At 40.3% G+C, this 144,179-nt stretch overlaps 2 protein-coding genes and 1 long non-coding RNA gene across 19 annotated transcripts; 2 read left to right on the top strand and 1 right to left on the bottom strand.

Annotated features, from left to right (window-relative positions):
* The first annotated feature begins 77,587 nt into the window (after positions 1-77,587).
* Positions 77,588-90,736, top strand: PLSCR5 (phospholipid scramblase family member 5). The gene is made up of 8 exons (XM_075761172.1): positions 77,588-77,683; positions 78,292-78,517; positions 81,053-81,204; positions 85,626-85,668; positions 86,556-86,776; positions 88,314-88,475; positions 89,523-89,684; positions 90,658-90,736. The coding sequence occupies exons 2-8, from the start codon at positions 78,505-78,507 to the stop codon at positions 90,694-90,696; spliced, it is 792 nt and encodes a 263-aa protein (XP_075617287.1). The 5' UTR covers positions 77,588-77,683; positions 78,292-78,504; the 3' UTR covers positions 90,697-90,736.
* LOC142602923 (uncharacterized) lies at positions 87,801-136,309 on the bottom strand. Its single transcript, XR_012836778.1, has 3 exons — positions 136,209-136,309; positions 135,906-136,084; positions 87,801-87,818 (listed from the first exon to the last, which is right to left on the bottom strand). It is a non-coding gene; the product is annotated as an uncharacterized LOC142602923 (long non-coding RNA).
* PLSCR1 (phospholipid scramblase 1) lies at positions 105,618-123,499 on the top strand. 17 transcript variants are annotated; one of them, XM_075761155.1, is made up of 11 exons: positions 108,552-109,050; positions 109,839-109,991; positions 110,188-110,570; positions 113,446-113,477; positions 114,294-114,380; positions 116,445-116,617; positions 117,687-117,729; positions 118,821-119,041; positions 119,834-119,995; positions 120,759-120,920; positions 122,135-123,499. In XM_075761155.1, exons 3-11 carry the CDS (start codon positions 110,455-110,457, stop codon positions 122,192-122,194), a joined length of 1,056 nt encoding a protein of 351 aa, XP_075617270.1. In that variant the 5' UTR covers positions 108,552-109,050; positions 109,839-109,991; positions 110,188-110,454; the 3' UTR covers positions 122,195-123,499. The 17 variants fall into 17 exon arrangements, with proteins under 17 accessions (XP_075617283.1, XP_075617270.1, XP_075617273.1 ...); XM_075761156.1 differs by having other exon boundaries at positions 108,585-108,711; XM_075761157.1 differs by having other exon boundaries at positions 108,591-109,050; positions 110,407-110,570.
* Positions 136,310-144,179: the final 7,870 nt, after the last annotated feature.

Raw genomic sequence — 144,179 nt, 5'->3', positions numbered from 1 at the left:
TTGTCACGTACAAGATCTTTTGATTTTGATTGACCCAGGGTGGTGTGCCCAAAGTTTGAGCACGTGACGTTACAGGTTATTCTTCAGGGAATAAAAGCGGTGTGTTACCATTGAATACAGCAACTTAGTGAGTCAGAGAAGGTGAGTGTAGGTTTCAGTTGTCTAGAACTTGGTCTCCATGAAAAGTGAACGAGTGTCTACTGGATCCAGCTATGGGTCTTGGGCTGAGATTTTTTGTAGGAAATTAGGCACGGCATAGTAAATTAGCTACCTTTTTAAAGACCTAAGTTTTAAGAAGCACAGCTGGAGTCCATCTCTTTAGATCTAATGTCCTGAGGTAAAGTTTGCTGTTAGTACAGTCATGTTAGGACATAATTTTATTTGAAATTATTTAGAATAAGAAGAGTTTTGAGTAATAAGTAGGTTCATTTTATTTCAATAATTAAAAAAAGAATAATTGTACGTCAGGGTAGGAAAGCAATTTTCGAGGGTTGGTAGAAATTCTGATTATTTTCTTCATGAGAAGGGAAGACTAAAATCCTTCCTTTCTCTGGAAGGAAGGTCTACCAGCACTGGGGAGAAGCCGGAGTGCTAACAGAAGCACTCAGCACCTACCTAACGCCAGCCCTGCCCTCCGATGATGGTACTAAATTCTGACATTCAGAAAAACTTCTCTGTTGGTGTTGCCATAGTTCCCTGAGCTCAGCACCTGCAATCCAGCTGCCTCCCCACTGCGATGACTCATTGACATTTCAACACTCTACTTCGTCCACCTTATTGACTCTCCAACTTCCTGCCTTATTGCTTTATTCTCTGGTTCTCTGCACACTTTTCCTGGTCCCATTCTACCTATCTTTTATTAGTCAGATGTCCACAACTCATCTGACTCTGAAATTTTCATTTCTTATAGAGGATATCTCACTAGTGCTTTTCTATTGCTCTCCCCACACCTTTTTTCTTCCCTCTCATCCCTTGTCCACAGAACACACTCCAAGCTGTTTGAATATCTGGACACTACCCCAAGGAATATGCTGTAGTTTTTCACCCAAAAATGAGTGCAGTTCTCAAGTTCAGCTACTTTGTATGGCCACTGTGGTACAAAAAAGACCTCAGAAGTTGTTTTTCCTTAATTTGTGCTTTTTTTTTTTAATACGCTTGTGTATATCTGCTGATCCCACTGTATTTTTTGAAGCTTTTGAAAATACAAATTTAGTATTTTCCTCTTGCAAAACCTAAAGCCCACTTTCAGAGATTAGGTTAAAGCTAACTGAAACTTTCACACTATCACCCCATTTTTTTCTTACACGATAGCAAGTTAGGAGCTAAACAGAAAAGTAGAATTGGTTTGGTGTATGATTTAAGTAAGGTTAGATTCTGGCTAGAAGTCTCTGCATGGTAGTTGAAAGGCTATTAGATATTACATGGGCTTCAGTTATATCACTGAGAGTGATTAGCTATAGTGCAGTAGCTTGTTTAGTTTCTTGCTAATAAGGAATTGTAGGCTTAATACACGCCTCTAGAAGAATATGATCTTTTCACAGATTTATTTTACATATCACAGCACTGTAAATTTTATTTTAGCTGCACTCTGATCCTGTATTGCACCAAACTCCTTCTGTGAAATGCCAAAAATCTTAATTTCTGATACATTAAGAATTCTGAACACCTCAAGAAATTCTGCTCATGAGTCTTAACGACACTTCTTGGACTAAATACAAATGTGGGAAGAATATAAACAGCCAACTGCTGGCAGTTCAGTCTTGCTAAATATAGGTGAATTTATAGTGTTCTGGACCTCAGAAGATTTAGTCCCTTGTAGTAAGTCTTGGGGGATTTCAGCAACAAAATCTTAGGCTTTTGATCCTGCTAGTATACGATTATCTTAAATACATGAGTAATTCAACTGACTTATCTGGGACTGCTCAAGCCCCTAAAGTTGATAGTATAGTGGTAGGATCATGGCCTTAACATGGGGGAGAAATATTTCTGTGGGGATTTCTTATTTCAGTTCAGGAGCATTGTAATTATAAGTCCTTGTGAGTGAAACTAAGATTATATCACCAGGTTTATGGCATTGCTTCACTTTAGTCACTGTCATAACCCCCAGATTAATATTGTTCCATTGTGTATATTTTATACATTCTTTCTTAAGAATGAGTTTGTGATAAGCCATTTTCTCTCTTTTTTCCGTAACAGTTTTTGTTACATGACTTCCAAATTTTAATGCCTAATATGATCTTTGAAAAGCTGTAAACTTTTAACAGACTTTAAACATGAAGTGAGTGAGTAAATTGCCAGGGAGTCTGTGGTTTGATCCCAGGAAATCCTGATTAATAGCCTTTAGGTTTTTTTTAGACCACCCTGAATACATTGTGAAAAACAGTTGACTCATTTTATGGCCATTTAGATTGTAATTCAACCTACTAAATTTATAACAAATTTTTAAAAACACTGAATGTAGATATAAGAATTTATATTTCTTCATATAAGACCATATGCTGAATACATTTGTTGATCTATTTAGTTCAGTCTTGTAAATGTATAATTCTGTACATTTTCTAACCACATAAATCTATTTTTAATATAAAAAAAGCCTAATCCTAAACCAGTGTAATTAATGTGAAAGTAATTGTATTCGTAATATTCCTATTGATTTTCATTGATCAGGACTTGTACATGTAAAAGTGAAACTAATTTGCACATGTGTTTTAAGAACCTTTCCAATATCATTTTTGGTAGGAAATGGAAAATGTAAAATAATTTAGCAAGATAATTTGCCAGATAATCTTTTTTTCCCACTTTATTTAATGTGTAGTTTATAATAACATTATTTTAAGAACCTGGTGGTCGCATTGTTTTCTTTGTTAGTTGTAATATCAATTAAAAGAAAGATGTACTTACTGTTGATCTAAATCTTGACATTACTAGTCAAGGTCAAGACATAGTGCTGAACTGGGTCATTTTGTTTTAATAACTTGGGAATCTTTGGTGCTGATCACCTTACAGACACTTAATTCCTTCATAGACTAGATTACCAGAAACTTGAATGGGTGTTCTGGCATGGGTCTGAGCAAAGGTGGTAAAATATGGCCTACGGTACAAAATTGCTGTGTAAAAAGGCTCTGTCTATATAGGGGATGTTTTCATGCGTATGTGCTGTGTTGATGTGCACATAGAGAAAGGATGGATGTTTTTTCTTATTAAAAATTACATTCTTTTGGTCATAGTATTTGCAATAATAATATAGATGCATAAGAAAAGAAACAATCTTCTTCAATGCTACCACAGAAGGCTGATTATTGAAAAAATAATTTGCATATTGCGCAAAATCTAACAAATCACATTGAGTAAAAAAGTAAACAAAACATATATACAGAAACCTCTGATAGTTAAGTAGCAATAAATAGAATATATTTGCATTGTTTTTTGCAATAGGCTCAGATTTGCTTTTTCTTTTCTAGAATAAATAAATGGCTTTCCACATAATAGAAAATTGAGTTTACTATTTCTAAAACACTCTTAATATAGAGAAAGGAAACATATTTTAATATTAGTGCTTATCACAGCATTTAAGGTGTCACCATCCCCCCCTCAAGCTTTCTACTCTTAAATAAAAAAGGAAAAATCCTATTGTTTTCCTAGCTTCACTTTGCTTCTAGTGATTGATGTAGAATTTTACTGCCATCCAATGGCAAGGACCTATTATAGCCTAAGTAAATGTCTAATGCTTTTTGATCAAATTGCAGTCTAGGGAATTTAACTTATGTAGTACACTTAGAACTTACATCAATACATCTCTGTTCGTTACACAGTGAGAAAGAAATATGACTACAGTTTCAATTTATTCTGTGTTTCCTAATTCAATTTAACTCTGAATTACTAATATTGTGGTACATAATTACCTAAATGAATAAATCAACCTAAGCTACTCACTAAAAAGAACATTAGCGTGTAATATTAATTTTTGCATGTACCTTGTCACGTTAGTTTAAAAGATTCCTTTCTCTACAATTAAGAGCATTTTCCTAGTTGGCAAAATATCATTTTGCTAAAATACTCTTCTCAAATTTACTTATCAAGTCTGGAGACTTTACAATTATTATTGTACACTAAAGAATTGCTTAATGACTTTCAAATGTGTTATAGGTTTTTTTGGTGCATTTTTTTCCTCTTTTTACTCACACACACAAACCTCTAAGACAGAAAGACAGCTGCTTAAAACTATAATCTGAAATATGTGGATTTTGCTATACTTTTATCCATACTTTTATCCTCTATGCTTTCCAGATTCAGTTTAAACTGACAGTCCAACCTAACAGTCATTTTTTAGGGTTCTAAGAAGCAATCTAGCATTAACACACTTTTTCTTTCTTTTTTTTTTTCTTTTTTCCTTTTTCCTTAAGTATTTATTTTAGAGAGGAAACAATATAGATACATCTAAAGGAAATAACTTCAGATCATGGGCAAGAATATAAAGCCAAGCCTCCATCTTGTACTATTAGCAAAAAAAATCACAATAATTAGTGGCTGTTAAAGGAAAAAAAAGCCCTACCAGGATGGAGAAAAATGTAAGTTTGGAATAAAAGAGAAAACTTAAATAACACAGAAAAATAATAGACTCCATTATTTCTTTTGTTTCATTCTAGCTGGAAGACTCCTTACGTAGTGTCACTTCATTAGGATTGCTCTCCATTGCCTGTTAAAGCCAATGGACACGCTTCCAGTGACGTAAGAGACCTACACCATGTCCCGGTCATGCATTCCTCTCTCCTCGCACGGATGGCTACCTGTTGTCCCACACGTATATTTCAATTCAAACATTTGTAAACACTTTCATTTCTCACAAAGATGCAACCAGTGGATGCCTACTTTAAGCATCACAACATTTAGGAACCCTTTGTTAGATCTTTGGTTGATCTCTTGCCATTATTTCAATTCTTTTTAACAATGCTTTGGGCACAATCTTTGACGATTATCATAGCTGTATAGAAAGAAAAATCTTTGATCAAATTACATCATCAACCTGGAGCACTCCACAGCATGTAAGATTATTGGAGATGAAGCAAGGAAAGAAAATAGAACAAAGTCCCAGAAGACTCAGACACAAGCCATATGTATCCATGCCTTAGACAAATTCTACACTTATGAAAACAATTACAAAATTAAATCTTTCCTTCTATAACTGAAATATGTTGACGTTAATCAGCACAAAGTCTGGGATGTATGTGCAGAGAAAAGAGTACCGTGCTTAAAAATATCAATATTAAAATAGATATGCATCTGCTGTTTTCTACTTTAATGCTTTAATACTAAAAGGATGGATGTAATAGAAAAGTACAAAGAGAAAATGAGCATCATGGGAAGTAAGTTATTTGTATTATTGTATTTATTCTGTAACTAATATCAGGACACCAGAACTGCACTGGGAAAACCCAGCTTACTCTTCTCAGTATTGCTGTATTAGGAATTGATTGGAAAATGAGTGAAAAATTTCTCTACACTTTTAAATTTGAAAATTAAAGTTCCATGCAATGTTGATGTTCATAAATAACTGCCAAAAAATGGGTAGATTGCCATGATATCGTGACATACAGATGTGTTTGTTCCCCCCCCTCCAGAATTTCAATTGTCAAAGAGCACCAGTCTCAGAAAAGCAGTGTAGGTGAGTACAGCACATGTACTCTTCCTAGGGAATATCTGTTTATTGTTTGTTAAGTTGCTAATTCATTTTCAAAAATGTTCTTATTGCTATAGATCTCTAGGTTTTTGCAGACTATGCTTATGCAAATTTATCGAGTGAAATCAGTTTTAAATTAATTGGTGCAAAAACCTATACTTTAACTTCAATTTTAATACTCCAAGTCAATATACCTTTCACAGAGCAGATGTACTTTGTCATATTCCTCAAAATTAACTTAATCAGTTTCTATAAATGGATGGGGGGAAAAATTTAATTTCAACCAATTCTTGTTTCATGTTTTGAATAATAGGTTGGTTTTTGTTTTGTTTTGTTTTTTCTTCTCTGTGCTTTGAAGGAAAGGTCTGTGTGACAGCTAACAAAACTGCCCTGGCTTTGTAGCCTCGTTTTATGAGACGTGAGATAACATGCTCTCTGCATGGGTCTCCGTGAGTTCAGCTGGCCACAGCACATGGGCAGGCTTCAGGAAATGGAGACTTCTCCCCGTTTCTGCACACAGATGTGTGCGGGGGTCGGGGCGGGGGGGAGCTCTCTGCTAGCGGGGGGGGGCACCGCAGATCACAGGCATAGCACAAAGAGGGAGTGTGGGAGTCGGGTGAGGTGTGCTTCGGTGGATTTGGGGCTATACTTCGTGCTGGTGTTCCTGCCAACACAAGCAGAGCTGGTAAAGTGGAGACCATGGAGAATACAGCGTGTAGCCTTTGTAACGGGCTATAGTTGCCTCCGCTCAGCTATTTCCCCCACTGCAGGAAATATCATCAGTCTATCCATCCATGACTTCTTTGGCCAAGAGGGGAGGAGAGCCTGCGTGGTGACACGAGGCGGCACACGTGGCCCTGCCACCAGCAAGAGGGAGCACCCAGTCACCAGCCTCACCCCTATGGGAGAGCTGTCTGCTCACCACCTCCCTCCCTCCATTCTCCCCACGTGTTAATATATATTCAAACAATGCATCAAAATAACCGGAAGGCAAACCACCATCGAATCGCCAGCCCTCGTTCCCGAATAAGCTGCTCACAGTCAATTGCCTTTTTCCTAGTTTAATTTTCTTTGTGCGTATTACAATGCTCTGTATGCTCAGTGACAATCACTTCTGTGGAGCTGCATTTCATTTCCTCTGACCACTAAAACTGTGATCTGCTTTACTGGCCTGAAACAAGTATCATGCACAGATTTTAATTATTTAGTCATGATTTAGCATGCGTGATATATGGGTATCATTATCAATGGCTGCAATATCTCTTCTTTTGGCTATTTAACATGAGGAAGATGCTCTTTGTTATTAACATCTGTTCATCAGGGACGCAGACCTTCTCAGCATTACTAGCACCTTCTGTTTTTGTCAGGAGAAGGGAAAGTGATCAAGAGCCTCATCAGAGCCTAATTTGGCACTGATGTGTTTTCCTTTCTCTTAGCGTAGCCTAGATCTAAATTGTCCCTTAAAATTACAGTAGCTTTTAAAATACTGCTCAATAACTAGATCTGACTAGGCGTAGACTGAGATGGTACAGATACAAATGTAACATTATTTAAATGTTATGGTTGCGTGTGGTCTACAAGATGAAAAATAAGTTAATAAAAGACGTGGTGGAATTAGAAAATAAGATTAGTGAATTGCTTTAGCTGTGAAACCATCTTCTAGCTACGAAAAAACAGCTAATCTTGTTTTTCCCCCACTAAGCTCATTCTAGTTTTTCCGCAGCCCAGTGAAGGCCTCACAGCAGAAATGTCCCCTTTACATTTACCTTGTTATTATAGCAGGCATTTTATTAAGCGTTTAAGGAGGGATCTTCGGTTTGCAGTAAAACAAGGCTCTGGTTCTTTTCTCCGGTGACGTTAGAGCAGAGGCACCGTGCCGGTCGCAGAAGGGTTTCTCTGCTCGGCCGCTGCCCAGGCTGGTTGGACCAGAAAGGGTGGTTGTGCTTGGAGGAAAGGCCACACTCGAACATTTTTGCAGATGCCTCTTAAAGAAAAGGTAAAGAAAAAGGGGATTTCCATGAAAGCGTTCGATTCTGTGAGCGCTGCCAATACCAACCAAATATAATGAGGTTTGTGCTCCAGACCAGGATCTTATTTCTTCCTAAAAGAAAGCATCAAAATCTGATCATGTAGATAAAAGAGGAAACTTCTCATGAATATACTCTACATGATTAAAACTCTAGCTCCCTATGGTTTAGACCTGGAAGACATTTTAATTATCTATCTAACATCTTGCTATTTCTGGAATTTTGACTGCGAATGTTTCTGACATAGTGTTTCATGGAGTATCCTTTCCTCATACTGTGCTTTTTTTATATTCCAGATGTACAGTAAACAACAAAAGCTTGTTTTATCTTTTACTCTCCATCAGATGAAAGTGAAAGATAACTACTAAAAGGAAAAAAAAAAACCACACCACTTTTAAAGAATATATTTTAATCATAGATATCCTGCTTATAATCTAAAAGTCCCATGATAATCTCAAATATGCTTTACCAAATAGACCCAAACTACACATAACTGAAAAATCCAAACATTAACACTACTGCAAATAAACTTAAAAAAAAAATCAGCAAAGAAAAGCCTTACATCTTTCTCATTTTACCAAGCAAAAATATTCAACTTTTTGCACATAATATTTGTAATCAATTTTAGCAAATTTCAGTACCATCCTGTCAAAAACTAGCAGCACAGAAAAAAAAATTGCAATGATAATCATAAGCATGTTTTGATTCTGAATACATAAGTAAGAGCAACTCAATCGCCAGGGTGGTTTTCCAAACGTAATCCAGCCTATGGGATAATATTCCTACTAATAATATGCGAGTGAGAACCAAAACGCAGCATATGAAAGGTAAATACCGAGTTTACAGAGGAATGTCTTTAAAGTTTATATTATAAATAGTACTTTTAAAGCATGCAGTCATTATGTATTCTGAATGAGAAATATGAAGAAACTTGGACAGACTCAACCCGTGCTGAGGGCTTGAGTGGTTTCTAAATTTGCCTTATCACTTTTTAAACCAGAGCAATGGACGAATGGTTTAAAATAACTAAAATCTCATCAAAAGTTTCCTCAGGGTTCTTTTTCCTGGGTTTAATGGATACGAAGCAGATAATTGATATCTGCCAGGCCAGGCTTTGACCCGCAGAAAACGCCTACGCTGTGACAGCGAATGCAGTGACAGGATGCGTGAGCTGGTGAATATCTTAGCTCATCAGGTAGCACTGCGCTGTGTAGCTTGTCCAAGCAGGGTTTAACTTCATTACCCAAGCGGCATTCGCTGCTGCACTTGGCAGGTTCTCCCAGGACGCGCGAGCGGAGGCACCGCAGCGTGCAAACGGCTGGCGCCTCAACCGTGGTCTTCACGGCAGCTGGTGCCCAGACCCGCGCCAGCGCGGGCTGCGCTTTGTGACGCTTCAGTTCGCCGTGTCCGTTGTCTTCAGCCAGGTCAAGAATCAGTTCAGGATTTGTAGAAAAGTTTGTAAAAGGATTCTCTAAACTAGGGGTGTGGTTTTGTGAGATAGGTCTATAAATATGATTTTCTGACACGAGGAGAAGAAAAGCAAAGAAAAATGAACTAGTGAATTCATATGTACTTTGTAAAACCAGATTAATCACTTTGATGATAATCTAGCTTGTCTTTGTGCGCAATATGTACTTCTATAAGTTCATCAATTGATTCCTATGTCCATAACCTCACATTGAGCAGGAGAATATTTTTAGGAAGCCTGTTTTTTAAAAGCAGTCATGTCAAACTCATTTTATATGATGGGCTTGATCTGATATCCCGATGCTTGGTAGCAAACCCTTTCAGCAGAAGTTACTAAGTTAAACAGTATTAACAGAAGAATAAGCTATATTGTTGTTTTGTTTGCATTATCAACCAGCAAATGCCTGTTAAAAACTCTAGCAAGGAGATCCGCATGAAACTATTCCTATACCTTTTGGCTGCTGTCTCTTTTCTGTTCACCTGAGTAGAAATGGTGTTTTGGAGGCTGCTGCGGTCAGCTTTCAGCAAGCCAAATTGTGAATTATTTGTGCCATGGGTGCAGGGATAGCTGGGGACCACCTCTTGTATTAGCTCAAGTGCAGCAACACAGAAGCTGAGGAGAGGTAGGTCATCTCCGAGCCAGTTAGATCCAGCTGGGGTCTGCTTAGTCTGCTCAGGTTGTGCCCATTGAACTGAACACGTGGAAATCCTCTTTTGGTAGCTGCCAGATTTCAGAAGGGCTATTTCGGATAGGTATATGGCTGTATTAATGCGTGGACCCATTCATGTCTAACACTGACCTTAATATAATCAGCTCTGGGAAACCAGGTGCTTAGAGCATAAGGCAGGTGTACCGAATAGCTCTGCAGGAGACAGCTTTGATACAGCAAAACTCATACTGTTTTGGAGCTAATTGGTTAGTCTAACTGAACCAAGTCTGATTTCTCACAGAGATGCTGTGAGATACATGTGTACTGTGCTGGGTTTGAATTTTATAACGCTTTTCTTCTCTGGGCATTTTCACCAACTATAACTGAGTTCCTCATTCTCAGAGAATGAAGAGTTGACTGTGTTTGGAGAGTTGATGGCACACACACGTTACATGCAGCCCACCAGGAGCTGCTGCTGAACTACTCTAACCTGCACAAACTGCTGTAGCAGTGCCTCTAAGCTGAGTAAATGTAGAGCATCTGGAGTAGCTTTGGAAAGCACCATGCCTCACTTGAAAATACTGATTTACTGCTTCTTCCCCAAAACACCATCCAAGCCTTGTTCTCCTTGGAGCACAGGAGTGTTTAAAAAAACATATCTGGGGCAAAGACAGCTCTTAAAAATGTCTGGCATGCTCAACTCAGATTTTGATCCATAAACGATAATTCACCTGCACTTATGCAAGTTTTGATAATTTGAGCAATGTCATAAGAGTTTTCTGAGCGACCACTTCTGTTCAGCATCTCTGCACATCAGGTCGCATACAAAAGTCATCCATGCAAGGTTTTGACCATTAATGCTGTGATACGATAACAAGCCATGGGGCTATCAAATCTCACAGCTATCTCTGAGCAAGGCAGCCTTAAGTTGGCAAAAATAAAAGCAGGGAATTGAATTTGTAAAAGAGTTCTTTCCAAGTATATATAAAGTTTTAAGTTAATAGACCAATGACAGCCAGCTAGGAGAGTGCCTGAAAAATCCTGGGATAACCCATAGCACGTTTCCTGCTCAGAATGTAACGTACTCACTTCTGAACCAAGGTAGAGAAGGTTCTGGGCTGTCACCTTCCCCGTGCCACCCATGAAGGGTTAACAGGAGCACTCACCCTGGGAGCTGTGCACCTGTGGGGCCAGCCCCACCCGTGGATGGGGCTGTAAAAGGCTGCAGCCCCCAGGGGTGCCTGATGGGTGCTGGAGGGAAGAGGTGAGGTGGCTCTGTGTGGTGGCCAGGAAAGAGCCAATTTGGAGACTTTCCTTGTGCTGCTTTGGCTTGGAAACTGGAGGTGTTGACTGGAAGTGGTAAGTGATTTATGTGGATGTTATGGTTGTGAACTCATGCTGGGTAACGGGAAAGTGGTGCTGGCCTAAAGAGGGGTGGCAATAAGCAAAAGAGGTTTGTGAAGCAGAGAGCTCCCAGTATCAGGTTAGTTTGTTGAAGTGGTGATTCCTGTGGCTCCCAGCTTTCACAGCAGGAACTCTGAGGGGTTACGTGTGGGTTTATTGAGAGGGGCTGTTTGGCAGAGTGAAGGAAAGGTATTAATTCATAGTTATGATGAGTAAGAACAGGCAAGTGTGGACCTTCAAAAGTTTGCTGGCTGATTCCCTGAAAAACAATACTCCAGAAGCAAATACTCTTATATTCTGTAAAGACAAACACTTGGCCAGTCGTGAAAACCTAGTTGCTCTGATGTGGATACTGTAAATGTAGCTATGATATGGAAATGTAGGCTTAATTTTTGGTAAGAGCTTATGTTTTGGCTGAGGTAGGAATGGTATGACATTAGTTCCTGCTTTTTGACCACTTTGAGTAAATGTTGTGTAATGTTCCAAATCATGTGGATGGGTGGAGTTGCCATGCTGGAAGGCTAATTATCTGGTGTTGGATGATGGAGCTGATTGGTTGCTTTTTATTTTTTTTTTTTTTGTTCTTTAGTTTAAGATTGAATTGTGAAGAATGACAGCGTAACAGCAAGAAAACAAAGTCTGTGAAGTGCAAGCAGTAGTCAGTAGTCATTCTCTGCTCTGGAAGCAGCTTCAGACCTTGAAAGGCAGTGCAGTCTACATAATCATTGCTAATCCATGAATTCAATACACAGAAAATTGTTATTTATGCCATGAAATTGCTCCAAAGGTTAAAATGTCTTATGTGCCAGCACAGTAAGTTTCCCTTGAGGTTCTGTCAGGACTGAATTTAAATGGCTTTGAGTCCAGCTAATTCCAGGCCAATTAGCTTCAACCACATTGAACCTGGAAAATTGCCTATTTCAGGAAGCGGCCAGATTCGTGCCTAGAAAACCCCACTCGTATTCTGCTCCAGGGGCTGGGTATAAATCTTTAGTGTTCTCATTAATCTTTTAAGCTGGGGAACATAAACATCTGGAAGCTTGCACTCTCAGAGTTCTGTAACAACATCTCCAACTGGTTATTTCACTTCTTTTGTCTATAATAATGCCCCATTTCATTCCCCATGTATTATTCATATATACCTTAAATTTAATCACCAACCCACTGAAGTTAAAATCACACTACACCTGAAATATAAACACCATCACACTGGAGTTGAGAACACATTATGCCTTATCCATAATTACTATCATGCTGAGGTAAGGTTCCCACCTTTTTTTTGTGATACCGCCAAGGCTTTTCTGGTTATCAGTGCCTTTTTGTACCTGTATAACAAATGCAACCTTTTACAGTTCTTTTCCTCTCGGGTTCTTTCCTCTCTACGCAGGGAATTTTTTTATGTTTCATGCTCAGCCTTCTAGTTAGCTGTTTTCTGCCACATGCAAAAGTAGCGTTAGCAAATTAGGGATGTGCTGCCTTTGCTGGAATCACTCTGGGTGTGTCCTTTGTGTTCCCCCAGCAGAAGCAGCGCCGGGGGCTGTTACACAGGAACATCTCCAGCAATGAGCCCAGAAAACGTCCTCCTCTGCCAGAGCCCGCACCCCGTGCCCTGCGCTCATCCTGCTTGGCAGCCCCTCTCTTCATTTGCTCCCCAGACAACTTTGTGATTTCAGTAGTGAAGAAGACGCTACTGTAGACTTAGCAGAGTATTCCTACAGACAACTCTTTGGTATTGTTGGGACGGGGATTATAACAGCATTCCTGTGCAAGGGGACGCTGTGCTGTGGTGGGCTGGCAGTGTGCCTCTGCTTGCATGGCAGAGGGATTCTGCTGGAGCCTGGAACAGCCCCGCTGTCAGCGGCTCCGTTGAAATAAAGCTCGTCTTGTAGGTTGGGATTTCTGTTTAATTACCGGGTCTTACCTGGAAGTCTATGGACAGGCTGGCCTCTTACCTATTTAGAGTCACAGACTTCCACAGATATTTGCTGTTGGTTGCCTGTCTTTTCTGTAAGCTTTCCGAGCAGCATAATTTCTTTTTCATTCTCAGTTCTGTAGTGTGTTCATGTGCCATCCAGCTATCTTGAGTTCTGATGTTGCCTCCATATAATACTTTCAAAGCAATGAAATTTGTATAGATAATGCTTGCAGGACTGCAAGTCTGTCTTTTTTTCAACTTGTATGTCAAAAAACCTGAATTTTGAGGGGCTTGGAGGAAAAAAAAAAGAACACAAAACTTCAGGCATGAAATAAAAAGTGCTGGAAGTCTGTACTTTGAACTTTTTTTTTTTTTTTTGTGGAAAGTAAAACCAAGTTAAATGCAAAAAAAACCCCAAACCTGGAAATGTTAAGTTTCTCTATTTTCTCATGCTTCATATGAAGATAATAGGTACACTTGGTGCTTTATACAGAAAGCTGAACTTTTCTTTGACCTTTGTAATACCTGGGGTCAACAGTGCATAAATGGAGTGAGAAAATTTTATTTGAATTTGTTGTCTGGCTATAATTAAAACCACTAATGTTGTTCTAATGCTGCCTTTGTTACAGGAATCACAGCAGTGAGCGCTACATCTCACCTTATGTTATCTTCAAGAAGCCTTTCATGCTTATGTATTTAATTATCTAGCTTTCTTTTAATGTATTTGTCAAGCAATCTTAAATATATTATTGCAATACCATATCTGCAATAGTATCTCCACATAAACAAATGTGCTTTTTAACTACAGCATTGAGAACTCCCTCTGGTAGGATTCCCAAACTGCTCTGCAGGTTGCTGGCTACAGCAGACTACCAAAACAAATATCTTACCATGATCAAGGTCAGAGCCAGGTCAGTCATTCACAGAATATTACATCTCTTCTTGGAAGCAGGAAGCATTTGATATTTGATTTCCCTATGCACCATTCTTTGATGGATTTTCCTTTTCTTTCCTGCAGAGGGAAGAAACTGTTATGTTAAAACCGTTATGTGTATTTACATATAATGACTGATATATATTTAATACTGATAGTGTCCTGGAAAACCATTAAGGAAATGCATCTTCTGGCTCTGCAAAAGTGTGTAGTGTGCTATTCTACTGGAGGCTAAGGTAATCCTTTGTGGAAAAGTGCGTTCACATGAGGACACTTGTTGTAGTGACTTACATCAGTTATTTCAGTAAATGTTTAATCCCTAGGACTTCTGCAATGATTCATGAATGATCTAGCAGAGGAACACCCTACCACTTTAGGTGGCCAAGTTACCTGCATAATTGTGCTAGGCTAATTTGCCAGGATAAGACCAAGGTTTCCATTTTCTCTATATGTATGTATACACAGCTGTGGAAAGCCAGCTGACTGATGTTGTGGCTGAAAACTGAGCAATGCGTATGCATACTCCAAAATTTTTTGGTTTGAGGGTTTTGGTAGCAAAAATACCGAAACGATTAATAAGCTTCTGGGAGGACTTCTATTTCTCATTGCACGGTCTTCTCACTTTTTAAATTCAGAGTTGGTAAAATGTTTATTTTGCATAGTTTTGTGATGTGGGATTTTTATTGTGTAGGGGTTTTTTTCCTTGAATTCTACTTGATTCACTTTCCCCTCCCTGGCTCTTAAACGCTAGGGCTGCTAATGTCTTATATAAAGAAAAACTGAAGATCTGGATGGGTTTTGGTATATCTCGCAGTGCTATTATGAAAATAGTCTCTTGTTACTATGCTCTGAGAGTTGCTGTGCTGGAATGGAGGAAAAACTTTGGTTTTAGGAGGTCAGAAATTAGTAAAACCCCAGTTAACTGAGATCAAATTGCTCTCTGTGACAAGATCAGGGCAGCTATGTGTTACAGAAAGTCCAAGATGATGTGATTGATGGCAAAGCGTTTTACTGAGCTTAGCAGCAATGATAAACACGAGTCCCTGGTAGACCACACTCGTACCATGGTGTGAGAGCCCTCCCTCATGCTGTCATAGTTCTTCATGAAGGACCTCAACACACAACAAATGACAAATGGACACTGAGATCAAGGTGCATTAAGCTAGAGGAAGATCCTGGAGAGACCAAAATACATGTGTTTAAATTCTATTCTAATTTGATCAAGTGCAGAAATGCTTAATTTTACTAGTTGACTTCTTTGTTGCTTGTATATACCTGGTGCTCTAGGTGCTTGAATATACAGAAAGATTGAATTCAAGATATTCACAAACTATGCTCAGCAGCACATTATTCTTAAAGTTGTGTAAAAAAACCCATGGAATATATCAATTTTAAAAAAAGTTATTGAAAATCTTGTGTGCAACTGATTAAGCTGTACCCCCAAACTATACAAAAGGTGCCTTCTTTTTCAGTGTAAAGCTAAGGAAACTTGGGCAATGTTATCTGGATTGCAAGCACTGCAGAGTAGTAAAAACGCTGCAAGTATGAATAACAATCTGAGTTTGTCCCGATAAGTAGAAAGAAAAGTAAAGTGACACTTCTTGTGATCACATACTTGTATACTATGAGGAAAGACTCTGCTCAATTCTGTACAAGTAAGTCCTATAACTAAGGTAATAACTCCTTATGTCTACATAAGGAGGAAAAATAGATTTTTTTCTTGTTTTTCCTGATCCAGAAGTTTAAAATGAAATAACGTTGAGACAGATACTACAAACAACAGAAGTTTAAAATAGTGCAATGATATGCTCATTCTTTGCCTTCAAGTTGTAAAGCTTGAGACTTGTTCTCAAGATACTGCTCCTTTAGCATTTGCAAAGTTTCAGTCACTTAAAACCAAAACACACACACAGAAGCATGTGGAAATGCGTATTTGATTCATCGAAGTTTCTTGTTCTGTATCAATTTGTTCTGTTGCTTGTGATGAAAGATGGTGCACAACTGTGCCTGCATGGGTTGACTGTAGTTTGGAAAATGCAAGTTCCCTTATCTTGCTAAGCTAACATTGCCACTGGGGTACGGGAACGTGTACAGGTATTGTTGGGCTGTGAGGGCCACAGAAAAAGTGGCTGGGTACTTCTTTGCCTTCTCTGACCCTGATATATCGATGTATTCGATCTCGTCTGCATGTATTGCTCTACAAGTGGTTATACGTACATGTTTAAAGGGTTATCTTAAATACAAAAGCCTCCTAAATGACAAGATAGCTTGACTATTTTTGGGTTTTTAGGCCTAGCTCAAAGCAAAGCTGAGCTTTGTCAGAGTAGTGGGCAAGTTGCACACACCCCAGAGAAGCTGTGGCACGCTTGTGCTTCAGACCTATGGCTCCCTGTTTCCACTGACTCTACTGGGACTGGATCAAATGATGGCTGAGCTGGTGTAAATCGTGTCGTACTCAATGTATTAGAGAAGCCAAATATCTCGCTGTTGCTTGGTCTTCCTAATCTGGCTGTACTGAAATCCTGGGTTGTGCGAATAGAAATGACAAAGAATCTTCTACTAGCTTGACAAATTGTGTAATCCAGTGATAAATTGTACTTATCTTGGTGTTTGTGTCTTGTTATTCGTGAGAGATGAAGACTAAACTATGAAGTAAATCCTAATGCAGAGTGCCTGTGATGGATGATTGGCTTTCTCTTATTGTTGCTTATAGACCTTTAACTGCTTGTCATTAAAGACTAAGATGTTAGAAGAGGGAAACTGCCTTGGAAGTTTTTAGGGCTCATTACCTTCCTATTTATTCTCTTAGCCTCCAGTGGCCTGGGCAAGATATTAAAAATCTTAGTTCTTTTGAGAAAAGATGCTAAAAACATAATCTTAGCTAATTTCTTTGCAATTACTTTTACAGTTTAACTGACCAAGAAGCTGGAGTTGAGTTCAGGGATGCCAGTCACTTTCCATAGTTATTTTTGGATAGCGAGTCTAATATTCAAGGCAAGCACTTCTGCAAGTCTTTCACGAGCATGGTGACTGTCATTCACAAAGCTACAGATGCGATTTTCATCACTTGCATTAAATCAAAACCTGAAAAGGTAGAGACTTTCTTCTATCAAGGAAACCTGTAGGTGCTGGATTAGTGCAACAAATACAGTGGTCTTTCATCCAAACAGCCTCCCTTGCTGAAAAAGAAACACATAGATGCACATAATGTACCTTTCTGGTTTCTTCTCTCCAATTATGCTAACAAGCTTCATGCTGAGAAAGGATTAGGGCTGATGGACAATCAAAGACAATGCTTCCTTCTTGGTAAAAAGGTGTGAAAAGATATAGGCACTAGAGCTGGAGTTATTAGGCATACCTGCAGGAGGCCATATGACTAAGTTAGGCCACGAGAGACTGAAGTATAGAAAATGCTTAGTCACTATTCTAAGCTCTTCAATGACATCTTTAACACCTTTTGATTCGAAAGGAAAAGCCACAATGCAAATATTCCCCCGGCAGGTTCTGCTCAGTGTTTGCGGCTCAGCGGGGCAGCACGACACCTGGCTGAGTAAAATTCCCAGTGGGAGCCCTGCACTCGCCCTGCCAGCGGGGCACGGGCACCTGCAGGCGCTCAGAAAGCAAAGCTGGAGATTAAAGAGGCAGGAAGGTCCTATGGAATAAGCCCTCTACCAATTTCATTCTGTATTCTGTAGTAGGAGAGGAGCGAATTAAAAGGCAGAATCAAAAGAAATGTTATGTAAGGCCCTCTAATACTTCTTATTAACTGTATTATTGCTTCTTTGGAGCACTTCAAAGAATAGCCAAAGCAAGATGGTCAGGGAAAGACAAAATTTCTTGTTCAATTGCATTACCAAGCAATTATGACTGACTTTTTTCAAAATAAAATTTATACATGCTTTGGCTCTCTTGGTCTTTCATTCAGTCTTCCCTGAAGATGTTCTGCTTTAATTTCAGTAAGAAAGATTTAAAGATTGGATCAATTTTATTTTTTTTTCTTTGTAGCTGGCTGTTTATTATCCCTTTTACGTTTATTCCTACCTTTGTGTCTGCAGTTCTTTTGGAACACCGTAATTATATCTTGCCTGCTTTCTGACTATATGGACTATTGATACTAGCCCGTGAAACCCAGTGGTCTCCAATTGAACTAATCATAAAATACTATGTAAACATCTCCCTGCATCAAGGATATATATTAAGTTACATTCCACACAGACAATGTGAAATAAAAATATTGTAACCGAGAAATGGGTATCTAATACAAACGTTATTAATGTACCTCCCAAAGACTGCTCAGAGGCAAAGGTGACCGCAGGGGCGGAGGTAGATGGTTACAGCCTGCCTTCACTAACATCTGTGTAAATACTGGAGTGGTGGCCCCTCGAAGTTACAAGGGCTGCAGTTTCAAATATTAAACTACAAAAAAGTCTGTCTGTGACTGTACTAAAGAAATTGCCTCTAGTATCTTTTTTTTTTTTTTTTTTTTTTTTTTTTGCTGCTGGTATTAAGGAAAATACCAGAAGACCACCAAGGAAGAAAGGGGCAGGAAAAGGACATAGGCATAATGAATGCCAAGATTTAATTGACACAGTAGCAGCTCATACTGTCTGTTCTCTTTGTAGAGATGTTATCCTTTGCATGTTGATAACACTAATCTTCTAAAGAACCATATTGAACTGACTCATAACAACCCCAATTATTCAAAAAATAAAGTTTCTTCTTTTAAAAAAAATTCTTTTCCCCAAAAGCCAAATACCCAGAATATAAAACAGCTAAGCAGAATATTTAGAATAAGCTTTGATATCAAGGAGAGACAGTTAACTGTTAAAAATAGTCTTAAAAGATGATCGTAGAGGCACAAGTAGTCTAGATGAAGGATAGATAGATGGTTTAAAATGGGAAACTAGGATGCTGAAGATCTAGGTTTCATTATGTCACTTCTGATTTTCTTGTTAGACTTCCCTGAAAGACTATTTTTTTCTAATTCACCTATACCTGATTTTTTTTCACCTCTGACTTCAGCTTCTGTTTGCAAACAGGTGTCAAGTTATCCATGTACAGATGCAAATATGAGCCTGTGTTACAATTTATAAATTGGTCTAGAGAGGGTTGTTTTGAAGATGTACTTGAGGAAAATGCAGTTGAATATAGATGCAGCCTGACATGTATGTAGGAAGATAATAGGCTGGAAATCACTAGTTCTAAACTTCAGCATTTCCATTTCTCTTCAGTGGATAGAAATATTGTCACAGGTGAGATCTTATGATCTGTCCAAATACACAAATATCAGTAATAACAAAATTAGTGAAAATTTAAAGTTTTCCACTACAACCAGTCACACAAGCTTCATATCAATCACAGTATCTGATTATGATTCATCTAGGTGAAACCTGCTTTTTACAGCAAAATTGGTAATAAATTTGGGTAGAGTATAAGAAAACATTAGATTGGATCAGAATTCTTTTGCTGCATATTGGAAGTATTGTGGCATTATTTTAGAAGCTCCCTTAAACGAGAAGGCTCCAGAGTACATAGGAAATGTCTTTAAGGAAATTGTGAGGTTTAGTAATGATCTAGAGAGATTTCTCCCTGGACTCTCGATCATCACTGGGACTTGAGTCTGCTGCAGATGATTTAAGTCTGTTAACACTGCTTTGAATATTTCCCTTTCCTTGTGTTCTTACTTTTTTTTTTTTTTTTTCTTAAAAGCGCATATTTCAGGGCAATCCAGATTTAAGTTCTAGTCTACATTGAAGCTTGTATCTTCTAATTTCTCTGGGGGTGGGAGCGAAGGCGCACAGAGACAGGAGATGAAGTATGGAACAGAATTGCTAATACCTCAGTGGTAAGGTAATCTACCTGGTTAGTGCAGAAGTTGGGTTGGCTTTTAACAATGGGAGATAGAAGGCAAAAAATCAGAAAGTTCACAAGCATGCAGATATAACTATTTTATGCACAGCATGAGCTTCTTCTGTATAGAACTCCTATATGTTGTATTGATGATGGTCTTCCCTGTGACAATGTCAGTGGCATAGTTCATGTGAAGAATGCAACCAACCAAAATGAAAACCAAGAACAAACCTCTAAAAACCCAAAAGGCTTAATTTTTGTGACTTTCAATTTTGTGTTTTAGCAAATGAGGACCAGTGAGTTTATTTCATTTTAAGAACCTACTTTTCCCAGAAGAAACCCAATGCTCTTCAATTAAAAAAATCAAATAAAACCTCCAACCACCTCTTCTTTCTGTAATGTGGTCTGTCAGAGGAGGCGCACGTGGTAGAGTGCGCACAGTGGTAGTGAAGATGTACGTGAACCAGCCTTGAGCAAGATAACCTAAGTGCATCTCCTGTGCAGCAATACTGTCTCCAGGTCCTGGAACAGATCATTTAATACTGCACCATGTACAACTGACCTCTTATTTCCTCAGGAAAAACAAAAATAAAATTAATCATACCTCATTACAATATTTGAAACAGTTGAGTTCAGAAAGATACAAAATTATGTATGCAACTGCTAGAATGCCAACACTGTGTATGTATTTGAAGATTTTGATTGCCAAGCTAGCAGAAGGTTGGTCAGAATAGTGTAACTGAATTTTAGTGCTATTTGTTTAAGTCTATATACAATACAGGTATGGACTTAATGTTGGAGGTGACTTTCATTGCTTAGCATTAGCATCACAATTGCTCTTTTCCTTCCACTGTTTGCTAGCTCTGATTTCAGTGAAGCAGCTCCTGACTAACCGTGATATTATTCAGATGAAGGTTTTTAGGCAAAACGCAGCAGGTATCCAGCTCAGCTGTAGCCATTCAAGGGAGGCAGACAGTAAGATGTGAAATGAAATCCTCTTGTGTTTAGGAAGAAGTTAGTCTAACTGCTGGGCTATTGAATAAAAAAAACCTAAGTAACTTTTTGCAGGATACTTCTATTGGAAAGATAATTGCTGTGATATGTGCTGGACTTGGCAGTCAGTGCTGACGTCGCCCAGGACATGGGACAAGAGGCAGGAGCACCCTTTGCTTTGGCTCCAAATGTGAGTGGAGGTGTGTAAGGACAAGCTCTGGGTGCTTTAACACACACGTACGGGCAAGCCCAGGCAGAAGAGTTGTGTGGGGTGTCTAAAAAGTCTGTGGCGGGGGTTGTGTCAAGGGGGTCCTGTATTGAGCACCGCTGTAGAGCAGGCTATTGACTGAACTGCTCTCTTGAGCTGAGCCAGTGCAGGGACCTGGCAGCTGGCTTGTGCTTCCATCTCGGAGGAGGAGGGCTGTGGTGAACAGCGTGGACGTGCTGTGCTGCCATTGGATGCCTCTTCCCAATGACTTTCAGACATGTAAGAGGATTTCTTCTTCCTCGCTCATGGAATAGCTGCAGAAAACTGGTACTGGATGAACTGCCTGCTCTCGGCTGAAGTTAGAGCAATATTTTTACAGCAGTATGCTACTTTATTGACAAGAACATAAGCATATTTTTTATTGTATCAGCATTTACAACTTCCCAGCTTTTTAATTGGAAGTTAATGATGTATGGCTCTTCTAGTAACTAAATGAATATTTGAACTGTTGCAATTTGCTTTAATAATTGTTCAGCTAATCATTTAAATTATCAAAGATCTTTACTTGTACAAAGTCATACAAATGGTAAAAATTAAAAATTAATCAACCTGATTTACGTAACTAAAAGCTGCCATCTAATGGATATTTTTCAATAAGAAGACGGCAGTAATTATGCCGAAAAAATATTCGTTCCTGTAGTTTGAACGATTATGGCAATTTCCACCAGGGGATTTCGCAGTCAGGTTCCAGTTCTGGGCAACAGTGATTAATATAATGGTTATTAATGAGAATTCATTTTTGTACATCGAGGGGTATTTGGGTGTCAGTGTTCCAAAAGCAATGTGGTTAGCATATTAATTATAAAAGATAGCGTTGGACTGGTGACTAAGTAACTATATTGATTTTTTTTTCTCGTTTTCTGTGATGTGAAAGGTCAATTAGACTTATAGAAACAATGGAGCCTTTCACAGCGGGAACTATCGTTTCTCTGTGCTGACATCTTTTTAACCATGTACAAAGTTCATTAAATGTGCAAAGGTAGTAATGTTAAAAGGAAGAAAGTGATTGGGTCAGAGGTCACAAACCATGGCAAGCTGACAGCCTCTTGTGGATTACGCCACGGGAGCTAAGTAATAGTGAGAATTGCCTTTCAGGTTGCCCACTGGGACCGAGGGGAATGAAGTCATAAGCAGCTAATACTATTGGTTAATTAAAAGGAATATTGACAGCAGCTTTGTTTGTCTTGTGCTGAATGGGATGCTGTTAACCAAGTATTTTATTGGGTTACATAACATTAGCGAATTTTTGTCTTAAATAACAGATTGCCAAATTTTAACATCCACAGTGTTCCAGTAAACAGGTATTGAACCAAACATGTCTGACACTTGTACAGTTTTCTATTTTACTGTCTCCCTTCATGTGACATGTTGTCAGATGTAACCCATTCAAGTCATTTTCCTTTCCACTGAAGTCTGCTCTCCCAGGTGTTAATGTCTGGATGTTTTCACAGGAAGGTTACAAGCAGCTAAAGCTCTCCTCTTCCTGAGATATCATGGCTTACTAAATACGACTGGAGTGTCTGTTCTCGTTCTGTTCATTTGCTCAGGCATTTATAAAGCTTTTAACTCTTTTAGCTACTGTCTCATTTAAAGTCATAAAGCATGCAAGGCAAAACAAAAATCCCAGCACTAAGGACAAAAAGTATTACAATTTAGGACTTGATTCGTAATAGTCTAATGTTTGTAGAACAGCTGAGTAAAGCATTCATGATCATCCTGGTGAAAATAATCATTTTAACAGCACATCTGTTGGGATTTCAAAAAATTGATTGCCATTGCTGCATAAAAATGACAGGTTTTCATACTATACGTTCAAAAAAAGAACCCTACATTTTTTGTAAGTTTTCAAAGTGTTTTTCTTCACTGGAGTGCTGAAAACATTAATTATGTGCTAGATGTGACTAATTTGCTTGTAGTCTTCATCTCAAAACATCAGGGTTTTTACTTTTCCATGCTAAAAAAGAACTTGATGTGAAGTCTCCATGTAGCAATATGTGTCTGATTGCTTCGAATTTTGTGTGATAGTTCTTTGATTTCAAAATGAGCTCAGAGCTGGCAGTGCGGTGAAGATGTACAGGTAGACTTCAAAGCTGACTTTCTTCTTCCGTTTTCTGTTCTGACACTACTGTCCCTTTGGTTTGTTTTGCAGAAGCCTGCAGTAATACATACTTCATTATCTGACAATGTTAGCAAAAAAAATGGAAGCAGAAATATAATTACTCTCTTCTCCTTTCATATCTCGGTTGATAAACAGTGAAGATGAAATCATGCCTTGCATGTACAAGAGAGGAACATTATCAACTGTATTTATATAAGAAAAATGTAAAAGCGTGTACTATTGTGATATAGCCAGATTGTTATGAAATAGTAATTTCTACCTTTTAAATACTGTTCCTGTTACAAATCAGGAGGAGTGCTGGGAGTGGTAGGAGACTCAAAAGGAATTGTACATGCAAAGGTTGTTAGAGCATCCTGTTTATGTTTTAAGGGTTGGATGACTTAAATTGAGAAAAGGACAAATTTGACATTTAATAGAAGCTAGCCCTCTGATAAACAACATGGTCTTGCCTTTCTGTGCTGCTTCAATTAAATAGGTATACAGGTGTAGACAGCTCTGTTTTGGTAGCTATACAGTTGTGAGGGCGTGTGCTCTGCACGTAGAGCTCAGTTCGTTAATGATAGTCACCTCATTATTTCTTGCAGTGACTCTTCTCCAATACCTTTTTGTGGCAATATATGGATTAAATTAAACCCTTCACTTTGTGCTATAATCATTGCCTTGTAAAATCCCATCCATTCAAAGCATCCAGGAATGTCCTGTACTAAGTTTTGTATGTTACGTTAGGAAGTTAAACAGCTCATCTTGAAGAAGGCGTTCAAGCTTTTCAGAGTCGGTGAGGCTGAATGCACATCAGTCCTGTGGCATACAGAAATTCTGCTGTCCAGTCTTGCACACAGGTACCTGGGGCAGCGTCTGGCCCAACATGTCACAGCTGTACAGTACAATAGAAATCTTGGGGCAAAGCTCTCATGTCCCAGCTTAGTAACCCAAATGAAAATTCATCTGCTCTTTTCTAAGGACTGGGTACTATGTTGCTTGAGGTAGGGTCCAACAAACAATAAAACTTCCTGCTTCTATAAAAGCTCATTATGAATTGCTCAGCCAAAAGCTCAGCAGACCTAAAGGTGAGATGGAAAAGCAGCTTCTGTTCGCATATACCGAGTCTCTGAGGTAAAGCAATATATGCATGTTCACTGGATAAGCACTGCGCTCTAGAGAGATAACTTGACACTTGTATTCACATCTTTCACAGTTCTCATCTGCAAGTGATAACTTTTGACACCACTGCCTGTGTGTGAAGGGTACTGATGGCCAGAGTAATATACGGTTACTGTCCTCATACTGTAAGGCTGGCACCTGAAGCGTGTATAACCCTTCTAATGAAATAGCTCCATGGGTTTGCACTCCAAGCTTACGTGATCTAATTTAAGGGCAAGTAAGTGGGTCATATCTAGTACCTAAGCATGAGCCCTCATCATTAGTGTGCCTGTTATCCAGTGTTGTGTAGCATATCTGCAGGGGTGCAATCTTGCCTCCGGGTGTCCCTGATATTTGTGGTTACTGATTAGTTGCTGCCACTGGCTCGTCCTGATAAATTCCACATGTGGAGGCGAAGGCCTGCAGTAGCCTGATGTCGTGATGCATTGGAAGTGTGTAACCAGTACCTTCATCAGGAGCACCGATTTCTGTTTTCCACAGCTACTTTTAAATGTTACATGTCTGACCTGTTGACTGAGATTTATGTACAAGAGCAGCATTGCCCAAACTCCACCTGCAGCATGGGTTATACTTCAAAGCTGCTGCTGCTTACAAAGCATGCTTTTGTCTCTACAGCGGTTTTACACCTGCATATCAAGTTGGCTGAAAAAGCAATGGGGTGCAAAGGATTATAAAACTAATCAGATTAATGCATCTCCCTTTGTACTGATCACAAATGAACTATATTCTCATAGTGGTAAGTTTTTATTCTGAAGTGATCAAAAGGTTTTGCCCTAACGCATGTTAATTCATTAAAAAAATAATAGTGCGAACCTGTGAGCTCAGTTGAGCACAGACAACTGCACACTAGCACCACGCGTGTTCCCAATGGATGGGCCTAAGCCAGCTCCGAACCACGAGCTGTGACTGCCTGACAGATGTCCAAGTGTGCCAGTACACCACTATGACTTCCAGACAAACACTGGCTTACACATCACCCTCCTGAGCTACGGATGTCTCTGTGGTGGCTCTTCAGCCAAGTGCTGAAATACTTCATGTTCATTTAAGTCTGATAAATGCCTGCTGTCCATCAGGGAGACCACTTTGACATCCCATGGCAGCCTGCCTTTCAAACAGTCTGTAGGTTTATAGCCTTCAGCAGATACGTCGATTCTGTGGAGGGCTGTGGAGCTCTTCTGCATTGTCCACTCTTCCCGGTCATATTTCTGAAGCTCCTTGCAAACAGAATCTTTCACTCCTTTTATTCTCCACAAAGACTTTTTGATCATGTAAGCTGAAGTCACCACTTAATTTCTCTGCAGATTGTCTGTTCCAGATCTCAAAGGTGTTTTTTTTTTCCTATTTTAAAGAGTATTTTTGGAGAAAGTGCTCTTAAGGAGAAAGCTCTGTTACTAAGATTACAGCTCAGCTGTAAGGTGCAAAAGTTAGAGAAAACAATCTTCTATTTCAGACATGATTGCTTCTCCATGCACCTTTCTGTTGTCCTTCAGGCTGATGTTGCAGTTTCTCTACCTACTAGTAACTGCCTTTTAGTTAAATGTTATATGAGAAATGAATAAATTATGCAAACCCTTCCTCCCCCCTCTGTGTTACAATGTCATGAGCTTGAGAAATTAACTCATTTATTTGAGAGGAATATGACGTCCTAACAGATGTGTATGGCTGGCTGTTACTTTTTCATTAAAAGATAAAGGTGTAAGAAGAAAAGGGAAAATTTAGTAAATACTCTTTCTTTAAGCTTCTGTTTTAGGAATGCTGACTTAGTGCAGAATGGCATTTCATCATGTCCACAGACTGACTTATTGAAACTGTGGAAACTGGTAGGATTAAACCATGTAACTGAAGCTGTTTGTGTGTTTGATGGTCCTGGGCCTCTCCACCTTCTTCATAAACCTGTTTGGTGCCAGCTCTTCATTTGGTATTCAGTTATACCTAGTGGATTGTACTACTCTTGAAAAAGATACTCAAATTTGTCCTGGTTTCTAAACTGTTCAACAGAATACAAACCAGAGTGTTGTTTTTTTGAAAAGTAAACAGTCTGGTGAGGGAAACTCCAGGGGAAAAAAACCCCTGTTGTGTTATTCATGTATGTCATGACTGTACTCTTCTCTATTCAATTTAAAAAATACTTGTGAACCATCTGCAATGGTGAAACAAATTCCTGTTCTCTGTAAGCTGAGAGAAAATGACCTGCTGGGTATCTATTTTCAGGTTCAGTTTATACCACTTTTTTGTGAAAATAGAGTGGTAAAAGTTGCAAACTCCAAAAGTAAAAAAAAGTGTACCTAGTGGTAACCAAAAATTGACAGAAGCATACATCTTCCCCTTGCTCACCTTTAAAACAAATGATACCAGAAAATAGGGATTTTGAGATTCTAGTATTCTAAAATGCCACATTTAAAAACTAAAAAAAAAAAAAAAGGCTAAAATTTACATTTCTGTTTTTCTTTAAATCTGAAAATTAAACCACTTTGAATTACTTCCAGATACTTAGACCTAGATACCATTACAAACTGCCAGGCCATTCCCCTTGACTCAGTATCCTGACTCTGATCAAGGCTGGTATTTAAAAGAAATGGCTGACTTATGGAGTTAACTGTCCACAGGGACAGTTTTTGTCTAACCCTCATTATTCAAAGTTGGCTTATATTCCACAGCATGATGTTAAGCAACTAAGATACATCATCAATGGTGGGAACATCTCGGTTTTGAAAAGCAAATTATTTAGGCATGTTTTTTCAAAACTTATTATAAACCGATGTACATTTCTGAAATGGAAAAACCATGAAATTCTGGAACAAGTTTCTTTCAAATGTACCTGCAGCACAACAATTCTATAGGAAACAAACTTACTCTTATTAAAGTCAGGCTTCATCTAATAGCTTCCACATACTTCAGGGTGGAAAAAAGTTATATACAAATGTCCTCAGTCTTTTGGAAAGGCTGTGACCTGCCTGATATTTAAAAGTCCACAGGAGTATATAGGAATGAACACAGCAGTTGTTCCCTCATAGTATGTTATTACAAAGAGAACTGGGGGTCAAATTGCATGAATGATAAATGGAAGGTGCTTGAAATGAGTTGGTTCTTTTTTGAACATTATACATTGACCTTGGCAGTTTTGACAATTACATCCATCATTTCTAAGAATCCATTCCAGAACACCCGTCTGTTCTCTAATGTGGCCAAGTAAACAGGATTTGTGAATATACGAATCAAAGATTGATCTCCTGTGCCTATACACTGATTAACAGTTGGTTTCTTGGTGCAACTTTTTCATTCTATGAATTATGCGAAGATCATAATTCACCATGGCACACCTGTAGACAAGCATGTTGGAATGCTTTAATCTTCACTCACAAGGTCTCGGAAGGATCAATAGTTGGCCTCTGAGTTTGATAAGCAAACTGGAATAAAACCATTAAAAAGCACATTGTACACAGCAAAAATGATGTTTCACTGCCTTAGTGTTCCCCCTAGCAACAGAGCTTGCTGAAGACAAAGATGGGACAAACCAGGGTGGAAAAACTTAACTGCCCTTAACATCAACATTCCCAGGCACTCAAAAAGTAAAAATAAGCATTTCTGCTTGGAATTTACAGTTTATCCATCTCAGACTGACCATGTAAATAGGCCTTGTAATCCCAGGACAGGTAACCAAGCATGCTTATAACAGCAATGTTTAAAAGGGATATATTCTTGAATGATACCCGTTTTTCCATCAGAACAATTCTATTCATTTGAAAGGTGCTAAGCTGAATCAAAGCTGGCATGCGACTTAGCAGTACCGTAATACACATAGAATCATCTGGGCTTGCTTGCTGTATGCCTTCCAGTGTACTTCTACATATTCTTTAACAAAAAATATGGAAAGCAATACAAGCCTTCACTGAAGAGGTGAAGGTTGAGAGGACTGAAAACTTGCTCAGAGTACAAATGGATGCAACCGGAGTCTGAAGTCCCAGAGTGATGACACTCAAAGCTCTGTCCCCTTGTGAAGGATCCAAGTAGGGACCACGCAAGCATAATTCTGCAGTAATGGCAAAATCTGAGTTTGTGGAATTAATGTAAGGCCATTGGCTATGGAGGCAACCTTAAAGTAGAGCTTTATCTCACTCTTTTAGCTCTCCTCAGAAGACACAGCAAAAGTGAGACTAAGGAGAGCTCTAAGAGATAAGTAGGTGGCCAGTGTGTGAAAGGGTGCAAGCTTTGTGGAGATGCGTTTAGCATGAAAGGGAGACACAAGAAAATATAATATTCCATCTCTTTAGCTATGACAAAGATATAATAACTTCTGTACTCTTTGACAGGTAAATGCGTAATACTTGATTTTTTTTTTTTGTACAAAAGTACTCAGAATTGGAATATATTAGTAAAATTAAAGAGAATCTTGACTATGGAAAAACTCACTCATTCTTAATTTTACTTTCTATTCTTTTACACTGATTTTTAGTGTCCTACTACTATGCTTACACTTATGTAAAGCATATTAGTGAGTTTGTGAAGGAACCAGGCTTAAAATGCTTACTAAAAATAGTCTGATTGGGGATGTTATAGAAAGTAAGCACGTGAAGCATTATGATGTCAATAAAGCACTTTTGCCCATCTTGTGTTGATCCAGGTTAGCTGTAGATGTATATTACATTTGAAAATGGGAAACTTAGCTTTTTTTTTTTAAGCAAAGCAGTTTTTTCAGTCAACATAATTTTTATTTTGGAGATGGAAGGTGTATTTAAAAATAGGTATTTAACACAAATGAGAAGCTCACACATACTTAAAGGACTCACTTTGACATAAAACTTAGACTCAAGTTGAATAAATTAAAGCATGCACAGACTTGCTCTAAATAAAATTCATTCTGAGCTTTCTCTTCCACGTTCACAGAATGAACACAGAACTCTGTGAGATCTTGGAGCTCAGCATCTGCTGGGAGTGACTGTTCATGAACTACTTGTATCTCAGTTTCAGTGAGAGGTGTTGCTAACCTCCATTTTCTCTCTTCCCCCACCCCCCGTTCTTTTTCATGTGGCTGTGAGAATGTCGTAGCTCACAAAAGAATGTGATATTTCAAATCAAGTAACTTTTTAGCCCACGCGATCTCCTTAATAGAAATATACTATTCCTTTGCCTACAATTTAGACTGGCTAATACAGATAACACTTTTCATAGAGGTTCTTCTATTTTTTGGCTGCCAATCTACCCTTGCGTATTCTGATAATCTGTTTTCACAGTTATATGATGTGCCTTTAAAAAAACCTGTACAAAAGGCATCCACTGTAACTAGGTCTGTTATTAATTTCACATAGTACATTATAGAAAATGGCAATCTACTACATTTATGGTAAATGTCAGTGTGGTAAATGTATCTTTGTAACCTGGTAACCCTAACTGCCCATCAGTAATATACCATTACGAGGGAAGGGTAGAATTCAGTTACACTCCAATGAAGGCTGCACTATATTGCTAGTTTTTCACAGTTTGCTTTAAAGCACTGCCATTTGTTTACCTCCTTATTAAGACTTCACATATCATGTCTGGCTCAAGTTGGCTGAGAGAAACATTATATTCTAGAGCAACAGTTATTTCAAATATTACTGTGGAGTGAACTTCTTGTAAAGCATGGTTTTTCCAGATTGTTTCCGTACCGTGGATAGCCTTTTTCTTTCGTCCTAAAATGTCTCAAAACCCCACCACCCTGGTTACGTGAAGTAATGTGAATCCTCATTTAAATCAATAGGATGTGGCAGTGTCCATACTTACCAAGATTTTTTTCTACGTCTCGTGATATATAAACAATTTTGCTCCAGTAGTATGTCTGACACTTGGTCTCTGTATCCTCAAGCGTTACCAGTGGATGCAAGAAAATATATTCTTTTATTGCACATTCTACAATGAGTTGTTGAGCCATCATGTTCTCTTCTTATTCCTCTCTTGGGAAGTAACTAGTGACATTTTAGATCATGAATGTTTCAACGTTGCTGTCTATAGATAAACCAGCTCACGTGGTGTGTCCCTGCAATTCACAGGATGTGTTTGGTGAGTCGCAATGTTCCATGCGACTTTGTATTGTGAACAGAGCTTTCAGTTATATATTGCTTTGGGGCAACTTGAAGGAGGAAGTGTGTAAGAACAGTGTCTTTCTACATAAAATTCTGTCTTCTCTCTAGCTCTTGAGGAATAGTACTAGAAAAGTTTACAAAAATTTAAGGGCTCTTTTTTTTAGGGGGTAGAAGGAGCTGGGATAAAGATTATGATTAGTGAACTGCTCTGCTGTTAGAGAAGGCTACCTCCCATAACATCTAATCAGGTAGAGTTCTTTCATTCTGTGCGGTGACCCAGAAAATTCATTTTCACGTTGGGAACGTGTGTTTCCCAATTTCTTTGCTTGCTGTAGACTTTCAAAAAAAACCATTTATGTATTCGAAGGACTGAAGTATACTGCTTTGGGTCTTGAGTATGTCAGGAATTGATACAGCATTTTTAATTTACTATAAGCTTAAACCAAAACTGAATAGGAAAGTACACAAACCAAGTAGAAACATCTCACTGGTAATCCAGTGTGCTGTAAGGGCAACTTCATCGCTCACGGGGGTGGAAAGTTACCATCAGCGGTGTTCCTTCCCTCCTCCTCCTCTTGCACTGAATGAACTATAAAAAGACCAAAATGGTTACGTGACAAAGAATTAAATAGATTGCAGCAGGTGGTATCACAGGTGCCTGCTTAATTCCTGTTGACACAGTCTGTAGCTCAGTGATGGGGAAGGATGGAGATTCCCTGACTGCTGGTCAGAATTAGGGTAGGGTGAGGGAGTCAGATTAATGGCTCTAGCTCAAGCCATGAGCCTATTACAGGGGATTATTATTATTAGTGGAATTAAACATACTGGAACAGACCACGAGTCCATCCAGCAGAGTATCCTGTGACTGGAAGGGGCGTGCGCTGACGTGTTGAAGGAAAGTCCGCAGCGTTCCCTCGCACCCCTCTTGATAAAGGCAAAATGGTCAAATCTGTGTTGTCTCTCTCTTGCTGGGACAGATAGAGGGATTGCTTCAGCAATCTGCTTACAGTTGGCTAATGCAAGCACAAAAAAGTTCAAGTTGAGACAAGCTTAGTGTGGCGGCTGCCATTGGTCAGTGGGCGAGCTCCTCTCCAACCCACCAGCAGCGCTGCTGAATTTGGACCATAAGGCTCCCGGTTGGGAGCATCAGATGTCCGTGCGTGAAGGACATGCATGGAGCCCTCCTACCAGATGGGGTGCTTTGCTAATCAGTTAAATCTGCTTTAGCTGATCTTTTCATAGCATGGATGGAAACCAGATTTTTGAGTTCATTTGAGCAGGATGGGGATATCTAACAGCCAAGTACAAAGACTTCCCTTTAGATTGCACTGCTGAAACAGGAAGGACACAAAAATTAATTTCCCAAATCAAGGCAAATGTATGCATTTAATGTGTTTGTATCTTTTTGTGAGGATTGTTTAGATTCCTGTCTGCCCAGTTAGTGATAACCAGTTAAAAATTTATTGCAGTCAGGTGTAAACAGCTCTCACCTTTGTATGTTAATCTCTAATAGTAATGACTTCCAGGAAAATTAATCAGTCTTTGCTGAAAGACTGCAATAACCATCCTTACAGAGGACGCCAAAACCGTAAGTGATGGGCAGGGTAGCTCCCTTTGTTCTGTACAAGTCCACCTTCAGTGGCCTAATGAAAGCAAGAGAAGAATAGCTCCCATCAGAATGGTGGAAGAGTCACAATTACATCCAAAAGCAATGAGGAGGTGCATAACCATGCCTGAGGAAGAATTCAGGGGAGCAAAAGAAAGACCTGTGAACAGCCCCCAAAAATTCAATTGCAATGAATTTCATGTACAAAGGGACAGAGAAACCTGTCCTTAACTAAGGAAAAATCCTACGAGCCAGCTGCTGCTGTGAAAAAGTCTAAATCTGCAGGTGGTTCTGGTTGAAGAATGGCGAAGGCCTGTTTGTTCTCTGCAGTCACCTACAGCCGCTGTTCTGCCCACACCCTGCGCTCTCTGCGTCTGCCCCGGCAGGCCTGTGCACGGCTGAACTTGGCTGTGCGGGGCTGGATGGGGTGGGACGTGGCTCCAGAAGGTGCAGCTGGGCTCCGGGGAAATCCGTGGTTTGGTAACTGCCAGGGTGCTGCATAGGGAGACCGCTGCTCTCCTGCGGCTGGGGAAGTCATCCTTGCCTCCTCTGTGTGCCTGCCCTGTACTCTGGAGGCAAAAAGCATGGAGAAAATGCCCCAAAACACATGTTAAAGGATGTTTTGAGACTGAAATTTAAGTATAATCCATCCATACATCTTAATCTCTAGATCTGAGTACTTGTGCCTTCTCACAAAGACTAAGCTTCACCTGAATCCTAATTTATGTGTACAATGGAAATGTGCTTATGACATGCAAGCAGTCTTTTTTTAAAGGGATTGTACTTTATTGCATGATGGAGTCTGGATTCACACAGAAAAGAAACTTCGTAGTAGGAATAAGCACTATGCGCGTTAATCCTTTCTGCATAAATTATGCTATGCAAGGATACAATTCAGGTCAAAAGCTGAGAAAAGATGTTTTGTAATAATTCATCAGATTATAAATGATCCACTTATACTGTTGTATTTTGTAATGAATAAAGGGACCTGCTTTCCTTTTGCAACCAGTAGTCTCTCTCTTTAAATTTTTTGAATTTTCTCCCTATGCTTAGTTATTAAAGTCAAATTAGTCTGCTTGGTTTTCTTGGTTTGTATATTGCAAGTTGTGAAGAAATGGAGTAAGGAGGAAATAATATTATTTTTATTGTTTTTCTGCTTTGTGATAGTGCTTTTTATCTCCTTCAAGAAAGTATTTAAGTACTTGGCTGTCTGTCTTACTAATTAAAAACGTTTAGTTTGCTCCCTAGTAATTGGGAGTTGGGTTTGCAGCAAAGGCTGGAAAAGTTTTAAATATGAATGATCTTTTAAGAAAAAAAAAAGTTCAGTAGAGCTATCTTGCCCTTCTTCCCTTTATCTAACACTGGTAATTTAGTTAAAATCGTGTCTCTACTGAAGTAATTGTATATACAGGACTGAGGTACTATTAGGTCAATTCCTTAGTACTACTAGCTGAGTATCTTTGGTATCAAGGTCAATATGGATCAACATCTTCAGTATTCGGTGTCAGAGGCTGAGTTATGTGTTGGCAGTTACCATCCAGGTAGTGTCAGAACTGCATAACTGCAGCGTAGCTCAGCCCTGTCTGTGACCTGTGGCCACGGTAGCGTCAAGGGACCTGGAGAACGCTAGCCGGTTTGTATGAAAGCATGGATTAATATTTCGCCTGTGTATGCTCAAGTCCCAAGCTGGTTGCTGGGCAGACCTCTGAATTAAGCTAAAATGTATGTAACTTTGCTTAAGATAAGACCCAGTGATTTTGTGTAAAAGGCACAGGCCTGATTTCCCATTCAATTTATGCATTTACAGTCTGCCTTTTAATGTCTGCTGTGTTTGTGTGCCTATATGATAATGGCTCAATACAACATATGGATGCTATTTTTTTCTTGGGTATGTATTATGTTGCATATGCATAGGGATGGTTTATGCTAAAGCCCATGCATAAAAGATCGCTTCATAACTTTCATGTTTGTTGGTGTAAGAGGCATCAAGAGCAATGCAGAGATGGGTGGTTTTGTTTGTTTTGACAGAAATATTTAGAGGCTTAATGTGCGGAGACAATTTACTGTCAGATGCACAGCTATTGCAACATAAAGAAAATTCTTTGCCTAGTAAATGGCACACCTTATATTAAAAGAATAATTTTCCTACTTTTATGATGATACCTAACAACACAATGTGAAAGAAAGCATAAACCATTACTTTTTTCCTACTAACTCAATGTAAGCATTAGAGCAGCCGAATCATTAAAATACACAAGGGGCACCTCCCTGCACAAGAACTTACTAAAATTTGCATTATGAGTTAGACTTTATATATGTGCTAGTCTGGATTTGGTGAATGCTGGACATAGTTTTCCCTGTTACCTGAAGCACTGTGATAGTGACAGGGACAGAAACAGGTCTAGACAGTTGTATTTTAGATGTAGCACCTGGTGAAAGATGAGTTCAAAGCACCAGTCCAAGCCCCTGCAGTGCCAGTGGGCAGGGATTAGTATTTTGATGATGATTGTTAAGAGTTCTCATGCCAATGTAGTGCTGATAATTTGATTTTTATCATCTTTCCCTTTTGAAAAGAACAGCTTGGTCACTTTAGACTTTCTGTACCCAGTAGGAAATGCTGTGTGTTTTGTTTTTACTTAGCATCTATAACTGATTTAACTATTGATTTCCAACTACACAGCATATCTGGAGTCTAAGGACATATTTGAAGCAAAAAAAGCAATGATTACTATGCCATAAAAAATATTTTTCCACAAGCTGTAGATTTAAATGCCAACTTTCAGAAGTGGTCTAGTTATTGTTGGTAGATAACGGCACAAGATACAAAAATCCATGGAAAGTTACTTTAGACTAATAGCATATTATTTTATTGTGATACTTAATCCCTTCACTTTAAACAGTGGTTTACTTTCAACCCGCACGTACTGAAAAAATTCTTGTGAAGGGTTCGCTCTTCAGCTGCTGCAAGTTTGTATAGCTTACCTAAGCTCGATGATGACATGAAATTAATAATTTAGTCAGAAACCACTGTTGTAACAGTACATGCATGACTCAAAAACAAATTCCAAGCAGGTTTCCTCTTTCACTGAAGCAGGCAGTTACCATGGTGATGGGAAGTGTGCAAGAGCTAGAGGAGACAGAACAATGCATGACTTCAAAGTGCTCCCCTTCCCACCAAAAATGTCATTGCTCTCCATTCCCCGGCACTTCCTATGCATCAAACAGTATATGCCAGGACACCAGAGGAGTCCTAAAAAAGCTTTTGCACGAGCAGAAGGAATAACCCTATCTTCTATTAAGCCAAGTCTTGCTGTCCTCTGTGTTCCTTCTAAACCTTCCAGTGCCTTGGAAAGTCTTCTGCCAAAACCAACTATCTTTATTCAGAAATCAGAATTAATGTAACCCAATGCTCACTGCATTTCAATTTTAAATTGCTCAGAATGATAGCATAATTAATATAAAGACAACAAAGCACATACCCAAAGGAAGCAACCTAGTTTTTTGTTTTGGAACTCGATCCTTCCAATGTTGATTTAAACATTAGTGAAAGCATAGAGTTAATGATAAAACTATGGAGAAATAATTCTTGATCTCAAAAGAATATTTTTTGGCATAAGATTTATGACCGACTTCTGTCCGGACTCTCACCTACAATGACGTCAAAGAGGAAGCAACATGATGTGAGTCAGGGCCCCGAGAGAGCAGCTTTGGACAAAAAGAGGAGGCCTGGAGCCTTGCAACAAAGGAAGAAGTGCCTGCGGACAAATGTGAGTCTCTGTAGCTAGTGGTAGGCATGGAATTTTATTCAAATGTAGAAAATAAGCAGTGAACTCTTGGAATGGTGGTGTGAGTGTACAGTTGCTGTGCTCTCTTCCACTTTGATTCCTACCAGCAGTGGGAACAGATGGTGCATTACACCTCCTCCCCAAAATGAACTTTCATCTATGCTCCCACCCACCAATCCCAGCACTGTGAAAGAGGCAGGGACCTTGGAACAGAGCTCCTTCATGCTGATTTTGTGTTGGTTTATTTCCACTGAAATGATTTGCATAACACTAATGGAAAAGGGCTAGAAAATAATCATGTTGTCTTTAGGAGAGGCAAGAAGGAGTCTCAAGGGAAGTATGGGGGGGCATACTGAAGATGCATCCAGTTCTAGAAGCTGAGCTAGTCAAGGTCAAGTTCAAAACTGTCATAAAGTCTTGCTGTAGTAGATGTCTCCAAAAAAAGCAACCTAGGGGAAAATACCTCTTTAAAAATCAAGCAATTTCTCTTGATGATGCTATGTTTTAAGACATACATACTAAAAACCCAAACAAGTCAAAACCATTCACCAACCCTTCCATACAAAAGTATTTCTCAGACTTTGACAGAAATATTGCTTTAAACAGATGTATACTCCTTTTAGCCTCATTGAGTTATCCTGACCACAACTACATTGGCTAGGCTAGAAGTCAACTGAATCAAAGCCCATTGAAGTCAATGTGAATATACTGAAACTTGGATTTGACAGTAAGTGAACATCTAGACTTGAATTTAAACATACATATTATACATATACTGCAGCATTTGGGCAAAGCAGGAATGTTTTTGGAAGAATATCTTTCCTATTCCGTGATGCTTTAAAAAGTTAGAATTTATTACTTCAAAAGTTGTTATTGGCCAGAACCTTCTCTAAGGAAACTTCAAGGAGATTCTTATAGTTATTGCCCTTTTCTTTTGCATATATATATATATATATGTATGTATGTGTTTTCTGGTCCACTTGTTCTCTCTATCTCTGTTCAGGTATGTGTTCCTGTGATACCAGGCCACAAGAAATGGAAGAGCAGATGGTTAATAGAGGAATATTATACAAAATTCCTGACAAATAATTAGCAAGTTGGGTTTTTTGGGTGGGTGGTTTTTTGTGGGTTTTTTTTGTTGTTTTTTTTTTTACTTTATACAGCTGCAAAGTGGAATTAAACATCAGAAAAGCACTTGCCCTGTGTATGACAATGAAGCGCAGATTAGCAACTGGCTACTTACCAAGAAGAAAGCAAACTAATCATCCTCTTTGTTACTGCGTTCATATTGTTTTGTTCAGTGAAGCTGGCTTAGCTGGACGTAATGGATACCTGTGTTGTACTGCGCGATTTGGGGTTGTACAATGAGTGTAGAGCACCCTCTACTTTCTTTTGATCAAATAACACTCCTGGGCTTGAAGAGAAGGGTGTGTAGGGGGAGCATCGATGCTGTTTTCCTGCAGATTTTTTACTGAAATCAGAAGAAAGAATTTGTCTATAGGGTTCATTAACTGTTGGCCTCTGCTGGCAGTAACCCATGTTATATAGGCCACCATTGTGACATCCTCAAAAGAACTCCCTGAAGGAGGCAAAGTCTAGAAGGAGAATATCTACTCTGAAGTTTCCCACCTTCCCTGAACTATATCTGCAGAGCCACCCCAGGAGGGGAGAATGTGGCTTTGAAAAATAACACCTTTGTTATTCCAAGTGTTAGAGATGAAGCAGAGTTTTCAGATGGCCCCAAGGTTTTTGCACCCTTCACCAAACACAGATGGAAACTGGACTCTTTGAACTGCTTTGAAAATCTGTTACCATGCATTGCTGTGGGGCCTGTGAAGCAGCCATTGCTAACTTCTGTCTGCCTGCAATTTTTATGGCCATGTGATGACAAGGGATTAAATAGCTTCATTTTGGAAGCAGACAGCTTTTAAATGTAAAAATGAAAAACAAAATAAAACAAAAAGCCCAATAATTCCTTGCTCAAGGCAAAACCTTAATAGATGCTGAGGTAACATTTCAATGAATGAGGTGAATTCTGAAGTAAAAATGCAAGCAGTTTAGAATTTAAAATTGTATCTTGGGCAATAGTTGCAAAACCTTTCTAACATTATGATCTTAGTACATTGGAATCCAGAAAACATAGATTATCCCTTGTTCCCCGATTTAGAATCTAATGGAATTATGGTATATGATACCATGACTGTATTTTGTAGTGTTTTCTATTTAGTGTCTGTAATTTACATGGAATTATTATAGAGATGCTGAAAAAATTGTCAATTTATTCATAAACGAAAACTTCCTTGACTTATCTGACTTAACTGTGTAGTTGATTGCAAATAACATAGAACTTTCTATAAGAAAACATGTTCTTTAAAATTTGCTTTGCATCTTATTAATTCTTTCAGACTGTCAGAAATGTGTGTGCTTATTATAACTGCTATTGGTTTATTAAAAAATCAATAGCCTCTTTTCCACCACTATTTTATATATTGAATTTAACTAGCAATAGATTGTATTGTACTTTCATATTTCTCTTTATTCTAGAAGCACTTAGTTTGTTAGCAGATAAAAAAGATGGTTTTATAGATAGAAAATTATTCACATTTTCTTTTTCAAGTTCATTCAGTAGGACTGATTGCAGATGCATGAATCGGAGGATGTACCATGCTACAAATTTCACCCAGTCTTCATGACCGTGGCTGCTTCAGGCAAATGCAACAGCATGGCAAATAGCTGAAGTACACGGGCCAGCGCAGACGTCGGATAACCTGTGCTGCACCCTGCTCTATTCTCATCCATTATAGATATAAAACTTATGTGCAGCTGCTTTTCTAGTAGAACAACTTCAGAGGAGACAAAGTGGGACCTTTTGTGCAGGCTCTGTCCCTGCTGCCAGGGCGGAGGGTCCAAGCGGGGCAGTGGGTGCAGGAGCCCCCGGGCTGCGCTACCACCTCCTTTGGGCTGGAGCTTCCCTGAAGTCTCTTGACTGCAGATCCTTGCCTTTTCCTCTGAAATAAGGTGTGAGGATCAGCTGAGATCCTCTTCAGAAGTTGATTCAATGACCTGATCTTCTCTCTGGCTGGTGAAAATTGGGACAGCCCATGTTGGCAGTGTTTTGTTGTAAGAGCTGCAAATACTGCTCTCAAAGATGTCTTTGTTAGCTGAGTGTTTGGAGGTGGAGCAGCTTATTGTACCGTGTTATCAGAAAAATTAATCTTTTCTTTATACCATGTAAATGTCTCTTACAATGATTAATTTTTCTTGAAGCACTCTGTGGTTTTGTGCACTGGAATATACTAGCAGTTTGAGAAATCCTTGTCTAAAATTTCTGGAGGTTTGAATCAGATTTGCTCTGGAAACTTTGCTGCTCCTCATGTCACTTCAGCAGCTCTGGCCCTGTCAATCGTTAATTTTTAGTCCAAAGTGCCTTTTTGCATAAAATACAATATGACATACACAACTGCAGAATATAAATTAGTTAAAAAGTATAAATAAATATGTTTAGTCTGTCAGCTCTTAGGAGCTGTTGTGGTGACTTTGGAGGAGGTAGAGAAGTTTGTCTGGACCATGATCTATCCAGCAAGAGGGAGTCAGTACTGGTCTGCAGCTTCTCTGCAAGCTCCTCATCCCAAAGATAACAAGGAGCTTTTGCTTTTCTCCACTGAAGGTTTCCTTTTCCCCAGGAGCTGGTCCTAAGAATTACCAGTGTGAGAAGCCAATTTGGGTCTACTGCCTTCCTGGATGGTATCGTTTATTTTGAAATAAGGTGGTAGAAAGGGCAAGTGCTGGAAGGCATATGGGAATACAACGCAGCCCCTGAGACCCGAGGCTGGTACAGCAGTCCTGTGGGTAATTCCCAGCTCAGTACTGAAATGGCAGAATTTATCCATTACCACAGCGAGGCTGTTAAATTCACCGCAACTTTCCTCTCCGTTCAGTGCAACTGAAACGTGTAAGTGTTTAGAACACAAGTAGTGTGTTCTGCATACACTTGCGTCGCATGCAACATCACTTGTGAAAAGAGATTTTATTCCAACTCAGGGAACCTCATTGTCATAGTTGCAGCCTACATGGAAAACATAGCTTACAGCAGACATTGTTTGATGTCTGTTGGAATTTTCCCCTTGGCAGTAATTTTTTGTGCTTTATTTTAAGTGATACTATGCAAAAGACAATTCAGGCACATGCAGACTTTTGCACCTTCTCCTCCTGTTAACATGAGTGCAAAAAGCGTGTATGTGTATAGAGTATCGATAGCTTCAATCATTACTAAAGAAGACATTTCTTAATAGAGATAGAAAAAATGTTACCACACGTGTAGGGTGTGTTTATTTTTTCTCCATGTGCTGATAGAGGCAGGGACAGTTTAACGTGCAAGTGGGACAGTCAGTAACACGAGGTGTGGAGATGTGGGGTCAGTGTGAGCAATAAGTTGGTACAAATCTTTAGTACTTACTTGCCATCAATCTCACTGACCTTTCTTTGTCTGCTAATTGAAATATTTCTTCTAATTCAGTGAGTTTTAAACTTTAACTGAAGTCATTTTAACTCTGAGGAAAGCTCAAGAATATTTTAATGTTTGATCGCAAATTTAAGCTAATGCTGGAAACATAAGGGATTATATTTTCTTTATTAGAGATTCGCCTGTAATGAAAGGGATACACTTTCTGTACATTTTACTGGAGAAATATAATCCTTAGCAGTAATTCTGACTGCTAGTTTTTAAACCTTTATTCTCTGATATACGTAGATATTCAAAGACAATTTTCTAGATGACTATTAATTTTTTTCTCCCCTTAAAGAATAAGGGTCACTCTAAGTCATGTGTCACTAAAATCAGTAAAATTGTGTAACAGTGTTTGGAACAAGAACACACATGCAGGCAGTCATCCACCTGTTTTTCTTTAGGTTAAGTAGTTTTGGTACACGTTTTAAATCTTACGGGAAATGTTTGTAAGAGCTTATTTTGCAAGTGTGAAACATTCCAGGTGGAGCTTTTACTCACTACTTCTTTTGCTTGACAAAAATCAAAAGTTGTTCTTTCAGTTGCAGTCTTTGCTCCACTGGCTTCCCAGTTTCTCTAGGTCTCTCTATTATCCTTCGTTCCTGTTCGTAAGGATCAGATCCATGCATCCTTACCGTGTTTTGGCGGGGAGTGAGGGAAACCACTGCTCTCCCTGGTTTCCTGTTCCCTTTTTTTTCTTCACACTTACAGAGGAAGGTGGGAACTTGCCAGCAAGCTGTCTAATTTCTCACTTTAACCAGAATTCATTACTGTTCTCTGGACCTGGATTTTTTTTGATTTTTGAAAAATTACTCGAAAGATGACCATAAAGGCAATCAACTATGTTGAGTGGTCAGAGATTGCTGTTTCTGTCTTTTGGGATTTGCTTTAGATTCAGCTTTTCGTTCTGACTAGAAAAAGAAGACAAAGTTACTATGCCATAAATGTGAAAGAAATAAGGAAGAAAAACCTCAAAGTATTTTATCCTGTACATTACTGTTTTACCCAGTGCGCAACCTTCCTAAAATAAATATTTTGGTTCTGTTGTTCTTTAAGATCATTTCACTTTTTAATAGAAACACATCACTACAAAGACTGCAGGAATTTGACGTTTTCAAACAGGGCCCTGATCTCTGACAAATCTGAAGATGTTTCCCAGCTCAGACTCACCAGTGGCCTGGTGGGTCAAACACTCCGGTGCAGGAGGAATTAGCCGCGTTTTTTTGCCGCTACAGGGGAGTGCCCTGATAAGGAGGTGAATAATGATTCCAGATCCCTGATTTTGATCAGAAATTGCACTGTAGTGCTTTCACCTTCCCAGAGAAAGCCTAGCAAGAGAAGTTTCCATTAACACATACTTTTATAGTATTATGTCACGTTACTGAGATGCATTTAGTTTGGTTAGACTCAAAGGTTCAAGTTACCGGAAAGCTGAGTCTTTGGCAATAAGAGGGAAATGGAGCGCAGGGAGGAAGTGTAGCTTCGCTAGCAAGCTGAGCGAAGTTCTCATGCTTCATATAAAATCCTTGTGGGTGTTGTGGGGAGGTGTGAAAAGGGCTTATAGGATAGCGTCCTGCACAAGGATGTCCTGGCTCTACGTACCAGTAGTGTCTGTCGTCTTCACCAGAAAGCGCAGCCTTGCTGTGGTCTTGGAGAGGTAAGGTGCCCCGCTGGCGATGACAGCACTGGCCGTATTCTGGGAGATCCGAGCCAGTGCTCGGTTACCCCTCTGGTTCGTATAGCTGATATAGGCTAGCTGTAAATCCTGCTACAGGTATAGATCGCTCTCAGGCTAATACAGTCAAATTCTCTGCTGAGATACAAAGAATTGCTATGCTGGAGATATTCAGTGTTCACATGGCTAAAGCCTTTTGTAACAATAACAGATCAGTTCATAAGCTTTTCCCTCTGAACTCCATGCACATTTAGCCCTGTCTGCCTTTGCAGTATAACTGCATTGATCACATCTAAATACTAGATTGATTGGTCTTTTAGCAGATTATACTCCTATCCCTGAAGCAGGAAGAGACCCGGCATTCTGCAGCTCGGGTCTGTAAACGTTGTGCTTACTAAGCGTGGCCCGTACTTGGGGGCAGTGCCAGATCCATCCGCGCGCTTGTTCAGCTCAGCTTGGCAGCCTGTGTCTTTCTCTCGTAGCAGACGGTTATCTATCATAGTTTGAAGGAGACTTTGGACTAATAAAAAGTCATATTAAGGCAACTCGGTTGGTAATAAGTGCAGGAGCTGGATGGCTTGACCACAAAGGGACAATTGGGGGAGGCTTAGTTTAATAAATACTTTTAGCTTATTAATACACATAACTACACTGCCTTCTCCCTTCTGAGTATCCCAGAGTGAATTGATCTTGGTTACTGTAGCTTTGTTCTCCTCTTAGGCCCCCAAACACAGCAATTGGATCATACGAAGTGTAATATGTTTTAGACTGTATGCTTTGACCCTTAGCTGACTCATGAACTTTAAGTGGCTTCCCATAGCCGGGACTCGTGCTGCTGCCTGAAGCCAGTCTGCCATGCATGAAGCCCACTGCCTTCCGCCGCCTCCTTCACCCTGGGGCAGGGACTGATTCTTCCCTTTGTGTTCTTAGGAAAGTGATCCCACTTCTGGGTTGTGGCAAGGCCATAAGTAGCGTGGTGGGATGTCCTTATTGCTGGGCTGGTGTGGTGCTCATACACAGCACAAGCGCTGGGCTTGCGCTGTGTCAGTCGCTGGCTAAGAGAAGGCAAGGCGCCATTAGTTATCTCTCTAGAACAGTTAAAGTATTTGGTATGATGTGCTGATTGTTGCTGCTGTTAAAAGCTTGCAGATAAATACTACTGGTGTAACGCATTACTGGCCTGTAGGTAGGTAATATGCTTCCGTAGGTACCTAACATGACGCACACCTTGGATACATCCTGAATATATGCCTGAGGGGAGACAGAAAATAACTGGAGAGCAGCAGATATTATTTTTTGAGACTCTCTCAACTTTAAATGTAGGAAGAGAACAGAAATTAGCATCTTTGCAGCATGCACAGACATATTAATCCTCTGAGAAATAATGGTATTTTTTTGCCACTATACTGTGAACAAGAGTTGTCTAATCTACAGATACAGGAGCATCCAGTGAGACAGTGTTGATTCAGCCTTGCCTCTTCACAATCAGAGACACTTTCATGAGTCTTGGAAGAGATTTTTTTATCTAAGCCACAATGAAATGCTTAATTTTTTGAGACAGTTTGTAATCAGAATCATTCTTCCCGGTGTTACACTGTACCTACCAGTTCGAATACACTTTTAAAGAAAATGAGATTGAGCTAGGCAAGCCTTTCCTACTGTTCAGCTTTCCAAATTGACTAATCCTAAAACTATGAATGCTGTTTTCACTAAGGAAGTGATGAAATGTTGTGTTCTATATTGTTATTACCCTGGAGAAACATTCATGTTTCATCAATAGCTAATGAATGCTGACACTTGTATCTTGGAGGTTACCAGACCTGCCAGAGACAGTAAAATTGGTCATTGTGATACGACTAGCGGGAAGCAGGTTCACAATTCTTTTCTAACGCTCTTTCTAATGAATCTGCAACATTCACTGCTGTAAATGGCAAGCAACGAAAATTTTGGGTAAAACTCCTTAGTATGTGGCTCTGCAAGATTTAAAGGCAGTCAGGCAGTACTTTTCAGTACAGGTACAACAACTACTCCACATCTTGTGGTTTGTCACCTTGAATGAGTCACAGCAATTTGCATGTAAAACATTTTCTGTACCGGCAGGAGTCTTTGCTTTGGCCTCTCACCACTGAGTTGATCCAGGTTTTTAAATTGTTAATAACTGAATAGGTTTTAGATCCTGATGCTTTTTATAATCAGTCACATAAACACAAATTCTGTGGGAATTTGTACTCTACAGGGATGGGAAAGACATGCGAGTGTTGGTGACTCTGAAGTAAGTCACTGGCTCCTTACTAATCTCTTGTGCAGCGTATATAAAATGTAGAAGCAAGTGAAAATATTATTTGTTGTATATTATTTAAGAAAACACAGCTCATTTTTAATTTCTAAAGAAGATGGCTATAGTATTCTGAAAGGAAGTATTTTTGAAAAAAGTTTCAAAAATGAACTTTCTAGTACTCAAAAACAATCTGCTAAACTATTAAGCAACTTTATTTTAGTAAACAAAAAGAAAAACTCAGTCTAATTAAATTTAGTCAGCACATTTATCATCAGGGAAGAGCAGTAAGACAATTTTTGGGAGCAGCTGTAATCAATCTGTACACTCTAGTCTGAATGTGTGTGTGTAAAACTATACAGAAATTACTTATATGAAAGAAGTTAAGATTTAAGTCGCATTCTTTAAAATGAAGGAAATTACATGCTCACAAGGGTTTCTGACAAGGAATGTCGTGTGTGTAGAAGCTGAATTTGTTGTGTGTTGTTTCATGGCCTTACAATCTTCCTATTTTTTGCATAGTGCAATTGTAGTTCAGCATCTCATTTTTCACATTTTTTAATATTAAATGCTTAGTTATTCCTTTGATGCACTTTTCTCTTGGAGCGTGCTGGAGTGCTACAAGCTCAGCTGGTCAAAGCTGCTGAACTCCCTGTTGTTCTGTTATACTCAGGTTTATTTATTCACATCAGCTTAGGATCAGGGCCTGGAGTAATCTTTTTTTTTTTTTTTTTTTTATTTTTAAATGTGAACTTAATATGTAAATGTGCTGGCATCTATTAATGCTAAAGGTCACCTGGCTGATTTTGTTCTTTCTTTGCATTGCAGCAACCCTTTGAAGAGTGTTAATTGATTGTAATTGTTTTAGTTAATCAATTTCAGGGGGTCAGGAACCTATTTTACATGCAGAAGTTGTTTGCTTCCAGGCAGTTCACAGAAGTAGTGAAAACTACCTTAGGTCAATTGTTTCTTTATTGCAAGAGATTAAGTGTTTTGCATATACTGGGTGACGCTGGTTTTGGAACGTGTATGAGCAGAGCGATGAGGAGAGTGAGTATGGCCACCTTATACAATTCGGAGAAAAATCCCTCTGGTAACAATCACTGAAATGGTTTAACATTTCAGAAGGGTTAAAGTTTCCCCTGAGAAATCAAAGATATGGAGCATGTGGATGGGACTCTTCTGGATTCAGCTTTCATAAAACCTGTTTGTCCCTTTTTTTTTTTTTTTTTTTTTTTTTTTAATTGAAGAGAAATAAAAGGGCAGAAGAGAGGAACCCTCTCTGACCTTAATATTTCTAACAGCATTTAAGGCTGCTTCACTGATACGGACATGAGTGTTTTGCCAGCTTTGAATGATCAATCCTCTTCCTTGAATGAAAGGTTGAGGCTCTCAAATGCTGGGAAATATGTACCGGAGTGCCAAGAGTTCCTTAGAGGCTGGGTGAAAGCCAAAGGATTTCTGTGCGAGAACTCTCATTTATCTATGAAGGGCTGTTTATTTGCTTAAGACAGTACATCAAAGTGTTTGCAGTAAGAGCTTGTGAAATATAGCCATGTAATAAACTCTAAGGGTGACTTTTGGACTTCTTGATAAGCAGACTTCATCTACTCAAAATTTTTGGGACAGGGGAAACGTCTGTCCTCTTCTACTTCTTTTCCATTGCTATACCATTTTCCCCATCTACCGCTCAGATAAGGTACGTTATCTGAGAAGGGGCTAGCTAATGTATTGAATGTATGTTGTTGTGTATGAAATGAAAGTAAAACTTCATTATAATTGGAACACAATATGGCTTTTAGAAGTCTTCGGTGGATTTAAATGTTTACTTGCCAAAGTGATTTGTCCCATGAAAACAGGAGGAACTTCCTGGCTTCATCGCTGATTTCTTAATGCAGTCCATAGTATAGTTTCATGGTCTGCATGACTTAAGGAGGGACTATGCACCTTAGTACAAAAAAATGTTGTTTGGTTTTTCTTTTTTTTTCCTTAAATATGAAGCTGATGCTTGTTTCCTAAACTTCAAATAAGCTGCAAGGCTGTTCTTTTCCTCTCCCAAATGTGTTTTTTTTTCTGGATTTCAGGAATTTGCTGTTCTTTTTTCCCATGACTCTTTCTATCTATGCAGTAACTTTCAAAATTGGCAGATGTTCAGAAGAATTAAACAACAAAATTCTGAGGGGAAACGGAAAAGGCTTCTGACCCAGAAGTATGGGTGGCTCACTGAGGGGAACGCTATTAGCAGAAAATGGCAAGGAAGGTAGTTAATGTGAATCCCAGATTTCTGCTAGGAAGAGAAAAGACAGAAGTAACAATAAAATGGAATTACCCAAATAAAGAAATCTGTACTTTCTGGGTTAAATAGTACAAATATCATGCAATGGGGACTATGAATTAAAGGCAGTTGAGCATAAATTTGACCATATAATTAGAAACTCATCTGCAGGTGGAAGTTGAGGGCGGGAGAGAAATAATTAGTGAAAATTAACAGTATACAATGCCATGCAATGGAGGAGCAACTGCAGCGGGTACATTTTTCCGGGGCTCTTGTATTTCTTCATTCAGCCCTTGCCCTCCCTCTCAAAGCCCTGCCTCCGACTCAGCCTGTGCCTGTTCACGCACACGCTTCCTCCTGCGCTCCCGGGACCACGGGGAAGGACGTTGCTGTTGGGCCCACCAAACTGCGCAGAAACTCAGGGCAGAGGTCTGCACTACCTACGTGCTGATGCTTTAAGGCATAAGCGTAATGCTTAAGCCTTTGCCAGAGAATCTCAGCGCTGACAATTTTTCTACTCAAATAAAGAAAGCCTAATGGGAGTGGAAAAGATGGCTAGAGAGGAGCAAAAGTAGCAGCAATTAGGCTGGTGGGTGAAGATTGTTGTGTCGAGCCCAAAAAGTTGTCCTTTACTGCGTGCATTTTGAAGGGAGTAGGACTGCGCCTGGGACGCATCCTGGTGCCCTTCCTCCTGGGTGAAGTACCACTGCCATATCTAGTTCGGTTAGGGGAAGTACATGGAGCAGGATTTTCAGGACAGAAAAGAAAACAAGAAGTTTGGTGTTTTTCTTTTATTTTGTGGAAAAAAAATATTAGACTGGTTCCAGCCTGCTAACTTCCAGAAACAAACAGGAGTTACGGTAAACTACAGCACATTCCTTCCGATTTTGTCTGCCTCAAAAAATCACAGGTGCCTGACTCATTTTGTATACCTTTCTGTTGTTAAGACAGGCAGGAAATTCGAGAACAATATAATTGTCAGTATGATAAATGAGAAGGCAAAATACTGTTGAACAGTAGAGGACACCGGGTGTTATTATGGCCCATTGTTGCTATGAATAGAACCACCCAGACACCAATTAACATCTCATTGCTATGATTACTTGCTACAGTATCTGTTCCACTAATCAAACTTGCACCTTTTTAGTCCATATTTTGATTTCAAAAAGTTATACCAAGAACAGATTACATTTATCTCAAATGCAAATAAATGTGAAGCTTAAGAAGCTAATTAAGTTTATAACCACTGAGAATAACATTAAAAAGAAAATTAAATTGCTTGGTTTGGAGGAAAACCTTTTAGGAAACATTTGTTGAATAAACATAAAAGAAATTCTCCTAATGCACTCTTATGCAAATAGTGTTCTGTTTATATTTTTCCATATGCCAATCGTATATAACTCTTATAATTTTTCCTTCACTAAACACTCTTCTTCATAGGAATATTTACTATCAAGCACATGATATTTAGTAAGTACGAGAGCTACGTGACAGCAACCTGTTATAGCTTCCTAAACGCTTTGTGAACCGAGTTTCAGCCTTACAAAAATGGTAATGTTGTTACAAATATTTAGTAAATAATTGTTCCAGGCAAGGAGATGGAAGTGAAGGATAAAGTACACAAGATACTCCTTCTCTTTCTTTCTTTTTTTTTTTTTCTTTAGTGGTCATAATAGGTACCAGATTGAAAGCCCTGGAGAAGGGAAATTTCTGCTATTGTGTCTGGGCAGCAGTACTGCAGAATTCCTTGGGCTGGGCTCCATCTGCCAGAGTACCGTGGTGTTGTCCCTGGTCTAATAGACCGCTAAGGCATGTTCACCATCTATCTAAAGTCAACGAGAAAACACGGGTAGTTATGCAGACCCTTAAGTGTTTTGCTGGATCACATTGCTCCGTTCCTTGACAGGCTGAGCCCGTGCCCCAGCAGTTCCTCAGCTAAAAGGCTGCCCCAACTGTCCCTGGCTGGGACAGCTTTTGAAGCAGACTGCTGCTCAGGAGAGTTGGCTGGCCCAGAGCTGCTCTCATCCCAAATGGACTAACTGCTCTAGGAAAAGATAACATTTCTGCCTGCATACCAGCCTTCTGCTTGGTTTAAGAGAAAATTGCTTTTGAAGGAGAAATGGGAATTCCATTTAGTTCAGAAGACAAAAGCAGGGGTGACATGGTTTCTCCAGGAAGAGTAGTCCTGTGGAGAGTAGTGGCTCAGCTTCTGCTGCTTCTGCTCTTTCTGTCCTGCTCTGTGGAGCAAAGGAAATGAGTGCAGCGGGCACCCCTCCTTTTCAGCTAGCTCCGGCTCTGCCAGGGCACAGAGGAGCAAAGCCTCTGGGTCCTCTTTGTGCAAGTAAATCTGGAGCCGGAGGTTGGGGCATACCTTTGTTCCTCATTCCTATGTACTGTGTTTAAGATTTGACCGCAGCAGAATCACTCACAGGGAGCCACAGCAATAAATCTCTTGTTTTGACTTGCCCTATAGGGTCTGAATGTCTTGGATGAGCTGAGCGGTGGTTCTACTCTCTGCTGCTAACAGCTTCACTCCTGTGAGCCGGGCATTGTGTGTATGGGGAGCCAATTTTTGTGGTGGAAATGGTGTATATGATGTCATTTTGGAGGCCTTGAAATTATTATTTTGTTAATCTTTAACACATGCCTTTAGCTTGCTCGTGTTCAGAGAGCATCGCTTTCTCTGCAAGGGTTTCAATTATGACTGGAATATTTTGAATTTTGAAATGTGCCTCTGATGATCCATCACATTATTTTTTTTATTATTTTTTTTAAAGCTTTGGACATGGAAGAGCAGTGTTGAACTTGGAGCTTGGATTTTGATATTTTTTTTTTATAAAGCAGCTGACAGGTTTGCTGGATTAGTGTTTATAATACTTATTGACATCCCATGATACCTTTCCATAGCTGAGCAGAGTTTAGATTGACTCTGGAGTATTAGTACTTGATGAAGGTAATCTGTTTTCTTGGCTGAAGCTCACAAACAAAGCAGTTAAATCCCCATTACAAATGGCTAAACAGGGACCCATTAAACTTCTTATAGGCCTGTCTCATTTCTATAGCCCCTGAAACATTTATAAAGGGCACTGTTAAAAATTTACAGAACCTTGAGATAGTTTCTTAAGCAAAGCTGCTCTGTGTACACTACCTGAAATATGCAGTCTTCCTTTAAAGAGTAAAAGAAAAGTAGTTAAGAAAAACTTTTTTCTGTATGCTTTGACCTACAGTAACTTTTGGCTTTTCATGATTTATTTTCAAAGTTTCACAGGAAAATAAACATTACCGGTAGAAGAAAACAATTTATGCTTAAGCTACCATACAAAGGCACTGGGGTTGGTTGTTAATAATCAAACTGTCTTTGTTAATGTCTGTTTCAATTATTAGTTCTCCAATCACCCTTTTTATATGGGAAGTCACTCTGGAAATTGTTGGCACCAAATTTGAGATGAATATGGTAACAGTGGATGTATCATGTTAATGAGAATTCTCATATTAAGAAATATAAGACACATTATTTTAATGATTCTACTGGCATCAAACCATGGAAGCCACAAAGTTATTTTTTTAATGAATCAATCCCCACAGGCCTAAAGTAATTGTGTGAAAACTGTTGGGCTTTTTTTTATTCCAGTAAAAGACAGCCCTAAACCGAAATTATACTTTTCACTGGTTTAGCTGATGTTTTGCAATAATACCAGGTATTTTGTAAACCTCAAAAGAAAGAAAACGTTTAGCACAGCACTGGAGTGGGGAGGTTGAATCAGACCTCCCAATGCATGTCAATAAAGAGGTGATAATTAGAGAGAGAAAGAGCAAAGCCTTCATTAGGCCACAGATTATTTGAGTTGCATGGGCAAACTGTCAAATTGAGCACACCAGGGATGACAGTATCTTGTGAGACAGCCTGTACCTTAGTGCGTGGGGATAGTGGCATTTGTTTGTATAATAGGGACATGGGACCAGGAAGGGGGAGGGGATGGCCGAGAATAGAAAAGCACTATTGTCTGGTTTCGTTCATTATATTCTTATTCTAGTCATCCTCTCTAAGAGCTTAATCTTCTGCTCAAGTATTTTAAAAATAAATAAACGAGCGGTTCTGTCTTTCTAAATATGGGAGGTGATATGGGAGTGTGGGGAATAATGAAACCACACTGTGTATATATTTTCTAGTTCCTGTGAATTTTGATAATTTCCAGATGGTCACTTGTAAGTATATTCATCAAATGAGAAGGAGGGTTTTATGGACTGCTATATATATTCTAGGACACCCCTAAAATGTCTAGAAAATTTGAATCCTTAGGTATTGTTTTTCTCCCTAACCATCCACTGATGCTGCAAGGAGTAATAATAAAGTTGTTCATATGATAGTGTGCTTTTTATTTTCATGGATCCTGAAAATATATGCTAAGCCATCCACACCATCTGCTCCACTAGGGTCAAAGCCCCAGCTGTACAAGCTTAGGAGTAAATGCTGAAGAGCTGATATTTTATATGGGCTGAAATTGGTGTTTTAAGTAGTTTCAAGCAAGCCTTTCACAAAATTCAGGGATGCAACTGGCACTTGTTAGCGTACTCGTCCTTGTGAGTTTTTAGCTGAAAAATAACAAACCTCTTTACCAGGTATGTCCATTAAGGTACAGAAAAGATATCTCAGCTGGGATCAAAGAAGCAGAAAGTGGCTTGTTCCCTTTGCAGTAGATAAGAAGGGAACTACTGGTCAAATAGCCAATTAAATACCCAGCATAATTTAGTAGGGCAATCTTCCAGTTTAACAGTTACTACCTGCCCAGCTCCAAAATATGGCCCAGCTGTAGAAATGTCATCCCGTACTAGTTTCCTTTCTCTTCCTTTTTGTGCTGCTCTTTGTCAGTTTTTTGTTATCCAAGCACAAGACACTAAGGAATTATACAATTCCTTATGGTGCTTGTACTTGATCCAGGTACTTGTTTTAGACTTGTGTCCTTTTCAAGTAGGAAAGTGGATCATTAGACAAAGGACAAGAAGTGTAGGAAATTAGTAGCATTAGAAAAGGAAGATACATTTTGGCTATCCTTGTCCTAAGATGGTCAACTACTCTACGATATCGTAGGAGGATAGTCCTTGTTGCTAAGCAGCTTGTGTTATCTTGACTCTTTTGAATCTTTTTAGATAAATATGGCAGAAGAAAAGGATTGAAGAACTTCGCGACAGAGTTTGGTCTTTACTTCTACTGTCTTAGCTGGCTGTCTTCCTAGAAAATCCCATTCTCATGTTGTGCTTGCTTTTGCAACCTTATTGATGTAAAATACTTTTTTACTAGATGGGTGAAGTACTTTTAATTAAAAGAGTATTTCCAGCCCTGTGAATTGTAGCCATGCAGTCAATCTATAATAATAAAAAAAGCACATCATCTGAATATGCCCGAGTTCAGCCTAAACTTATCAGGGGTAATCCACTGCTCTCACATAGCCTTTGTAGCTTCGCATAGTATTCTTCTCAAACATAAGTTCTCAATTGCAGAATTTGAAAGAAAGCCAGAAAACCCCACCCATTTCTGTCCATCTCCTGAAGTGGACAGTGCTAGATATCACCAAGTATTTCAGTGGTTACCTCTGTCAGCCTATGCTTAAAGGCAGTGATGAAAACAGGACTGAAAATATAAACAGAATGTTTAGAAATACTGCTGAGGAAGAGGAGGAGAAAAGAGCCCTCATATACCACATCTCTGTTGTTCTGTTTAGCTGTTATGCTGCCAGGATGACATACCAGAATATTTCAATCATCAAAATATTGTTATTAGGAATTAAAGAATTTTAAACCCATGGTTTGTACTGCTTCTTTAAATGCCATATTATGCACATCTGATGAAGAGCCATTTGTTTGATACTTGCAGGATCACATTTAAACAAACTCTTCTGGGAGCTGAGGTTGCCCATTGGAGTGTTATTTTGATACCACTAGTAGTTTAAAACAAGCCACTTTAGGAGTCCTCTGTGCATTCTTCTGCAAATCAAATTATCTACTAGCTAACTGGGAGAGCAATAAGAGGCAAAAGACAATTTGAAGAAAGGAAGACATAGAGAAGGGAAGTAATAACCACTCCAGTTATGGTGTTTGATATATCCCTGGAAGACAGGAATGGAAATCTTGAGTCTCCACAAACACTGGCCCAAGTGGGGTAGAGATCACTTGGTACAGGTCTGTCTTGCTCTGCCCCTTTGCTGAACATCCATCTCTGCAGTAGTGCTCCAGAGCAGCCTTGCTATGAGAAGTTGTTCAAGTGCAACAGATAAGGCCTGCTATAAAACCCCTTGATTACTGTTGGTTGATATTTTTTCTCTTTTTTGTTTTTTTCTTTTTTTTTTCCTCTCCTCTGAACACAGGTCTGTCTCTTCCTAGTCCAGTGCCAGCATTAGGTACTGAGGTCAGAGGTGTGAATTTAGGCAGTGAAGACTGAGGATGTTCTGTGGAGTCTGCACTGCTGTATCTGGATAGACTTGTAGTGATCGTGTGATACCAATTCAGCTAAGCGTTTAGATTAGGAAGCTAGTTTTGTACCCCTTGGTGCTTTTGTGCCAATGTTCTTATTTTGTGATATTTTGGCCAAATTTAGGTACAGAAACCAGACTACATTTCATTTGAGCTTTAACGATGCATGTGACATCAGGAGGAGGCCGTCACCTTATTTTCCTACTCAGATGTGTCTTATATGGCCAGAATAAATCACTTTGGTAGGAAGGAACTCATATTGAGCAATATCATCCCCACTAGAATTAAGGATGTTCATGATAAACTGTTCCAGTTTCTGCTTCATGTGTAAGACTGTTCTATTTCAGAATTTTTAATCCATTTTTTTTTTTTTAAATTTCATACCAGAGGTAAGTTTTCAAACATCAATTATTCATAGGAATATGTATAGTTACACTAATGCTTTTTGGAAAATCTTTCTACCTCTAGAATGGAATTTAATGAGACTTGACAATGCTCTCCCAAAAGGTCACTACCCAAGTGTTTTTGTTATCCTGCTCAAGAGAAAGGAGTCAGCAGCTCAAATTCTTCTCTTTGTATTTAGGTTGGGAACTAGATTTAGAATTCTTAATGTCTCTCCTATTGCACCCTCTGAGCAGTTCATCCCCCAGCATCCCCCAGGGATACTGAACTCCTTGGCCTAATTCAGAGTAGAAATAGCTCTGAGCTGTCACAGCCTTGGATACACCCGTGGGAAGGTAGGGGTTCCTCCTGCATTTTTGGAAAAGGTTTTGGTCTCGAACCTTCTTGCAAAGCAAGAATATGGCTTCCTACCTGTTTGAATTTCCTTGACGCTGTTCAGTAGGAGATAACGTATTCACAAACAGGGAAAGAAGGTAACAGAGTTATGTAGTGGACACCTTGCTTAACTTGTTACTAGAAGATGCTTAAAGGTAGCATTGTAGGAGCACTTCTGTAAAGTGTTGTGTACATAAGTTACCCTAAATTTTCTGGTAGCACCTGCAGCCTACCAGAATACATCCCAAGCCTCCCAGGCTGTGGATTTGCACCTCTGTACCTCGATGCGTACTGTTTGTTATCACGGGAGTTTTGCCTGGCAGGTGGGTTAATCTTGCTGTTGGTCCAGGCAAGCCACATGGAGCCTAGGCTGGCAGCTGGCTGTCCCCTCCACCATGGCCACCAGGAGCACGGAGGGCAGGTGCCAGATGCCTTGGGGCTTCAGGAGCTGGTGCTGAGTGAGGGCTACCATATCCACTCAACCGGCCTTGAGTGTCTTGCTGCTATGCTCTTCAGCATGTGTTCCCCAAGTTTTTTGGTTATTCAGAGTATCTCCACTTACCGTTACCCCAGATAATTGGCAAATGGTTCATTTTTGTGGATGCAGTTACCATTTTCTGCCATTCTGTTGAGTTCTGGAGATGTTTTAGAAGCTCTCACAAGTAGGAGCAGTCTTTCCTTTATAAAACCATAACCGCAGGTGCTGTGAAAAAGTAGTGGCTCTTTCAGGTCATAAGATATCTATTTGTATGAGAAATGTGTATCTTTGGCAGACTGCTAAATATTACTGCTTAAATCTATTACAAGGAAGCACAATTTTCTGTAACTTAATTTCCTAAGCCTAATGAACCCAGTAAATTTCCTCTGATGTCTTCCCAAGTTAATATGTTAAATCTAATTTATTTGGCAAAAAAATTGGACAAATTTCCTCTTAACTGAATTAACTTAGAAGAAAAAAAAAAGTATTGTTATGGAAATCTGTGACTAATAATTCACAGATGTGAAAGTCGTGATTTTGGTTCCATTATTTACTATCTTATATTCGCTATTTTTGTTTGCTATAATTTAACTAGAAAGAGTTAATTGAACTGTATATGTATTTGGAAAGTTTGATAAATTATACTGAATTACTTTCTTGTTGTTTAATGTTGCAGAAGATTTTTCTGTCCTACGTGATTATTTGTATACTTACTGAATATTATTTTTGCCAATTGATTTTTCTGATATGTTGCTGCTATTTTTGTGGACACTGCTAATGAGCGGATGATGCATTTTCATCAGCAATAATACATTCCTAGCAATTTTGACTGCTAGACCTCAAAGTGGTGCAAAAAAAGAATTGTCATTGCTTATGTCTTAATGTTGGAAAGCCTGAAGCACTAAGTCCCAACAAAAGCCAAAGCGAAGCCATGACCAGGAGCAGGTCCTGAACGTAGTTCAGCAGCAACGCAAAACCATGCGTTTGCTTATGCACGCTACTTTGATTTTATGGGAACAGGGTATAGATAAGAGGAATATAGTTGCGTATCCTCCTGGAACGTAATTCATGTTCTTCATGCCAACAGCTATAGTTCTGCTTTCCTGCTGCTTCCTTAATATATGTGGAGAGGTCTGATGGAAACAATGGAGCCAAACCTCTGACAAATACGTTACAAGGGGCACTAATGAGTGCAAATCCATGTATGACCTTTAGAGCACTCATGCAGCTGTCTCCACCCTCTGATGTGGCTTGTGCTGAAAGAATCCTACCGATACCTAGCATTTCAAAATGACTATGGATATGAAAATAATAGAGCTGTTTTTTTTCTGTTCCTACATCTCTACAAATTTCAGAATTACTCTGGACAGAATTTGGATCTAAAAATCTAGACCAAAGATCTTTAACATTCTTGCATTTTCAAGTGACTATTAGCGATATCCGATATTACTTACAAATGGTCAGTTTTCCCGCTACGAATTTTTACCCAGACATTTATATCTTTTCTAGCGCAGCAGCAATCGGAGGAAAAATATTCAATAAGCTGCAATACTAAGGCCAACAGTTTTAGTATTAAAATCAGTTTACAGTATGTTTGCTTGAAGTGCACATAAATTCAAAGAGGCAAGAAGTATAAACAGAATAGCTGATTTCTTGGATGCACTCCAATATAATTATAGCTATTCACCCTTGTGACTATTTGTGTGTGTAGCTTAAAGCTATTTGCCTGCCCTAAGGTACAGTAGCAGTATTTTTATACATCTCTCTATCTGATTGAAATGCAAAACTCAGTAAACCTGGAAAGGATGCTAACAAGCTGAAAGAAATGTATGAGTAAAATTAACCAGCAGATTGAAAGTGCTTTTTGACATTTGTTAGCAGTACCACCCAGTTCCTGGTACAGGTACATCTCATTCTCTTCGGTTTTGAAACTGAGATATCCCTTAAGGATTTGTCACCAAAATAGTGTATTTCTAATAGGCAATTATGAAAAAAAAAATCATCATCAATCACATTTATTGCAAACACCTCATAAACCAGTAAAACATTTATGTGGCTATGGAAGGCAAGTATGTTGCCATGTAATATACTAAGATTTGCATATAAAGAACAGCAGGCAACAAACAAGTATCTTTCCCTTTCTTATTCCATTTATACAAATGCCTTTGATGCAATGTATCTATTTAATTTACATCAAAATGTTATAGCTGCAGCACCTGAGTGATATTAGCTGTGGCTAGGTCTCAGAAGCACATGATGTGATGGTAACTGCTAATGCCGCGTCCTTCAGGTAGGGTCCGTCAGGCGTGTCGCACCTTGTCACAGCCTGTCTGTCACCCTGGAGGCAGGGGTTTATCTCAAGCTGATGTGCACCTGTCGCGGGTAATTTTTTTATTTTTTCTAATCCCCCCCCCCCCGGCCCCCCCAAGAAATCTTTTTTCACCAGGATCATTCACGTCAGGATTTTGCTTTCAGCCTAATTCCAGGGATGTTGGGACTCTGTAGCGTTGCCGTGTGAATAAGAATAAAATGCAGTTGCTCGGAAAGAACCACAGCTCTTCTTGGGGGGGTGGGGGCGGGCATGGCAACTGACTGTCGATACCAACAGCTGCTAATCTCCGTAATCATCTGTACCTTGTGCTCGGCGAACACTCAGAAATCATTTTCTTGAAACTTTTTTTTAATAGCTCAGAGTGCATCTACCGTGGGGCTGTGTGATATAAAATGACTAATAAAATGTAAGGTTATTTGTGTGTCAGAGTTGGTAACAACTGTCTTTATCTGGGTTTTTCTGCAAGCCTCAAGGTAAAATGAAGCAGGCAGCATTGCAGAGAAGAGAGAAATGAATGACATCAGATTGTACAAATCTGTGGGATTTTTTGACATTTGACTTTCAACTATCATTTTTAAAAAGTCTGCCTTCTATTTACTTGTCAGAACTGGATTTAATTCTTATATGCTGCAAGGAATTTGCCATGTTAAGATATTGATATAACAAATTGCTGAATGTTTTAGAGATTGATTCTTGCTGACCAAAATGGGCTTTCAGATTGGAAGTCCTTTTTTCCAGAAAACACCTGCTGAGATAGAAGTCTGACTGCTACACAAAAGAAATATACGGTTTGTTTAGTCTGCTTCTATCTAGCAATTTGCAGATGCTATCAAAAATAGCATTTTTTTAATGAAAATCACCTAAGGATTTGGCAAAGGACCTCGGTTAAAATGGACTGAGTCGCCACTGTCAGGCGAGTATTAACGGACTGATTGGTTGTTACTTCTGTCAGTCTTTCTGCAAAATTATGACAGGCCACGCAGCAGGGAGCAAATGATCATTAATACTTCATCCCCTGAGACACAATAAACTGCCATTCACTTGCATACAAATAAAATACATAAAGCTTGTCAGACAAGGTGACAGAAAAAGGTACTTTTCCAAAATGATTTTATATTACAGTGGGATGTGATCAGTTAAGATGTGTTTTTGTATCGTGCGGTGTGGGTGATCCTGGCAGCAATGTCTTTGAATTTGTTCCAGTTTAAAAATATCTTTTAGTGCTTCTTCCTGATGTTTATTTTATTTCATTAGGAGAAAGTAAGATTTTGAACGCTGTTCTCAGCTATATAGTGGAAAGTTAACAACAGCTTTTGCAGGAAAACACTCCTCTCAAGCCAGCGATGTTAATGCTGTCTAATCTAACACCAAACCGATCCTGTGTGCTGCGGGTAAACAGAGTTTGATGCCAAAAGATGCCCATTGGAACAAAGATTCCCAAGCTAGAAAAAGCGGTTCTAAACTCGAATAAGCTATTTCCACAATATTTTTACAAGCAAAAAGTCTTATTAAAAAAAAAAAAAAGTGTGCTATATTGTATTCTACTTTTAGTAAGGTCAGAGAGAAGCTAGAATTTGAGGTGTTTGCTGAGCCACTACTTCCAGTAACGCTTTTCTGTTCTGGGAAGTGCACTGAAAAAGATAATTACTGATTTATGAGGAGATTTTGCATGTTCTACCTATAAGGTGTTTTTGGGTATATTTTAATTTCATTAAAACTACACTTTTTAAGGAAACAAAAGATGTTTTATCAAATACTGCGATCATACCAATGGATATCATCTACAAAGCTTCAAAGTCATACTTCATTGCTTATTTCATTTTCAATAAAGGTGAAGAAATTTGGATTTCTCTATTGTCCAAACTGATTCTGAATTAATGCTTTCACAGTTTGGTTCTGGTTTTTTTCCTTCTCCTGGCCTTGAAGGCAAAAAGAAGAATTACTCATGAATGCTGTCTCTTGACTGAGCTAGAAGAAAGAAATACTGAAGTTTCAAACAAATCTTGGTAGACCTGTCTCTGTTCTCGTCTTGGGTTTCTGCCCCTTCTATGTCCCAGTGCCCCTGTTGGTATTGTAATGTCACCTACTTTAAAGACCAATTATAGCAAACCAGCTGTGGACGACAATGCCATTTAGTATCTGAGAAGCAAGCTTATGTGCCTATTGTAAAAGTTTTGGTGATGAATCAGCCAGTGTTGTGCAGGAAGAAAAAGTTAAATGTTGTTGAATCCACAGCACCAGTATTCTCATGTGCATGATTGAAAAAAGAAGGAAAATAAAAAGACTAAGAGAAAATACTTCTTACATCACTCCTGCAACTTCTCTAATTTCTGTTCTTCCTTTGTGCACTGAATTACCCTGATTCTAGACAACGGCTGCACAATGTGAGAATGGAGCTGCAAAATTAAAGGGCGCTCTGGAAAAATAGGAGGAGGAAACTGTGATGCAATGTGATTTTTTTTTTTTTTTTCCCCCCCTTTTATGCGCATGCATTAAGCAGTTGTGGGTGATTGTTTTTCTGTCATTGAAGAAATGGAAAACCACCTGCCGATTTCAGGCCTAAACAGAAAAGTAAATAGTATCTTTAATAAATAAATTTTCCTTTGGCAGAAGTTTATCTTTGATATAAAGATGGACTTTTCAAGAGATTTTCGAGATAGGCCTTTTCTATTAAAGTCTATCTCTTATATTAAAGGGAAGACTCCATAGGGCAAACCTGGAGACTGAGAACAGACTGGATAAGGTAAAGACTGCCTTGAATTCTGTGTGAAATATTGTTAAGTATTGTGGTTCACATTACTTGGGGATTGTGAAGTTCAGTGATGAAATCAGATTGGGGTTTTTTTTTTCCATAGTAATTTCCCTTCACCTTCCTTAAGTCCTGTCCCTTCTGGTTTGTGCATGCAGAAGCATGAAAGTTAGGTCTGATTAGATAGCATAGCCATTGCAAAATCCCAAGAAAAATACTGCTGTTAATGAGAACTGTGTGTATAACCCCCTGCTTACTGCAATGACAATTCACTCCTATGACTCTGTCAAATATCGCAGAAAATAAATAAACCTGATAGCTCAATAGTAAATAACTGCTCAAGATGCCTTTTTTTAAAAAAAACAAACTTTAAAATGCAATAGCCTAAATCCTCAGCTAGATTGAATCCACCTCTCTCCACTGAGTTCAGTGCAGCTAAACTGATTTGTGCTGGTTAGGGAATTAGCCTGTTGTGACTCAAACTGCAAAGTACGCAAAAGTTTTGACAAATCCGTTTGGAACATGGATGGAAATGAATATGGGTGTTTCGAATGTTAAAACAAAGCGTTGGTTTAAAAAAACCCCAACAACTGAAACTGCTGCTTGAAAATCTTAAACTACCACTGCATATGTTCCAGTAATTTGCTCAGCCATGCAGTATGTTGTATTCACTGAATGAAGAAAACTTCTCGTGAGAATGTTTAAAATGTCACTGAGGTTCAGTCTGGATCAGAGTGCAGGTGGCTCTACAAAGGCTTGGCCGAGGGGATGTGTTTATACAGTTGCTGCTGACGGATGGTATTGATTGGCTAGGCAACTCATAAAACAAGCGACCTCACTTTCATCTTTGTAGTTTCTGTTCCTTCAGTAGATAGAAAAGTGGTTTTAATTATTCACATCATCCATTTTAATATTTTTTTTTTTTACTCTTATTCCACCCACTGTCTTATAACCAAGTAATATTCTCATCTTGTGATTACTGTACAAAACATGCAGAGAGGGTGAGAGTGAGCAGATAGATTTTTTTGAGAATACAAAAGCTGAAGCTGCCTCACTGGTAAGATTAGCAGAAGTCAAGATACACTGAAATGTCCACCCCACAAGACTGTTTGGGTCACCTTCAGGATGACAGAGCATTTGACAGCAACTGAGATTTAGGTATTGCCACAGTATCTCTAGTGGTTTTGCTTGTCTTTATTTGTGACCTGTATTTTTAGAGTATCATGGCTTCTACAAGTAAAAACTGATACTTGATGCTGTTGTGATCCCTGTTCCTTCCCTCTTTGCTAGATGATTACAAAAAGCTACAGTCCCGGTGTAAGGAGTTTCTTGGAAAGGGAACAGTAAACAGACTTAATCTAGAACTTGGATATCCAGGTAAAAAGCATACCAGAAATAATTAGTGGGAAAATAAGATTTTAAAGTCCAAGATGCTTAAAAGGGAGCTCTAATTCTACTGATAAGTGATCCTAACTATGCTTCTGGTCTTAGTATGACAGTGCTGGTGTAAGGCACGCTCTGCGTGGCAGTCAGCCCTTGGATGCCCTGAAATGCCTCCTGCGTAGGCACGGGTGTGTGCTCTCTCTAAAGCTACGGTGTTACAGGCTGTGCTCCCTTTCCAAGGCTGCACTCCTTTCCCTCACAGAGGGTATTTTTTTCCCATCACATGACAAATTTCTCAGCTTTCGTATAATTTAGGAGTTGGGGTAAGAGCTAGAGGTCATTTGATGCTTCTGGGTTTTGCAGGGTTTTTTTCCTCCTTAGAATGGGAGGATGCGATCTATACTGTAATGGGAATTTTGATGCTTTCAATTATAATTGTCCATTCTTTCATGTATTAATGGCTACTGAGGAGAAAGAGATATAACATGGGCGTGTGCAAATCACGAGACAACACCCTTACTTGCCCTGTTTGCATTTTTTGGGGGGGTGAAGGTGAATAGGTTCTTTAATGTTTGTGGAAGAGTTGACAAAACTAGGAAAAAATATCCTTGGTTTTGGGAAGAAAATACTTCATTGGCTACAGTGTCAGCTTTAGTTAACATGTGAGCTAGTTAGTAGATGCATGTTGCCATCGTGACCTGTACATTCTACTCATCATCTTCACAGACAAACTGATGGAGGAGTAGTGCACAGGCGTGATGGCTGTAGCTGCTTGGAAATGAGTCAGGCTTTCTGATGAATGAGCCCTTGAAATGATCTGAGGTTTTCATACTTTGTACATGTACGCTTCCCTGGAATTTCTCTGCTAAAAAAATTCCCCTTGGAGCTGTGAGCGACAACACAGTTGCATTTTCTAAATGCCTACATTTAATTAGCATTTATAGAAATTATGAAAGCTGCAAAATCTTTGTTACTTTGTGGCTTCATATAGAAATGGAAATGTTTGAAGTAAAGAAACACAAGATATGATAGAGCAGAAGAGTTTCTAGGTGGCCTGATTGACAACTCCAAGGAAAAGCAGCAGATAGAGACAGCATTTCTGTCTCTGAAATGGCTGTACAGAGCTCTAAAGAGGTCTCTAGCAATGGTGGTCTCGAATATGTTACATAAAAATGCACAAGTGTATTCTGGTTCAGAAATACCATGTCGTACGCATGGCACAGCAAGTAAATTGAGACGGGAGTACAGAAGAGAGAGTTCCCTAGTCAGCTATTGGAAAGGATTCTTCAGACAAAGCTGTAGGGAAGAGTGACTTTTCTGTAGTTTTTTTCTTTTTGAGATGTTCCCTTTTCCTTCAAGGTAATTTTAACTTTAAACCAGCTGTGATTATTTTCTTTTTAAATCAAGTTGAGCTTTAAGGGGAAGGGGAGCAGGGAAGCAAGAACCGAAAGCTGCAAGGTGGGATCTCTTCTGCACGTGGTCTGCCAGAGAGCACAGTTCCAGAGGAGAGTACTGGTGGATGGTAGGAAAAGCTGCCTCTCTCTCTCCCCATGACAAATATGTAAGTAAAAGAATTAAAGAAAAGTACAGCTTTTCAAAACCTTATTTTATGCTTCCTTCATATTTAGCAGTCCAACCTTGAATGCAGCACCAATTTAGAGTACATATATATTCTTCTTATGCTTGTTTTGTTTCCTCTATCACTTCAGCCTGTCTCTCAGAAGTAATAATTTGCGTATGAAAGAAAAAAAGTTGAGCTGATTGAAGAGGATGCATATTCCCCATCCCCAGTAAAATAAACTAGGAACCCATGTAAATGAGGCATACAGTTCATAATGAATTGGGCTGATCGCGATGATGTGTTCAAGTGTATCTCCCAAAGTTCATTAACTTAATGTAATATACAGTGGCAAGAATGATACCTATGATTACTCCAATTAAAAATGATAGTTTTCTGTGATGCAAGTGAGTGCTGTGAGAACATGAAGCACACCTCATAAATGCCACCCAGCTGCAAAAGTGACAAAGTGAGCCTGCCAGCTTTTCCTAATGGCATGGAGAATAATAGGCATGGCTGCAACTGGCTTTTGTTGTTGCTGGAAACTCTGGCACCTCACCAGGCGTGGTAAGAGTAAGGCAATAAGTCTGTGATAGCATTGCTCAACAAGTCATTAAAATACAGCATGGAAAACATGAAAAGATATACTCTTAAATGGAAATAAAAATAAAGCAAATACCACTAGAAGTATATGGTATGTGGATACCACCGAGAGAAGGCTGTAAGCAAGTGAGGACAGCACACCGTCCTGCTCAAAAGAAGTATAGGATTAAAGCTTTGCTCTGTTTTGAGCTCGCTGCTTATTAATAAAGAGTGGATGGTAACTGGAGAGATGAAGAGACTGTATTGTGAGACACCACAGAGCACGGCATGTGTGATGTTCCTTCTGAAGCCATAATAACCATTTGATTTCTGACCCTGAGGTGAATTTTGTATACTCATATGCATGAAGGAGGTGAAAGGATATGCACTGAGATATGCCCTTCTTTCCAAACTGTGTTTTTAGAAGTGACATAATTGAGGTATAAATAAAATAACAAAGAAGGCTTTTATAGGTATTTATTATTATTTCAAACTACCAACAGTTGTCTTCACACTTGCTGGTATTTTAGCCTCTTGAATTTTAAATGGCACAGCTCTCCTTTACCATCTCCTGTAAAATGAACTCAATAGAGAATACATCTTAAGGGAAATTTCCAGAAATCAGGTCTGCGATAAACAGCCCTAAGAACTTTACTTGAGTCCCCTACTCATCTCCTATTTGTCCTGTGACATCTCTGACAACAAAGATGCAGCCCTAAAATTGTCACTTAGCAATAGGTGAGTCCATATCCTTTCCCCAAAATTAAAACAGGGACCTAGTGCGTCGTAGTTGCTTAAAGTGTCTGCCATTATGTGGGATGGCAAGAGGCCACCTCCCCTCGCCGTTTTCCATTCGGATGAATGGGAAACCTGTGGATAAATTACCACCTGCAGCGCGTGATAGTGGACATTGTAAGCAGCTGTCACCGTAGCTCTGTAATTATGCAAGTATTCTTCTAATATTATACAATTAGATGGCCCCGTCTCCCTTTCTTTCTCTTGATAATGTTTTTGTAGGTGTCAAGAGCACTGAATTCTCTCCTTGTGCAGTCACTTACGTCCCTGTGCAATACAACCGGCATTTTGCTGATGCTCCTGGAGCTGGTACTCTTCCTATACCAGAGGTGGTTGTCTTTTGCATTTTCAGTACTGTATTGGGTTTTTGTATTGTGAGATAGTAAAACCATGGGGATAACAGTAAGCAGTCACGCCTTACCTTTATTAGAGATACCAGGCAGTGCTGGCTGTTAGAAAGATGCAGCTAGTTTGTTTTCTTCAGCAGAAGCTTCTTACAAGCGTTTGGTGGCTGAAGTGTGATGTGGGAGATAGACCAAAAAGCATCAGTGCATCCTTTATGTATTTCAGGGATTTTTGTACTAAAAGGAATGGGAGAGAAACTAAATGGTATGAAGCAAACCCAACTTTTTCAAAAGTAAAAAGATAGAGTACAGTTCTTAACTGGGAGAACCGTCCTAGTAGCAAATGGTTACTTTGTTCTTGAAGTTGTTTGGGAAAGCATATTTTACTACAAAATATTTCTACCTTTCTCATTATAGTCGTCTTTTTCTCTCCTCAGGATGCCAGTCTATAATTAGCAGTGAGTTTATGAATAGTAAAAGCTTGAATTTTCCTAAAGATTGTTGATAAAAATGGCTGATATTCCGTTCCCACCCCCCTGCAGAACCCAAGCCTCAGTTGCCATTTTACAATCTAGTACTTTTGATTTTGTTTCTGCAAGTCTTTATTTGAACAAGACACTGTGGAGATATCTTGATGCCATACAGGGTATCAAAGCTCATCCTCAAGAGGTGACGTTCATTCTGAAGTGGTCTAAATGTTTATTGTTAAAGCAATCTGCAAAATCTGCCCATTTTAGTTTTTTTTCTATATTTCTTATCCTAAGGAAAGTCAGTTACATAAAATGAGGATCTGTTCTTCAGTTAACCTTTTCCTGTTAGACTAAAGTTTAAAAGAAGTTTAGATTCAGCACCTAGGTTGCTCATAAGTACCTGGTTTTTTACTAAAATTTGGGCTGAGTCACGGTGAATTTTACTTTTGAAAGGCTTCCTTCTTGCTGCCTTAAAGACAACTCCCGTAAACAAAAATTGGGAGCCAATTTTGAAATTGCCTTTAATTCTGCTGTGATCCTCAAACCTTCTTTCTGCAGAAAGCATGCAAAGATTATTAAATTGGGCTTCAGAAGCAGCTGTAACGATTAGCATGTTAACCCTCCCTCTGCAGCCACCTGGCACCCGGCTGTGGGAGCTGCGCTAGTAAACTGGAGTGCAGGCTGAGAGAAGGTTTAGGGAAAACCCACCATTTTACAGACCTGTCCTCATGTTGGCGGTTATGCAGCCATACAAGAGGTTAACAGGGGTAGCGACGTTTTAAATCACTGTGGTTGCAGGAACACAGGAATGACTCTGCCCAAAGGCTCCTGCGTGGTGGCACAACCCCGCCGGCGGTCCCCGGGGCTTTCGCTGGCTGCGTGGTGCGTATCTACAGGCAACATCGCAGGGGACCGGGAGACTGGCTGGGACCTGGTGACAAAGCCAAAGTAATCTGGGTGCCTGTTGCAGCTTGCAGGTTCTTCTGCGTGCGCCTGATGTGCCGTGCAAAGGTACGGGTGGACCAGAGCTGGACCAGAGCCGTCCTGCCCTCTCCCATCGCCCCTGCGGTTGCATTTCTTTTCAAGTCAGCGTGAGAGTATTCCCTTGCTGTTATGCAGAGCCCAGGACTGTAAAGTTATATTGCCTTTCTCATCTCTTCCCAAAGGTTAGTCCCTTGCTTTCTTTGTACATTCACTCAACAACAGATTTTTGGCACTTTACAGATTAATCTGCACATTTTAGAGCACGTAAATGGATCTAAATTAAGTTGCAGATAATAAGAAAGGGTGCATATCCTGCACTTTGGATGTCCTGACAAGCAAATTTAAAAGAGCAGAAAATATAGAATTTAGTTTTCTGCATTTATTTCTTGAGTTGGTGTAAATATAGGGCTTTTGAGAGCTTGATGAATATGACAATAACAGAGTATCATTCTAAATTGATAAATTAGAAGAACAAACCATGGTAACATAATGCCCCCTATGGTTTGTAAGGGAGTATGTACAATGGCGTTAAGAGGAATGCTTCCCTACGTACTTTCTCTTAGTGGAATTAGAATTACATGTTATGCTCCTCAACTACAGAGGAAAAATCTGGCTGGCTTTTCTTAATAAAGAGGTCAGATGCTGCTAATTTAGATGCTCTAAATCTCCTCCTTCATTTTGGAGATTCAAAACAATTGGGATCAAAAGTGGTTTTGAGCGATGTAATTTCATAACCAGTAGCAGTGGAGTTAATACATTTACGTACTGGACAGTGTAATGTAGGAAGTCATCACCTAAGGAACGGCAAGCAGCCTGCCCCAGAGGGGAGAGGGTGCTCTGTAATTAAATAAGTGGCCACTTGATGGCAACATTTTACCACGCATAAGTAAACCCAGCAGAATTTGACAGTGGAAACTATAAACCTGGAAACATGCACGTTTCCTCAGGACCCAGTTAAAAAAGCTCCAGACATTCATACCACGTTGTTTTCCAATAACCTTTGCAAATAAGACTTTATCCACCGTATCTTGCGTAAATCAGAATTGTATGTCCATTTAGGAATTCCCTTGTTACAGGTGATTTCCTTTAGCAAGTTAGCGCTTCCTTCAGTAAGCTAACCCTTTCAAGCAGAAGTGGACATAATGGATTAATAGGTTTGCAGAGTGGTACAGAAGATAATGCGTAAATAATGGCAGGACATTTTGCTGATAAATCAGCGCACTTGTTCTGTTCAGAGGGGTTTTTTAATCCTGCTTCCCCACACCCGGTTTAAAGGCAAGTCTTCCCCCTTGTACTCTCAGTTCCTTTATGGTCTCCTGGTGCCAGCGAGGGCAGAGGGCAGAAGTTTGGGAGAGGGCCCAAACCTGCCCGCTCACCAAGCGCAGTGATCTGAAAGCGCTGCCCTGCTCTGACCCTGCATAGGAACCGCGAGGGCAAAACCCAGGGCTGCTCGGTGCAGTGCGATGAAGCGATCTGAGACCTAAAATGGGTGAAATTAATTATGTGGATGTGGAAACACCCCGGGGTGGGTTCTCTTTCAGTCCCCATGGAGTCCACAAACGCACTTTTAAACCTCCCTGTGAAAAAAGCCGTCGCTGATCCTTGTATGGTGGTGAACCTGGCAGCAATCAGGACAGACCCACAGGAGCCTGGGAGCGCACACATGAAATAAAAGGAAATGTATATTGGCTGTTGCAGGTTGCCAAAGAGCAAATGCGTGCAAGTTGGCTGTTCAGCCAAGTTGGCGATGTGCAATGTGATGGAGGAGATGAGATGTCTCCCACGCCCGATGTTTTAGGATTGTCTCTTGGATTGTTTTGTGTTTCAGGACTTAATAATCTTGATTACGTATTTCTTCTATTTCAGTAACTACTGAAAACCTCAAGGTTTTCATATATTTATGTCTTTGCAACCTGGGGACTGGGTGGGAGGGGAAAATGCAGGGACAAAGCGGGAGTGACTCACTGGGAATAACTACTGCGTGTTGTCAGAAGGTAATGGCAATTATTTTGGTCTTCTGCTTTTAAGCTGGAATCCCGCTAGTAAACTGTTGGCAGATTGATTTAGCAGTAAGTACACTTTGAAAAAAACAGACATTTCATTTCATTGATGGTTTATGATAGTAATCCTCTCGCTACCTCTCGGACACAGCCGGCGCGTGTCTGGAGGGGGGAGCACCGCCTCTTCCTCGCTCCCTCTGCAACAGTCATTTATTTGTTGGACTGGGACTGAAAACACAATTCACTGCTAAATTTGCCACAGCTAAGGTTAAACAAATGGTTATTTGCTATTCCAGCTACTGGTCCGTGGGCATATATACAGTTAATATTTAAAATCCATGAAAAGACGTATTCACAAGGTTTGTGAAAAATGAGGCAGTTTTCCTTCCCATAATGGCAGGGATCTCAAATGAGTTGTGTTGTCAATGGGAGCGCGCAAGGTTATATAGTTTTCCATAATCTATAAAGCTTCTTCAGAATCATGTCATTAGCTTTCCTGTGGTAGTGCACAGCAGAGCTAATAATGCAATTATGGTTCATGTAGTTAAACTATGCTATTGATATTTTTTTTTTCCCAGGAGGCCTTCATTTCTAGCAATTCTAATCATCTTCATTGTACAGCTGTATGGATTCCATGTTTCACTACGAGGGAAATAAAATTGCAAATAAATACCATCTTTCCTAATGTCTCTGTAAATGCCAGATTTAGTAACCATTAACCAAATGTTAGAGTCTATAAAATGTATAATTCTTTGTATAAAAAAAAAAAAAATTAAAAGAGGCCACATTCACATACCAGTCACCAGAATAAACTATTATGCTGGAGTAAATGAGAGCAGAATTTCATCAAATATTTGATTATTCTCATTTCTTACTGCTGTAATTCATTATATTTTCTGGTTTTGGTATACTAACTCATCCTCTGTCTGTCTACTGTATTTAAACTGCAAGTATTAGAGTAAATTAGTATAATTACAGCACGAAAATGGTGTGTATGTTTAGTGGTGGTAGGGGAATCTTCTTTTAACTTCCCATTCTTTTGACAAAATGTGGAACCTGGAGTTCGGTACTTTTACCTGATATGCAATAAGTATGAGAGCTGGCAAGCACAGGACAATTCAGATGCTATTTAGTCTATTATTAAGCATTAATTTATGACTCCCATTAAGGAAATATTATATTTTTAAATTTTTTTTTTAAAAGAAAATGAATGGTTCCATCTGTACCAATCTCCACTACAGCAAAAATATAAATCCTGAGATGTTGTTGGAACCCTTATTCAAAACCATAAAGCAACAAATTAAAGATGTTTACTGCCTCCATGGTCTTAGTATTACATGATTAAGTTTGCTCTGAGAAGATAAATTATTAGAGCAATGAATCTCTGAAAGGGCTGCCCTATTTTCTTGAGAAAATATTTTGTTTCTATTAACTATTGTGTTTCTTCTGAGTAAACTAGGAAGCACATCACAAAGCCTTTAGAAAAGACAAATGGTAAGGTGTTACTGTGTTAATCATTTTGCTGAGAAACATCCTCCTCCTTTAATGTGCCTGGGACACAGAGTTGAAAATAAACCAATGACTGCTATTAGGTGTCTGAGGAAAAAACACAGATATGAGAAAGATCTGCTAATCAGGCTTCCTCAGTGGACCATACGGAGATGGAAAGGAGGTGAAAACAAAAATGAAGCAAACGTCTTTAGCTATTTCTGCAAAAAGTTGTTGTCTGTGACAATGAACTCTCCATGCTCTTAATATCTTTGGAGAGAACATCCCTCATTTTCCTGCATACATCAGAGGCAGTGTAGCACCAGGTTGTCACTTAGGGATCTCATGGGATATACAACAGCCCAGGTCAAACCCAGGGGAGCTGAGGTGGGGAGACAGCAGGACCAACTTTAATCCATGAGAGCATCTTATCACGGGCATAGAGCAGTTCCTGCCATTCCCCGCTCCACAATTGCTGGAAGAGAGAGGGACTGTGCGGCAACAGAGTTGGCAGAAGTTGTAGTGAGGTTCAGATGTGTTTTCCATTGTAACCTGTATTCTTACATTGCTCAACTCTTTTAACATATTCTATTAATGCTATATTTTTCTGTTACATAATAACGGTTTTGACTTTTGTTCTTCGGTAAAGCATTGAAAATATTCAACGTGATAGTTTGAAATATATAAGCAAAATGCTGTCGAGATAGACTAATTAGAACAGTTGTGCACGCATAGCTTCCTAGTGTCCTCCTTTGCTCTCGTTGGTTTTACAGATGGTTCTAGGTCAAAGCAGCGGGCTGCTTTTACAGGTCAAGTAGCTCTGAAACTATGAGCATCAATACATTTTCATCTATGCAGTTCTCCCCTTAGCTTTTTTTGCTAAGCTAAGCCGTTGGTGGTTTGCTAATATCTTCTTCTGTCCTTTTACTTCATATAACAGGGGATCTGTAAAGTGCTTTGCAGGAATCTAAAGTACAAGTTTGTTGCTTTTGGGAATCAAAAACAAATGGAAAAACTTGCTGTGCTTTTTCACCAGTAAGTGAACTGTGATACAAGGAGAGAGGAACATACAACAAACTTGGGGGGAAAAAGAATCAGTTTTCCAGACCTGATTTGAGCAGACTAAGGAATTAGCATATCTATAAAAATTTGCGATTTGACCACTTGGTGACCAGTGAATGGTCCAGGTACAAAACACTTGCTGTGCAGCTTGGTGTCCCTGATACACCCCTAGAATTTTATTGGACCCAGTTGGGATGCTAATGGGTAACTGCTGTTGTGTTGGTTTGTTGGAAAATCAGTAGTGGATAAGGACTAAAAAAAAATAAATCCATGTATTATCCCTATTGGTTATCAGTTTTAATAGTAGGAAATAATATGAAAAGTAAAATTACCTGGTATCCTGCAAGAATTACTTTTCTTTGTGGGGCACTGCCATCCCTTTGATAAGTAGAATGTCTGAAATGCGATAAGTGCAAGCCCAAAACATTTTCAAATTAAAAGAAATGACTAATAGTTGTGTTGTACTATTGGGTAGAATTTCTAAACATTGCTACTAAATGTAGAAAACAAATTGGATCGAGATCCTTTATTCCTTTTATTATTTTTTGAGGGGATGAAAAGCTTTATTAGAATTAAGCTCATCTGAAACATATTATTCTTTCAGTATGCTAATTAATAGAGCAGGATCATGGATTTGTTAATTAAAATAAGATACCTCAGGGAAACTGAAATTAATTTTGATGTCCTAATAGAGTTACCATTATGTCATTAAATCTTGTGGATGTCTTATCCATTTCTCTTCTTTTTTTCCCTCAAAAAATGAAAAATGTTTTATTTAGTTTGAATTCAGAATTAGAATATTGAATGGTGACTTTCCAATGATAGTAGCTGATAATCTTGGAATAGCTGTAGCCCTCATGGGAGTATCAAGACTGTTCACTCGTGCTCTAAATGAGCACGAAACTGTTCACCTCTGGGTCACTGGATCTGTGTTACTAGGGATTAACTTGTAAACAGTCACTCCAATAGCCTACTAGAGTCATTTAGTAATATTGATGTCCTTGTTTCAGCTGGGATAGAGTTAACTTTCTTTCTAGTAGCCAGTATAGTGTTGCGTTTTGGATTCAGTATGAGAATAATGTTGATAACACACTGATGTTTTCAGTTGTTACTGGGTAGTTGTAGTGCCTACACTAAGGCAAGGCCTCCTCAGCTTCCCACGCCCTGCCAGGGGCAGAAGCAGCTGGGAGAGCACAGCCAGGACAGCTGACCCAGACTGGCCAAAGGGATATTCCTTACCAGGGAACACTGTGCTCTGTATGGAACTGGGGAAGCTAGCCGGGAGGTGGGATTGCCGCTGGGAAACAGACCAGGCATTGGGGTATTTTTCTGCATGAGATGAGCAATTGTATTTGTGCATCACTTATTATTATTATCCTTTGTTATTCTATTAATATGTCTTTATCTCAACCCACAACTTTTCTTTTTTTTCCATTCTCATCCCTGTCCCCTTGCGGGAGAGGAGTGAGTGAGAGGCTGTGTGGTCCTTAGTTACTGGCTGGGGCTAAACCACAACAGTCACTTTTGGCACCCAATGCGGGGCACGAAGGTGTGAGGTAACAACAGATCTGACCAGAGTGTGTTAAAACAAATTTGTAACAAGCATTTATTATATCAGTTTAATTGTCACTGGTCAGCTGGTCACAATGTTGTTTTATTTGTTCTCCGAGTTGTCACGTAACACATTACTTGCTGTATATACTGTTTATCAGTATTTGTGTGGTTTGTCACTTCTGGGCATTGGATTAAGGATGTTACCCTGCTGTACTGTGTACCACTGGCTTATGGTATGATAAAGACCATTGATCGTCAAACCAATCTGGTATCTGTACTCTGCAGCGGCGGGCGGTGAGCAAAGCGACAGCAAATACTGTGGTCAGCTGGGTACGTCCATGTTAGCGATATAGTTCATACAGTTCTGTAAGGGAATCACCTGGTCATCCCCACTTGCTGTGCTTGAGTGTAGTTTTGGAGCAGTCCTGGAGGGTGCAGACTGATTCCTGTTGGATGGGACCAAATTGGAAGACATGCTCCAGGAGCACACCAAGAGCCACCGACGGTGCTCGACCAAAGAGCCACGCCAGAGCTGAAGCCCAGCCCAGAGCCACTGAGCGCGGCTGAGTCCTCGGTGCCTGTCTCTTCCTTCCACGGTCTGCTGCTGTTGCACTGCGCTGTTGGCTAATATGGACGTAGCTAGGGCTGTCCAATCTTTCTTAGTGCCTTGAAACCAGATCAGACTGTCAATTTGAACAGTCGATGCAAATGTTGATTTTAATGTAAGTCATTTGTACAGAAAGAAAACCACCTAAAATATATTCAGTGTTTTCTGATGCTCTGACTTTCCAGTACACTTTCTTCCAATTTAGATGTTTCACAGTGTAGAGAAATGGAAAAGGAGAGGTAAGACTGAGACAAGTACTAGTTTTTCTTCTACAGCGAAGCACAATTGTTCTAATTTTACTTAATGAATTTTCAAGGCTAGCAAAGTAGTTCTGCATCACCAGTGTTAATCACATTTGTACCCGAAACTTCTGTCATTCAATGTACTAGAAGACAGAAATAGTCTTTTTAATATACCAGTGTATATTGTTTGAGTACTTAATCTTATTTTATCACTGGGTTAAATGGGTAAAATTTAGAGACAAGCACTAGATCTAATTGTTAGAGGCTGCTGAGCACTTGCGGTTTGGTTACTCTTGTGAAAGGTTTTGACTTCCCAGGAAGAGCGCCTACTGTTTGCTTTCAGCCTGAAAGTGTTGAGAGGGATTTGGCTACCTGTAACGCAGGGCAAGAGGCAGTTCTCTTACTGCTGAGTCTGTCTTTAATAAGCAAAAAGAAGTTGGGATGGTTTATGAATTTCAGTTGAACTTGGCAAATGGGTTCAAGCCAAAATAAAAATAAAATCAGGTAAAATTCACTTCATTTTCTCAAAGTAATCACAGTACTGTTTACTAAAGTAATCAGAAAAGAGGCATAAAATGCTTTTGTTTCCAATACATGGTTAAAGCAGTGAACTTTATACATACCTCCAGAGTCTCTGACACTCAAACCCGATGCAGATTAAAGGATATTTACCTGGAGCAGAATAGTTTCAGGATAGATTTAAAAAAAAAAAACCTCCCTCAGAGCGCTCGTTAATTAGCACAAATTTACTTAGAGCTGAGACACCAGTTTCAAAATTTCTTCATGACAAAAGACAAGGTTTGGTACATGGTTTGGTGCAAGATACATTCAGATCCTGTAATCTGTTCCTTTCTGGCCTTATTTTTGCTTAAATTACATTGGTCTGCTTACATAAATCAACCTCTTTGTGGCCATATTTCCTCTGCTTTTATCCTAAAACCTGTTTAATATGATTCAGACTGAAATATTTGGGTCTGGGGTTGAATTCATTATTTGGGACTAATAATTTCATGCAGCTGTTTCAGACCTGCTAGGAAATCCGAATGTGCACGAGGCAGTGTTCACCAGCAGCGCCCACAGCCCCTCGGTCTCCTATATTTTCATGAGAACAAGATTTTACAGGTAATTTAAAAAACTCCCACAAACAACCCCACAAAAAAAAACCCACAACAAAACCCCCAAAAAACCAACACAGCAAAAACCCACCCCCCAAAAAAACCTGACAAAACCAAAACCCAAACAACTCCTCCCTCAAAAAAAACCAACCAACCAACCCTGCTCCCCCTCCAAATCTTCTCCGTCTGCTGTGTCAGAATTGGGAATGGAAGCTGCTTTACGAATTTCCAGTTGATTGCTGTATTTTGCTGACATCTACATTTAGGCTCTGACCCATATCAATACTTACTGGGGGTAGCGTTAAAATGTCTGATACATATTTAGTACCCACGTACCACTTCTAAATACTAGTGCTTGAAAGGTTTCTTTCTTGATCTTTTCTTACACAATCATTTTAAGATTGTTATTTTGATCCCATTTCTCCCAGTTCAATTAAATGCAAAATAAAGGGCAGATCGCTGAAGAGCTGTTATTTTAAAGGCTGTATTTTTCTATTAATTCACGCACAACAGTCACCTTGTGGAATAGCTATGGTAAACCTACCATCGACAGACAGACGAGAGGAGCCTGCTCCGCAGCGCCGTGTGTGATACGTGTGCTGTCAGCACAGGCAAGTGACCGGCGAGCCAGCCGGTCAGCGCTGCCCATGCCGGGGTGCCGGCTGCAGAATTCCAACATGATTGCAGACCTCTTCGCAGGGGAGGAGTTACTGCAGACACGAGCTGCAGCAAGACGCCTCACAAACCAAAGTTCAAGGTGAGAGCCGTATTAGGTGATAGCTGATTTAAGAAATGGATTTTTTTCTTTTCTTCTAGTGGAGAAAGCAAAACTGGGTAAAAAAATCTGTAACTTGGAGCTTCTTATTGCACAGGGTGACAGTCTGATACTTACGCTCACGCTCAGCATTTCTCCTTGTGCTAAAGGCAAGTGTAGGAAAGGGAGGAAGGTTGTATAATTTCCTATTAAGAATGACAATAACAATGCATTTTAATGCCTGTGACGATGTTTTGAAGAGAGGAAATATGAAATGGAAACGGGCACTAGTGATCACCATGTTTAGCAGCAGGGAAGCTCAGGCGTTGCTCAGTGAGGTTTTGGGTGCGTTTCGTGGTGCCTGCACGCTTTCCTTAGCCTGACTGCTGGACGGCACAGCGCATCCCTGGCTGCTTGGACCTCAGCGACGTGGGGGGGAGCTGAGCTCTCTCGTATGGACTCGTCTGGATGGTGGAGACAAGGGGAGAGGTAGTTCTTGCTTACCTGGGGAGGTCGATAGTGATACAGTGGGGAAAGGGCAGTGTTGTCTTTTCCCCGCTAAGTACAAGGGCAGATATCCTGCACCAGGTATACAGGGCAGTTTCCCAAGCAGCAGGAAGCAGGACAAGAAATCAAATAGCTTTTCCTAATACTTTAAATTTTGTTGCTGTGTCCTGTTTTTTCTCTTGGTGCCTCTGACCACTAGTGAAGGTGGGTTGTTTTGTTTTTTTTTTTTGTGAAACCATTGCCATACTCTGGCTGTGGTGCCTGTAGAAAATAGAAGAGTGATTAGGCTCCAGAAAAGCAGCACTGATGCTGAGCCATATGGTATCTTTGTTCTATTGATCCACCTGGATGACTAATACTATATGCTTTTTGGAGGAAAATCTGTGTTTTGGCTCTGCGCTGTCTGGGAAAATAATGTCTTAGTCCATGATAGGTTTCCTACAGGCTGCAGTAGTTTGCGTAATAACCATTAACTACAGTGAAGTTTGTATGTCAGCTTAGCAGGGACGGATTCCTGTACTTTTGGAGAAGCGGTAGTTACAGAAAAGATGCAATGTAATTTTCTTTAAAGAAAAAAAACAAGGTTCTATATGTATAAACTCCTCCAGCCAAGCACTGCTTGTCCTGATCTGACTAGCATCATTGATTTTAATGGATCCATGCTAACTTGCATCTTCTGGGGATTTGCCCATTGCTTTTCATAAGCTTTACAGCATGGGATAGAATGAGTATATTTTACAGGTAGAGGGAATACGTGTACACACACTCAGCTTCTTTCTTTAATTTTCTTCTTTATTTATACCAATGAACGTGTTACAGGTGTTCAGCACGTTCATATAGAGGAAGGGGAGTATGCTCGGGTTCCTAACGACAGAGTAAATGTAGGCAGTGATCCCCAGGAGCCTTCCGCAAGGGACAAAGGCAGTGAGCTCGGTCTCTTGGCAGAATCCCACTGTGGGTGCTGCCACTCTACTTCCTGAAGTCCTTAGCAGTCCGCCAGAAACAGCTGTACACAATTCTTTAATGTTCGTCCTGATTTCTTGAGTAGTTTTTCCTGTGCGTTTCTAAATAGCACCAAAGGATGGCTGCATTTGTGCCTGAACAGACGTGGTTAAGTCTTTTGCTCCTGAAGTCCTTAATGAGGTTGCTTTTAATCACGGCTGGAGAAGATTTTGACCAATATGTTAGTACTTAAAAAAAAAAAAAAACAACATAACCCCCCCCCCCAACAACCAAATATTCAGATTACAGAAACTATTAAATACCTAGTTTTATTTGTAAAGACCTATGACAATGCAAGACTATTATTTACAAATCCTGCAGAAATCTATTGATGTAATCTACTAAAATTATTGCTTCAGAACAAAACAATAAGAATAGGGTAAGAGGGGACACTTTCAAAGATACGGAAAATTGTGAAAGAAATGGAAAAACATAAAATGTTCTTCAAGCCAAGTTTTATATCTTTTTATTACCTATTTACTGCAATTTTGTAAATAATGCCAGAAAATTAGTCCTTTGGGGCAGAGCTGCTTCAGGGAAATGTTTATTTCATGAGCGGCAGGCTAATGAAACCTGGCTCCTGCAGATGGGGGGACCTGCCTGTGCCACCGCGGTGGCTCCTGCTCGCCGGCAGCTCCCAGCACCAGCAGGTCCCAGCACGGCCGGGCTGTCCTGTCCCAGAGCCTGCAAACGCTGCGGGACTCCCTGGGACCGGTCCTGTCTTACAGGTGCCAAGTACTGCGCGCACAGGCTGCGTCCGTGTCCGCGTGTCCCTCCAGGTCAGCAAGTGAGCTGTTTGGACTTCTCAGGAACGCTTTCTATAAATGTTGAAACGTCATCTTTCAGCGTACATGTGTGTTGTCTATTTTGTGCACGTTTTTCTTACGGTACCGCACTTGCTTTGTGCATTGACAGAATTATTGGGATTCTTTTTGTTTGTTTTCTGGGAACTAAAGTAAGTCTTTATTCATTTTCAAATGTAGATGGGTGCCATCTCATCTGAGTTTTCATCCGTCATTTTCAAAGTTAGGTTTACTGTATTTATCCAGAGCTTTCCCTTTCCTTTTTTCTTCTTAGTTTAGGCTTTGTGCCTGCTCTCCAGGTTAGATCCCCGGCTTCAGAGAGGTGTGTCTTTGATGGGGAGAAAGGAAGCAAAAACTTTTAGTCATTCTTAATCTTTATTTCTAGTGATGTCAAACTTCTTCCCAGTCTAGTAGGATTTCTTTAGTGTCCATTTTTCAGGAACTGAAGCTTTTGTCTGTGGGCTGCCTTCTCCCTTCGTACGGTGTTTCCAGGGATGAGCACAGCAGGGACTGGCTGCTGGGTCAGGCTGTGCTGCCACCGCACCCAGGGACTTCTCAAGCGGGCAATGATAAACTCCCGGCAAGTTTCACATAGCCAAATTTTTACATGTTCCATAGGTAGACCTAGGGTCTCTGCATGGACTAATATAGTTAGTACAAATCAGCTTCCATGTACTTTTTTTTTTTTTTTTTTTGAAAGAGGGATTTTCTGTATTCTTCCTTCAGAGATCCTCATCAGCATCTTCCTGGACTGTAAACTCTGGAATTAAATCTGCTCAGACATTGTCCTACAGACCGTTTCAAATCAGTAGGACTTGCAGTAGCAGAGAGAACAGAAAATGGTCCCCAACACCTCACTCTGCTCCGCCTGGCTCTGTGCATAGGCTCTGCCATTTTTGCAGCCATGCATCTTATCTGTCTGCGGATTGCATGTGCGTGATGATCTCCATGGCGACTTGGGCACTTGAGGCAGAAATATGAGCTGGTAAGTCAAGGTTACTCTCCCTCTTTCGCCTCCTTTCCTCTGAGTGCAATGCGGGTGATTACACACATTATGTTTTGGTACGGATGGTGCTTGTCTGGAGCAAAGCACAGCCAATCTGTTTTAATTCTCCAAATCCAGTTTAACCACCTCACCTGGACCAGCAGAGCTCTGCATGGGGTGTGTGTGGTGTATACGCAGGGGCGGGGGGTACAGGATCGTTTCCTGGGTCTGGGTACAGGCATGACATCACTTGTGGGGGAGGCTGATGCTACGCAGATGGAATACAGTGAGAAATCCCAGGTAGCTGTGCCTGCTCTGTGCATGGGAAATGTTGACTGGGGGCCAGCTGTAGGGAAATGCAAGTAATCAGCTCCTCTGTCTTTACTGGATACCCTGAAGAAACAGAAACTTAAATATTGAATTATAAAGATAGAATTTGTGTAGTCTCAGAATACATACATACGTTATAAAGTAGAATTTTAGGTCTAATGCGTGCAGTTAGCCAGTGGGTACGTTGAAGTTTTGTCTCTTTGTATTCACAAAACACTTTTCCATCTTTCCATTGGTGCAAACGACTTGAAATGAATAATATTTTTCTTGTTTGTTAGTATCATCTCCCCCTGTTGTCCATCGACATAAAATGCAGTGTTCTGGAACATGAGAAAGGCAATACATTTCCTCCAGTTCTTTGTAAGCTGATATGAAGTAGACAGACACCTTCTGAAGTTTTGTGCATGCTGTGCTCTTTTTTCCTTTGCTGCAACAAGAAAAGCCTTTTCTTTTAACCTGGCTTCCTTTGAAGAAGTAACTCAGGAAGCTTCATGGCCTCTCAAGGTAAGTGCGTCTATAGCCGGTATTTTTAGATCATGTTTACAGAAAACTACAGTCTTGTACGTTTCCAGCAATCAGCAGTCTGATGAAATGAGAGTTTCAGGCTAAAACCACGTCAGCCAAAGCACAGTTGTTTTGTCTTCCTTTAATTTCTCAGCATTCAAGAGGCTCCTAAGGAGACTAAAATCCATCCTAGAATGTTATTTGAATAAAATATGTTACAAAATGTTAGCATCTGCATTCCATCAGAAAATTTAGTGTTCGTCTCTCTGTGCTTAAACCTGCCGGTACAGAATGCGTGGGAAGGGCAGGTACTGAGCCAAGGGTACCACTTTTTTTGCACACTTCTTTCTATTCCACTTTGAAAATACCAAATCAGCAAAAGATTTTCACTTTCAAAACTGGCCAGAGTCCTGATGACCTTGTAGGGAAAATAAATATCTGAAGAATAACTGAATTTAGTCAGATTATTCCTATCTGGGTTCATTTTTGTCATGTATTGTCTTTCAGCAGCAGCAGGTTATTGGCAAACATTGCAGCATGCTGATATAACCAGCCTTCTAAATTCATTTTCTCCGTGCTTTCAAATACTTAAATGAAGTAGAAGGACACAAATCTGTTTTTTCTTAACACAAATGCAGCTCCACAGAGGTCACCCTGTTGTGATGTATAGAGGGAATGTTGGCCCAGGGAGTTTCAGCAATGTCTGTTTATGTTTGCCAAATGTTTACCCCTCTTTGCCCCCAAAATACTCAAAACATTCTGCATTTACAACACTAAAAAGTATACAGCAGGAGGCAGGTTTTACAGCATTGTTGTACTCTTGCAATATACTTTTTTTTAAATTTTATTTTGCTTGTCTTTAGCCATACAAGAGAGATCTCGATTTGTGTATTTTTCATGCATAGTAGTTAACAGAAGCAGCAAAATAGTCATGTTGTGGAATATGGTTTTCATAATGAAGGAACTTGATAATATACTTTTTTTTAGGAATGAGTACCTCTACAAATTATGTTTGTACAGAATGCTCAGTGTATCATATGGTAACTTTTAAGTTTTCCCATACCATAAATGAAATGGAAAGCATCCACAAAAATAGACAAAGTGTCAGAGTAGCTTGGATTGTCATCAATATTTAATGTATTTACTGTTTGATTTTTGTATAGCTTAAAATTTGACAGGTAGGACTGCAATTTATTGTCTTTTTTCTCTTTATTATTTGAGAATAACACTAACACTCGGCCACTTCATGCCATTTCATGTAACAACAAGAGTTACGGCAGTAACAGTACCCTGTGAGGTAAAATGATGCAGAAGACTATATAAAATATTTATTACCCAGTTATACATTTTTAAAAGCCAGCTACAAATTCAAAGGGGTTACTTCTTCCTGTGGTCTCAGACTTTGAAAGAAAGCAGCGGCTGCAAAGACAAATTAAGATCAAAATATGATTAAATGATGAATCAGCCAGAGTGAGTTTAAATAATGCTAAAAGATCTCATTTAAGACCATAACAGCAAAAGAGGGCTTCAGACTTAGAGCCAAAATTCCTTCTGGACCTCAAACCCCATCGTGCCTAAGTATTGTCACACATGAGATAAAACCGATCGGTTTGGGGGCTGCTTTACTGCCAAAGTGCAGGGGCTCGGTTTAACGTGAGGATTTGCCGTTTATACGCAGAGAGCTTCAGCTTGTTCCTCCTTGTGCCGGCAGAGCCAGTGTTACTGGTGGCTGCGGAAAGATGGTCGTAGTAAAACCGGGAGGAGTTTGTTGAGAACCAAATGGCTGAGGTGATCGCTGCTCTGTGGGACGGTGCCTGTGCACAGAAAGGGGTTACAGGTGCCTGTAACAGTAAATACTCTCGGTACCTTCACAGCACTGGCCAAGGTAACCATCACTCTGTCCTAAAGGACGTGTTTACAACAGCAAACCCAGCTTAATGATATCTGATCTTTTCTTTAAGGTAATAATGAATAATACATTGTAAGAGGCTGTGTAGACTTTGATACCAGGGTTGTAACATCCAGCTTGGGGAATCTGAGATCCCTGGAAAAGTTATCTCTAATTAAGAGAAAATACGCATGCCCTCAAGATGCAGGAAAGCATCTTGCTAGAAGCAAGCCCTCAGCAGCTCGGTGTACATCAGCACGCCGGGCGGCTCACGGGGAGCAGGGCTGAGCAGCCTGCGCTGAGGATCTCATGGCCACCCCGCGCGTGAGTGCAAACCAGCTCCAGCCTTCTCGCATGGAGTGCTCGCAAGCTGTTGCAGCGGATTAGGTGCCCTCCAAGACCACATCTCCTGGATTAGCTTCATCTACAGTTAGTCCACTTTGCATACATATAAAGTGAATCAGAGTGCTCCAAGTGTAGGACTATCAGGAGATTCGTTTCAGATTCATGCTCCTGATCTGACCTAAAATGCTGATACAGTCATGGGCAGAATGTGACATTACTGTTCCAGTTTTGATCCAAGCAGGTAGCTGCTGTTTGGCCCTGTGCATTTCTGATTTTTTTTTTTTTTTTTTCTTTCCCTGCAGAATCTCAGGGACAAATGAACCCAGTCTTTAAGGATTACCTCCCTGGTTCTTCTGACCTTCCTGCACAGAATAAGCCTGTTGAACCAGCAAGTCTCTGGAAGCAAACATCACACACTCATAACTTGCCACCTGGTCTGGAGTACCTGAACCAGGTCCTGAATCTTTCCAAATATTAGAATTATTTTGTTTTTGCTCATAGAGTACTTGGATACCTTGGGAGATGGGGTTGTTTGGGGTTTTTTTCTTGGGGGGGGGGGTGGTAGGTGGAGATGGAGAGGCTTTTTTGTTCTTTGATGTTACTATGAAATAAGGAGCGTAGGAATGACAAACCTTCCTTTATTGCTGCCATTCATTTGTTGTGCATGCAGCTCTACTTGCACCAAAACCATGGTTTTGTTCCCTCTAGGACTTCTTCTAGGTCATAGTATTACCCCTCTCATTGTCCCCCTAGTTTCCTTCCAGCTCCTTAAGAGCTCACCCTCAGGGAAATGGCTATCAAACTCCAGCTGGCCTCAGAAAGACTGAAACAGGCAGTGTGTGAAGGAATTGTCACCTCCTTATAACCCATCCTTTGAGGAACATGAAGGTCTTCTGAGCAAACTCCTTCTGTCAAGGACAGTGCTCTCCAGGTCAGAGGTAAGGTCCTGGGGAGGCAAGCTCCCAAGGAGACAACTTTGTGAGCGTAAGCCTGGGTGGCTACAAACCCGCACTCTGCGTTGGGTCACGGGGCAGGAAAGTGCTAGTGCCCGGGAGAGGGAAGTGGACATGTCCTACTGCTAAATGTGCGGCTGTCCATCTCGCTCTGTGAAACCTCTCAGCTCCTCGAGCTCAGACCGGTGATGATCTGCAGCTCTGCTCCAGAAGTTTCATCTCTTCCTTCATTTTTTTACTGGGAGGGTGACTCCCTGATACCTCTCTGACACTGACTCCAGTTTGTGGAGTTTATTTCACGTGTGGCTGGATTCTGCCACCCCTCTCGTGCACACTGAGTGACCTTTCACACGCCCTGCCTGGTACGGGCAGGGATGGAATCAGGCAGTGGTGATGCTCAGAGGCTTCTGCTGTGGTTGTATTTCGGTGATGATGGGAAATGTTTATTTCACTCTAGGTCTGTATTTTAGATAGACGTTTCTGGTAGTTTTGTACAGAAGCAGAAATTGAAAGTGTTTTATATTTGGAGCTAAGTTACTTAGTTAATGAAACCGGGACACCCTTCAGAAACAATCTTTCGCGTGGAGTTATGATTTTCATTTCACGGTGCCCATGCACAAAATGATATGTGTTGTCAATTACATGAGCGTTTGCTCACAGGCTGCGGGAGCTACATTTTTTAGTCTAAAAGTGATTGTGATAGTAAATACTTGGCAGGTTACATATTCGGTCTCCTATACCAACATGAATTATACCTCAGATTTACCCATACAATGTGGGCAAGCAAATTCTATTACTCCATTTTATAGAAGCTTTACATCTGACATAGAAAAAAAAGCAAGTGGCTGTCAGAACTATAACTAGAGCTCAAGACTTCATTCACGCTTCTTCTCGGCCCACTAACCATGTGTCTGTGCTGCAGCCCTCGCTAATTATTTTCAACTTTCTCTGCAGTCTGAAAAGTGGAAAGCATGTGTGCAATGCTGATTATTGACATATACCCACAGCTAGAGTTTCCATGCATTGTAGAACATTTTGGTGTGCGATGCTGAAGTCATACGGGCTGTGTGACTAATGAAACAAGCTCATACTGGATCGATTGCAGCAGAAAGGAGATCCAGCCAGCAGGGAGAGGGCTGCCTGCGGAATGCATGCGGGATTCACAGCTGCCAGGGTGATCCCTTGGGATTTATCCTGATGGACTAAGAGATTCTCATGTACTAAAATTCTCAAATGAATGATGTTTCTAGCAGAACTGGGAGTTTTTGATGCCGTTGGGAAAACTGGAACACTGTGTATCGTTCTGGTTGTGTGTGTATTGGGGAAAGGTGGGTTCAAATAGAAATAGGCACCTCACTGGAAGGACATGGGGAATAGAGGAGAACCTGCTTTAAAACAAGAGACATGGGGAATAGAGAACCTGCTTTAAAACAAGACTGTTTCATCTTTAGAGTAACAAAATACTATCAGAGAGGGAACTGTGACAGCTTTCACCCTTGGAAGAGTAAAAAAACTTGTGGGAAAGAGATACATTTAATTTATAGAATGATATTAGCAGAAGAAAGATTGTACAGAAAGTGGTCATGAATAAATGCAGGATAAAAAACAGAAATGAGGTCCTGGGATTATCTCCAGCAGGAGTGGGGAAGATAGACGGATAGATTTGAGAAAGCTGAATATATTTCTTAATAAGACCATGACATGTTTGACTCTGAAACAAGGATCCAGATTTAGTGAATCTCAGAGATCCCTACAGTCTTATTCTAAGCAGCAACTCAAGGACACAGTGTATTGTGTTAGATGAGACGAAAAGAAAATACCTGTCGTGTACGTGAAGGCCAGACAGCAATATTTCACTCTGCAAATACACACCCAGAGTCATTCAGGCTGAGGAGCGATTTGCTCAGCTGTTCAAGGTGCACCAGAGAAGGGCAATAAACTGCTTCTGCCCTGGCAAACTGATACCATTCTCTCTGTCAGTATCACAGAAGTCACACTTTTTAAACAATTTCCTAAAAAACAAGTTACCCAAACCTCATTGTTATCTTCCAGCTCACAGCCATAGTTCACAAATTGGCCAGTGCCCATCGCAAAAATCAAGGGAACCTTTGCCCATATCAGTAATAGACAGATGAGACCTCGGAGAAGAATTTTCCAAGTAGCTCAATAGCATGTTGTGCCGCCATTCAGGCTTAACCAATTTTGTAAGAAGCTGCTTAGTTTATACTCAGTCAGACTGATCAAGTGTAATTCTAATGCCCACAAACCTGAATTCTGAGATTTAGCTGTGTAGAAGGAATTGTAACACATCTGAGCTCAAGAAGACTCAGACCCCTGTAAACCAAAGGGCTTTAGATGCTTTCAAATGCAAGCGCAGAATTCCTTTAATCCACAAGTGACCCTCTAAAAGAGGCCTCGGAATAGCTGCCCTGCAGCACCCAGTGAAAGGTTTGCTTCTTTTGCCTAACAAGTGATATCACCACCATGTCTCAACACTGTTTATACGTTGTACACAGTAAACCAATACACAGACCAAAATCACACAAAGCTTTTAACTCTTCAGGCTCATTAGTTTTCTTTTCCCTGTGAAAGTCTGTGTGGGACAAAGAAATCCATCTTAAAATCAATACTAAAATATTAAGATAACCCTGCCATCTTTAACCTGTATATTCTTATTTCATCAGCAGAGCATTTCCTATGAGCTCCAAGAATTCACGTATCTCATGAAACCTAAAAACAGCAAAGATTCTTGGGAGAAAATTTTTAAGTCCAAATATTTTTTATTATTTCAATTACTGGCATGCACATTTCAGAGATTAATGAAAGGGATAAAGAAGTTTCTCATTTACCAGCTTTTCCTTGCAGCCTGAACTAGCTGCAGGAGATGACTGGAATTGACAAATGGCTGCAACAGTTTGAATACGTACCAGGCAAGATTTATCAATTGTAAAATACACAGACGCTGGAGAGCTGTGACATGCTGGTCTCAGAAGGTCGTTGTGTGCTTTCTGTCTGCAGCTGTGAGTAATGGCAAAATCCTGTGCCAAGCGTTTGCCCATCAGGAATTTAAGGAAAAGAAATTAGCAAAGCCTAAACTATCACATAAAACAGGCATAAAAAGTCACATAAAACTGAAAGGTAGACTGAAATTAAGTCTTGCTGGTTTTATAATACTAATGACTGTTCTCTAAAAAAGAGTAATGTCAGAGGGACGATAAGCACAGAAAAGCTGGGTATCATGGCAAACAGTTTTCCTCCTGCATTTGTGCCCCGCTCACAGAGGAAGACAGTTTCAGCCAGCTGAGGGTTTCTCTGGGGAGCTGTTGTTTTGCTCGTTCTGGCACCCCGGCGTGACCGTTTGCCAGATTCAGGGTGCAGGACTCCCAGTGCCTGAAATCAGAGCATTACTGGTTACGTGTGCCGTCGTTGGCATCACCCGGTAGCCCTGCTGGGCTGCTCCAGCGGGGCCCTGCAGGATGTGGCTACAGCACGTTTCGAGCTGGAGCCCAAACTCATTCACTCCTGCAACTGCTATGGTGCCCGGCACTACCCTTAGCTTTGGGGTAAGGGGCTTCCCCTTGGCCAAGACCAGGAGGGAGGAGCAGGAGTAAGAAGTGGGTCCTGCTTCTCACATACATCTGTCCATCGCTGTTCGCTTCCTCATTCTCCCGGTGAGATTATTTTTCCTCAAACGTGCGGGTGAATTACCCGATCACAGCGCCCAATGTCACGCTCTTCAGTCATCGTTTCAGAGATGTCTGGAGTGTGTCTAGAATTGAGATACTCCTTGGGCACCCAGCTTGTGTGCCTCTGGAAGCAAAGAAATCCTAATAACAGGGAGATGAGCAATAAAAATAGACAGGTGATCACTGGCAGTCTCAGACCTTTCCAACGCCCACCATTTTATTTTTTTTTTAAACAGCTGGACCGGATAATTATTCATCAGCAGGTGGAGCTTCTTGAAGGTATGGTGCAATCCTTGTCGATCTTTAACAATGCTGGTACATATACGTCTCCAAAAGACTTCCAAGTCTTGCCCCCACCTTGCTGAAGTCATTGCGAAGCCTCCTGCTGACCTTGCATCAGGCCTGTAATGTGGTGTCAGCTGAAAGCTCATTTTCTTTATGACTGTTCTGCAGCAAACCAATGAGGAAAGATTACAGTCAGTAATCTCTACACCAGACCTAAAGTCTCTCCCTCAGACACCTCAGACTCTACCTTAAAGTTATTAAAGTTGAAGCATCTTTCTAATCCACGGAAAAATTTATTGTCTTTAACAATAATTAACATGCTATGAGATATAAAGAAAATAAAGGAAGCAAGGTCAGAAGACACAAAATAAAGCATAATAGTTTCTCAGAATTTCAAATACTGAACAAGTATTAAGTTTTGCAGGTAAAATATTTTTTAATGTATTTCTCTAATTCAAAATGTTTTTGGCTTGACTGTTGGACATCTCACTGGGTGAAAGTTTTGTCATTGGAGTGGGGCAGCCTCATGTTGTTACTTTTTCACCGATGATAAAGTATGAAAAAGCTCAAACCAAAACTCAGGATCTGAATTCTGTTTTGTGACATGTGCTTCAGTGTACTGCAAATCAAAGTCTTTGAACTGAATGTTGCTTCAAAATACAGATCTGACATTATTTTTTTCTTATAATTGTATATTTTCTTTGTGACATTATTTCAAAACAAATTTTTAAGCAGTCTCTGTTCCATAGATTTTTAGAGTATATACTACAGAGAAGACTGGACCTATAAACTTGTATGCAAAGCTGAATTTGGTCAGTCTTGGTAAAGACTAACTCTACCATTATACTAAAGATAACATACTACCTGTTTTGCTTTATTAGCCATACTTGGCACAGAGACCTCCAGCAAATACGAGATAAAAAACCATTTGGGACAAAGAGTTTACTTTGCAGTGGAAGAAAATGGTTGCTTTGATCGTAACTTGTGTTCGCCTATAAGGTCTTTCACCATAAGGATTGCTGATAACACGGGCCGAGAAGTGATTACAGTGAACAGACCCTTGAGGTGCAACAGCTGCTGGTTCCCCTGCTTCCTGCAAGAGGTGAGTGAATCCTAATTGCCTTTTGCCCAAGCATCTCGCTGTATGTGCACAGCGTTAATGAAGCCTCGTGCAATCTCTGTGAGGACAGCAGGAAGTGATCGTCCCCCTGTACTCGGCACTGGTGAGGCTGCACCTTGAGTATGGGGGTCAGTTTTGGACTCCTCGCTACAAGAAAGACATCGAGGTGCTGGAGTGTGTGAAGAGCAATGGAAGCTGGTGAAGGGTCTAGAGCACAAGTCACACGAGGAGCAGCTGAGGGAACTGGGGTTGTTTAGCCTGGAGAAAAGGAGGCTGAGGGGAGACCTTATGGCTCTCTACAACTACCTGAAAGGAGGTTGTAATCAGGTGGGTGTCGGTCTCTTCTCCCAAGCAGCAAGTAACAGGACTAGAGGAAATGGCCTCAAGTTGTGCCAGGGGAGGTTTAGATTGGATATTAGGAAAAATTTCTTCACTGAAAGGGTTGTCAAACATTGGAGCAGGCTGCCCAGGGAAGTGGCTGAGTCACCATCCCTGGAGGGATTTAAAAGACGTGTAGATTTGCTGCTCAGGGACATGGTTTAGTGGTGGACTTGGCAGTGCTAGGTTTACAGTTGGACTTGATGATCTTAAAAGTCTTTTCCAACCTAAACAATTCTACGATTCTTAGGAATTCACACTCACCTCAGCCTTCAGGACTGTGTGGAGGCCTTTGTTTATAAGTAACTATTGATAAACAAGGCCCTTTTATGAGTTATATTTCCAGCATGCCTCCTACCTTTCATGGGATGTTACTGATGTCCCAAATAAAGCTTCTATATCTGATGGTACAGATGTCTTCCCAGTTAGGTAACACCCTAAAACACTGCTTGCCCTGAGGCAGACTAACGTCTGTTAGTGCTACAGATGGACATCACCCGCTGTACTGCCAGACTGTGAGGATGGAAAATCCCTGGAGGCCACCAGTGCATCTGGGCACGACTGGGAAGCAGCTCTCCGAGGAAGCCAATGCTTTTCTCCATGGCTCTGCCTCTCCAAGGCCATATATCTCTGGGAAACTGCAGAACTTAGAAATAAGATGCTTTGAGAGAAAAATGCAGACCTATAGGCAATCAGATCTTTTCTCCTTATTTTGACTCTCCTTTATTCAGACTTCTTTCTTGGTTTATGAAAATGTTTTATAGATTAACTTATCTACTTACTTTCTCAGTTCTGCATCAGGATTTAAAAAAAAAAATTTGGTAGCTCAGCTAAGTGTTTAAAAAAGCTTACAGATACTCACTGATTACAATCAAAAAACCTTTTCAGAGCACATGGCTTTTACAAAATCTTATATGTAAGATGTTAGCTTCTGGTGAACTTTTGAGCTTCATATTGTCCACTATATTTAAAAATGCCACTAGACAACCTTGTGATATCCAGTTAACAGTTTAGCAAAATTATATATGATTACAATCTGTAAATAAATATTTTATTGTTATATAAATAATACATTATTTTGGACAGGTATACTAATATAAAATTAGTTTATAAGATTTTTTTGTTTTGTTTTGTTTGCTAGTTAGAAGTTCAGTCCCCACCAGGTACAATAGTTGGGTACGTTGTACAGAACTGGGACCCTTTTCTGCCTAAGTTTACTATACAGAATGAAAGCAAAGAAGATGTACTAAAAATAATTGGCCCATATGCAACTTGTGGCTGTTTTGAAGATGTTGACTTTGAGGTATGTTTCTGATGAGTGCTAAGAATTTTAAAGTTTTACTACTTTGAATAAATTTCTCACTCAAAAATCCTGTTATTCTATCCTTAAAAATATTATGTATGTTGCTATAGTTATGGAACAGAAGGGCAACAATGTGCATTGGAGTTCCTGACTTGTACATTCTGATCCCTACAGCTGTTTTCTGGACAGGAGTGACAATTCCTTCAAGGAAATAAACACGTCACTAAGTGGAGTCCTTGTCCTTGGCTGTCCATGACTGCTCAGCCACTGATTTCAGCTCAGGGTTTCATCCCACGTGCATTCACTGGTACCTGACTCATAGTCCCTTGAAGCCTGTGACATTTAATCCACTGCCTTCATTACTGTCAGACTGAGAGCCATGGGCAGGATTACTTGTCCAATAGATCTACATCCATTTGACAACATTCATCAGGAGAAAAATAATTCTGAGGAGCCACTGAGATATTTAAGGGATGAGAAGGAGAATGGGGATGCTCAAAGAAACCCTGCATTGAGTTTTCTGATGTGAACAAAATGCTTTACCTTAGTCAAGGAATCATAAAATAGCTTCTGTGTTGATCAACATGTTAGCCAGATCAGAAGGCTTCAGTGGGTACTGTCTGAAAGTTCAGTATACTGTGAGAAACATGTGGATGGCAACATAATTGAGAACATATCTGCCAGTTGTAGGGGACAGTGGTCCGCAACAATAATACTGCTGTGGCTCAGAGCATATCAGAAAGATGAGACAGGAAAAATCATTGCGAAAGAAGAGCAAAAGTGGTATAAACTTTCACAATTGCTTTCCTCCACTTTTCTGTCAGCAATAAAGATGCTGACGTTTTCGAACTTGAGACCCTTTCTTGTGTGGCAGTCCTAAAGGCAAATCTGACACTAATAGAGCATCTCAATGATAAGAATAAAAGAACCACCTGACAACTATAGCACACTGTGTGTCAGGGCACAGTCATTAATTCATTGGAGATATAATCAATGTGTATTTGATTTATTTACATCTACGTGTATTCCTATTTTTTATTCGTGCAGGTAAAAGCTCTCAATGAGATGTCAACGATTGGCAAAATTTCCAAGTACTGGTCTGGATTTGTAAACAATGTCTTTACCAACACTGCCAACTTTGGGATCCAGGTCCCTGTGGATCTGGATGTGAGAATCAAGGCAGTAATGATCGGTGCTTGTTTCCTCATCGTAAGTATGCAAACCCAAGAGGAAGACCTATAGAGATGGGCAGACTGAGACCAAAGGGGCCTTTGCGATCAGCTGTGATCCTACAAAGGCATAACTGCAGTGAAAACCCACTACCTAAAATAGATATTAACTGAAAATCTTTTAATTTTTATGGCTGCTGGGTTTTTTGTGTGTCTGTTTTGTTTTTGGTTTTGTTTTTTTTTTCTTATTTGCTGAGAATCTTTGAGTTCCTAATGTTTCTGTTATTAAACTGTTTAAATAGTATTCCACATGTAATTCAGTATCTTGCATGGCAGGATCAAATATTCACCATACGTGTCAAACCCACCAGACTCCCCCAAATTCCTTATTCTTGTGTTTGAATGGGTGTATGAACCAGAACAAAAGTTATGCTGTTTCTAATGGTAATTTCAAATAGTGAGTGCCACTTTGGTAATTCTGTCAAGTGTTGCATGTAAGACCTTCAGGTCACATGAAATTTCCTACAAAAATTCCCTTGTGAATCATAAAAGAAGAATTATATGAAAGGAGAGTACTCACCGCTAGGCGTAACGATGAAGTTAAGATGCATGTTTTCTAGAATTACAAAATGATATTTGCTGTGTACCTCTTTTGCCAACACTAATGTGTTAATATTAACACGCTATGGTTTCAAAATCATCTGTAATACTTACATCAGAGAATATAAAACAAAAGGACAGAACTATTTAAATTATTCACTGGAAAGTGTTTGCTTTAAAATGGCAACAACAATTCAGATATTTTGCTTTTATTAGGTTAGAAACGTAACTCTCATGACACTTAAGATTTTTGGATTGTGTCCTCCAAAACTCCTGTTGCTCAGCGGCAGAGTAATAGCAAATGATTGACTAATCTAAGTACTCTTTGTAAAAAAAGCCTACAAGTAAGACTTTTGATAGTAATTGCTGCATTACTGTACCTTCTTTGCCGTTCACAGTTTGTTTATTTGTAGGACTTAATGTTCTTTGAAAACTCTTTGGATGGATTATAACAAGATGACAGAAACAATAAAATATGCAGAATGTGTTTCAGTAAGTAAAAATGAAAAGAAATTGATCTTCTTGCTTTGAAGACTTATACATTAGATACTTTCTAATTCTTTTTCATTTTCTTCCAGAAATCCCTTGAGCTTTGGACATGATTCTGAACTGCACAAATCCTTGTTCCTTATAGGAAAAGAAAGGGAGCTAATGATGATGTTTATTAAAACCTGTCTCATGTAAATAGTAATTTCCCACTTACATTTTATGTGCGTTCTAACTAAACACATACTTTTCACACAGAGCACTGTTGCTTTGGAACAGTGCTATTCTCTTCTTTCTCTTTTGATGTTCCTGCATGGGAAATCATGAAAGATTAGATGAAGGCTTGCAGCATCACTGATGAAAGTCTATGTTTAGAGAAGCCTTTGATATTTTGCAAGTGCTGGTACCGGTTACTAACCACATGAAGGTGTGTTCTAGGGGTTTTGCTTTCTCATAATTTTAGAAGTAATTTTATGATTTGTTATTTAATTAATAGTAACAAACTGAGATTGAAAGTAACAAATATAAAGACATCAGCCGATGGGAAGTTCAAGATGTTATCTGTTTGAGTTGAAAGAAGGGAAGTGATGTTTGCTGGTAAATTAATTTTATGGCAAAGATTTGTTTAATGAGTGGCAGCCAGAAATTAGGCTTCCAGTACTAGACTTGGGAATGTAAGCTCGATTCAGAAAAATGTGCTCTTCCACTGCTTTTATTGAATGCAGGCCATAAGGTTTGAGAGATGGTCCTCTATGTGCTAGACATGCACAAATCTTTTCACATTTAAACTGTCCAGTGTTAAGGATTCTTGCTCCCATCCACTCAAGACTTTCCTTAAAAGATTTGTTACTCTTAGTAATATCTGGTGGTTGATGACTTTTCAGCCTTGCCTGAGGCCACCCTAGAACAGAATTATTCTTTTCCTTCGGCAAGCTGAGGTATTTTCTGTGATAGGACCACACAACAGGAGCTTTTTCTATTTCAGATAGCAGTTTTACATAGCTGTTCCTTCCTGCAGTCACACCTCATCATACTGTTGCCAAACATTCCCACTAACAGGTTTTTACTAATGCAAGCTTCCTTTGTGGGAACGTCCATGATATATAAGCAAGACATAAACAGAAATGTTTTATGTTGCAAAATATTTGCTGCATGAACTTGCAAAAACTCCACTGATTCCTCAAGAAGCAAACCAGTACCATACAATACTAGTGGTAAAAACGAATGCTACCACAGCCACTGGTCAAGTTTCCAAGGGGAATATTTTACAAATCACCGTGAATGCTGGATTTTTTTTAGCATGAACTAGTAATTTAATTCTTGCAAATAACCAACACATCAACGGAAAGGAGAGGAGATAATGAATAATTCATAAAAATGAAAAAGAGCTAAATTTATCAGATGATTAATTCTCAACAAATATTTAGACTAATTTTAAATTAATGTTCATGGATATGAATTCAAACACAGTGAAGTCAGGAAGTTGCAACTAATGTTCCCATAGTGAAATTAATTCAGGAATGCTTATAGATTTAAACAGTATGTTTTAGATTATATACCACACTTAGGTATTTATACAGATTTACATATGCCTTGAAAATAATTGTGGTTAACAAGCTCTGACAGTCATCATTATTTGTTAACCACTTCATTGCTGGCTCTCGCTGTGACTCTCGGCAGTGCAATCAGGCTGCAATCCGCAGAAGTTGGGAACTCGGAGGGAACCATCGCTGCCGCCTTCCCCGGGAGGACGCACCCTGGGCAGCAGCTGTGAGCTTCGCGGGCAAGAAGCTCCCTCGTGTGGCAATTTGTAGTTTTGCAGAGGAATGCAGATGCCAATTTGCCATTCTCACTAGTATCACGTTGGTGTCAGTTTATTAAATTCAGTCCTTTCACTCTTGACTTACTCTAATGCAGACTGAGAAAAAGCACCAGATGTTTATATTAATTTATCTCTTTAAATCCCCTTGCCATCTTAGAAGTTATTGTAGTCAACAGGCTTCGGTCTCATGCAAAACCACGTTCTTGCACTGTTGTTGAGTTGTTTGTGTCTGAACACCCGGCTCAATGCAGTGCCCAGCGAGCCCAGCAGGTCCCCTGCTATCTGCCACGCTTCCTCGGCACTTCCCAGCCTTCTCACGACCCTTAACGAGCCAAAGACATCTTTGAAGCAAATGTGTCCAACCACCATTGAAGTCAATGCAAAATAGGGTTTTATTTACCTGCAGGGCTGAATTTGGCTGTGAGTGTTCACATGTATACCTTGTAGGTAAGCAATATATGCATATATTTTTTTATATGTTGCAACCAGATGGTAGTACTGTATTTCTTGCACTTGGTGACTTTGTTGCTGTTTAGTGTGTTAGTATGTTGGTTTTTTCTTTAAGTGTAGTACTTGCATCCATGTATGAGTGTGTTTGAATGCCTCTGCCTATACCCAGCAGCAGCTTCTGGGACATACAGGAACAGATTCAGTCCCTGGATAAAACAAGGCACTGGGGCTGGGATAGCTCTTGCTGGCTAGAACTTCCTCAGCAGCCTGCTTGACCTCGGTCCCACCATTCAACATCCTGGTAGAAATTCAGTGCCAATGCCAGCACTTTTCAACTGGAAGATCCTTCTTCTAAACCACAGCTGCCATAGGAGGGCAGGTATTTATCCTTAGCAAAGATGGTGGAGTTCTGCGTGATATTACTAAAGAAAAGCTAGCATATATTCAGATTTTAGAAACTTGCAGCTCTAACTAGTAACTCTTTCTTATTAATAGCAATGTGTTCCACGTTATGGGAGCTACGTATGCTCTTTACAAATCTCACCTTTCATGTTTCCCCGCAGGTTAGGAGTGGCTCTCTAAAGGAGAATTCAGTATTTCCCAAAGGGGGACAGATATTCTCTAAAGCAGATTCATGTCCTGAACATCATCTAGAAAGAAATGTGATTGTTCTAATGAAACAGAAATTTTACTTAAGCCAGCCAAGCAAATAGTTTCACACTTGATCACTAGCCAAATTGTAAAGCTGTGTAGTACATAACTCTTGTGTTCAGTAGATGGCAGCCACAGTTCATTATTACAATATTTAGCTTTCCACAGATCACGAGCTGTAAGCAGGATGCTGATTCAAGATCAACACACCTTTAACCTCTAATTGATTTCTACCCTTAACTGGATTACTTTATTTTATTTGTCTGATAATAAACCTTTGTCACATGATACTGGGTTATCTTTATTGCCCACAACTTACAGCTCAATTATTGGTGCCTGATAGTTTGAGATCTGGTAGATGCACGGGCAGAATCCAGTCTACTACAAAGTGAGCTCTTCTGGTCAGCCCAAAACCTATTTTTTGCATCTCGAGCATCTCTTCAGCTTCCACAGGTGGACAGAGGACAAGCCCCAGCGCCAGGACATTCCTCACCTTCTGCAGAAACAGAAAGCGCTGTGTCTAAAGGAGATTGCTTTGCGGTGGGGTCCCTAGAAATATGGAAGGTTTCTATGGGTAAAATAACTTTGCCCCCCATGTCATGTCTTTGTGGTCCATCACTATGTGCAGTCCTGGGGCAGAGGGATGGAAACCCCCTGCAGTGCCACAAACCCAGATGACACCACTACCTGGGAAGGAGCTGGTTTGTCCATGGGAAGGTCAAATGCTTTTTATAAGAGAGTGGCAATGCAGCATCTCTGTAAGTCCTGAGATCTTTTGGTCACCTAATAATTTGGTAGATGCAAAAGTACTTCTCTTTGTAGACTTTGATGTGTGTATTGAAAAAATGTCTTTTTGTTTCAATTGGGTTATTTGTTTTAGGATTAGACAAACCTAGAAATTATCCAATATACATTTTCTAATGGAGTGAAGTTCATGTTGATGGACTGTGCTTCCAGTATGGAGTCCCGGGGTCAGCTGTGAAGCCCTGCAGCACTGGTACTTACACGGCTGGTTTGTCAGTATTGGGTTTGAAATAAATTTACTTTACTGTATCACATGGATTAACTCTATCTCCTCCATTTAGTATCCTCATTCTCAGGGAATAAATAAGTTAGGCAATCTTGCATAGACCCAAATTCACTGCTTTCACAGGCTGCAGATTCAGTTCTGCGTACTTCTTATTACATGGGCTCTGGCAAAGAACAGCTCCTAAAATCTGGATGTTGGCAAGCAGATAAGCGTGGAGGCTGCTCATAATGTTTAAAGATAACTGAGCACTTTGTGTGCTCTTACTTCTAAAGAACCTAGCACCTCCTAGGTCTAGTCCTCAAATAACTAGGTAATAAAAAATGTTGACGAGAACTCCTGAGTTCTCACATAAAATCCTAATTGAGAGGAAAGTGCCCACTTACTTGAGTGACCTTGTTAATTCTGCTTGTGGTTTATCTAAAATAAGAGTACTTTCCAGTAAAGGTTGCTACATTAGACTTAGCATGGGATGGAATAAAATAAAATAGTGTTATGGAAAAATGCAGGAGGGAACCAAGAGCCCCAGGGTGGCACAGTGAGAGCCGCGCTGCCTCGTGGCCATCCCAGGGCTGGGGCACCCTCCTCATTGCTTACAGGGAAAGTTGTACTTTGGGTACGCAAGGCTGGAAAATAGAGAAGCACACATCACGCATTTTCCATCTTTAGGTTTCTATAGGCCAGTTGTAGTATGTCCAATAATGTTTTTATTCTGGCAACTGGGTGAGTATTGCAGGAAAATTCTTCCTGTAAGTCATTTCAACAGGACTCATTAGCTTGATGTGCTTTTCCACTTTAAGATATTAATTTGAGGGACTTTTTTGCTCTGTGCCAACAACATCAGGTAAGTGTTCTATTTATATTACTAGTTTTTTGTATGAAAGAAACCCCAACATACAACAACAATACCCTACAAGCTACTGTTGGCAGTCACTGCTGTTTCTAGAAATACTAGTTTCTGTCTAGAAATGACCATGGACGCTTGCTTTTATTGTTGTGTCAGATGAGCACATTTAGAGAAAGAAAATGTCACGGTGCTTGTGTGAAAGTCCAGTATTGCTTTGTAAGTCTTGTCTTAGTCGTCTATGAAGTGCTTGCAGAAACTTAAGGAATTTTTGGATAAGGCTAATGACTATTATTATTCTATCCACATGTTATTTCTAGACTCATGAAGAATTATATTTTGCCGTCAGGAATAATTTTGGGCAGCTGTCTTTAATAATAATGCTCCTGTGTAACAGCCAGAACCAAAGAGAGAAATGCAGCCTGGGATCAAAATTAGGATCACTACTAGAAATACCTTGTATGCTTTACACTTTTCTAGAACACAAATGAAAGTTTTGAGCATGTTTTTTAATTACTGCTGGGTTTCATTAAGAACCCAAAAATGTGAAAATATTGTTTTATTTAAATAAGAAAAATCTTATTTGCATTGCAAATTCAGGGAAGACATTTTGGTTATTATATACGATAGTTTGCTGAGTGTATAGGATAGGAGTGAAAAAGATGGGGGGTTAATATTTATTTATTTAACTTCTCTCCTATCGCATTTCATATAATTTTATATTACAGCTCAGCGATGCTTTCTCTATCCTTCAGCATTGCCCAGCACCAGGGCAGCAACACGGCACCCGGAACCGTAAGTTTCCCTTGAAAATAAGGCTAGGGAAATGCTTACTGTTTGAGATTCAAGGGAATTTTTAAAATGCCAGTATTTAAATCAAGAACTAGATCTGCATTTTAAACTCCTTAGAGTTTGGAACAGTTGTGATTTGATAAATATTTGGTTCCGAAACGTTTTCATTTAACTGAGCCTACCATATAAAAGCAGCATGACCCCAACGCTCTGAAAATGCAACAGCATTTCAGATAAAAACAAGTTTAGTGGAACTTAGGACAAGCAGATTATTACTTAAATTGACAATTTAGTAAATAAATTAATTGAATTGTTCCCTATCAGGAACAGTTTTATCTTTGCCTTTATTGCTGCAGACTATCAAGGGCCTGATGTAAAATGGCGGCATCTAACACAAACTCCCAGAGAAATGAAACCCCAACAAGAGTTAGTGGTGTACAACGTATTTCATCCTTCTTGACACAGTGCTGTGGCTATTGTCCCAATAAAGTCAATACAGTCCCACAGTTTGATTCCTTTCCTTTCCTCGTGGAGCCTAATAGAAAATTCAAGAGATTTTATTTTTTCCCCGATGATCTGCAAAATGTTTGTGTTATTGATGCCCTTCATCAACCTGGACACTCAAATGATAATTCATCGTTGCGATAGCAGATTAGTACTCACATTGTTATAAAACACGTGAGGCGTGAAGCAGTACTGTGCTTGCTGCTGAGGAAAGCTTGAACGAGGTACGTGTTCTTCCTGTTTTGCGGAATAACTGCAAGCAATGCATGAGGAAATGAGGTGAAAGTCGCAGGGCAATAAGGTAGAGACAAGAGAGACAAAAGCTAGGGCTTGGGAGGACTGTAGAGAGGTGGCTGTGTGAACAGATAGGGCGTCTTTTTGGGAAAGACTTTGTTCAGCCAGAGCAGAGAAACACCAACTGATATGCTGACAGTAAACGTGACACCTAAAGAGAGAGTGTACGTGATCCATAAAAACTTCCATAAGCTAAAACTGCTTGCTTTTAGCTGCAGGGGGACTAGACATTTTGTCTTGATTTTTGTTTTTTTTTTTTTCTTTCAACAGGAAATCTTATCTCCTCCAACGAGGTATATGTGTATGACTTCCACATGCACACCGGTGGAGAGACTTATCATAGAGTGGTGTGGTTATATGACTGGGGAAAGAAAACAAAAAAAAAGCATATGTGCGACTTGACTTCAGACTAACCTGTTTGTATAAGCAATCTCATTAAATTCTTATCTTTTGCTCAGTCCTCTCTCAGCAGTACTGGGTTTGACGTGTTTCAGGGAACATGGTGTTCTATCAAACTGCCACCACCCTGGGTGAGGCCATTGGACCTGATGTCAGGGAAAGGGTAAATGATTCTATGCAGCTCTCCCAGAAAGTATTTTATACTCAGAGGAAATAACTGCTGAATGGTGTAAAATGTTTGTTAGTTCTAAAGTCATAGAAAATACTGATTAATGCTAATATAGATCCACTTAGGCAGAAATTACATGCTTTGAAATTTTGGGAAAGATCATTGAAAGAGAACCATATAGAATAATTGTAAATACCATGGTGAAAAAGGCTTTTACCTCAACTTTGAAGATCTGCCTAAGGAGCATATTAGTTCCAGAGCCCTGCAGAGCCTAGACTTGTAGGCCAACTCATCTCATCCAACTTGTAGAAGCTGCAAGTCCAGGTGGCTGGACCTCCCATCTCCAGTGGCAGAGAGTGGCCATTTCCCAAGGCCAAGGGGCTGGAGGGCACTAAGCCTCCTTCCGCAGCAATGCAGGAGGAGCAGACGCATCTCAGCAGGGCTGGCTCCTGGTGTGCGTCTCCGCTGGTGCAGTGTCCTCCAGCAGCATGCTGCAAACCTGCCACAGCTGGAAGAGAAACTGCAGTCTTTGGCCAGGAGACCCACCAGGACCTGTCCTTGTGCAGGCAGGGGGGGATGTATCCTGCTTTCACCTTGCCAGCAGTGAGATGTGGTTAAGGGGAAAGGAGAGGGCATCTCCTCGATCAGTAACAACCAGCAGCTCAATTACATTAAACAATTGAATCAAGGATTGGATGGCAAATACAATTTAGAATACCACGTGATACGGCAACCACGAAGAAGTATCTCCTGGGCTGTGAGTAACAGATGTGACAAACTTGATTTAAGAAATAATAGGACTAAACATGAATCTCCTGAAAGCTGTGTTCAGGATTTCTAAGGAATGGTCCTGGCCTGAGCATGAAGGCACTGCTTTGATGAGCAATTTCTTCTCTACTCCACATCCCAGGTAATTGGTTTGAGATAAGAGTTTACTGTACCTGGCATTGGTGGCTAGCTCTTAATAGTGAATAGGGTTTATGTCTGATGAAATCTTCTGTGTTCCTTTTCCAATGTTTTCTTTTCCCCAGCTTCCAGACTTCCCCAAATCCCAAAGCTCTCTGTGTGAGAAGCACTACCTGGTGCTGAGTTTCCTTGATTCTTGTTCTTAATTGGCCTGTAAATTCACCTCATAAACTCTTGCAGATATAGTGGCACTTCTACCTTTACAACTGCTTAATTATCTTCTTAATTAATGAAATCCTCAATGTCCCCAGTATGTTTTTATCAGATGAGTCTGTTATGAACTGCATTACCTTGGACTTTATTGGTTTTAATAATATTTTGTTCTTAGCCTGGTTATGTGTTTAGGTATTGCACTATTCGTCCTCAGGTTGATAAAAGAAGCGAGTGCCAGAGTTTATCACAGCAAAATCAGAAAGAATGCCATTTACAGCTTTGCCTTTATCAGCAGCTCCCTGACAAGCCTAGGGTGCCTAATCCAGAATAGTAAAATTAAAAGGCATTAATTTTTCATAACTACTAAATTCAAAACCAATGCTGGTGTCCAAAAGACTAAATGTTGTAAACAAAAGCAGATGTGGGCCTGGGTGCTGTCGGATATCTTTGCTGGGCTAGGACAGAGCTGGGGCTGGGGAGTGGGGGCTCTGGAGGACGGGCTATGGGAGTGGGGGGACACACTCCTCCCCTCCAGCCAAAGATACCCCCTTCACCATGGCAATGGGCTGCTGCTTACCGGCTTTTTTATTTTATGTACCTTTTAAAAGGGGAGACGTCAATTCAAGACTCCAGGTGTCCTAACGTAACCGCTTTATGTGATTCCGGCTTTGCAGCAGCGTCAGCCTTACAGGAACTGGGCATTGAATCCCACCCACGCACATTCCTCGCTTGGCCAGGAAACCAACCGAGGCGAGGGAGTGTTCAAGGACTACTAACGCTTCATCGCTGCTGTATGATCTCATGTTGCCTGCAACAGTGCCTAAATGAAAGAACTTGGCTTTGCAAAAAAAGCTAAAAAAACCCCCAAACAAACAAACAAACAACCCCCACCCCTGAAAAGTCTAAGCAGCCTGGAAATCCAGAGTACCAAGTCTCACACATGGAGCTGCACGTCTGCAGGATGGGGTGTGTGGAATTGGCCTGGGCTAGCTTTCTTGGTGTATTGTATTAATTAAGCTGGTATTAATTATGCTTTTTTATGGGAAAAAAAAAATCATGCCTAGGAAAACGTTGCCTATAAATATCTCTTTGCAGTATGAGTATCCCTTTAGCAGAAAACAGGATTTACACAAGCTGCATTTTGCACTCTTGGTATCACAGTTAATCCTAAATGCTGTAAAATGTAATGACCTTTTTCTTTATGTTGAGTTGTTTTTTTCCTCCCTATATCCTGGTTTCCAGCTCTAAAGAGGCTTATGCTGGCTCGTCTGCAGTGCTGACATTCACAAACTTGTATGACTGGCAGCAGTAAAACTTTCTTTAGCCTTCATCTCAGTCTAAGAAAGAAATCAGTTTGGCACAAAAACGCTTAGTGGCAAAATCAAATATGTTGTATTGTTTCTATTGTTGTTTAGCTGTTGTTTTCCCCTTGTGTTCAAGTATCTTGAGGAAAGACATGATGATGGCTGCTGGTTCACTGTGGGAATTGCTTTCCCTGTTTAAATTAGCACAATTGTTAATGACAGCCTGAGGAGATGTTGGTCAGTATTTGTAAAGATATAAGGACTGCTGCTTGGTGGGGTTTGGAACTCTTAACTGTACGATCCTACTATCTGGATGCTGAATCAATAGAGATATTACAAAACTAAAACCATTTTCACCCCGTTTCCCTCTCAAAGGAGAACCTAAAACTCATTTGTTAGACTGCAGGCTTGACGACTGACTTACATTGTTAAATGAAATCAAACAAGCTAACAGTCCTGTTACCACAGTTACAAATCTTTAATACAGAGATAATGTGTTAGCTGCCTCTTCTGGTTTCCTGAATACATTTTTTATTATCTTAGTGAAGGCCTAATTACTGAACCAAAAAGAGAGATACACTTGGACTTGGGAGATGTTGGATGCCTGTCAGCTGTTAGCACGATGGAATCCATTTGCCTCAGTTCCACATCAAAGAAATAATAATAATAATACTATGTGGTGGGTTGACCCTGGCTGGGGTCCAGGTGCCCACCAGAGCTGCTCTATCACTCCCCTCCTCAGTAAGGCAGGGAGGGGAGAAAGGAAGATGGAAAAACAACCCCAAACTCGTGGGTCGAGATAAAGGCAGTTTAACGTAGCTAAAGCAAAAAGCCGCGCACGGAAGCAAAGATTATTCTCTACTTCCCATCAGCAGGCGATGTCCGGCAACTTCCTGGGAAGTAGGGCTTCAGTATTGCCTCACTCAAAAGTTGTCTCCCCTTAAACCAGGACAAAACCAAACTCCACAACACCTGTAATATGCCAGCAGTATTAATTAGTAATATTAATGAGCTTACATAAGGGTGAACAAGGGCCTTAGGAGCCTGCATAATGAAACCATCCACGTCAAACCCAGGTAGAGAGAGAGAGAGAGAGAGCTGTATTCCCCCATCATCTCCACAAGATAGCTCCCCCAGCACAGCAATAACATTGATGCCAGGGCCATGCACATAACCATTGTTTGTACTAGCATGCTCCCAAGTTCTTTCATCCTCCCCACAAAACAGCTCCCCCAGCACAGTAAGATCATCAACACTAGGCCAAAGCACAGAGCAGCCATTGTTTGTATCAGCATGTTCCTAAGTTTAGCAAAATAGAGATAAGCAGCACAGCTAACAAACCCTGTGACCTGCACAGGAGTTTGCAAATTAATAACTACTATAGCTGTAGCACTCTTAATACTAAACTGCCGTTGTGGAGCCCCACGTTGGGCACCAAAAAGCCTGTGGTGGGTTGACCCTGGCTGGGGGCCAGGTGCCCACCAGAGCCACTCTATCACTCCCCTCCTTCACTAGACAGGGGAGAAAAGGTATAACAAAAAAGCTTGTGGGTCGAGATAAGGACAGGGAGAGATCACTCACTAATTATTGTCACGAGCAAAACAGACCGAACTTAGAAAGGGAATTCATCTAATTTATTACTAAGCAAAACATCTTTGTCGATGTAATTAGTGTTTGTGAACTTTTTTCTGTTGAATGTATATTTTAATGATAATTCTTAAATATGTGATTCACAGAGGCAAGGGGTGGAATGTGTTGGGTTTGCATGGCAAGGTTTTGGTAGCGGGGGGGCTACAGGGGTGGCTTCTGTGAGAAGCTGCTAGAAGCTTCCCCTGTGTCTAACAAAGCCAATGCCAGCTGGCTCCAAGACGGACCCGCCGCTGGCCAAGGCCAAGCCAATCAGCACCTCTGTGATAACACATTTAAGAAAGAGAAAAACAGTTAGAGAGCGCTTTTGCAGCCGGAGAGAGGAGGGAGAAGATGTACGAAACTCTGCAGACACCAAGGTCAGCGCAGAAGGAGGGGCAGGAGGTGCTCCAGGCACCAGAGCAGAGATTCCCCTGCAGCCCGTGGTGAAGACCATGGTGAAGCAGGCTGTCCCCCTGCAGCCCATGGAGGGAGGATGAGGGGGTGTAGCGATTCCACCTGCAGCCCATGGAGGACCCCACGCCGGAGCAGGTGGAGGCACCTGAAGGAGGCTGTGGCCTGTGGGAAGCCCGTGCTGGAGCAAGCTCCTGGCAGGACCTGTGGATCCGTGGAGAGAGGAGCCCATGCCAGAGCAGGTTTGCTGACAGGACTTGTGACCCCGTGGGGGACCCACGCTGGAGCAGTTTGCTCCTAAAGGTCTGTACCCCATGGGAGAGACCCACGCTGGAGCAGTTCGTGAAGGACTGTAGCCGTGGGAGAGACTCATGTTGGAGCAGTTCGTGAAGGACTGTCTCCCGTGAGAGGGACTCCATGCTGGAGCAGGGGAACGATGAGAGGAGTCCTCCCCCTGAGGATGAAGAAGCGGCAGAAACACCATGTGATGAACTGACCGTAACCCCCATTCCCCGTCCCCCTGTGCCGCTGGGGGGGGCGGAGGTTGAAGCCGGGAGTGAAGTTGAGCCTGGGAAGATGGGAGGGGTGGGGGGAGGTGTTTTAAGAGTTGATTTTATTTCTCATTCCTCTACTCTTTTTTGGTTGGTAATAAATTAGATGAATTCCCTCTCTAAGTTCAGTCTGTTTTGCTCGTGACGATAATTAGTGAGTGATCTCTCCCTGTCCTTATCTCAACCTATAAGCTTTTTGTTGCACTTTTTCTCCCCTGTCTAGTGAAGGAGGGGAGTGATGAGCAGCTCCGGTGGGCACCTGGCCCCCAGCCAGGGTCAACCCACCACATACTAGTAATTTATCTACGTTTAAAAATGTTTAGATTTAAACTGGCTTTTACTACATGTACATCGTGTCTGACACACTGGTGGTGGTCTGATATTAGACTCGTCATGTTTTATCAAAGTGTAGATTTTGCCTGTTGGAACATTTCAATATTTGCCTATTTGCTTTTAAAATCGCTACTAGTTTGGATACAAGTAATATAAATGCAAAAAAGAAGAGAGCTTACTGATTTTATGAATAAGATTCCTAAAATGTGAATAATTGGGGGTGAGGGGACTAGGGTTAGCCTTTTAAAACCAAAACCCTCCCAGCAAGTTCTACGTACTGTGAAAAATCCTATCATTTAAAAGTGTATTTTGTGTGACTGTAAATCGTGTGATCTTTGCCAGCAAAACCTGTACAGTGCAGAGCAGCCAATATCACGATCTCTGGTACAGTCGGATCTACCATTCCTTCTGTATTCACCGAAAGGCTGTTCAGGTTCACTTTTGCCCCATCATCCCCAGATGATAACACCGACTCCAATTTACTCCATCCTGCCTTGTCCCTGCGGCAGTTTCCCCACGGAGCGATGGAAGGATTTGACAATGTAGATGTCCAAGCACTGCTTGGCAGGCCCTAAATTTTAAGCCAGAAACTAGAAGGACCTGGATTCGGTCAGTACCTTTTCCATTCCTCTGCATACGCGGTTTGAGTGACTCCAGCCTGTCAGAGCTGTGCGCAAGTGAGGGATGGGAGACGGGAAAAAAAAAAGTACCCCTCGGCTGGGGGGCATTGCGCCTCGAGCCTCACATCCTTTGTCTTTTCTGTATTTAAGACACCAGTTGCTCACAGCTAATCTTTCTCTGCACCTGCCAGGGCTGCTTGCTGTTCTGGGTTTGCTTTCCAGACCAAACGCTGGAGAAGTGAACTTGCATCTTCTGTGGGATCGCGTGCACAGGCACAAAAGGCAAACCTGCCGGTAATCACTGTTATTTCCTGTGGGATACGAACAATGGCTTTCCTGAAGTTAAAAGCACTTCTACATAGTTTGAGCTGCACAAAGGCTATTTGCTTCTCATGTACAGCCGTGAGGGAATTTCCACCCCTGTTCCACCCCAGACACCATACTGCCTGAGCACTAAGGGAATCGGAGCTGTTTAGGTGATAGCAGGAAGAAAGATGACAGCTCCTTTGGTCGACACAACTCCATCCAGCACATCAGGTTACTGAGACCTCTGTGTCAGAAGCTGGTGGAGGAACTGATCCCCTTTCTGGTGTTGGGTACCACAGGATCAGACAAGGTGCCAGAGTCAGGGGGATCAGAAGCTGAAGCAGTAGCAAGTGATATTCTGAATATGCAGACCATAAACAACATACCTAGAAAATGGGGTCAAGAATCTACAAATAATGTTTCTTTTCAGTTAAACATGCTAAACCTAAAGAATAAATTACTATGAGCATGGTCCCTTTCTCACTTCTCTTGAAGCAATTCCAACTTCTCTTCCAAATGTTTTAAGTCCCTGCAGCACTGATCAAACCTGCTCACTGGGGAAAATAAAAAGGTAGTGAGCATTTCAAACCACTGATCTAACAGAAAAGCACTGGCTTCCAGTCATAACACCAGCGATCCTAGTTGGATAAGAAAAGAAGTGGAGCATTATTTGATATGGCAAAGACCGATAATTTACTTTGTATTGTGTGAATGGGTGGCATCTTTTTTTTTCTGCCACCACAGGTGAATAGGTTTTTTTCTGACTGATAAATGCCTGAAAGGAAGAGATAAGCTGCTATCTCTGTTCTCTTTGATAATACGAAGATATCTTCATGTAAGAAATGACATTCATCCCTGTGTCAAAAGTCATGTTTGCTGGGCAATAAAATTTAAATTTCTAGGTATAAGTCTGAACTGACCTAAATAGAACTGTTTCATTCCTGTAAAAAAAGAGTAGTAGTATCAAATGCTACCATGTATTTCTAATTTCCCAACCATGTCAAAATAATTCTATACCTATTTCTTAAAAAATATTTAAAACCTCTTTCTTGGTGTCTGGTTTTAATCCTCTTAGTGGACTCAATGCAGATGTGTGGAAAAATGCTAGTCAGCTTTAGATTAGATTCTTATGTACCTGAAGAAACTAGCAAAATAAAATCCCCAAATCCTTGTCGTATCTGGTGTCTAGGTGAAATTCAGTGCATGGCTAGAATAATAGACTTTTTTTTTTAATGGTAAGCTGAATTTTGAAATGGAGACCTTATTTTGGGGGTAAGAAGAGAAAGGCTACAGAGTGTGCAAAGCTACAAAGTGACCTGCACTTACTCATTTCTGTTTTCTTTATTAAGGATTCAGATTTAATTCCCAGTCTTGGGATTCATGCATGCCCAAATTACCGTGATCAGATTTGTCTGGTTTAAGTTAAGTACAGCTTACTTTGCAGAGACATACATGGACGCCAGCAGCTCCAGTATGGCGAAGGATGCAGAAGGATAGTTCACCATCACTGCAATCAGGATGTGAGCCAAGTTGCTCCAAGTGCTTTCTTTCCCAAACAATTCAATATTTGTTTGTTCTTATTCCTGTAACTATGGAGTCCACATGAATACGTTTTTTTTGCCTGAGGTGGTGCCTTATAAGCAAGGTAAAATTGTTTCAAATATAATTTATTTTCCTTTCAAGGTGGACATACAGCTTGGAGTTATCACCTGTGTGTAGGTATGTAACCAGGTATTCTATGGATAAATATTTATGTCTTGCTAGAAGTATAATTACTGAAAAAGCTCAGTATACTTCGTGTCACAATTTAAACATCATACTGCCTGAATTTTGTGTAGCTAAATCTTTTGATGGAAGGAGGCGGGGGGGGGAACATTCTATTATATTCTGTATTATATTCTGTAATGTATATATTCTAAGTCTGGAGATGGGAAAAGTAAATATTATAAGGAGAAAAGCTAAGTAATTTTCAGAAATTTTTTTGCTTTTTCCAATAGATACACAATGTCCTTTCAGCTCTTCCACTCTGTGTGCAGGGGAAAAAAAAAAGACCCTGAAAGAGAAAGTGTTAGCTAGTTTTCACTTAGGTTTTTTTCCCACTGAAACAGAGTAATACATTTTGATAGAGGTTTGTTTGTTTGTTTGTTTTAGTGGATATTAACCATGTGGATCTGTAAACAGCACAGACTTCAGGATCAACATCATCATAACAAGGGCTTGACTTCACTTTGGGAATGGGCTGAAGCCCAGCTGAGCGCTGCTCCTCCCACGGGCGGCCGGAGCTGGGCGAGCAGGCTGGCTGCCAGCAAGGCGAGATGCAGACTGCACCCCTACTGCTCTTCTCTGCTGAACTTTATTACAAGGTTGAATTTAGGGCAATCCAGAAAAGTTGTTGCAACTTTTCCAGATGTATCCGAGTATTTAAACGGCTAGTATCAGCGTCATGGGCCAGCTCCCTGATGATAGCAGGGAGGTTTTGCAATGCATGCAGCGCACGAAGCGGCTCCGTCAGTGATGCAGTTGGGATGATTTCATGCGATACAACACTGGTTTGGGATTGCAGTGGAGCTCTGCTGTGCAGCTCATCAAACCCCTCAGCAATTTGACTTTATTTTCTGCCAAGGCTGCTCTCAGTTATGTTTACAGAAGTTCAAAATCCCATACTCAGGAAGCAATTTGTCAGACTTTCAGCCCTTAGCGTAGCTGAGCGCAATTCTGGTCAGACTGAAGGCCATGAAAGCTGGGCTGTTAATTTGGTAGGTTGCAAGAGATGATAGCTGGGACAGGATCTCATAGTGTTTTGTAGCATCCTATCTTGGAGTACGGTGAGATTCATATTTAATTTTCAGAACTGTTCTTTCCTGAGGACAAGGTAATTTCATTTTTCAGAGTTATCCATCAGGAGTTCCCTGTGCCCCTGGTATTCCTGGAGAAGCTGTCCGGACCAGTGCTGTCTTTCTAACTGTAAGTCTCTAATTTAGGTTCTATAACCTTTGAGGGTTGAATTCATCTGTTACTTCAAGATGTCTAACATGTGATCCAAGGTGAACTGCAGTTAATACCTTGCTGCAAAGGTATTCAAAGCTGTGGGATCTGGCGAAGAGGTAACTCTCTTTGTTGTGCTGTGTGAGCAATGGGCTACGTATTTGCTAACATCTAAAATATATTTCAGAATGATGCTACTTATTATAGCCCCCTTGACACTGTGACCAACTGATTTTAAGAATTAGCTTGCTAGTCCCTAACACAGAAGGAGCAGACTGTCTTTTCCCCTTCTTGTGAAAATCTCACACGTTTTTGTTTCTAGTCATCTATCAAACAGGATTACCTTCTTCATAGACAACTAGTACTTGTCTGGAAGTAGTCCTAAGCTTTGAGGAGTAGGAATGTCTAATGAAAGAAAAGGATAGTGGCAGCCTAGAGATGGAAATATCTAAAGTGCATTTTACTACCATAGATAATTTTTTTAGATCCTTTGACAGAACGGAACTGTTCTTTGCTTTGTTTTATAATTCCGCTATCCTGAAAAAATAAGGCTTGCATATTGCATCTCATTAGATTTTATCTGCACCTGTACACATTGTACATGTAATAGTATCTAAAGGCTTCTGAAGAATGAAAGACATGACTGTCAACACTATGAACAGAATTTTAGAAGACCCTAATTTAATTATTTATTTATTAATTTTAAAGCTCACTTTACCATGTCTATTGAGTGGTCTGGGAACAAAAACATTGAAGAAACTAGCGGGAGAATTAAGTATTAGATTTAAAACTTAGGAAAATATTTTGTTATTCACTGTAATGTGTTGGGAAAAAATCTATAAGGTAATTGGTTTTATAGAATAAAGATAAAAAAATCACTAATATGTAAATGACAATCCATTACAGTAAAAATACAGACTACATGTTTGTAGACAATAGGACTTCCACATGAATCTTAACAGTGACATTTAAGGAAACGTCTCTGTGAGCCAATCCTCTGCAACATGTTATACCAGTTTCTCTGTAACCCTGAAACGTTTTATGACGACCATTAAAAAGCGTTGTGTAAATCTGCACAATGACTCTTATAAAATCAGGCATTTCAGTTTAATATATTCATGGCTTATCTATGTAACATTGGTTAGCTGCATCTTTTGATCCTCTTTAACCTGAAAATATTCGGAATATACATCATGTTTTATAATAAAGTAGCTTCTTTCTTAAAAAGCTGAGCTGAAAGTGAGGAATTTAACACTTCCCTGTCTTAATTTTACATGATCAACAAATGGGGTGCTTTGAGATATAGCAGTACATTTGGGGTTTTTTTAAGAAATTTATGGTAAACCTTAATTAACAGAAACTTTGATGAGCCTTTGGGTTAGAGTGATTATCTGGGTCCAAAATTCCAGCTGCTTTTACATGAAAGACCTTCAGCAGCTCTCCTGGCGCTCTCTTTTCGGGCCTCCCCATTCTTCACCAATGCACTGAGGATGGCGAGGGGCTCGCACAGCCTACACGGAACCAGCACCGCCCGAGCGGCGGTTCTCCACCCTGCTTTCTGACTGCAAACAAGAAACCGCACTCGCTCCCCGCCCCTGCGCTGCCTCCCCCGGGGCGGCCCCGGGCAGCTTCCGCCCCGCCGCGCTGGGGTTTCCGCGGGCGCCGGGCCGGGCCAGGGACGGGCGCTCGGCGGCTGCGGTGGAGTGCGGAGCGGCTGGAGGCGGGGTTCGGTGCGGGACGCCGCGGAGCGGTTCCTCGGTTTTAGGAACGGGTATTGTTTTGCTGTGAATATCAGTGTGTTTACCGTGTATGATTTCTTCCAGGCGTCTGGTTTCCTTCATCACAGGGAACCTTAATGATTAGAAGGGCTGTGAAAAGGACTCGATGATCAGAAGGGCTACGTTTTCCAGTTGGGGATTGCACCTTGAGTTAGAAAATGTCTCTCTTTAGCAAAGTAACTCGCTTGCAAAGACAGATTAAAGGTCTTGCTGCCAAGGCTGTCCTGGAGAGCCCTGCTCTGGAGAGCTGACAGCAGCAGGCAGGGTTTGGGCGGTGGTGGTCCTGTCACCAGCAGTGAAGTGGGCAGCGTTGGAGACGTGCCCTTGTGTCGGTGAGGCTGGATATCCAGACTGTAATCCAAATTTTTGGCTCTCAGGTGTTGGGACCCCCAGGTTTCAGGAGAGATGCCTGTGTAAGGGGAGAGGGTACCTTACTGCGTCAGAATAAAATAATTTTATGTCAACTTATAGGTCATTTCATTCCTTCTCTGAAGGCTGTTTTGTTAGCTTTAGCAGAAAATAACCTATCATCTAATTAGATCAACTAGATTATTTTTAAGTATACTGCTTCTCCAGCAGTCAAGATTAAAATCTGGTGGCTGAATAGTCTAATATAATGTGATGATGAAAAGAAGTGCCACAAAGCTAGCTAGGGTGAACTAATACATGCCTCACAGCTATTTGGCTTTCTAAGTCTGTTCTTGAATCATAAGCCTTCTTGGAAAGGGCCTGGCATGGTATTTAAATGGCATCATGTGTGATGTTTGTGCTTGGGGGCTGATGTTCTGAGGAGTATTTTAGTGAGCCGAGTAAGAAACGAAACTCCTTGTCACACTAGTATACTGTAGTTTTGATAAAAACTGGAAGCTCTGTAGTTAACTGAGTAAGACCTCTCTGGATTAGTTGCAGCATATCTACTGGCATGCATCAGGGAAAGGGAGATGTAGCTGTGGAATGCAGTTCTGAAAATAAGAAAATGACTGAAAAGAATCATGGACATTCTGCCATTCCTTAAAAAAAAGGAACAATCTAGGAATGTTATTGCCTTACTGTTCTCTCAACTAGAACAGTTTTGTTCTGAGTTCCTTCAGAACCAGTATTTCTTTGATTTCTTTTCTAGCAGTTTTTGGCTGTCCTTAAGTGTCCGAGCTCAAAACTCCTGGAGGGAGAAAACCACTGTGCCTGGCCTCCTGGCTGCCTCTGGGGCTTGCTTCCATGTTACCCATTTGAATAATGATTCGAGAAAGTGAGGAGAAAGCGAGGACCCGGTTAGGTGTGCTGCTGCTGGGTGAGAGGGTTTAGGCTATTGAAGCAATTGACTGCTACTTCTGAGAGCAGAGGGACAAAGTCTGGGAACTCCTAGGGACGAGGAGGAAGGCTGGAAATATGACTTCTAGATAGTGCAATATATAGGGACAGGGTATGAAGAATGAGTCTTGTTGATATGAGTTCCTTTCTCTCGTGAGCAGTACAGCAAATGAGGCGTGGGGGTCTGCTGTCAGCTCGCAGCCCCTCAGCGGAATGGCGGCTCCCTGGCAGCTGAAGGACCGTTTTGCGTGTGAGGGCAGTTCTTTTGCCTTTTGTTTCCTCTCTGCGCTGCAGTGGTTGGGGCTGGAAGCCATGCTGCAGAGTTCAAACTGTGTGTTTCAGGAGGGGTGGCTGGCAGCGCCTGCTTTTCCCACTTGCAGTGCACAGGTGGAGCGGGGATACCTCAGACCATCCAGATACTGCATTTCATGAGAGTCATTCGTTACCAGGCATCTGCTTTGCATGAAGCATTCCCAGTTCCCCTGGTGCTTCCTTCCTGCCTGCAGAATCACTTCTGCTTCCCCTTGTGTAAAGGTGAACCCAGGTATGTCCCCTCCTCCAGAGAATAAAGGTCATTTGTATCTCATCTGTACTCCCTTTTGGGGAGTGGACCCAGAGCTATGAGTTACTATGGGAATCTGTCAGGAAAGGGCAAAACTCGCCGGCTTTTCCGGGCAGGGGCTCCCTCGCACAGTCCTAACCCAAAATAGCCCCAGCGAGGGGTGAGGTGCCGGGAGCCGGAGCCTGGTCCCCACCCTCCTCTTGTCCTTCTGCACTCTGGCTGGGGGATTTTGGGGAATGTTTGATCAGCAAATACCTCAGGTAATGGAAGAAAATGTGAAGGACCCTTATAATTCCAGCAAAATAAGGAAAGGATAACCTTTGGAGGTCATTTGGTCCATTCCTCTGCTTGAAGCCAGACTACATTCAAATTTAGATCAGATTGCTCAGGGCCTTGTAAAGCTTTTTGTAAGATGTACACAAAGATATACAGCTTCTTCTTCTGGAACACTATGGCCAGCTTGTTTGCTCCAATGCAACCTACTCTCAATTTATGTTGTGAATTCAGGTTGCAGCTTGTGGCCAGCGTAGCACAAGGGATTCATGCAGCTACTGTTTTCGTTGAACCAAAATTAATTCAGTAACGGACTTCTACTTGCTGAAGCACTTTTTTTTTCTTTTTCTTTTTTTTTTTTTCCTTCTTTCTTTAATTCTCTGGAATTTTAACTCCATGACAAAGAAATAGCATTCTTCTTTTATATTAGTAGGAGCTAAATACAAATACCTTTACTTTTCCGTGCTAAGTAATGTTTCAATGATTGTTCCCTAGATTTATTTTAAAACTGTTACTAGAACTAGTAACACCTAGCAGCATGTAAAGCCTCATTTTATTAAACCAAAATGAAAATTTAGGCTTCATATAATTGCTTTCTGTAACCCAGGCAGCTGGAACCAACACGTTTCTAAGAAGTGGTCTTCCCATTACTGCTGTTTCTTCACTGAGGTTCCTGCACATAAGAACATTCTGAACAAGATGTTGTGCAATACCAGTGTTGATAAAGCAAGCATTTGTTCCTTGTTCCTTTAGTATTTCAGATTTTTATACTATTTCGCAGTCTTTATTCAGATGAAAAGCAGGGCATGGCTGACTCTGTTAATCTTGGTGACTGAATTGGAGGTGTAGAAGGAGTCTAGATAAAAAGCAATAGAAGAAGGGAGACAATTCTGATAAAAGAAATAATCTTAAGTATTCTCTTTAGCATCATGTCTGATGAAATGGGAGTTGAACTTTGTAAAATCTTTGTTGCTTTTCTAGCTATAGAGCATATCAACATTTTCTAAATCCTAGATGGCAGAGTGATGTATATGGGTGATTGTAGGGAGAAAAAATGATTCTGGGCTACTATAAAGCTTTCTTTTAAATAAATCATGATGCTGTCTCTACTCTCCCATTACCAAAGGGTTCAGTTGTAATTCTTGATATTTCCCTGAAGTTCATGTAGCTGGTACATCTCACAGCATAAACTGATCTTTTGCTAGTTTAAACAATATTTTTTTTAATTCATCTTTAATTTGTGCTATTCCTACTGGTAGCTTTGTCAACATATTTTAATATGGTAATATATGAAGCTTGCCACTCAATATTATCAACTGTGAGAACAAGGTTTAAGGTACGCAGTTTGGATGTGTTCTTTCAGATTTTTAAATTAGATGTATAATTTTAAATTACTTCCTATTACTTTTTTTTTTTTTTTTTTAAACCTGTATGCATATGGTGACCAGAATCTAATTAAAGTATGTCAAACAGGATGGTGATTTTGTTAGTAAAGTTAGTAAAGTAGAAGAAAAGGAACACTTTAAGAACAATTTATTAAACAAAGAGGATGTTGTGTATGAGTTGGGAAGTGACCTAGATGCCATTAAACATCTTCCTGTGACTTCAGCTTTTACCCTGGGAGTGTAAAGCTGGAAGGAACTACTTTCAGTTTCATTTCCAGCTTTGAATGACCGTTTTTGTTGAATTGAACTAGTTTGAAGAACCATATCAGACAAAATATATTACTAGTTTAACTTGAACAGCATTCTTTTTACAGAATAACTAGGTTTATTGTTTATTTTAAAGCTTTTGATCCTATAAAAAGGAGTCATTCTTTTTTCTACTTCTACTTATGAATCTCGTGGCTATTTTGAACCTCTGTGTTTAATAGAAGTTGCTGCCATTGTCTTGCTTCTCTTGTTACCCCAGAGACTGAGGAGTATCTCTCAAAGTTGATGCTGGCATCAGTAAATGTTCTTTCTGCTATTTTTAACTCCTTTCGGCAACCCTGGACGAGTAGAAAGACGAACAGCAGTTTGTCCTTTCACTCGATATTCTGCTGTGGAAGCCCGCTCACCTGTGCAAGCCCACCCTTTATTATCACGTGGAGACAAAAACTGCATATGTGATATTTAGTAGGACCACTTCAGAAGGGCAGTAGCATAAAGAACTGAGTAGGTGGTAGCATGGCATCACAGCTGCCCCAGGATTTACCCAAGCAGGTTTTTTAGTCAATATCAATACACTAAACCAGTTGTTCTGAAATTACTGTGGTTCATATGAATTGCATGATGTTTCCGAATAGCTGCCCAGTGGAGTCCTGCACTGCGGTGAAATAACTGCACATCCCCATGCTTTCCTCTGCGTTGAAGATGATTTCAGGATTCTCAAAGCATGTATGCAGGCATAGATAATTTAGACTTATGTTGTGGTGGAGACATAGCCCAGGAGGAAGCCAAAATATTTAGTTATTTTAGCTTGTCTTTGTAATTCAGCTTTCCCGTACAGTTTAGACAGGCAAGTATCTTTTATCATAAATAGAGAACTGAATAACTCTTGTCTATATTAAAAACCCTCATGAAATAAAAATGTTGTTTTGCAGAACAATTATAAGCAGATCCACGGCAATGCAAGGTGAGTAAAATATAAAAAGGTGTCATCTTTTGTTAATATCAAAGATAACATGGATCCTTCCGAGGTGTTCAAGCAATATTAGCTTAGCTGTTAGTTTGCCTTCTAATTTTATGAAATACGTATGAATGTTTTAAATTGAAATTGTTTAAATTTTAAAATGGAATCATTTACAAAATGTATAGCTTACATTTTCAGATCTTATTTTCTGAAGTTAAATAAAATAAATAAATGATCTTGAAATTCAAGTTATTTCTGCTTAGAAACTGAATTTGGTAAATGTTTTTAAATCCATAACCCTCTGAGTCTGCTGGTGAGGCATTAGTATAGTCCTAACTTGAAGAAATTGGAAGAAAATGTTTTATGTAGTGGAGAATGGCTTATTACCTGTTCTGTACAGGAGGGCAGCCTGTCAGTTCCCTGGCAATTCTTTGAATTAAAGCCTGCTTCTAAATACAAATGAACAAAGGCACCTCTGGTCCAGACAGAGGGTGAACTGACCCTGCTTGAGCAGGGGTTGGACTGGTGATCTCAAGGGGTCCCTTCCAAGCTAAATGATTCTGTGACATCCTCATGACATCATGTGCAATACCTGCCTTTTTTCTGCACTTTAGGGATCAGAACTCCTTTAAGTTATACAGATGTTTAATATACATGTTGTGCATAAATATGAGCTTGTTATACCGTTTTTGCTATACAGAAAACAGCTGCTTAATTTTGTTATGTGTCTACTCTGAAAAAAGAGCCAATGTTGGGGATCTTTCACCCTAGGGGAAGAGGAAACGAGCAATACTTAAAGCATGTGTTCCATTCTTCCAGCAAATAAACCTGCACCAGCACCTGGATTTTCAAATGTTAACTACGCACCAGGAAATGAAGTCCCGTACGCACCGGGGACTTACCAAGGTAGGTTGCTTGGCTACAGGTCTGCTATACTATTGGGAAATAAGAATGAGAAATAGAAGGTTTCACGAGTGACTGTCTCTGAGTTACTTTTCTACTGTTAATTCTGTAGAGTTTCTATTAATTTCTGTTTTGCTGAAAAGTCATCTTCTTTCCTTCTTGGTACTACGTGTTAGTATGTGCTGAGCTGTACCAAGTGGTAGGAGTTAAAAATGTGGGATGTTCCTCGGTGGTCACTGTGGGGAGTTTGTTAGGGAGGTGTTACTACTGCAAAGCAACTAATGTATGACAGCTTCTGGCTGATGATCCGATTTTTTAATAAACGTGTTATTTCAGTATTTCACTTTATGTTTCTCTAGAAATCCAGAACTGAAGAAAGAATTGTTTTCCTCTTGCTGTTATACTGGTCCATGTATTCTGTTCCTGTTTCCTACTCTATGGCTGTACTTTTCCTGTGGTTATACCTTACACTTTTGTTTGCTTTTCTCCTTTCTCATTTTCTGCTCCACATTCAAAATGCAGCACTCACAAAGAGCTTCTCACGTGCTGGCAACTAATTGCTTTCTGAAGAACCAAATCACAATAAGCAATACCTAGCAATCAGGTTCAAAGCATAGATTATAGATAAAATGCAAAATGTTTGGCTTAAGTTACTGCGTGGTTCATCAGTAAAAGCTTGTGCATCTTGTGGCAAGACAGTCTGAGGTCTGCGAGTACACCTGGCCTTCAGCGAGGAATGGGCACGTGCTACCTGTGCAACAAAGGTCAGGGAGCATTTTTCATTTTGAGTAGTTGAATGTGCACACACTTAGACACAACAGCAGAAGATAGTCAGTTTGTGTGCCAAGCCGGTGCTCAGACATAAAAATGATTTTGTTTTCCCTAAGTGTGGGTCCTTCTCTGGGGCGAGTGATCCTGCCGCCTGTGTGTTTTAAGCCACAGCTGTTTACGTCACCTGAGGTACTGTCCTGCTTATGGCCACACCGTGAGCTTTCACATGGTACAGTCCATATTTTGTAATGTACTGTGAAACACTGGGCCTGAACTTTGGGCTAAAGATAAGTCTACAGGTCAGTATCTTGAACTATTTGTCTTTGTACAGGTCTCCAAAAATACTCTTTGTGGCTTCTGCGTTGTGCTTGCTTCTGCATAAAATATAAAATTCCTCTGCATCAGATTGAAAACCTATCTGTCTACCAGGAAAGTATTAAATGAGGGAAATAATACAGTTCTTGTTCGGTAACTTAAGCAGCTTCAGCTACAAGGTCACAAAGAATCTCTGTAGCAAAGACCACGTTGCTGTGGGATGGTACTGCGGCAGGGCTCTGGGCGCAGCCTGGGACGTGGGATGGGTTGTGAGCGCTAAGGCAGTGCTGCGTGTGCCGTCTGGTGGGGTGCTGAGCATTTAGGCCCTGAAGTGCTTCATGAGAGCTTGCGTTTCCTGTCGAGCGCTAACTGGACAAGACTTACTTGGCATTCACAATATGTGGGACTGTTTCCTCCTTTACTATGCGCCTCCTCCATGAAGGAAGTGTGGATTTCCTGAGTTTTGAAAGAGAATCCATTAAATAAATGGGAAAATGCAGTTTTTAGATCACACTCATCTGGTTTGAAAACTGCAGATGAACTTTACTAAAAGGACATTTCCTATCACAGAAGTAGAACCTATAATTCCAGGAAAACATTTTCTTAAAATTCCTCATTTGTTCAACTGACATCTTGTAAATGCCAGTATTTTTCATGTATTTTAAGGTATTCTGTCTTCTCTACTTAGAAATAACATTCACTTATTTATTTCTTATTTTTTAATTGCCTATCTTCATGTGAATAAAATTTCTGCTATATTCAAGAATGATGTATTTTTTTGGTTTTGTTTTGTCTAGAGGGATTAGAACATCCTAATCTAGTGTAACTTCCTTCACAAACGTTGTAGTATTCATAATTGAAATGTATTGTAGGTATAAGGATCTTCATGGTTCAAAATAGTGAAAAAAAAATCTTTTGAAGATCCATCGGACAGTTCTTTTCCAACATCTAAGTTTCACAACTGCATGTCTTCTACCACAGCAAATGTCACAGGTGCGGGGGGCTATGGCTTCCAGGTACAGCCCATGGGAGTCCCAGCTGGACTTGCTGTTCCACCCATCCAGAACCAGCCCATCGTGAAGGAGGGGACAATCTGGATGCCTGTCCCTCCTCCTCTTCCCAACTGCCCTCCTGGACTGGAATACCTCACACAGGTACTTGCACCCTTCCTCATTTCCCAAAGAACAGGTATTCACCTGAGAAGCAGCCTGCGTCCATGAAAAAGCTGAAAAAAGCATCTGGCTTTGTTGCAGCTGCATGGGTTGCTGCTCTTGGGCTGCTAAGTGAAGCCTTTTGTAACGTGATTGATGCATGTTTGAGTGTGGAGGTGCCTGTAATGGCTGCAGCACTTCATGGAGTACTCTCCTGCCAAGTGAGATGCTAAAGGAGCAGGGGCACGGGGCTGTCATACATCCTTCCCATTTCTGAAGCTACTGTTTGTGACATGTAATGTGATTTGGCAAGATGTATATAACAAATATATGTAGTACAGGCGGCTGTAGCACATTAGAGGTGCCTAATTTTCTATGTGATGATTTCTTCACACCTCTTCATAATGTTGTTAGGCGCTAGTCAGACTTCACAACATAGAGAATGCTAATAGCAAAATAAGAATTGTTTCCACGTTACAGAATATGTCCTTGTACTGTAAAAGTGTCGTTCATCTCATCACTGGGAGCAAATACCAAGATGTACTGTTGCCAGTTTTGCCAATTGCTGGAAAAAAAAGAAAAAAAGAAAAAAAAAAAGCAAAAAGCACCAGTGAGGAGAGGCTGATTTTTCCTGAGTTTCACTCAGAGCTGAGCAGTAGATGAGCTTCTGCTCTAAAATTTCTCAGTTTCCTGCTTTTGTCTGTACGGACTCCTGACGTAGGCGTCTGGGATACGTGGTGCCAGAGGCGCTGTCAGGCTCTGCGGCTGAGCTACCCTGAGCCCTGAAAGGAGCACAGGCACGCGAGCCCTGCGTGCTTGGAACCAGACCAGCTTGAGTGCAACTTCTACCATCTGCTCCCGTGCTCTGAAACACTGTTCTGCTAAACTGACAGAGGGCAGGGGGGACGTGAGCTACTTCCACAGCTTTGCTGGTAGATGATCTGCCTCTAAACAATGTTTTGATCCATAAATCTGCATTCTGAAATAAAGCAGCAATGCTTCTTACAACTTGATTTCTCTTAGTTACAACTTGTTAACTATTTATTCTGTTTAATTTTTCAACCATGAACAGATTGACCAGATACTAGTTCATCAGCAAATTGAACTTCTTGAGAGTAAGTGAAAAGTATTTTTAACAAAGAAATGTTTAAATCTAATAATCCCAGAACAGTAAAATTTAGACTTCCTCTGATGCTACGTATTTAAGGTGGATCACCACCTTTCTCTTTCCTGCCTTAGTTATCTGTCTTAATTCCTGCAGAAGTTGTGGAGGAGAGGAAGGAGAAAATAGGAGTGCAAAGGATTTTACATCAGGTTCTACATCTTAAAAGATACATAGCAGTGCGACTGAATAATCTTGGTAGTGAGTTATAGCTGAAGTCACACATTCCCATGTTATTCATTCACATGATTCCTACTTGCCTCTCTTCCCCACATAAAGATCTTCCTTTCTGTACTCTTGTATTCTGTCTAATTCCATGGGCTGGCATGTGGCTCCAATCCCGTTTCCAGGCAATCCTGCTGTTTTAGGGAATTGAACTGCTTTCCTTCTGCTCCCCTCATTCCGCTCACTTTAAGAATATCAAAGTCATGTTATCCATCGCTTTCAAATAGAAGAAATGAAATGGACAATCCATCTCAGCTGACAGCTAATGCTGCGTTTTCTTTCCATAAGGCTTCAAAGAGTACTTTCATTTGCTAGAGAAATTAATCAAAATTTCTGTCCTGGCTCTTGTTGTTTTCTGTTTGTGCTGCTGTGAATCTTGACTGTGAAGCTTTTTGTTGTGGCATTCTCATTCTGAATGTGTTTGTGCCCTCTAGAGCCCTTTTCTTCCTTCACCCCCAAACTCTCAAGTTTCTTTAATTCTCATCCCTTCAGCTCTTCCCTGGGACTCCTGCATGCTGTGTTATTTGTAACTGTGGGGTTTGCTCTGGCAGTAGGTGTCCATGTCTGGTGGGAGGGGACTGATGGACACCTCCGTGCTCTTTCCACATTGCGACGTTCGTGGTGGCTGCTCCTCTCTGAACTTCTCTGTTAGGCTGCTTTGCTCGAGAGTCCTTCCCCATCGCTTCCCTTTGCCAGTGGCTGCCTCTGGCAGACTTTGAGTGAGGCCTCCCTTCCCAAAGGGTAGCTTTAGAGGTAGCATGGTGCCTTTTCTGACCAGACACACCTCAGAAATGTAACAGTTCTCTTCCTATTTTTCAGTTTTAACTGGCTTTGAAACAAACAACAAATATGAAATCAAGAATACGCTGGGGCAAAGGGTGTACTTTGCAGCAGAAGACAATGACTGCTGCACCAGGAACTGCTGTGGGCCATCACGACCCTTCACCCTCCGGATTATAGACAACCTGGGCCATGAGGTGATAACGCTGCAGAGACCCCTCCGGTGTTCCTCGTGCTGCTTTCCCTGCTGCTTACAGGAGGTGAGTTTCTCCCTCTCACCGCCTTCCTTCACGTGGGACATGGTCCATCTGTGCAGTTTTAAGATGCGGTTGTCTTGCATCGGGACGCGAGGTGAAACAAGTCAGGGAGAGAGAGCTGTGGGATTTGTGCATGGGGTCCGTGGTCTCAGAAGAAGCAGGTGTACTGCAACACTTAGATTCACTCTGGCTGCTTCTGATTACGGTAATGAAAAATTGGATTCAACAGCATATCAATCAGGGAACTTGTGGCTGGTGCTGAAATCTGTGCTGGAGATGGACTTGCAATGGAAAGGTTAGGCAACAGCTTTTGTAAAATAATAGCTAGAGTTTTCACTTTACTGCTGTGAAATTCAACACATCAAATGATAAGCTTTTTTAATATTAAAATAATTATGGAGTGATGCAACTTCTGAAACCTCAAATCTGAGCCTACTCAGAGCTCTTACTGAAGGATTTGTAGTAGCTGCATCCTATGTTGTCTTCACTGAATGCTTTCAGGATGCTCACAGCCTTCCTTTCACTAGACTTTGATCTTTATACCATAGATGCGTAGCTTGTGAGCTCCACAGCCTTTAGAGTATCTTACTGTTTTCAGTGAAGACAAAGTTGCATATGAGGTCTGCAATTTGTGTGCAGTTTTCTGAAAACATTCACAGAAAACCCCGTGCAGCTTCGTGCATTGGAAAGCCAGATCGTTGTGGAAACGTTTGGTTTGTGTGCTAGTGTGGGGTTTATTTTACAAGCATATCAAAGCATGAACATTCACGTGGAGGTTTTCTTTTTCCTGTGAAGCTGGAAGTTCAGGCACCTCCAGGAACACCAGTTGGTTATGTTGTCCAGAACTGGCATCCCTGCCTGCCAAAGTTTACCATTCAGAATGAGAAAAGAATGGATGTACTGAAAATTATTGGCCCATGTGTTGTCTGCAGCTGTTGTGAGGACATTCATTTTGAGGTATGGAATGCTAAACATTGTACATATCTTCCTTCAGATAGTAGTTTGATAGTAGTTTGTTGCTTCACTTATTCTCTGTCAACTGAACTGTAGTATATATTAAGTAATTAATTTAATCATTTAATAATAATTCAATAACCAAGTAAATAAAGATAATTTAGACCTAAAATATATATTTGAATGACTGAAGAGTTACAACTTTCACTTAAAAATAACAGTGATTAAGGTACCATTATTTTCGTGTACTATTTAATTAAAATGATGTTGCGAATAGTTGCTAAAGCAAACCTAGTGTCATTTTATTTTGGGGACTAGCCTTTCGCATGGCCCTGAAGACTGGATCTAACTTTAGGAAACATAATGTTGACAAAGGGCTAATCTCTGCTTTGGAACAGAAGAATGTAATTTGTTTAATTTTCACTTGAGCAGTTCCTGATACATGGTAGGAGAAACTAATTCACTCTCTTGGCTAAAAGATCCCACTTTCAGCAGGGTGTGTGTGTGTGCATGCAGTAGCTGTCTTCCAACACCATTAAAGCATTGAACTCTGTGGTCAAATTTAGAATTAAGTTCACGGCTGTGCTACTAAAGAGTGACTTTCTGATAGTCAGGTTTGCCTTTTGGTACAAACAGTTGCATTCAATGACTGCATTAATTCAAATAACACCATCTGAAGCTTTCAAGTGGATCTATCATGAAAAGGATTTGGGAATATAATGAATGACAGATTTGATGTTGTTTTTTTAATTTTATATTAAACTAGGTGAAGTCTGTGGATGAGACTGCTTCTGTTGGGAGGATTTCTAAGCAGTGGACTGGGTTTTTGAAAGAAGCCTTTACGGATGCAGATAACTTTGGAATCACATTCCCAATGGACCTGGATGTAAAAATGAAAGCTGTCATGATCGGTGCTTGCTTCCTTATTGTAAGTCTGTCATTCACTAATACTTGAATATGAACTGACTTTTTCAGCTCCGTGTTCAGATTGTGCTGGTGGAGGATTTGCCTCTGAGCACCTTCAAGCTTGTTGTGAACTTCCTGTGTGTAAAACTAACCACAGAAGGCAACAAAGAATTATTTCAGATAATAAGCTTATTCCAGACTACATGAAGCGCTAACTGTGTTTAAGCAGAGCTTCGTATGTGATGGGACTGAGAAACCTTGTAAAGGGAAAACTCCTTACAGAGTCATTGGCAGAGGAAAGCACGTTTGTGTGGATGGTGAGACCAGAAAAGTGCAGATCAGCAATAGCCGAGACCCCCATCCAAAGCCAGAGCAGCCTGCTGAGCTAGTGAGCTAGACAGATGAACGCTGCAGTCTGTTCCTCCCGGCTCTCCTTTTTGGAAGCAGGTGAAGCACTGAGCTGAGCAGGATTAAACGCTCTCAGAGGAGCCATTTCCAATAGGAGGGACTTCTGGGGAGGCAAAGCACATCTAACTCAATACAGTGCTTTTCACTTGCACTCTGACTGTCATGTCAAACACGGCAGCATAGCTCACTTCGCTCTTTGCAAACAGTGTGCAACACACTTGTGTTTCCACTTACCTGTGCAATTCATCATCAGGTGCCATTTCAAAAAGCGGACTGCTTCTGTGCTGCAGAGCTGCAGAGGGGGAGGAAAGGGGCATGTGGAGCACCTTGAGTTTGGAAAGTTCTCACCAGTCTCTAACAGCCCTGTGCACGACCCAGGTTGACCTTAGCTGTGCGTGTTCGTGTGCTACCATGTGCACGAAGTACAGCGTCAGTGAGCACGAACAACCCGGAATCCAGACACAGAAAACGGGGCCCCCAGATGTAAACTAAAGACAGTGACCATTATGATGAGTTCCACCTTGAGGTAAAATTGAAGGGACTGAGTCAGGTCAAACAAAGCCAGGGCAGGAATCCTGAGTAAAGGAAGCATAGCTTCCTTTTAAATTTTAAATTTTCCATGTAGGTCTTTCACCACCTCTTTCTGTGGGTGTCCTATTCTGAGACCCCCAGGTGATGGAGGGCTGGAGAGAGGTGCCCCCACCTTCTTATCATTTGAGGTTTCTGAGAGGAAGGTGCTTGGCATACCTTGCAAAACAACCAGAAGATCTCTGAACTAAGAGCTGCATTTAAGAAATTTGGTTTGTTTGTTTTTTGTTTCCTTCTTAGGACTTCATGTTTTTTGAGCATGCTGGTGATAACCAACAGCGAACAGGAGTTTGGCAATGAAATCTAGAACCTTTTACACAGAAGGAAGAACAACATACATCTCCCAACTTCCCAGTGGATTGCAGAGCTCCAGTAAGAGCTTATATTGTGCTTATAGTTATATTTCTATAAACTACAGGCTTTATTTTTTTTTTTTTTTGTAATCTGATGAAATGATTTGTAGTATTCAAATAACAACCCTTTGTATGGATCAGTATCGTAGTTGATATAAATATATAGCAATCTTTTTTTCCCAAGAAATTTGGAATTGTAAAATAAGTACTTATTTTAATTCTTAAAAAGGAGAACTACTTCTATATTCAATATTAATATAAGCAGTGAGCCCAATAAAGAGGTCCTGATCTTTTCCTGTGTATCCTTCTCCAGTAGTTTTGTCTCTGCGTTCATGTTATGTTGCTTCCAACTTCTTATCAAATATATACGTTCAAACCAAAGTAATCTAAGTGAACAGGATTATCAGATATCACTATAGAATTGTATTAATCTAATGGTAAATGTGCTGTCAAATATGACTCTTTTAATGCAACAGTTTCGTAATTTGGGTTGTTTTGAAACTTAAGGCTTTGATTTTCACCAACAGAAGTTTAGAGGTGACAGGAAATATAAATGCCTGTGGTTGCTTCTGTTTAATAATCCTTTAGTAATTGCTTTGTGCATGAGTGTGTTTTTTCCAGAGACAAGGAAAAACTAGTTAGTTACTCTTTCAGTTTCTCCAGTCCTCTTTACTCTTCATTTAGTCCATTATTTTCACAAATTGTAAGTCTGTCTGTAGGTGTGAGGGGGCAGGAATAATCAACAGAACAATTCCAGTTCAAAAGCAGATGCATGAAATGGCAGGTCTTTTTCTTAGCATTTATAGCTTTATTTGAATGTGCAAGCTAAAGTTGCAATTTCGACCCTAGCTTCACACATGCATGTGCATATAGCAGTTGTTGGGACCCAGCTATGTGGAGAGGTCCTTGCCAGTATTTTCAGTTGTATTCTAATTCTGCTAAAGATTCCTTTTGTTCAATATTTTCAATTTATTGGTGGCTCCTGGCAAGTCAAAAAGCAGAAGAAAAGAGGAGTGCCATTGCTGCTATGTACCTGGACTCTCTTTAATGTTCTATTTGTACAAATGTGTGACAACAATCTATAGTGTTCTGAAACTCTTTCAAATTGTATATTATGCCTTGTTAAAGTTAGCTTCTGCTGCTAAAGACAGAATTCCTAGAATATGATGTCTTTAATAATAGGAATTGGAGGAGGTAGATTTTTGATTAATCAGCACTATTCTTAGGGAATTAAAATACTGTTATTTTGAAATTTTTTTGTGCTTTATTGACCGGCTATTAATGAGATACTGGAAATTCAGTCTTGCTAAAATCTGCTAAAAGTTTCTGCTTGCTTCAGTTAGGAATAGACCCTACGTGTATAGAAACCAAAGTAACACACCCAGGAGCAGACCTGTCCTGTAGGGATTCATATGGCTAAGCTCATCAGTACTATTCTTCCTGCAAGGGGTGACACATAGTTTCAGTTCTGCCTGTAGTTCTGAAGTCCCAGGCTCAAGCACGTTCAATAGCTGCGCTTTCAACAGAGTGCAGAGTTACTCAAATATTCCATAAATATTTTTATGAAGATATTTGAAAATACCTGTCTAATTCCATGGCAGGTCCTGCATAGAATTTAAATTTACCTTTTGCATTAGACTGAGGTCTGTCAGTGGCTGTTTGAAGAATGGATGGAATAATATTTTGCAAGTAGGCAAAACAGTGATGCCTTTGCTTGTGCTGAAAAGCATCTTGCATGATAAATTTATCCCTTGACAATAAATTGGGGAGTGAATGCAAATTTAAGTAAGGTATTAGGACCTTGGGCTAATGGGACATTATTTTCATTCCTCCAAGTAATTCAACAGTTTATGTGCAAATGTTGTGCTTAGTTATTCACTGCAAGTCCTGGAAGCACCAATGTCCCAACAACCTTGAATACAAAATTACATAGAAAAATTCACATACATACATTCTACATAAATTCACATACATACATACTCTACATTCTCTGTAGAGCAGTAAGGGAAGAATGTGAGCATGTCAGCAGTCAAGAATGATCAGCTTCACATAAAGATATGTAGGAAAAAACTGTTGCAACTCTTGTATCTTAAGCAGAATTCCAATTGCAAGCAGTAACAATTCTGTAAAGTGTAATCAAAGCAAAGATATCTTTGCTTAGAAACAGGTTTCTCAAATCTAGTGAAACCCAACAATGAAGTTGAGTAAGTTGTACTATTGTCATTTAGATTTTTTGATCTTCTGCTGCTTGAGTCTAGTGGTCAAATTGTTACAGCTTATTCCTTTACCATGTATTTAGCAAAATCAGTAAATAAGATGAAGAATTAGCCCAAGGGAATGAGTATGTGAATCCAGCTACATAGTAAGATGTAATAAGTTCGAGTTAAACCTTAGATGTGTGAAAATTGTGGTAAGAACAGGAAGGAAATTCCACAACCTCAGATCATAAAAGGACAGAGAGAGCATTGGCCTAGGGGAGCTTCCAATCAGTTGGGGAACTGGATAGCTCTGGTCCTGGTTACACAACCTCAGATCATAAAAGGACAGAGAGAGCATTGCCCTAGGGGAGCTTCCCATCGGTTGGGGAACTGGATAGTCCTGGTCCTGGTTACACAGCTCAAACTTTTCTCTTGTGAAATGGTTCACAGACTCTCATGAAGGTAAAAATATTGCATGAGAAGTCCTAAGGCTATCAAGGGGTAATTCTTTAGTTAACCAAACAATGTTTTACCACCTTTGTAATCTCTTTCATTTTTTCATAACTATTTAATTGAAAAATGCTTATTCCTTAAATTTTCCAAGAACTTTTGGAGACAGCTGTATTCCCTTGCTCATTGCTGAAACTGATTGTGCTAAATGCAGAATAAATCATTCTTTGAGCTGTCTGTCTTCATTTTGAAAGAACCCATAACAGCATCCATATTTCATAAATCACCAAACTCTAGAACTCTCCACTCTTCATCCATCAGACTATAAGCAATATAATGATTTATTCCCCATGCATAAATCCAGGCTTTGGAAAGCATTAGAAGACTTTCAGCACGCTGCCTGTTATTCAATACCATTTCAGTTAGATAGAGCTGTTACATAAAACCTTTACAGAGTGAGATTTGCAGATGGATTTCTCTGGTTCTGTTAATGACCTTTCCATCTGTATCATCCCTCTAAGTTTTTCATCTCCAGCTGTACAGGAGATGCAGTCACTTAATGAAACTCTATGGTCTACCTAGCGCAGAAAGGAATAATTTATATGATGTTTCTCAGTAGAAAAGCATAGTTAATTCCAGTTTCCAGAAAGCAAAATTCTAAGTGTAAAATAAAAAAAGAAAAAATGAAAAGGTGATTTACTTCACTAATGTTAAGGAAGATTGGGCTTTTGCTAACTGAGGGGAGAGAATAATTTTGCTAATCGGAGAAGAGGGGTGGCATTGTTATAAAGTATATTGCATTACACTTGGTCTCCTAAAAACATTTTAATTCATATTAGAAAATTTTAGAAAAAGGCCTCTTAGGGTCTTTTTGTAGACCCAAGGACAGCCCTTACATCCCTCACATACCTCATCTTGGCTTTACTAATGAGAATAACTCTGACCAAAGCTGAAAAGCTGACAAGCTGACGGGGAGCAGGGACTGCACAATAAAAGGTGAGTCAGGGAAGGGGAAAGCAGCTGGTTTTCTTGGACTGAATTTAGCTCATTTACTGCAGATGCAAGGGAAACTCATTGGAAATGCTAGGGGTAATAAAGAAAAGAAAATCTTTGTTCAAGGGAGAATGTATCGTAAAATTGCTTGGCTTGAGAGTTTGACTACTACTGAACATTGTAAGACTAGGAATGTGAATAATTTGTCACAGAAATACTTATGAAATTGATAAATAGTAAAGCAAAAGGATGATGCAAGAAGTTGTGAAATCAGAGGAACTTGCAGATAAGGGAACCTCTCAAGACCAGGGCAGGGAAATGAATACAGGTTGCACGGAGGGAAACCACCACTACACCACAAGATGAAGCTGCTACTTCAAGCAAAAAGCAGTCATGTGGTAAGATTTGATCTCAAATTAGTGAGACAGGAGGTAAAAAAAGGGATAAAAACCCCACAGAAAATAGCAAGAGGTTGGAGGGAGACAAGAACAAGGAATAAAGCTGCAGCTCTCCCAGGGCAGAGGGAAGAACCTGGCTAATGGAGAGTTCTGTTGTGTTGATCTGGGGCTCTACGTATGCTTTCGTGATATACATATACACGCTATACTAATGTACCGGATCAGATCACTCAAGGACTCTACTATCAGTCACCACTCACAGGGAGACTTCCATACATTGCCAATTTTGTTCTGGGGAGACTTTATCCTTTGTTCTACAGATATATTTGACATATCACTTGTTTTTGGTTTATTTGCATTTTTTTCCCTTGATAACACTATGTGATTAAAGACAGCAGTGAGGAGAAAATATACAGGAAAGCATTGCAACAAAAAAACGGAGAAGAGATGAGAACAGGGATTGACGATGATTGTAGCTCGTATTTTTCAATGGGTGGCAATAGGTGGCAGTGTTAGCACAGGAATTATGTTTTCACTGCTTAAAACCTTGCTCTGAGATTCACAGGCAGTTTCGCTAGTTGTCATTCTGATTTTCTCAGTGGAAGAATTTCAGATTACACTGTCTCCAAAGTATGTATTCCCTACGTGAGTGTGGAAAGCTAGATGTGTCTTTCCCACCCAAGCTGCAAAAGCTTAAGCTTCAAATGCAATTAAGCGGCACTAGGAAAATTAAAAAATGTGTGTGAAAGTATGTTAAACTGTGCTTGATTTAAAGAAGCCCAGACAAATAGTGTGTAACATCCTTAAAGTTGCATTAGGCTTGGTAAATGGTAGAATTTTGAATTGGACTATGCTTTCTGACATAATTTACTACATCATGAAAAAAAGGTAATATATCACAGCAGGGTACGTCAAAACAAACAGCCTAATTTCATTGCTGGTTTAATGTCACTATTTTACATCTGAGATGCATTTAGCCCTCTAGACATGAGATGGCTTCAGTAGCCAGTGACATGGACTGAATGATCCCGGGACCGTGAGCACTGCGGGGCGGCGGAGGAGAGGGCAAGGAGTGGGTGAGCTGTGGCCAGGCAGGCCTGGGAATCTGCTCCAGGCTTCCCCCAAGGCTTTGGTTGTGGTTTTCTTTTCTTTTTTTTTTTAAATTTAAACTTGCTGCTCATGCCTTGGCTGGTTTAACCTTTACCTGACCTAGTTATTGAACCAGCTGCTGGTTCATATATATGGTAGCAGCTGAGCAAGTCAATATTTCTCCTTTCTTGATTGCCATTTACAGAGGAGCAAACAGAGACTGGTATGAGGCTGGGCAGCACTCACAGAGGGGAGCCCGTGCTGGTGCTGGACACACCAGGACTTCAGCAACTCCTGGTGTCCCTGGCCCTGCTGTGCAACCAGCACAGTCCCTGATTACCAATGCATGCCAAAAAAAAATAAAAGAATTGGGGAGTGGGCTAGTGCAATGCAGGCACTGCTGGCCTGGCCTTCTGGGCAGGAGCTTCCTGTTCCTTGTCATGTGTGCTACGGAAAGGGAGTGACGTGGAGACAACCAACAACAGCAAAATTCCCGTGCAACTCTACATCATGACTGCAAGGAGCACGGACAAAGGCATATTTCAAAGGTAAGTGCTCAAATGCTGCAACTCTGCCGTAGTGCTGCACACGAAGCTGGGAGACGGTGCTGGCACCATGGTGATGCTGTGAGCTGGCACTGAGCCCCAACAGCAAGCGGTGGGTGGCAAACGCTGCATGGAAACTCCTATGCAAACTGGGAAAGCTGGGGTTTATGGTGAAGGCTATAATTATACCTATTCATAAGAAAAGTATAAACAAAGGTAACTTGCTAATTTAAATGGCCTAGTCATAGATTTTGACCCAGAAGTCGCTAAAGACCTTGGGGGTGCCTTGACTTCGTGGCTCACAGCAGCATTCTGCTGGTGTTATGTATAACAAGCATGTCAGCGCAACAGTGTTTTGTAATTGAGATCCTGGTTGCGTGTTCCTGCTCTGAAGTATGGTCCCTCTTGTGTATGTGTACAGTTCCTCCTGAGCGTTGGGATTTTTTTGGCACAATTTGAACAGCACAACCTCCCAAAGTATCTGAACTTGCACAAGCCTTGCTTTGTGCTGTTCCGCTTTCTATTTAGTTATACCCTGCTATACAACTGAGCTGTTGTGTACATCATCAATGAGCTCACTCTCCAACAGTCTTTACATTCTGTAGGTTGTTCCTTCAGTTCTTTAGGATCTTTCCCAATCCCCCCAGCTGATATTTCAGCTCAGGCTCTGTCTCCTGGTGTTACTGTGGCTCTCTCCAGTCGTGCAGTATGATACAGAGCAACACCTGGCCTGGCGAATTTGAGCAAAATGAATCCTAATACTGCAAGGGTTGTGTACATTTGCCAGAGACCTACACGTTAGCAGTTAAATCCTGTTGTCTTTTGCTCCTGCAGCCAGTCCTGCTTTTTAACTGGTATAAAACTATTTTTTATGCCACTGAATATGACTGTACAACAGAACCAAGGCACACTGCTTCATTGTGTCAGTAAATTTCTCATTTTTCAGGGAGCAGAATTTGTGGCTCCTGGAAAATATAGGTCTTTCAGTAGACTGAGGCTGAGCTTGCCGGCAGTCTGTTTATGTCCGTATTCTGCTTGCTGCCAGATTAGGACAGAAAAGAAATACAAGCAAAGTTGTTCAACACAGACAAGGACTCACTGTGCCGTGTCCTCTTTTTCCACTGAACAAACTTTGGAAAGGCTGTGAGAGGTGGTGAGCTAATATTAAAATCCACCAAGAATTAAAGCCAGCCATTGAAATGAACAAGAACTTACCTGTGTATTGCTGCATACATTTTTCCATGGAAAAAAAGAAAAGAAAAAAAAGAGCAAATAGTTAATGTTTCAGTGGTGGAGAAGAGAGCGAGAGCAAGGTAGAATCTCTGTTGAATAAATCAACATTTATGTATGTTGCTTGTGCTCCATTTACAGTGTTCAACTTTCTAAGCAACAAGTTTAGTTGAAGGAAATATTTGTGCAAAGTGGATATTAAAGAAAAGTAATGAAAAATAAATTATAAAAGCATCAGTGGTTATGTATGCTTTAAGGGAGCAACTACAACGCAATGCCAGAGTAAAACATGAACTAATCAACGCCTCTTAAGCTGCAAATACAAAATCTTTACAGCAAATTGTTTTTCCTGGGGATTTGCACTTCAGTAATTATGTGGTGAAATTTAGCAAAAGCTTTCACTATCAGATAAACTCAAGCCAAATTTGCAAAGAGAAATATGCACTAGTCAAGTTTTTATCTTTTCAAAAATATGTAATGAGGTGTAAACATCTATGAAATATGTTTGACTTCAAAATCCTATTGAGCCAAAGCTCAGTGCAGTCAAAGGCAATTAGCTGCCTGGTCCAGAGGGCACCTAGCACCACCGATAAATCTCTGTATCTCAGCTCATTTCCAGCCACACCAGTATTTCTATCCATGTACAGATTAGGGGATTTTTGGTTAATGTACATTTAAGATTAGAATTTAACCATTTAAAAATACAAACATACCTGCTGACAATGGAAAAAAGCAAGACAATGGTGCTAAAAATATCAGGGCTTGAAATCTCAGTATAATCAAGCTGGAGCCTGGAGTGACTGGATAAGAGAGGTGATGAGTGTTTTCCTTGGAGACGTGTTTTGGTGCTGCCTGATTACAGGTACGTGGAAAACTGTTGTAATTCCTGAAACTTCATCCCTTCCCTGAGACCGTCACCTTCCATTCCACTTAAGCTATCTACCTGCATCTCATATTGATTCAAGTGCTTTTTCTTCAGCTAGGAGGAAGAATATGGCATATCCACCCAGGCCACAACTGATGATGTCTGTCCTTTTTGCCACTGAGGTAAATCTGTACTGATAAAGCATTTGCAAGTGCCTTCCTACAAACTCCCACAGCAATTCCACTAATAGCTGGTTGCTGTTAACAGGCTGTCAGCATGGCGTCAACAGTTTATTCTGCTGAGGACCAAAATGTTTTAATCTAACTCATGTTCTTGGCTGTAATATGAGGGTATGTAAGAGAAATGCAATGAGTGTGACATTCTAGTCAGAACAGCTGGTCAAATCTCTCTTCTCCTGCTAAAATATAAGATCTATAATTTTTTTCTCCCAAAAGAAAGAAAAAAAAAAAGCAGCCATGTAGAATTAAGAAGCAGCTCCTGTTAATCTAGCAATTTTGTGCTTAACATTTTTATATTTTCATGTGTGATGGAATTCCCTAAATAATGATACTTGAATTAATGATTGCATTAGATTTAGTTAGACAATGTCCTGTTTATTGGAGATTTCTGTGCCTGTAGAGCAGTAACAAAGTTTCTTCTAAGTCCCATCAGCTCCTTGCTAACAATGGAGCGGATGACTAGTGCAAAAGGTTACTTTGGGTTAAAAGTTAACATATGTAACTCCTGAATGGATTTTAGTGCAAGATTAAGAATTTATTCCATAAATTTAAAATCTGTAGAAGGCTGAAAAGCATTCACAGGAGTCATCTCCTCAAAAGCTGTGTTCACTTCCTCTGTCACCCTGGAAAAGGCACAGGGTTCCCTATAGCACTGCTATAGGGTGCAATCTCGAGGCAGCTGGGGAGGACCAAGGTGTTGTGCAGAGTGGCTGTAGGTCCTGTTGCCAGTGACGTATGCTGTCCCCCAGTGACTTGTCATGAACAGCCATCTCAAGCACAGCATACATGGAGGAACAAAGCATATTTGCTAGTACCTGTTTTCTGAATCTTTGCTTACTGCCAAATATTTTTCAGTGGGTTATGAGGAGATCACATCACAGAGAGATGCTGCTTCCTTGCTGTCATCCATCCATCATCTCAGGTGGTTTTTAAATGTTTAATCACCAAAGTATCAAAGCCTTTCTCTGCCCAGTCATGCTCTCTGGTTATGGAGACCCAAAATGATGGGAATCACAGACTGAGGTTTGTGTGGAGTAAGAAATGGATGGACGAACTCAGAATCAAGCCTCCTCCATAATGACAGACCGATAAATCATGTGTGTTTTCCTCTACAATGCAAAGAGAGAAAAAGCAAAGGAAATGACCTAATTTAGTCATTGAGATGTATGGTGTGACAGAAGAGTGTTCCTAAAAATGCACATAAAATGCAAATCCATCTTTCCTGTAAGTGCCTGGGCAACAGTTGACTTCTGTGACTCACTTAAGAGAAATTCCATGAGAAAAAAGTTAGGCTTTCTCGGGGATAAAAAGAGTAAATGATATAAACGGTGATTGTAAAGCAAATCCCTGCCTAATATTCCCTGTCTGCACTATATGAAAAGGAAACACAGCCACTAAAATTTCAAGTGCTGCAGTAAGTTCCCTGTCTTTGAGAGGTGAAGAGTACATGCCCCTAGAAGCAGAGCTCAGCTTTGAAGGTCAGCCTGGGAGCGCTGATCCTTTTCAAAAGAGAGAGAGAGTGCTTCTCGTCTGAGGCTTTTGGCACGCCGGCTGAAAACCATGGACATTTAACCAGTAGCTTTTTCCTCACTCCAGTCAGTCGCTGGTCTGATGTGGAGTAATCTACAGTGGAGTCATGGCCAAAGCATCTTCCCCAGTTGGCTGCAGGGAGAAACAGCCAGAGCGGAAAAAGTGTGTGGATGGCCTACGTGCAGTTGGGTTCAAATGTACGACGTTTGTTTATGGAAGCTTATTTTCAGCTGCACCATCAGCTGTCTCAATTATAGTCCTAGAGCACAGGGAGAAGAAAACACTAGAATTATGTTTGAGAACAAGAAAATTATTTGTAATAATTCAACAGAACAAATACATATTGATATACAGCAAGCTGGGCTGCTCATGAACAGCAGCAGGAAGATATGAAGAGCAGGATTAAATAGCCTACTCTTACTAAACCAACAAGAATCTTCCTCCTCTCTGACACTGATTTGGAAAAAGACACAGGAGGTACCAAGCAGAGAAAGAGACTGCAACTGAGATTTTGCAGAAGCCTGGCTTTAGTGATGTATGATTTTTCTTGAATTTCTGTGATTTAGAAGGGAATTTTTTTTGCCTTTGTCTTGTCTTCATTTTCCTTTGGAAATTGCATCACAGTACTCTCTCTGGCTTTGGTAGCTACTTCAAACATGGTCCGATTTAAAGATATTTTGTTTTGGGAGCAAGTGATTTCTATTATTTGGATTGGAAAGCTGGAGAGGTTATCACTATTATCTCTAAGGGGTTGAACCTTAACAATGGGTAATGTGAATAGCCTGTGGCAATACTAATACCTTACAATAGCTTTTTATAGTGATTTGAGGAGTCCTGATGGCTCACTAAATATTTAATAACAGCCTCAACATCATCATTCAGATTCATTCAGTCTCCTGCTAGCCTGGGTGGTGCTTGGTAGGCTTTTGCAGGCTGTCACTACAATGCTGTGCACAATGTGTCTGATGCTCCTCTGGAGTCAAATAATACCAAATTTACCAAAATGATAGCAGTAATAAAATCAAATTAATAATGATCTACTAGGATTACTTAATGTTCCTGTCTAAGGAAAGATGTTCACTAAACACTTTTTATCTTAAAAAACTTCGAAAGGTGTTCATAATATGGATGTGCTATTTAGGAAGGCAAAGTTGAAAAAAAAATAAAAAAAAATTCCTTGCCTTGGGATGAGAAACCAGTAACATTTGTAGTAGTTCCTAGCTTCTTGCATACAATACAGTTTCAAAATTACTTTCATGGATGCTGTTTTGATAACTGGAAACCATGGCTTTTATGTTATCTGGCATCTTGAAATCTTTCAGATAGCACTAACCTCCTGGGGCCTGATCCAACAACTCCCTCGATCTGTGTTCAGTTTAGGTGTAAACACTCCAACTGGCTAGCATAAAAGTACACGGAAAGTGAGAGAATTAAGTGATCCACAGTCTTGCCATCTGATTCTTGCATCTCATGAACCAGCAGCTTCAAAAGGATCTTGAAAAAAAGATGAAGGCCACATGACTGGAAATGCCATACTCATGGCTGAATGCATTCACTAAAGTGCTGGAAAGGCATGTTGATGTTTCTGAGCACTGTTCCAGGTTGGAGCAGACTGGCGGACTTAAAGACGGTTGAGTCATCTCCACACAGAGCTGGCAGAACAAAAGATTATACACAAGAAAGGGGACTGAGCTAAAGATAGTCACATGTCCCTGTCATGAAACACAGAGGATGAAATATGTATGGATCTGCAGAGATTTTATACGGAGACTAGGCTAATACAGTACTAATACAGCTCTGGCTATGTTGCATGAGCATATTTTGGTACAAAAAGTGAAGAAGCAGCATCTTGAAAACAAGGATACATGAAAGGGAAATATTATGAAAATGACTGGTGTAAAGGATACTTTTTTGTTTATAATTTGTATCAAATCTATCTGGTTAGAAACAATTTAGTAGCTTAACACAAACGTTTACGTTGCCTTTCCAAGCAGAGTGAGAAGAGTACTATTAATATTTTTTTTTTCTTGAATCAGGTGTACAAATCTCACTCTGGGAACCTGAATGCAAGAATAAGTAATATCGATATTCCCCACTACACGTGGGCAGCATTACAGCTGAGCCACAGTGAGTTCTGCAGGCCTTATTTCAGCAGAATTCTGAATTCTAGCAGGCAGAATGTAAGCACAATGAGATGACCACATTAATAAGACTTTCCTGTAAGTAAGGGTTTTGCAGAGGTGATAATTTCCTAGGTAGCTGCCTGCCAGAGTCAGATATAGAGGCTATAAGGTTTTCCTTATTTCTTTCTAGCTACATCAAAGAATGTTGTTAACGTGTAAAATATCTCAAAGACAAGAATATCCTTAGATTGGTACAGGGATACAAGGAAAGGAGACTTGTGTCTACACCTTTTCTTTGCTATGACAACAGGATGGCTTTTACATGGCCACTTACCAGGAGCGTCCTGGGGAATGTGTGCTTTGTGTCTACCAAGTTTCCCTCTTTTAGGTACCTTGGAATAGAGGCTGCCTGCACAGTTTATTTGAGGATGCTATTAGGTTGAGTATTGTGATTTCTACTCTTCTAAGCCCTATGAAAGTGATTTTGGCCACAGCCTTATATACTACGCATATCCTCTTGAAGGAGTGAAGAAAGACCGAGGAAGAGGGAAGAACAGAAGATGAGAGTGACCCAGGCTTGTCAGCATGTGATGCTCAGGCTATGTGCAATTTTGGCCACTTAATTCTGCTTGGGATTTTATGAACAGCCGTTCACAGTGCTGGAGCACTGCTGGGCTACTTGTTATTTATTCCTCATGATGTTCCTCCCCATTCTGGAGGAGGTTGCTGCCTTCTTCCGATACATAAAGTAAGTTTGTTTAGTTTTCTTTAAATAGGAAGGAATTTCATTCCATCACATTCCCTAATGTAGAATCAATCTATATGTTGCCTTGAACAGTACAGGCTTTGGATTATCTGGAAGTGAAGCAGCCAGATCCCCTCTGAAACTACCCTCCTAAAGCCCAGACTACAGGAACAAGATGTACTGCCAATGTCAGGTTTTGCCAACCTTGACAAGCCATCAGAATTATCTTAGCTAGAGACTTCATCTTCCTCAGCATTCAAACTAACGAAGCACAAACTGCAGTCTCTGGGAAATTATTTCAAAGATTCAAAGTAGCCATCATTCTGGCTTCTGTTGAGTGATGTGCTAAAAAATAATTAAATTTCCAAATCTTTTGAAAAGAGCCCTCTTGAGGATGTATTGGAAGTTCTCAATTTATTCCAGTCATTCCCTGAACAGCAGATAGGCGAGTTGTCTTGAATGCAGAGTGGATTGCATTTATCAAAACTATGCTGCTAGTCAAAGCTTGCCTCCTCTGTGCCCCTTCCCGTGTAAGCCGAGAACAGTCAAGCTCCCAGCCTTAGAAAAAGGCATGTGTGCTTTTCCTCACTGGCCTAAGTAGCACAATCGGGAAGAAGCATCCAGACTGAATGCATTTCACTTTCACAGTACACAGCCCGAAACCTAAAACTTTTTCATTGCTTCAGTAACTCCTGGACATTTTAGTGTTAAAGGTCTGAATCTGTTCTGCTCGCACAGTTACCAGCCGGTCACTGAGTTAAGTGATTAAGTACACTAGTGTGGGTTAGAAGTTGTGACCCCTGCTCCGCAGAGAAAGTTTTCTAGTAGTGATCTGAACATAACCTCTCTTCATATCCCTTTTTTACCAAATAAGACTACATGCACATGCAATGCAAGATGGAGGAGAGGATGAGGAAAAATCCCCTCAGAGGCAGTGTTTAGTTCCTAAATGTTTCTAAGGTTGAAAGCACATTCTCCTGCTGATTCAGTCATGAGATTTTCTTGCTTTCTTGCTCGTGTCAGGGAAACTGCTCACAACCTCAGCTTTCCTGGTAACTGTATTTAACTGTTCATTTAAAGATAGTATTTTTACTTTCCACGCCTTGTTTTTATTGGCTGCCACCTCTTTTTCCCTGTAAAAGGTTTTCTTGTCAAGAGGCAAAATAGTTAGGTATTGCAAAGCCGTATGATATTTTGACCAACCAGAGAGACACTAAATAAAGTAAGATCTGTGGCTCTTAGCTTTTCCTTACCTTTCCTGTGGTCGCTCTTTCACGCAATGCCTGCTGAAAAGTGGAAGCTGGAAGGCTCTGTGCAAGGCAACTTTAGCAGCAGCAAATAATGGCTAGCCAATCTCTGTTCTTTCTCTCTCGAATCCAGTGCTCCATAAATGCTGCCAGAAGTTGTTCTGGGGCCATCTGGGATTCCTCATCTAGATCATACAGGAAGTAGGAAATAAGACTAATTTAATGGCAATTTTGTTATAAATCAAACTAAATTACTAAAAAGACCTACCTGTCAAAATTAGATTTTGTCAGACAGCGGTTTCTATTTACCTTACACAAGTCAGCTGGAGAGAATGAGATCATTGTGGACAGGCAGAACGGTCATAAAACTCCCAGAGCAGGGGCAGGAAAAGAAACTTCGAAACCATTCCAGTAACACAGTGTATGAAATCTGATGTCTTCCCCTAGGGGAATACTTGTGGGACTTGCTTCTCTGCTCCAGTGGTTTTCCCAAATTGCCACTCCAAGAGTCTCCACTAGGCTTCTGAAATCACACACACACACACACACACACACACACACACACACACAAAAAAAAAGCAGCTTTAGGGTAACTGTTGTAAAACACATACTGATCTCCCCTCCTCTGTTGGTCATACACATGTAACACTTCAGTCTGTTTAATACCACAGGCTTACTTCAGAGGAACATTTTCTACATTGCAATGGTTTGTTGATGTAGACACAAACACTCGCAGAGACTCCCAGCTTCAGACAATTTCATGAACACATTTTTCCACTAGTTCCTATTAATCCCACAGTAAATGTTTAAAATTACTTTTCTTTCAGCCAGTTCTCTTGAATGGCAGTTCCTTTTCCATTATATTCTTTTCTGCATCCCTAAACTATAACAAAAACAAGACTTTAAATTAGTCATTAAGATTAATTGTCCATTTCAACACCTCTCATTTGAGGCTCTGGGAAGCATTTTATAGTTTATTGGGTGATGGGACTGAAATCTTTACAAGATCAACCCCAATCAACAGAGTTTACAAGATACACTCTGCAGGATTTAATTCTTGGTTTCTTGTGCTTATATAAATCACGTAAAAATGAATGCAATGAAAGCAAAAAATGGGGATCAGACCTTTGTGTCCACCAGAAGCAGTGATGGAGGACTAAAGCATCTGGTTTAAGGCCCGGTCAGCAGGATTTATTCTCTTATGATGCTTGCTAACTTCTGTAGTGCAGGATAGGACCTTGAGGCTGGAGCAATCATGTCATAAATGCTAAAGGATGACCACAGACAAAAACTTAGCATGGCTTTTCATGGGACTCATGTCTTGTTGCTTGGTCTCAGTAAAGGAACGTAAGTCTCCTTGTAATTTCAAAGCCACTCATTCAATCTTTTGAGTAATTATGGGATGACAGCTGATTATACCCTGGAAATCCTTGCTAACACTATTAATCTTTTGCTTGTATGGGCTGTTTATAGCTATAATTATAAATGAGTGAATTGTCCTGGTTTCAGCTGAGATAGAGTTAATTTTCTTTCTAGCAGCTGGCACAGTGCTGTGTTTTGGATTTAGGATGAGAATAACATTGATAACACACTGATGTTTTCAGTTGTTGCCCAGCAGTCAAGGACTTTTCAGCTTCTCACACTGCCCTGCCATGGAGAAGGCGGGGGGTGGCCAAGAAGCTGGGAGGGGACACAGCCAGGACAGCTGACCCAAACTGGCCAAAGTGACATTCCACACCAGATGACGTCATGATCCGTGTATAACTGGAGGTTAGGCCGGGAGGCAGTTCGGCTCGAGGAGCAGCTGAGTATTGGCTTCAGTTGGTGAGCAATTGTGCTGTGCATCACTTCTTTTGTATATATTATTATTATGATCATCATCATTTATTATTATTATTCCTTTTCTGTCCTATTAAGTTGTCTTTACCTCAAGCCACAAGTTTTACCTTTTTTTTTCTTTTTTTCTTCTTTTCGATTCTCTCCCCCATCCCACTGTGGTGGGGGAATGAGCAAACAGCTGTGTGGTTGCTTTAGCTGCCTGCCAGGTTAAACCACAACAGCCAATGAAGTGAAGCAATTTCTGACTGGGTGGCTTGGGAAAGGAACTATGACTATAGCCCAAAGGATTCCCCCAGCACTCAATAGTGAGAGGTGCTGAGCATCTGCTGAAGTCAGTGGGGTCTCAGCACCCCCAAGGAGTGCTCAGCATGTCTCAGCAATGGGCCGGATCGCACCCATAATAACAAGACTGGGACAGCAACTCAGAGAAATGTTCTTATTGAAGTTGAGGATAAATTAAAGGGAGGCAACCAAAGAGAAACTATTTTCAGACAGCAAGAGTAGAATTTCAGTAACATTTACCCTGATTCCTTGGAAATAAAATATCTATGGCAGATTTTTTTATTAGGGTTGAAGTACTTGAGGCCCTTATTAAAGTCTCGCATACACATACTAAATCAGGCAATGTGATGCACATTTTAATGTCATATTATTGCCAGATGAGCCTTTACATTCATATTGATGTATTTTTTGCAAAAATTATACATACTTTTTTTTTAATTCTAGTTTAGTTCTAGTGTTTCACTGGCTTGAGGTCAAATTAAACCAGCCACGAGCATCTAAACAAAATATAACTGAAAAACATTTTTTTCCTATGACTGAAAAGAGATATTTTAAAGCTTTTTATTATTTTGGAATGTTAATTTCTTTTAGTATTATTGTATAATCACAAACTTCTATTTTCAAACTTCTACCCCTGACTCATGTAAAATACTGATATGTGTTGAATTCGTAATTCAAAATGAGTGTTTTCTTTTTAGGAATTACACAAGGTAAATCATTTAACTGGAAAAATAAGTATGATTTACCAACTCAACGGTATTTTACTAATCTAATCTCAAAGCTAAACTTAGGGTTACTACTTTGATATAATAAATTCGATCAGTGATAAAACCACATGAAGCCAAAATCTTCTGTTTAATTCTATACTTTGTATGTGCTTGACCCAGGCAGTGAAATCACAGGGCTATGGAATTACCTCTGTAACACAGAGAGGACAAATTTTATGAAACTAGAAAGAAATTCAAGAGGATAGGCTAGGATAGAATGGGAGAGGAATTAATTTGTTCTTCATAACAAATGACTAATGACTGCTGCTATTGAAAATACATGGGGAGTGACTGACTTTTGCCCAGACAAAATAGACTTTTGACTGTTATATGTCAACTTCATTATCTGTTAGAAAATTCTCTATGATCTTTATTGAGGTAAGAGACTTAGGATCCTTGCATGATATTTTTTTTTAAATTCTTGGAATACTGCTGCTGGTGAATTGTTGACAATTCCTTCTGTCCCATGGCTTTCCACAGACCAATCTTGTTATTTTTCTTTTCTTTTGATTTTATTACTGTATAATGAACAATTTCAGTGCTGCAAGATTAGGGAAGGAAGTTCACGTGACCAACGCTGCTCCATTTTACCATCTGTGGAAAAGGTATTCTAGTGGGGCTCCAGAATAAAAGGAGAGATTTTGAGGCCTAGGTGCAAGGTGAGGTGAGTTCAAGGGCAGGCAAAGCACAGCAGGAGCACAGACTCTGCCGTTCTTAAAGACGGTGAAATGAAGAGTAGTTGGAAGATGTGAAAAAGGTTTTTCTTAAGAAGCTTCTGTAGTTTAGAAGGCAGATTCCTACGACAGGGCCTAGCTCCTTCTGGCTGCAGTGACAGGCGGGTGATGCAATGAACTATGTCTGCTTCCATTCCACGTGGCACCAGCTGTACGCATTTGGAAATATAAAATGGTTTGGGGAAGATGGAAGTTGCCAACGCCATAATGAGTTCTTACAGACAATTAGGAAAGAAACGGGGAAAAGGAGGTAGGCATAGGCAGATACAGACAGGGAGTTACTGAGACTGCAAAAGAACTATTTAGACATCTGAAGAAAAGGCACTGAAGGAAAAGAGTTTACTAACAATTCCGGAAACCGTTGTCTCCTGCAGAGGTCCTGCAGAATTTTGCCCAAATATCTACCAGCTGAATTTTAGATATTATATTATTGCTGATCTGTTGAAAATGTACTGGGTCCAAAAAAGAAATAGTTGGCAACTGATTGTGAGGTTACAGAAAATCATTTTTCATAGTGACTTTCTGAAGAGAGGACTGCTTGTGGTTGCACCCTTTCTGGTTTTCCTCACTGTTACTGGGCTTGTGGGACAAGAAAACCCCTTGGGGTCCCATATCCAGAGCCCCACAACTAACAGTAATGAACTGTATCCCCTCCTCTATGGCTACTTAACCAAACTGAGTCATTGCTTACGAAGAAATTGCCTTGTAGAGGAAAAAGAAGGTGTTGTTCTTTATGAAAAAAGCTTGATAAAGTCAAAAGTCGAAGGAGTAAATAGTGACAATAGCAAGAATGTGAGACTTTCTTGGGATGTGTGTAGGAATTGTTTCTGGAGTTAACCTCTGTAGTATAACATGTATTTATGTACATTATGTTGCACATATGTCTGTGTTTTGATTTGAGGGTAAGTTCCTACTTAGCATTTCAGAGATTTAAGTGTTGAGTACACTGTAACAGTAATACAGTACTGAAGCCGCTTGCAACAGCACCAGGAGAGCTGAAGACCCTTCTACCACTTCAGGCCTTGAAGTTGGTATTTCTGGACAAAAGTAGCATTTGTAACCCAAGTGTCTGTGGAGACAGGGCGAGACAGAGCCCTTGGGCACTGCACAGCTGGCAGAGCTCAGTTCTGAAGTTTCACAAGCATTTTCCTTTCCATTGGCCAGTGTCCGAGTGAAGCCTCTGGGGACAGGAGATGTCTTGGCCACATCTGTCACTTTGAAAGTAATGTTTTGGGTAGCTTTACTGTTTTCTCTTGGGGACAAAGCTTGCATCTTCTAAGAACGGTCAAAAATGAAATTAGCTTTCAAGAGACCGAGGGAAATGACAGGAAAATGTAAAAGTTTCTAGTCAAATTCTCGGCTTGCACTTATAGACATGAGCTGTGTTTATATCACAGTTCTCTCAACCCATTTCATAGAATCAGGATGGTTTGGGTTGGAAGGAACCTCAAAGATCATGTAGTTCCAAGTCCCCTGCCATGGGCAGGGACACCCTCCACTAGACCAGGTTGCCCAAAGCCCCATCCAGCCTAGCCTTGAACACTTCCAGGGATGGGGCATCCACAACTTCTCTGGGCAACTTGTTCCACTGCCTCACCACTCTCATAGTGAAGAATTTCTTCCTAATATCTAATCTAAATCTACTCTCCTTCAGCTTAAAGCCATTACTCCTTGTCCTATCACTTCATGCCCATATAAACAGTCCCTCTCCGGCTTTCTTGTAGGTCTCCTTTAGGTACTGGAAGGCTGCTATAAGGTCTCCCTGGAGCCTTCTCTTTTCCAGGCTGAACAACCTCAAGTCTCTCAACCTGTCTTCATAGGAGAGCTGCTCCAGCCCTCTGATTATCTTCGTGGCCCTCCTCTGGACTCACTCCAACAGCTCCATGTCTTTCTTGTATCGTGGGCCCCAGAGCTGGATGCAGTACTCCTAATGGGATCTCATAAGAGCAGAGTAGAGGGGGAGAATCACCTCTGTCAACCTGCTGGTCACGCTTCTTTTGATGCAGCCCAGGATATGGTTGACTTTCTGGGCTGCAAGCGCACATTGTTGGTTCATGAGCTTCTTGTCTGCCAACACCCCCAAGTCCTTTCTTTCTCTTCAGGGCTGCTCTCAATCCATTCTCTGCCCAGCCTGTATTTGTGCTTGGGATTGTCCTGACCCATGTGCAGGACCTTGCACTTGGCTTTGTTGAAATTCATGAGGTTTGCACGGGCCAATCTCTAAAGCCTGTCAAGGTCCCTCTGGATGGCATCCCTTCCCTCCAGTGTGTCGATCACACCACACAGCTTGGTGCCGTCGTGCTCTCAATCCCACTGTCCATGTCGCTGAAAAAGATGTTAAACAGTGCCAGTCCCAGTACAGACTCCTGAGGAATGCCACTCGTCACTGGTCTCCACTTGGACATTGAGCCATTGACTGAAACTCTTTGAGTGCTACTATCCAGCCAAGTCCTTATCCATGGAGCGGTCCATTGGTCAAATCCATACCTCTCCAGTTTAGGGACAAGGATGTTGTGTGTGACAGTGCCAAATGCTTTGCACAAGTCCAGGCAGATGACATCAGTTGCTGTTCCCTTATCCACCAATGCTGTAACCCCGTTGTAGAAGGCTACCAAATTTGTCAGGCACAATTTGCCCTTGGTGAAGCCATGTTGGCTGTCACAAGTCATCTCCTTATTTTCCATGTGCCTTAGCATAGTTTCCAGGAGGATCTGCTCCATGATCTTACTGGGTACAGAGGTGAGACTGACCGGCCTGTAGTTTCCTGGGTCCTCCTTTTTTCCCTTGCTAAAAATGGGGGTTATGTTCCCCCTTGTCCAGTCAGTGGGAACTTCACTCATACATTAGAAATCTGCCTTTGCCAGCTATTTCCTTTTCTTTCATTATTGCATATTTACAGCCTTGTTTCACTAATTCTTTTCATTCTTATCTGCTACTGTTTATGTGTACTTTTTGATAACAAAATGCCTCTTAGGATTTCTCTTGGATGCTCCCTCCTCTTTATGCACATTGGTTTCCACCTAACAGTGCTGTTTCAGAACCTGTGTATTAGTGTTTGGTGAAACCAGCTGCTTCTGACAGAGGTGAGGTGCTGGGCTGTGATTTCTCAGAGCACTGTGTATGTACATGACACTCAGCTGCTGATTTTGCTCTCAATTCTTAAGGCTGAAGCTTTGTCTGCTTCCTGTCCTGTCCATGGGAGCCGTGACATTATCTCCATGGTATTCTGAAATGATGCCCAATGGTCCTGTCTTTTTTCCTCTCAGATTCTGTTGAAGAAATATGTCATTTATTTCATAGTTGATGATATTGTGTTCTACATGTCTCTTGTGATTTAATTCCTTTTCAATGAGTTCTTATTTTTTCAGCTTTGTAATTACGCTTTCTTTATATCTCCAAGTACAAGTGTTACTGTTAAGCTGTTTTGGATCTGAGGTGAGGTTTGATCTGTTGAGGACCTCTTTTGAAATGTTTGTTTACTTGTTTTCTACCTTAAAACTATAGCTGTGATATAGTAACTATTTTTTCTATCTTCATTTTTCATAGGCCCAATTTCTTGAACTCGTTTTAAAAAAAGAAGATAGAAGTACTTGCAGTATCATCCCAGTCACAGCATTGCTTGCTTTCAGTGAATGCAATCTATGCACTCATGTAAGTTGATCAGCAGCAGTAGTGCTGGTTCTTGGAAGAGTGAGCAGAGGCCATTCATGGATGTGTGCATAAATGTGGTCATCCTGTCTGTGTTCAAAAGATATTTGTTCTCTGGTGAATCTCTGCATGCCTGACAGAGGTGGCAGGAGAAAGTAGGTCATGAGTAATTGCCCAAGAACTGGAGGGTCTTTTCTGTTTTTCCTATAGTTGGCAACTGCAGCGTCATCATCGCATGAATGCATTTTCAGTATTTCCCAATTGCTGCTTTCCCGGGCCTCCTGTGTTCTAGGAGCTCCTTGGGAGCGAGGACCCAGTCTTTTTCTTTGGTTTGCTCTGTGTCCCTCCCTGCTGTGTGTGCTGCCTGGTCCAGAAAGAATGAGCTCCCCCAATTAGCCATAAAAGCATCTGGGCACGTAACGCAGGTTCTGATCTCTGCTCTGGGTTCCAAACAAAAGTATGCAGTTCTTACGCTTGCAGTAGCCAAGGTCAAGTTTTCCCTTCTTTCCCCCTTTCTTCTTTCCAGTGTGGCTCAAAAAACCACATCTGTTAGGCCCATAGAGACATTTAGGAAAAAAAATGAGGTGTCTATTTGATGATTAGGTAGGTGGATCTCAAGTACGTGAATCCTGCTTTCAGCACTAATTTTTGTTTTGGATTATGCCTTTGGTCCTCAAATAATATTTCCAAGGTGTAAATCCACACTGATTTCAATAGGTTGCCATCTGCTTTTATAATTTTACATGACTTTTAAACATTTAAGCTCTTGTTTACAGTATTTTTTTAATATACTTTGCATCGCAATAGGAAAAAGAGTAGAGACGGGCCAGTATATCTTTCATCATCACCGTGCTTGCCTTCAGTAAGCTGGTGATTTGTTGGGTCTTTCTTTAGTGATAAAATTGTAATAGTTTTGTGTGTTAAGATTAGGCAAACGAACTGTGTTCCTTTATGGAAACCTGGATGATAAAACGATGGAGTATTTGACAGGTATGTCATTCACAAGCAGA

Source organism: Balearica regulorum, chromosome 9 (genome assembly GCF_011004875.1).
Source record: "Balearica regulorum gibbericeps isolate bBalReg1 chromosome 9, bBalReg1.pri, whole genome shotgun sequence".
In the NCBI taxonomy this organism is placed as follows: Eukaryota; Metazoa; Chordata; class Aves; order Gruiformes; family Gruidae; genus Balearica; species Balearica regulorum.
The sequence above is the reverse complement of the archived record's forward strand: the minus strand, read 5'-3'. Positions and strand labels throughout refer to the sequence as shown.

What these genes read in the sequence shown, in the direction of transcription:
- PLSCR5 (XM_075761172.1), top strand. An exon ending in GCAGGTGGAGCTTCTTGAAG is followed by an intron (nt 85,669 to 86,555) that starts GTATGGTGCAAT and finishes TTGCTTTATTAG; the next exon opens with CCATACTTGGCACAGAGACC. An exon ending in TCCCCTGCTTCCTGCAAGAG is followed by an intron (nt 86,777 to 88,313) that starts GTGAGTGAATCC and finishes TTTGTTTGCTAG; the next exon opens with TTAGAAGTTCAGTCCCCACC.
- PLSCR1 (XM_075761155.1), top strand. Translation starts at nt 110,455, where the DNA reads ATGAGAGTCATTCGTTACCAGGCATCTGCTTTGCATGAAGCATTCCCA. An exon ending in CGCACCGGGGACTTACCAAG is followed by an intron (nt 114,381 to 116,444) that starts GTAGGTTGCTTG and finishes CTTCTACCACAG; the next exon opens with CAAATGTCACAGGTGCGGGG. An exon ending in TTCCCTGCTGCTTACAGGAG is followed by an intron (nt 119,042 to 119,833) that starts GTGAGTTTCTCC and finishes TTTCCTGTGAAG; the next exon opens with CTGGAAGTTCAGGCACCTCC.